General features: G+C 41.4%; 4 protein-coding genes and 1 pseudogene across 13 annotated transcripts; 3 read left to right on the top strand and 2 right to left on the bottom strand.

The window, feature by feature from the left end:
• Positions 1 to 45,065: 45,065 nt before the first annotated feature.
• C3H2orf76 (chromosome 3 C2orf76 homolog) lies at positions 45,066 to 80,238 on the bottom strand. Its single transcript, XM_035726844.1, has 6 exons — positions 80,096 to 80,238; positions 63,300 to 63,350; positions 59,848 to 59,861; positions 59,637 to 59,675; positions 54,423 to 54,504; positions 45,066 to 45,505 (listed from the first exon to the last, which is right to left on the bottom strand). The coding sequence occupies exons 1-6, from the start codon at positions 80,226 to 80,228 to the stop codon at positions 45,429 to 45,431; spliced, it is 396 nt and encodes a 131-aa protein (XP_035582737.1). The 5' UTR covers positions 80,229 to 80,238; the 3' UTR covers positions 45,066 to 45,428.
• On the bottom strand, positions 65,397 to 142,148 carry LOC113919842 (40S ribosomal protein S24-like). 10 transcript variants are annotated; one of them, XM_035726699.1, is made up of 7 exons: positions 142,112 to 142,148; positions 123,535 to 123,595; positions 119,396 to 119,494; positions 114,047 to 114,125; positions 80,096 to 80,240; positions 78,076 to 78,163; positions 65,397 to 65,831 (listed from the first exon to the last, which is right to left on the bottom strand). In XM_035726699.1, the coding sequence occupies exons 6-7, from the start codon at positions 78,112 to 78,114 to the stop codon at positions 65,397 to 65,399; spliced, it is 474 nt and encodes a 157-aa protein (XP_035582592.1). In that variant the 5' UTR covers positions 78,115 to 78,163; positions 80,096 to 80,240; positions 114,047 to 114,125; positions 119,396 to 119,494; positions 123,535 to 123,595; positions 142,112 to 142,148. The 10 variants fall into 10 exon arrangements, with proteins under 10 accessions (XP_035582592.1, XP_035582593.1, XP_035582595.1 ...); XM_035726700.1 differs by having other exon boundaries at positions 119,430 to 119,494; XM_035726702.1 differs by lacking the exon at positions 123,535 to 123,595 and having other exon boundaries at positions 119,430 to 119,494; positions 142,112 to 142,127.
• Positions 82,133 to 82,476, top strand: LOC113919843 (60S ribosomal protein L37a-like). Its single transcript, XM_027589645.2, has one exon. The coding sequence runs from the start codon at positions 82,133 to 82,135 to the stop codon at positions 82,409 to 82,411; it is 279 nt and encodes a 92-aa protein (XP_027445446.1). The 3' UTR covers positions 82,412 to 82,476.
• On the top strand, positions 82,868 to 83,403 carry LOC113919841 (annotated as a pseudogene).
• On the top strand, positions 105,258 to 110,883 carry DBI (diazepam binding inhibitor, acyl-CoA binding protein). Its single transcript, XM_035726707.1, has 4 exons — positions 105,258 to 105,429; positions 106,490 to 106,607; positions 108,867 to 108,929; positions 110,589 to 110,883. Exons 1-4 carry the CDS (start codon positions 105,421 to 105,423, stop codon positions 110,660 to 110,662), a joined length of 264 nt encoding a protein of 87 aa, XP_035582600.1. The 5' UTR covers positions 105,258 to 105,420; the 3' UTR covers positions 110,663 to 110,883.
• Positions 142,149 to 143,045: the final 897 nt, after the last annotated feature.

Raw genomic sequence — 143,045 nt, 5'->3', positions numbered from 1 at the left:
TGCCATGGTCGGAAGGCTGCAGCTTTGAATGTAGGCTAAGAGCAGTGGTGCTTGTCCAACTAGAATGTGCACAGGAGTCACGTAGGGATCTTGTTCAAACGAACAGGCTCTGGACCACTGATCTGGGATGAGGCTGAGCCTGTGCATTTCTAATAAACTCCCAGGTGACATGGATGGTGTTGATCCTCAGACACTCTAAGTAACAAGGGCTTAGATGGCTTCCTTTGTCCCTGCTGTGCTGCATCGCTGCCGTGTTAATCCTTCCCAGGACGTTGGTTCCCTGGCAGCCCTGGAGAGGTAGGCCCGTGCACACTGCAGATGCAGCTGCAGCCCCTGTTCTCTGAAAGGCAGAACACCGACCTATTATGCAGTCCAGCTTTTCTACTAAAGCAGAACTGTCTTACTGTATAGGGGGAAAAAGAAAAAAGAAACCCATGTGCATAAAGCAGTCTAGTGGCTAAAAACCATTTCTTGGGAACAATAACCAAAAGATGGCCTTGAGCCCACGAGAAGAGCCTTCCAAAGAAAGAACGACGGTCAGAAAACAACTTCACTACAAATCATTTTCAACAGCAAAAAAACATCTCACGCTTGGAGTTTTGTTTTTCTACTCTGTGTCCTCCCACACATGATGCTGAGAGTTAAGCTTTAAAAGAAGTGATGAAAGAATGTCCATTATTAAGGTGGTTCACACAAGAACTACAGAGCAACCAAAATAACTCCTAGAAGTTTAAGAGAAGATTTGTCACTCAGCTCTTTGACAAGCTGAATCTTTTCCAAAAGCAGTGACGTGGGCCCTTGGCTTCTACTGGGTCACTGCCCTGCTCTCTTTACAAAGAGGAAGCTGGCAGAAACTCTCAGTCCCACCAAACCAGCACCAACTGTTTCTAATAGATCATTTGAAAACGCTTTTTACTCACCTAAAATGAAATTTAGAAATAGAACCTACCTATGCATACACTTTTTAAATCAATAGAATAAGGTCTTAATTGAAACATGAAGTAGAAATAGAATAATTACACTAATATATACTATACTAATAATGAGTAGTGATTATTACGAGTAATAATCTTACGGTAATTGGTTTTAAGAGAAATACAATGAACGCAACATTATCGACCTCCTTTATGACTGACATTTTAAAGTAAGGGTTAAAGAAGTGTATGAGTGTGTATGCGTGTACACGTGTGCACTGAGTGTTTGAAACACGGTTGAATGCTATGGAGAAGTCAAAGAGGGTGAAGACCAATAAATGTCCACCACTGGATTTGGAAATACGGAAACTTTACAGTGAGAATGTCAATGGAATGTGTTGGAGGCCTGGGGATGAATGAGAACTGAGGAAATGGAGAGCAGTGGACAACTCATCCGAGATTTGGCTATGAAGTGGGGGAGAGAGAGGATTGGAAACTGGGGAGAAATAGGGGGGTAGAAGAAGGGGAGCTGGGGATTTTTTCCCCATGGTTTTAACCTGAACATGTTTTAGGTATTCCTGGAAAAGAACAAGATGAATAGGAGTAGTTGAAGGGGAGAGAGAGAGAGAGAGAGAAAGAGAATGGGAATCAAAGTCCCAGAGGATATGTAAAGAGATGAAGTCCAGAACACAGGAAGGAGTGGCTTGTCTTTTAATATTAGTAAGGGGGTGCCTGGGTGGCTCAGTCAGTTGAGTGTCCGACTCTTGATTTTGGCTTAGGCTGTGATCTCAGGGTTGTGGGATGGAACCCCACATCCGGCTCTGTGCTGGGCATGGAGGCTGCTTGGGATTCTCTCTCTCCCTCTCCCTCTACCCTCCCTCCCTCGCTAAAAAATAAATTAATTAATTAAATTAGGAGAAAAGGATAGGTGCCAATGGGTGGAGGATTTCCTTTGGTGATGTAAGTTGTAGAAGTTCTTTTCTGATGATGTCTGTATCCTTTGTAGAAAAGTCAGTGGCATTTGCTAAGCATAACCGTGAGGGAAGAAGATTTGACACTGACGGTTGAAGAGGGAGGAAAAGATTAAAAATAATTGTTGGAGAAAGTGAAAAGGGAGCTGTCCAGGGAAACTTGATACAGTTAGCCAAGACGAAACAAAACAAACAACTTGTTTATAACATTTTTTGTCTAAGATGAAAAGTACTAATTTTGTTTAGTGTGCAAAGTGGAGTTTTTGCTCAGGTAAATTCTATTTTCCCCCACCAATTTCTGTAATAATTCCAGGTACTTTAACTTATTCAGTTTGACCTCTAATAGTTACTCAGAATGCTTCGGATTCATTTTTGTTTTCTCTGTTGAGAAATGGACAGTCACAAATGGAACTTTTGATACACTTAGCAACCAAAAGCCTCCATGCCAATCCTCCCATAAAGTAAACAATCAACCCCTTGTTTACTGAGTGTTGATTTCATCTACCAGATGAGAAACCTAGCTTATTTCTACAGTTTCTATCATATGCAGAGCCTACTCATAAAAATCTAATTTATCCAACAGTTAAAACTGTTTCCTAACTAGAGAATTCATTAAGGCTTTCACTTCCTGAGGAGTCTTCCTCCTACAAAGCAACTGGTTCTTGGACAAAAGACATACTTTTTAATGTACTGCTAAACTCTCGGAGGTAAGAGAAATCACCAGGGCAGAAAAGAAATGGGAGTATGCATGCACATACAAATAAACCAGACAGTGCTGTCCTTGGCTCCTGGCAGAGGCAAATTTAAGTCCTTCCTGCCTCAATTCAGACCAACCAAGTGGGAGCTCAGTATCTAAGATCAACAAGCCACAGGTGAGAATCAGCAGAAACACAACTCCCAAAGACTTCAAAGAACAGAATTATCAAATAGAAAATAATGATATAATAAAGGATTAAAAAATAGAGTCACAAAAATAAGTAAGAAATAAGGCACAATGAAAGGACCAGGTATGATGAAAAATAGAAAATTCAGAAATGAAAGATTGTTGGAAACAAACCTAATCTGATGGATTTAACAGCTGATTGGAGAAAATTAGTGAATTCTAAAATGGAGCTGAAGAAATTGCCCAGAATGCAAAAAAAAAAAAAAAGAGAGAGAGAGAAAGAGAGACAAATGGACAGAAAATATAAAAGAGAGGTTAAAAGAGATAGAGCTTAAAATGAAAAAGTCTAACATACAAATAAGTGAAGCTCCAGAAAGAAAAAATGGTAGGGAGGCAAATTTTAAAGAGATAAAGGCTGAGGATTTTCCAAAAAGTAATAGAAGACTAGACTCTAGAAAAGCAGAAAGTACAACGTATACCTCTGAGCAGGAAAGCAAATGTGAAAAATGAAACCACACCTAGACACACTAGGAAGTTCAAAAAGCAGCTGGAGAAAAATGACAGATTATTTACAATTGTGAAATCATAACAAACTTAATAAATCAATGGAAATCAGAAAATAGTGATCTAATATCTCGAAAGTGCAGAGAGGAAATAATTGTCAACTTCTATTAGAATTGTAAATCTAGCAAAACTGATCTTAGAAAGAAGGCAAGGGGCACCTGGGTGGCTCAGTCGTTAGGCGTCTGCCTTCAGCTCAGGTCATGATCCCAGTGTCCTGGGATCGGGCCCCGCATCGGACTCCCTGCTCAGCGGGAAGCCTGCTTCTCCCTCTCCCATTCCTCTGCTTGTGTTCCCTCTCTCGCTGTGTCTCTCTGTCAAATAAATAAATAAAATCTTAAAAAAAAAATAAGGACATTTCAGATATGCAAAAATTGGAGAGTTTATCAATAGTTTTTATCTAAAGAACTTCTAAAAAGTATACTTCAGATAGAAGGAAAATGCTCTCATGGGGGAGCCAAAAAACAAGGAATGGTAAACAAAGAAATAGTGACCATGAAGATAAACCTAAACAAGCCATGTCTATGTAAAATAACATTCATGTCTATTTAATGTGAGTTGTTTTTTTTTTTAAGGGGACACTGAAGGACTGGACAACAATGACATGTAAGGTGACTGAGTAAATGGTTGAGTTAAAATGTTCTGAGACTCTTGTATTTGTTCGGGGGTGGGAGAAATTATGGGCTAATTTAGATTTTGTTAAGTAAGCCTGGAAAAATGCCAAGGGTAAGCACTAAAAACCTAAAAATATAACATCCAAATCCTGAGGAGAGGAAAAAACAAAATAGGAAAACAAGCAAAAATTTCAATTCTTAAAAAGCAAGAAAAGAGAAAAATAGCATAGAAAAAGCAGGAGACATCAAAAACAAAAAGTAGATGTTAGAAACAAATCCACATATATCAATAATCACAACATATACAAATGGATTAAATTCTTGAGTTAAAAGACAGAGATTACCAGATTGGATTTTTCAATATAGTTATATACTATTTATAAGTAGCATACTTAAAAACTAAAGATAAAGTAATAGTAAAAAAATGTGTTAGGCAAAAACAAACCAAATGAAAGTTGAGGTGGCTAGATTATTATACAAAGTATACTTTATGACAAAGGACAATATTAGGGCTAGAGTCACTATATAATGATAAAGATTTAAATATTTTAGAATTGTATGCATTTAATAATGCAGCTTCAAACTACATGAGGCAAAAAACAGAAAAGAAATGTAGACAAATTCATCGTTATACTGGGAAATTGCAACAAACAAAAAATTGTGTGTCTGTGTTTATAACATAACAAGCTTGGTATCATAAAGAATAAGGAAATTATGTTCTTCTCAAGAAAACAAATTGAAAATATAGACCTGGGCAAATTTCAAAAAATTTCAAAGAACAAATGTCATACAGATAGACTTTCTAAACTTGGTGCAAAAAAGTTAAAAATCAAGAATACAAGGCTGCATTTTAAATGCCCATATATCTTGAAATTTAAAATACAGATTTCCAAATAAGTCATAAATCAAAAAGGAAATTAAAGTGAATTTTTTTCAAAAATTTAAAATGGAATTATTAATTCCATTAATTACCAAATTAATATTTCATCAAAAATTTGAGGATGCAGCAAAAATATTACTTAGAAGGAAATCAGTAGTCTCAATTATGCACTAAGAATTAATATACTAAGAATCAACTCAGAGAAAGTAAAAAGAAAGGCACACTAAATGTAAGAGCAGAAATTGATGAAATAGAAAGGTCAGTAAAAAGGACTGACAAAGTCAAAAGCTGGTTTTATGGTAAGACGAATCAAATAGATCACTCTTTGATAAGGCCAGTCATGGGGAAAAAAAGAAAAGACTCTGAGGAAATCCTAGGTATAAAAAGAAGACAAAACTACAGATGAAACAAATTTAAAAGATAGTAAGAGAATACTACACATTAATTTATGTGATTAAATTGGACAACTTAGAATGGACGAAAATATAACTTACCAAAACTGATTCACAAAAAGAAAGTCTGAATATTCCTCAGTCATTAAAGAAATTCTATCAGTAGTTTAAAATTTTCCCACCCCAAAAAGAAATTCCCACAAAAAACCCAAGGCCCAGATGGTTTAGCAGCAAAATTTTACTAAACTTTTAAAGAACAAATCATTCCATCTTACATAAACTCTTCCAAAAATTATAAAAAGATAAACCATTCTCCAACTTATTCTAGGAGGCAATGAGTGATAATAAAAATAGACAAGAACTATATGAGAAAGGAAAATTATAAGCCAATCTCACTCATGAACATAAATGCAGAAATCCCAAATAAAGATATCAGCAAATTTAATCTTGTGATATATAAAAAGATTGAATACCATGACTAAGTTTGACATATTCCAGGAATACAAGTGTAATTTAATATAAGAAACTCTATAAATATGCACTACATTAAAAAATTTTTTTGAAGATTTATTTATTTATTTTAGAGAGAGAGCAAGTACGAGCAGGAGGAGGAAAGGGAGAGAGACTCTCAAGCCACCTCTGCACTGAGCGCAGATCCTGACCCAGGGCTCAATCTCACGACTCTGAGATCATGACCTGAGCTGAAACCAAGAGTTGGATGCTTAACCCACTGTGCCTCCCAGGCAGCCCCCAAATTTTTATCATCTCAGTTACAGAAAAAGACATGATAAAATTCAATACCTCTTCATGATTTAATTTTTTAAAAATCTCATAGCAAAATAGGAATAGAAGGGAACTTCCTTATCCTGATAATCTATTAAAAATTTACAGAAGGGGCACCTGGGTGGCCCAGTCATTAAGCGTCTACCTTCGGCTCAGGTCATGATCCCAGGGTCCTGCTCAGCGGGAGGACTGCTTCTCCTTCTTCCACTCCCCCTGCTTGTGTTCCCTCTCTCGCTATGTCTCTGTCAAATAAATAAATAAAATCTTTAAAAAATTTTTTAAAATATTTACAGAAAAAAAATTTACAGCACATATTATTCTTAATGGTGAAATGTTAGAAGCAGTTCACATAGAATCAAGAACAAAAATGCCCATGATCACCAGTCCTATTTAAGATTGTACCAGAGGTACTAGCCAATGCAAAAGAAGAAAATAACACATGAAATAAATGGTACAGGGGCGCCTGCGTGGCTCAGTTGAAGCGTCTGCCTTCTGCTCAGGTAATGATCCCAGGGTCCTAGGATAGAGCCCCGCATCGGGCTCCCTGCTCAGCAGAGAGCTTGCTTCTCCCTCTCCCTCTGCTGCTCCCCCTGCTTGTGCTCTCTTTCTGTCAAATAAATAAAATCTTAAAAAAAAAAGAAATTATATATATATATATAGAGAGAGAGAGAGAGAGAAGACACAAAACCGATTATTTACAAATAACAATTTCTTGGGACACCTGGCTGGCTCAGTCAGTTAAGCATCTGGCTTTAGCTCAGGTCATGATCCCAAAGTCCTGGGATCGAGCCCCACATTGGGCTTCTTGCTCAGCGGGGAGCCGGTTTTGCCCTCTGCCTGCCGTTCCCCCTGCTTGTGCTCATGCTCTTTCTCTCTCTTGCTCTCTCTGACAAATAAATAAATAAAATCTTTTTTGAAAAAACAAGTAATAATTTCCTATACTGGAACCCCAAAAGAATGTAGAAATTTTTGTAAGTAATAAGAGAGTCCAGCTACTCTTAAACATGTTCAAAGAACTAAAGGAGACCATCTCTAAATAACTACAGGAAAGCATGAGAATGATGCCTTATCAAATAGAGTATCAACAAAGAGACAGGACCTGACCATGCTGGACCTTGATCTTGGACTTTCCAGTGTCCCGAACTATGAGGAAATTAGGTTGTTATTTATGCTATCCAGTCTATGGTATTTGTTATGGAAGCCTGAGCCAACTGGGACAACCATGGAGACCAGAGGCAGAAAGATGACATATTTAAACTGCTGAAAGATAAAGAGAGTCAACCAAGAACTCTAAATCCAGCAAAACTATACTTGCAAAATGAGGGACAGGGAGGTCCACTTCTAACATGACAGCATGAGGAGCTCCAGTGACCACTCCCCAGTGAAACTGGTGAAAATTAATTTTGAAAACAAGCATTTAAAGCCTCTAAAATGGTTTTAATGGCAAATAGCAAATGACAAAACATATATTTAAGAAAATTTACCCCCCCCCCAAAATTGGTAGGAAAGGCAAGAGTGGTGGTATTTGAACTAAGACCATGCCTTTCCTCCCTCTTCCAGCTTGGTAAGGTAAAGACTCCAGAATGCTGCAGCCAAGAACCCAGGGCTCCCTCTCCCCAGGCCACCAGTTGAAGGGCTCTCTTCCTAGAAGAAGCAGAACTTCAGTGTTTCTCATTGTACTCCCAGCCTCCTACTGCTGAAGCTAATTCCAAGCAAGTATTGTTGAGAGGAGTGGGCTCCCTTCTTCTGTTTAGCCCTACTTGTAGAACAGAGGCTCTACCTTGGGCGTGGCATGCTAAGAATACTGGGGCCCCAATTACCCTTGTTTCAGCTCATCAGGTAGTGGTTCCCTGCCAGGAGAGACAAACCAAAGGGACTTCAGACTGCTGCCATTACTCTACCACTCACCTGCTAGAGCAGGGGTATGACTCAGAAGCTTGCCATTGTTCCCACCTGCAGCTCTAGAGCCTTGGCTCAGAGATTAGCCTAAGTGGAGAAGCAGGCTGTAAAATAGATAGCTCCTAATCTCTTCCCAAGAACTGACTTCATTTTCAACAGAGCACAGGAAGTTCAAACCTAAGGGCACTGTCTAGAACACCAGAGGTTTTGGAGAAAGGCAATGGGGAGATTCATGGATTTTTTTTTTTTTTAAAGATTTTATTTATTTATTTGAGAGAGAGAGAATGAGAGCCAGAGAGCACGAGAGGGAAGAGGGTCAGAGGGAGAAGCAGACTCCCTGCCAAGCAGGGAACCCGATGTGGGACTCGATCCCGGAACTCCAGGATCATGACCTGAGCCGAAGGCAGTCGCTTAACCAACTGAGCCACCCAGGCGCCCTCATGGATTTTAAGAAAACACAGCCTAGAATGTCAGCAGGCTAGTTTACAAGAGAACCATGGAGTAAGATGGCTGGAAAGAACCCTCCTAGGATCAGAACAAATATCAAACACAGACCTAAGAAACTACTCCTTCAAAGGAGCCACACTTTGGGGCACCTGGGTGGCTCTGTCGTTAAGCGTCTACCTTTGGCTCGGGTCATGATCCCAGGGTCCTGGGATCCAGCCCCGCATTGGGCTCCCTGCTCAACAGGGAGCCTGCTTCTCCCTCTACCTCTGCTGCTCCCCCTGCTTCTGTTCACAGCGAGAGAGGGAACACAAGCAGGGGGAGTGGGAGAGGGAGAAGCAGGCTTCCCGCGGAGCAGGGAGCCCCATGCAGGGCTCGATCCCAGGACCCTGGAATCATGACCTGAGCTGAAGGCAGACCCTTAATGACTGAGCCACCCAGGTACACCCATAAATAAAATCTTTAAAAAAACAAACAAACAAACAAAGGAGCCACACTTTGATTGGATTAGTCTGTAGAACAATTTATGCCCCAGGGCATTACTGGAATCAGCTAGCAATTAGTGGAGTTTAACAACTAGGTGTGGTCAGAGAAAGAACTCTACCAATACCACTGTCATCCCAAGGGAACTATGGGTATTTCCAAGCTGGATCTCCCTGAGGAGCAACATCAGAAGCCTAACACTGCATAGGAGGGAGGAAACAGATGTCATTAAAATAATCCAGTCACTAAAAAACAAACAAGCAAATAAAAATAACAAACCCTGGTGGGGAGGGAGGGCAGTACCCAGAGTTGCTACAATATATTATCTAAAATGTCTACTTTCTAACAAAAATATATGAGGCATGCAAGAAACGGGAAAATATAACCCATATACTGTGAAAAAAAAATATGGCAACAAAAACTGCCTGTGGAAATAACAAGATATCAGATTTCATAGAAAAAGCCTTCCAAATACCCATTATAAATATGTTCAAATATGAAAGAGAAATGAAGATATTCATAGGTAAACAAAAACTAATATGATTACTTTATATATAATTACATATATTAATTATATATAATATAATTAGAGATAATTCATCACTAGCAGACCTGCTCTTACAAGATATACGAAAGGGAGTTCTCCAGGCTGAATTAATAGGACAGTAGACAGTAACTCAAATCCCCATGAAGAAATAAAGAACTTGGTAAAGGTAACTACAGAGATAAATATAAAAATATATAAATGTACTTTTTATTTATAACTCTTTCTCCCATCTTGTCACCGGCTAGACCCCAAGACCTGACTTCTACTGCTCACCTGCTTGTATCCACTGACCTCTGTCCCACATTTTTCCTCAAGCTCTTCTTCCCAGCTGGTCTCTTAACTCATGCAAAAGACCCTAAATGCATAACATCCCAGTGACAGAAACCAAAACTACCCCTCAAGCAATAATGACTGCTCAGAGGAAGAGCTCTAGTGGCCCAGACCACCCAGACCAGTTTGAGCTTAACCCCCAACTCATGCCAGTGCAGTTGGACCAGGGAGTGGCCAACAGTCATCTTTACCCATTATAATACTAAAATCTCCACCCAACAAGGAACACAAGCCTCATTACATAATATACAATGTATGCATAGGCCTATAAGGTGCATGCGTGACTTATGCCTGCCTATACATATGAGGACAAGCTCCCCGATCTAAATATGCATCCTAATCCTAAATAAAAGGAACCCATTCACCCTTGCTCAGGGACTCATAGCTTTGGTAATTATTCCCCATCATCTCATTTGCTGCTAATAAAGTTTCCTTTGTACAACAACTCACCTGGTGTAGTTTCTATCTGTGACTCACCATGGAGTGAACTCACGTTAGTTCAGTTCAGTCTAAAAGACAACACAAAGCAATAATTACATATCTGTCTGGATGGGCACAGTGTATAATGATGTAATTTGTACAATAACAGCACAAAGGAGGGAGGATGAAATAGAGTAAATAGGAGCAAAGTTACTGAAATTAAGTTACTACTGAAATTAAGTTGGTATTAACCCAAACTAAATTGTTGTAAGTTAATATATCAATTATAAGTCCCAACACAACAATAAGAAAATGAGTTAAAATATATAGTAAAAGAAATGACAAGGGAATTGAAATGACACACTAGAAAATGTCTATTTAACACAAAAGAAATAATGGAGAAGTTGAGGAATAAAAAAGAAGACATGGGGCACCTAGGTGGCTCAGTTGGTTAAGCGTCTGACTCTTGATTTAGGGTCAGGTCATGATCTCAGGGTTGTGAGATCAAGCCCCATGTCTGGCTCTGTACTGGGCATGGAGCCTGCTTAAGATTCTCTCTCCCTCTGTACCTCCCCACTTCCTCTCTTCAAAAGGAAAGAAAAGAAAAAGACAAAGGAAACAAATAGCAAAATGGCAGTCATAAATCCTACCTTATCAGTAATTACATTAAATGTAAAAAGATTAGGCAGAGATTGGCAGAATGGATTTTCTTTTCTTTTTTTACATACCCAACTATGTGTTCGCTGCAGAGACACACTGTAGATTCAGTCACAAATAGGTTGAAAGTAAAAGGATGGGAAAAGATATACTGTGCAAACAGTAACAAAAGAGAACTACATGATGAAATACTATATGATAAAAGACTAACAGACTTTAAGACAATATTTGTTACTGGAGATAACATTTTATAACAATAAAAGTGTCAACCTATCAAGAACAGTTATAAACATACATGCACCTAACAACAAAAATACACGAAGCAAAAACTATTGGAATTGAAGAGAGAAATAGACGACTCAACAATAATATTTAGCCCATTTTCAATGACAGGTTGAAAAGCTTGACAAAAGATCAATAAATCAAAGATTTGAACAACATTATAAAACAACTAAACACACATCTATAGAACACGCCATCCAACAACTGCAGAATATACATTCTCAAGTACACATGGAACATTCTCTAGGACAGACCATACAGTAGGCTATAAAACCAGTCCCAATACATTTTACAAGACTGAAATCATACCAAGTACATTTTCCAACCACAGTGGAATAAAGTTGGAAAACAATAGCAGAAATACATTTGGGGAATTCACAAATATGTGGAAATTAAACAACACACCAGTTGGTCAAAGAAGAAATAACAAGGGAAATCAGAAAATATTTTGAGATGAATGAAAACAAAAACATGATATACCAAAGCTTGTATGATACAGCTAACGCAGTGCTTAGAGAAAAATTATAGCTGTAAATACTTATATTTAAAAAGAAGAAACTTCTCAAATCAATAATCTGAAAAAACTAAAAAAGCAAAAGCAAATGAAACCCATAAAAAGCAGAAGGAAATAATGAAGACTAGAGTGGAAATAATGAAAACAGAGAAGAGAAAAACAATACAGAGAATTCATAAAACAAAAAGTTGGTTCTTTGAAAATATCAACAAAATTGACAAACCTTGACTGATGAAGAAAAACAGAAAGAAACCTTTAAATGAATAAAATCAGAAATGAAAGTGGGCACTTTTGGGGTGCCTGGGTGGCTCAGATGATTAAGCATCTGCCTTCAGCTCAGGTCATGATCCCAGGGGCCTGGGATTGAGCCCCACATGCTTCTCCCTCTCCCTTTACCATTCCCCCTCGGCTTGTGCCCTCTGGCTCTCTCTATCTCTCTGTAAAATAAATAAATAAAATCTTAGAAAAGAAAAGAAAAGAAAGTGGGCACATTACTCCTGACCTTCCAGAAATAAAATGGATTATAAGAGAATACTATGAGCAATTGTCTGCCAACAAATTAGATATATTTCTAGGGCAAATTCCTAGAAAATCAAAAACTACTGACACCAAGTCAAGACAAAAATCTGAACAGACCCATAACAAGCAAAAAAGATTGAATTAGTGATGAAAAAACTTCCTACAAAGAAAAACTCTAGACAAGGAGGCTTCATTGGTAAATTCTGCATAATTAAGAAAAAAAAATCAATGATAGTCCTTCATAAACACTTTCAAGACAGAAAATATGAGACATTTCCTATTATGGGTTGAATTGGGTCTCCTCCACACATATCCCGCCTCCCCTGCCCCAATTCACATGTTGAAGTTCTAATCCCCAGTACTTCAGAATGTGACCTTATGTAGAGATGGGGTCTTTACAGAGGAAGTAAGTTAAAATGAGGTCATTAAGGTGGGCCCGAATCTAATATGACTTATGTCCTTATAAAAAGGGGAAATTTGGACAGATGTACATATAGAAGGAAAATGATGTGAAGGCTCACAGGGAGAAGATGGTCATCTGCAAGCCAAGAAGACAGGTTTGGAACAGATCCTTCCCTGGCAGCCTCAGAAGGAACCAACCTGCTGCCACCTTGATTTTAGACTTCTAGACCTATGAGAACTATGAGACAATATGTCAATAACTGTGAGGCAGTAAATTTTTATTGTTTAGGCCAGCGAGGTTGTAGTACTTTGTTACAGCAGCCCTAGCAAACAGATACACTTCCCAACTCCTTCTATGCAGCCATTATCACCCTCATAATGAAACCAGACAAAGCCATCACAAGAAAACTACAGATCAATATCCCTTATAGATACAGACACACAAAAAAGTGTTTAATAAAATACTAGAAAATTGAGCCCAGTGACATATTAAAAAATGTTACACATCATGGCCAAGTGGAAAATCAATGTAAAAGGCCATATTAATAGAATAAAGGACAAAAATCACCTAACTCATTAGATGTGGGAAAAAAAAAAAAGCATGTGAAAAAACCCAACACATTTTCATGATAAAAATACATGATAAATTAAGTATGGAAGGAAACTTCTTCAACCTGATAAAGGGTTTATATGAAATACCTCTAGCTAACAACATAATTAATGGTGAAAGCTGGGTGCCTTTTTCCTAAGATCAAGAGGAAGACATGGATGATCATTCTCACCAAACTGTATTGGAGTCCTATCCTGGGCAATTGGGTAAGAAAAGAAATAAAAGGCAGCTAGATTGGAAAGGAAGAAGTAAATTATCTCTGTTTACAGAAGACATGATCTTATATATAGAAAATCTTAAGGGGGGTGCCTGGGTGGCTCAGTCGTTAAGCATCTGTCTTCATCTCAGGTCATGATCCCAGGGTCCTGGGATTGAGCCCCGCATCAGGATCTCTGCTCTGCCAGAAGTCTGCTTCTCCTTCTCCCACTCTTTCCTCTCTCGCTGTGTCTCTCTGTCAAATAAATAAATAAAATGTTTAAAAAAAATCTTAAGGAATCACTAAAAGATTAGAGCCAATAAGTAAATTCAGCAAGGTTTTAGGATACAAGATCAAATATGTAACAATGAGTTGTACTTCTATATCCAAGCAATGAACAACACAAAAATGAAATTAAGAAAACAATTCCATGGGGTTCCTTCCTGGGTGGCTCAGTCGGTTAAGTGTCTGCCTTAGGCTGAGGTCATGATCCTAGGGTCCTGGGATCGAGCCTCAAATCAGGCTCCTTGCTCAGCAGGGAGTGTGTTTCTCCCTCTCCCTCTGCCTCTCCCCTCCCACCACTGTGCTCTCTCTCACTCTCTCTCAAATAAATAAATAAAATCTTTAAAAACAAAAACAATTTCCTTAATAATACCATCAAAAATACTAAAATACTTAAAAATAAATTTAACTCAGGGCACCTGGATGGTACAGTTGGTTAGGCATCCAACTCTTGGTTTTGGCTCAGGTCGTGACCTCAGGGTCATGAGATCAAGCCCCACGTTGGGCTTTATGCTTAGCACAAAGTCTGCTCGAGATTCTCTCTCCCTCTCCCTCTGCCCCTCCCACTCATGCTCTCTCTCTCTCTGAAATAATAAATAAATCTTTAAAAAAAAGAATAAATTTAATTCAAGAAACAAGAAAAATCTCAAATAAACAATCTAACATTACACTTAAAGGAACTAGAAAAAGAAGAACAAAGAAAGCCCAAGGTGAGAAGAAGGAAAGAAATAATAAATCAGAGAAGACATGGATTGGAAGAACAAACATGGTTAAAATGTCTATACTATCCAAAGCAATCTACACATTTAAAGCAATCCGTATCAAAATACCATCAGCATTTTTCACAGAGAACAAACAACCCTAAAATTTGTATGGAACTACAAAAGACCCTGAATAGCCAAAGCAATCCTGAAAAAGAAAAGAAAAGCTGGAGGCATCACAATTCTGGACTTCAAGCTATATTACAAAGCTGTAGTCATCAAGACAGTGTGGTACTGGTGCAAAAACAGACAGATCAATGGAACAGAATAGAAAACCCAAAAATAGACCCACAACTATAAGGTCAACTAATCCTGACAAAGCCGGAAAGACTATCCAATGGAAAAAAGACAGTCTCTTCAACAATGGTGCTGGGAAAACTGGACAACAACATGCAGTAGAATGAAACTGGACCACTTTCTTGCCCATACACAAAAATGAATTCAACATGGATGAAAGACCTAAATGTGAGACAGGAACCCATGAAAATCCTGGAGGAGAATACAGGCAGCAACCTCTTTGACCTTGGCTATAGCAACTACTTACAAGACATGTTGCCAGAGGCAAGGGAAACAAAAGCAAAAATGAACTATTGGGACTTCATCAAGATAAAAAGCTTCTGGGCACATGCACCCCAATGTTTATAGCAGCAATGTCCACAATAGCCAAACTATAGAAAGAGCCTAGATGTCCATCAACAGATGAATGGATAAAGAAGATGTGGAATATTATGCAGCCATCAAAAAAATGAAATCTTGCCATTTGCAACAACGTGGATGGAACTAGAGGGTATACTAAGCAAAATAAGTCAATCAGAGAAAGACAAATACCATATGATTTCACTCATATGTGGAATTTAGGAAGCAAAACAGATGAATATATGCAAAGAGGGGGAAAAGTTGGGCGGGGAGCAAACCATAAGAGACTCTTAACGGTAGAGAACAAAGATCAGAACAGAAATAAATGACATAGAGACTAAAAAAGGAAAGAGAAAAAAGAAAAAAATTAACAAAACTGGCATTTGGTTCCTTGAAAAGATAAATGAAATTGATAAATCCTTAGCAGACTCATCCAGAAAGAAAAAGGACTCAAATAAATAAATCAGAAATGAAAGGAAAAGTAGCAATTGACACCACAGAAATACAAAGGAGTATAAGAAAATACTACAAAAAAATTATCTGCAAACAATTTGGACAACCTAGAAGCAATGGATAAATTCCTAGAAATGTGCAATCTTTCAAAACTGAATCAGGAAGAAATAGAAAATCTGAACAGACCAATTACTAGTAATGAAATAAAAAAAGTACCAAAAAATAAAGTCCAGAAGGATTCACAAGTGAATTCTACCAAACATTTAAAGAAGAGTTAATACCTATTCTCCTCAAATTACTCCAATAAAGAGGAAGGAAAGCTCTGAAATACATTCTACAAGACCAGCATTACCCTGATACCAAAACCAAAACACCACAAAAAAAGAAAACTACAGGTCAATATCCCTGATGAACATAGCGTCACAAAAAATCCTCAACAAAATATTAGCAAACTGCATTCAACAATACATTAAAAGGATCATTCACCACAATTAAGTGGGATTTATTCCGAGATTGCAAAGATGGTTCAATATTTGCAATCAATCAATGTGATATATCACATCCACAAAATGAAGGATAAAAAAAATCATATGATCATCTCAATAGATGCAGAAAAAGCACTTGACAAAATTCAACTCCATTCATGATAAAAACTCTCAACAAAGCAGGTTTAGAGGGAACATACCTCAACATAATAAAGGCCATCTATGAAACACTTACAGCTAACATCATATTCAAAAAATATGATGGTAAAAATGGTAAAAAAAAAAAAAAATGAGCTTTTCCTCTAAGGTCAGGAACAAGACAAGGATGTTCACTCTTCCCATTTTTATTCAATTAGTACTGGAAGTCCTAGCTATGGCAATCAAGAAAAAAGGATTTCAAGGCATCCAAATTGGTAAGGAAGAAATGAAACTGTCACTGTTTGGAGATGGCATGATACTTTAAATAGAAAATCCTGAAGACTCCACCAAAAAACTACTAGAAGTAAAAAATGAATTCAGGAAAGTTGCAGGATACAAAATACCCTGAAATTGGGGCACCTGGGTGGCTCAGATGGTTAAGCGTCCGCCTTTGGCTCAGGTCATGATCCCAGGGTCATGGGATCAAGTCCCACATTGGACTCCCTGCTCAGCAAAGAGCCTGCTTCTCCCTCTCCTTCTGCTGCTCTCCCTGCTTCTGCTCTCTTGCTCTCTCTGTAAAATAAATAAATAAAATCTTTAAAAAACAAAATACCCTGAAATCAATAGTATTTTTACATACTAATAATGAAGTAGCAGAAAGGGAAATTAAGAAAACAAACCCATTTACAATTGCAACAAAAATAATAAAATACCTAGGAATAAACTTAACCAAGCAGGTGAAAGAGCTGCAACTCTAAAAATTATAAAACATTGATGAAAAAAATTGAAGACAACACAAATGGAAAGATATTCTATGCTCGTGAATTAAAAGAATTAATACTGTTAAAGTGACCATTCTACCCAAAGCAATCTACAGATTTTATGCAATCCCAATCAAAATATCAACAGAATTTTTAACACAACTAGAACAAGTAATACTAAAATTTGTATGGAACCACAAAAGACCCTGAATAATCAAAGCAATCTTGAGAAAGAAAAACAAAGATGGAGTTATCACAATTCCAGATTTCAAGATATATTACAAAGCTGCAGGGGCTCCTGGGTTGCTGTCATTAAACGTCTGCCTTCAGCTCGGGTCATGATCCCAGGGTCCTGGGATTGAGCCCCATGTCGGGCTCCCTGCTCTGCGGGAAGCCTGCTTCTCCCTCTCCCACTCCCCCAACTTGTGTTCCCTCTCTCACTGTGTCTCTCTCTGTCAAATGATTAAACAAAAATCTTTAAAACAAAACAAAACAAAAAACAAAGCTGCAGTAATCAAAACAGGATAATCCTGGCACAAAAACAAACAAACAAACAAAACAACAAGAAAAACAACAAAACCCCCAAAAAAACCAGACACATAAATCAATGGAACAGAATAGAAGCCTAGAAATAAACCCACACTTATGTGATCAATTAATGTATGAGAAAGAAGGCAAGAATTTACAGTGAGGAAAAGATACCCTCTTCAATAAATGGTGCTAGGAGTTACATGTAAAAGAATGAAACTGGACCACTTTCTAACACCATACACAAAAATAAACCCAAAATGGATTAAAGACCTAAATGTGAGACCCAAAACATAAAAATCCTAGAAGAGAACAGAGGCAGTAATTTCTCTGACATGGGCAATAGCAACATTTTTCTGGATATGTCTGCACATGGGAAACAAAAGTAAAAATAAACTATTGGGACTATACCAAAATAAAAAGCTTTTGCAAAGTGAAGGAAATCAACAAAACAAAAAGGCAACCTACTAATAGGAAAGATATTTGCAAATTATATATCTGATAGGGGGCTAGTATACAAAATATATAAAGAACTGATATAACTCAACACCAAAAAAAAAAAAAAAAAAATCCAATTAAAGACAAGGGCAGAAGACCTGAACAGATATTTTCCCAAGAAGACATACAGATAGCCAACAGAGGCATTAAAAGATGCTCAACATCACTAATTGTCAGGGAAATGCAAATCAAAACCACAAAGAGATATCATCTTACACCTATCAGAATGGCTAAAATTAAAAAGATAAGAAATAACAAATATTAGAGAGGATGTGGAGAAAAAGGAACCATCATACACTTTAGGGGGGATGTAAATCAGTGCAGCCACTGTGGAAAACAGTATGGAGGTTCCTTAAAAAATTAAAAATAGAAATATCACTTGATCTATTAAATATACTACTGGGTTATTACCCAAAGAAAATGAAAACACTAACTTGAAAAGATAACTGCACCCCTATGCTTACTGCAGCATTATTTACAATAGCCAAGATATGGAAACAACTTAAGTGTCCATCAACAGAAAACTGGTTAAGGAAGATGTGGTACACACACACACACACACACACACACACACACACACACACACACACACACACAGGGGAATATTACATAGTCATAAAAAATGATGAGATCTTATCATTTGCAACAATAGGGATGGACCTAAAGGGTATTATGCTAAGTGAAATACGTCAAGCCAAGAAAGACAAATACCATATGATTTCATTGATATGTAGAATCTAAAAAAGCAAGTAAATAAACAAACAAAAAGCAGAATCAGACCTATAAATACAGCAAACAAGCTAATGCTAAAAGGTGGTGTGGGGATGGGCAAAATGGATGAAGGAGAGTGGGAGATTCAGGCTACCAGTTATGGAATGAAGAAGTCATGGGAATAAAAGGTACAGCATAGGGAATATAGTCAATGATATAATAGCATTGTATGGTGACAGATGGTAGCTACACTTGTGGTGAGCACAGGATCATGTGTAGAGAGGCTGAATCACTATGTTGCATGCCTGAAACTAATGTAACATTGTGCGTCAATTCTACTCAAATAAAAAAAATTAAAAATAAGTAAAACAAAAAGAATGAATTTAACAAGAAGATGTAAATACACTGAAAACTATATAACATCAATTGAAGAAATCAAAGAAGACTTAAACAACCAGAAAGACACTCCATCTTCACAGATTGGAAGATTTAATATTGTTAAAATGACAACATTCCCCTAATTGATCTACGGGTTCATTGTAATCTCTATCAAAATTCCATCTGGGCTTTTTTTGCAGAAATTGATAAGCAGATCCTAATATTCATATAGAAATGCAAAGGACAGAGAATAGCCAAAACAATTTTGAAAAAGAACAAAGTTGGAAGACTCACACTTCTCAATTTCAAAACTTACACAAAGCTATAAATAAACAAGACTGGCATAAGGTTAGCCTTATATATCAGTGAAATAGATTTTAGAGTCTAGAAATAAACCCAAACAACTATGGTCAGTTGATTGTCAACAAGGGTGCTGACTGAATGGTGAAAGAATGGTCTTTGCAACAAATGGTGCTGACACAACTGGTAGTCTCACACAAAAGGAAAACCTGGACCTCTACCTCATACCATATACAAAAATTAACTCAGATGGATATGCAACTTAAATGTAAGAGCTAAAACTATAAAACTTGTACAATAAAACATAGATGTGAATCGTCGTGACTATAGATTAGGCAGTGGTTTCTTAGACATGACATGTAAAGCACAGGAAACAAAAGATGAAATAGATGACATGGACTTCAACAAAACTAAAATCTTTTGTGCTTTAAAGGATACCACCAAGAAGTGAAAAGACAACCCACAGAATGGGAGAAAAATACTTAAAATCCTTTATCTAATGAGGAACTTGTATCCAGAATATATAAAGAGCTCTTACAATCCAACAGTAAAAAGACACCTGATTAAATGCTAAAGGCCACCAGATTATATTCTTCATAGGTAAGTTTTATGGTATGTGAATTATATCCCAATTAAAAGAAAGAAAGTGATTCAGAAGTAAATGTGAAGAAACTCAGAATATCTTAATCAATTTAATTCACATATATTCTCCTGATGTGTATCCAGAAGAGTGATTTATGATGAAAAGACATTTCAGAGAAATAAGAAATGTTAAGTCATAAGAAAGCATTGTTATTTTTTAATTGACAATAATTTTTCTTTTATTGTTGTACCAAAGTTATGTTACATCTTACATAGATGGCTTCTTAGAAATATGACTTTACAGATATGGCATTGCAGGTTACTAGGGAAAAGGAGGTAATAATCAATAAATGGTTCTTGGATAATCAATTACATATGTGGGGGAAAAAATCAAATCCCACCTCACACCATTTATTAAAAACAATTCCAGATAAAGACTCAAGTTTCAAAGGTAAAACGTTAGCACTTACAGGAGAAAGTAGAGAACATCTTTATGACAAAGGGGCAGAGAAAGAGTCTTTACCAAGACACAAAAGGCACTAAGCATAATAGAAAAAAATATACTCAACTATATTAAAACTTTTAAAGTCACTGAATGGTACATGTTAAAATGGTAAACTTGATGTTATATGAATTTCACCTCAGTAAAAACATTAAAAACTCTTTGTTTATCGAAAGACACCTTAAATAATATGAAATAGTACCTATACTGGAATTAAAATTAAAACTTAATGTAAATTAATTAATTAATGAAAGTCTCCTTAAAAAAAAGAGAGAGAAAAATAATTTGCAAGAACTAAAATCAATTAAAAAAAAAGACAGCCCTAAAGAAAACTGGAGAAAAGACATGAACAGGCAATTCATGGAATAGGATATATGGGGGGGGGAGTAAACATACGAAGAGAAAATGAAAATGAAGGAAAATGCAAATGAAGACCACAAAGAGCAAACTATTTCCACCAAGCAGATGTGGAAAACTAAGAAATCTGACAAGTATTGGCACACCTGTGGATCCATGAGGGCTTTCATATTCTACCAGTGACAGCATAAACTGATGCAACAACTTTATTTATTTTTAAAGATTTTATTTATTTATTTGAGAGAGAGAGACAGATGGTGACAGAGATAGCAAGAGAAAGCACACAAGCGGGGGAGAGGCAGAGGGAGAGGGAGAAGCAGGCTCCCTGCAGCTCATAACCTGAGCTGAAGGCAGACGCTTAACCAACTGAGCCACCTAGAGGCCCCAAGATGCAACAACATTAGAAAACAATTTAGCGCTATCTTGTAATGTCAAATATTTGCCCTATGAATGTGTCATTTCCCACCCCACCCCCCCCCACCCCCGGGATACTTAGAAACATTCCTGTAGGTGTACAACAGTAAATGTCTATACAAGTATTCCTGGGCACTCTGGGAAGGCAACATGCTTGGTGTTGTAGGTATGTAATCTCTCCAGATTCCCCACAAAGATAGAGCAGCCAGGATTGCAAAACTAAAATCCCACAGGCAGTACCTACGACAGACTATCCCACAGATCCTGCGAATCCTAAAACTGAACGGGTGGGGACACACCTACAAGATCTTCGTGGCACAGCAGCTGAATCAGAGGAAGTTACAGAGCGGGCGACAGACCTAAGAACTTCAAAATAACCAACAGGCAACCACGGGAAAGCCAGTGGGCCAACTAGAGAAAGGCACCTGACCCAGGCAGCGATCCACAGACTCTGACAGCAGGTGAGTCCAAGGGGCAAAGTCTGAAGGGACCGGGGAAGACTGGGCCCAAGAAACACTCAGAACTGACCAGGCCAGGCTCCCAATCAGGACAAACTCCAGCTGAGGAGTAACTGCCAAGAACAAAATCCAAAGGGAGCAGGTCAGGAACACAGAGAAAAGAAAAAATAAATGAAATAAAAGGACCCAGATAAAAGCAAGAAGGCAAACAGAGTCAGGAGATCTCAGGACGGGAGGTGCCATAGTTCTTCACTACTTAACAAAAATGACAGAAGAATGTGCTCTAAAGTTGTGAAATTAGAACAACTCCTATACCTCCTTTCTTAAAGTTCAGGAATTCTAATATTATGTAAATGTAAGTCACAGTAAAAAAATTAAAGCCAAATCCCATACTGTTATTTAAGGAAAAAGTAAGGAGCAGAATAACATCCCTGTGGATAATGGAAGCATGCCGGAGAAATGCACAGATGCAAACTGTAGCCTAATACTTCAAAGATCTATTTATTTATTTGAGAGAGAGAGCACAAGAGGGGGTTGGGTCAGAGAGAAAAGCAGACTCCCCACTAAGCCGAGAGCCCACGTGGGGCTCCATCCCGGGACCCAGAGATCATGACCTGAGCCAAAGGCAGATGCTTAACCAACTGAGCCACCCAGGGGCCCCTGCAGCCTCATACTTCAAAATGGCAAGAGGAAAGAGAGGAGATGGAATGTGAGCCTACAGGTTAAGGGAGATTTAAAAGACACTCTTAAAAAAACATAGGCAAAGCTAAACTGTAGTGTTTAGGACTGGTGACAAAACAGCAAGACCAGAGGTGATCAGCATAAAAACCAGGCTGGGGGAGGGAGAGCACTGTGTTCGGAAAAGGGAGCATGTCGGGTTGATGGGGTCAGAGTCAGTCTCCTTGCCTTGCGGGTCTTTAAATGCATTCCCTTGTTAACTAATTAGCTTTCATTTTGTTTTATGCTCTATATACATGTATATATGTGAGCATATAATGCTATGTTAACAACTAAACTTCTTTTAAAAAAGAATGTTCACAGAAGTATTATTCATAATTGCTCCAAAATGGAAACAGCCCAAACCCCACTGAAAGAAGAACGCATGAATAAATTGTACTATTCAGGCGATGGCCAATTACCCAGCAATGAAAATAAACCACCCATTGCTCCAATTAAACAAAATATAGACTGAAAATAGCCAATAGCATTAAAAAAAAATCAAGAAAAAGCTGTAGGATACCATCTTTATAAACTTCGGAAACCAAGCAAAAGCTATATATTACATTGTTGAGAGTCTACATACATATGTGATGTTAAAAACTATTTTAGGGAGGCAAGGGTGGTAAATACAAAATTTAGGATGGAATATACATATGGGATTTTTAAAACTATGTGCTAAAGGGAAGGGAATGAGAAACCCAAAATTCAGGATGGTTTTTCACTTCGAGGGAAGCAACAAGGATGAGATAAGGAAGGTGCCCATGAACTTTCTTCTTAGGTGGTATGGTGGGTTGATTGGCAGTGTACTTCCCATTACCCTGTCATAATTTACAAATATGTTCTTCATGAAGAGCTTATCAGATCTGCAGACAAAGAGGGGAAGAAATGAAAATGGAATTCTCCCTTTTACCGGCCATCCGCTCCTTTACTCAGTGGCTCAACAGATAGTTGCTGTGTGCCCATTGTATGTCAGGCACTGGGTGAGGCTCTAGAGCAGAGCAGTGAACAGAACAGACCCCACTGCTACCCTCTGGGAGCACACAAGCTCCGAGGACTGGAGATGGTGCTGAGTGTGAAGCGACTTTTCAACATCTGCAGAAGGTAAGAGCCAGGAGCATCCGCAGTCAGCAGGATCAGTGTCACAATAGGTGGGAGATCCCCTCTCAGTATCCCTTGAGGGAGGTGATTTTAAAATTAAGGCAATTAAATAGTCAACAGGAAACAGCACAAAGGGCAGACCAGCACTCCCAAGACCGAGGTCCCCCAACACTGCTGATTCGGTTCCATGAAGAAATTTTAATTTTCTTAAAAACAGAATATATATACATACATGCATACACACACATACAGGCGCACACCCAGGTTATTCCGAGTTTATGTCCTCCCCCGGTTGCCTTTCAGTTACCTATTCACAGTGACGGTGGACGGTGGCCCGGCTTTGTTACACTTTAGGAAAGTACTGTTTAGTTTTAAGTGTCCTTACTTGGCAGAATAGAGAGCTGGTCAATCCAAATCAATTCCTAAGATTTAAACTATTTATTATTTAAATCTCAGAGTCTCAGAATCGTTGTCTGGAGTCGTATTTGAACCCCACACTTTCTTTTTTCAAAAGAGAACACAGGGAAAGTGGGCTCACCCCTTAATCACAAGTAACGGGCAGTGTCATGTGCTGGAAGAGAACTGGCCTGGGTTCAGGAGCCGCCTGGGCTGACCTCCCAGCACAGAGTGGACAAGGTCAGCAGCTTCTACTGGGCTTAGTTCCTGCATCCAGCAGTGGGGATGAAAGCCACCTCCCAGGCTGTTGCAACAATTAAAGGGGATACCACATGGATTGTAGAAGAGAATGCATGTAAGGAGAGCGCTCATTGGCTCCATTCCTGGCACCCAAGAGCACCAGTGTGTGGACTTCCGCGTGAGTGGATATACACGCACCGTGTACGCATGCGCATACTATTACACATACAGCCGGTCCCGCAAGATGGCTCTGTTACAGGAGCAGCCTGCAGGAAGTTGTATCAGAAGTTCCAGGGATCCTTTGGGTGGAGTGTGCTGTGTCTGCGGTCAGGTGCTTAATTGGCTAGGCACTTCCTGATTCTGTCGGCCAGGGTAGCCAGCAACTTGCCCTCATTTTAGTTCCCCTTTCACCATTTCTGCCATCCCAGAGAGTGCAGGAGCCTTATTGTCTTTACAGCAACCTTTCCTTCAAGTCGACTCACATTTTTCCTTGACTATATTAATTTTTAACGCGCTCCTGTGGAGAAGCAGCGTAGCACAGAGGTTAAGAACACAAGAGTCTAGAGCCAAGCTGGCAGGGTTACTACGCTGCCCTCCCCACTTCTGAACCTGATTTAACTCCCTCGTGCCTCAGTTTCCCCATCTATGAGGGCAATTATAGTTCTTATCGCAGAGGTTTATGATTAGGTTATGAGAATCATTGCTTTCTCTTTCTAAGCATTTAAAACAAGACTTTCACAGCGTAGGTGCTATATAAGTTGGCTAAAGGAGACCTCTAACATCTGTGGGAAACCAGGATCACTTGCTTCTTAAATAAAACATTAAAGATAAAAACAAAATGGTGCTGTTAAATTCTAGCGAGATAGTTGCCTGCTAAAATACTTTAGCACAGTAGGCCTGGTCTCTCTTAAAAAATGTAAAACAGAGAGGAAGGCAAGAGGTGAAGGAAATCTTCAAGACTTGCCAAGGGCAACCCGAGGCCACCTCCTCCACCCAACCAGAACACCTGGAGAAGTGAAACAAGACTAACTTTCTCGCTGTGCTACCCCCCTGAAATCATCCCCTTGTGCGCTAGGAGGAGGCTTGAGTGTATATACACCCTGGAAAGTTCTGGAAGGGCCAGAGGTAAAAAGTTGGGAAAGGGAGAGGTGTCCCGAGTAACAAATATAAATGAAAATGAAAGCAGGCACCCCGTGTCGATCCGTTGATCACAAACATCCCCAAGTTGAGGCAAAATATCTTACACTACCAGGCTGGCTCCGATGCAGAGAATCTGTGTTCACTTTGAGTTGAAGTGTTGCTATGCCTGTCGCTGCGGGTGGGACTGTCACTCCCCTATCCTCCTGGCTGTCCTTCACCTGGGGGTGACTCCGCACTTCCCAGTGGGTGATTCCAGGTGACAGCTCCCAGCTAGCTTGCCTCCTATTCTCTTCCGTGGGCAGGTCTGGTTCAATTGCCATGTATACTTTCTTTTAACCACCAGTGTCACCTGAGAGGGTGGCTGGAGGGGAGGGCAGCAGGTGTGGGGTCCTAGGGCAGCAGGTGTGGGGTCCTAGCACCTCGGGCCTCCTGTTCTGTGTGGTGCACGTCCCCAGCGCCTGTCAAGCTCAGTCTCTGTGGGCCCTGATGGACGGGGTGAGCACCCCGGTGCAGCCACCACCCCCCCATAAAAGGATTAAGGGGGATGTTTAGAAAGCAGAGCTCCATCCCTGGAGGGAAGGTGCCACAGAGCCATCAATACAGAGTTCTGCATAATCAGTTCAACACCAGAACAATGGAAATGGGGAGGGAAGATTAAAAAATAATCCAAATTTCATAGCCCTGAGGGGTGTGATGGAATGGGAAATAGGGTGAAAGCGTTAAGCCCAGAATCACAAAACACTCTCATTTGAGTCTTTTAAAACCTCAAGGCTAAGGTAGGAAACAACATTCCTGCCCTTGGGAGAATTGTCTTAAGTCCCTCTGAAAGACTGCCCACTTCTGAGGTTCCCTCTTTGTGGAGACACTGCGGAGCCTGGCCACTTAAGCTGAGTGTCAGGATAATTCACTGGGCCATTCACAGTGGAGCGAGAAGTTACGGCCCCTCTCCCAACCCTGGAAATTTGTCCACAGGGCCCTTGACAGGAGGCCCAGGGTCCCTGAAAGTCTCCCTCCAGGCTTCAGGTGGGGTGCCAGTGGCGGCACCAAGGGGCTTTTGGGGGGTCGGGCGTGCACAGGGGTTTCATGCCCAGCATCCTCCCAGCCCTCCCGTGCTCTGCTCTATGTAATGTGCTTGCCCAGCCCCCCTGCCTGGGTGTGAGCCCCGGGTTTGCGTTGGTTCTTTCTCCTCTCTCTGCCCTTACATGCCTCCCTCCTCTTCCTCTTGCTCCCCTGTCTCTTCTCCATGACCTGTTTTTTTAAGATTTTATTTATTTGAGAGAGAAAGAGAGCACAAGCCATGGGTGGGGGAGAGTAGGGGGAGAAGCAGAGAGAGAGGGAGGAGCAGACCCCCTGCTGAGCAGGGAGCGCACACAGGGCTTGATCCCAGGACCCCGGGATCAAGACCTGAGCCGAAGGCAGATGCTTAAACGAATGAGCCACTCAGGCACCCCCATGCCTCATTTCTATTTTAGTGTTTAAAGACTGAGATTGGCGGGTTTTCCCATTTCAGGGTTTCAGATTGCCAAATCCAAAAATCAGAAATTGGGCTTTGACAATGGGACTGAATCTTGGAAACGGAGGCTTCCCAGAAAGTCCAGAATACAAGCTCCATGCGACTGCACGATGAAATACCCACAGACATTCAAGAGCACAGCTGAGACATTCAAAGTTGGCTGCCTGGTAGAATCCGGCTTTGTTCACCCTGCTCACCGTGATATGAAAACAGTTTCAGACATTGTGCTGACTCCTCTTCTGTGCCACACGCTTTTCTCCCTCCAAACATTGGCGTTCCTAGAAGCTTCCCATGATTAACCAGCACCCAACATCAGCCTCCCCATGCCCTCTCAATCTTCATGACCAGGAGAGTGCATCTCGCTAATATCTTATTGGCCTTTCCAGAACTTTCCAGAGTATGTACAGCCCAATCCTAGTGCTGTACTAGCGATGATTTCAGGTGGTAGCTAAGAATTGTGCATATCCAGCCAACGGCAAGAGCTACCTACCCATCACTGAGCCATGCTGTGGACAGGCACCTGCTAAGCACGTGACAGACATCCTGATGTTGAATCCTGATGACAGCCCTTGCAGTAGGCACTGCTGGCCTAATTTTACAGATGAGTAAAATTGAGCTCAAAGTAAACTGTCCAGAGTCCTACAGACCCCGGAATCTGTGATCTTAACCACTGTCATGCTGTGCCCATAGAATTCCCAAAGAGATTTCAATGAGTCACTGGGTTTGTGTGATACTGATTTAGGTATATTGTCAAATTACCTCCACACTGCAAATGCTATTCTAGGTTTCCTCATGCTGTTACTACACAGAAATACTGCGATATATAAGCTTGTGTTCATTTTGTATACTGTGCATCTTTTTTTTTCTTTTTTGGCAATCTAACAGCTAAGATATTTCTCATGTTTAAAACTTAAATACATGTACACATATAAGAAATAAATATACAGGGACGCTTGGGTGGCCCAGTTAAGTGTTGGACTCTTGATTTCGGCTCAGATCATGATCTCAGGGTCGTAAGATTAAACCCCAAGTCGAGTCAGCTCTGTGCTCAGCAAGCAGATGGCTCGAGGATTCGCTGTCCCTCTTCCTCTGCCCTCCCCCCGTCACTCATGCGTGTGTGCACACATGCGTACTTTCTCTCTCTCTCAATAAATAGATCTTTAAAAAAAAATAGACACACACACACACACACACACACACACACACACACACACACACACACACCATAGGTATTCGCCAATAGAATCTTATGGCTGACAATTCGTGAAGGACTGAACCCAAAATTTCATGTGAATGAATTTAGATTTGAGTATCTGTAGGTAGCATAATGTGAAAACCTCTAAAATTTCGAGCCTATGCTCTGTGATATTGGCTGTAGAGATCTGAGGCAAATTAGTGTGTCTGAGCTTCGGTCTTCTCATCTCTAAGGAGGGGACGCAATATTTATGTCCCAGGGTTGTGCACAAGATCAGATAAAGGTATTCATACACAAAAAGCCCACCACAGTCCTCACAACACATCAGTATCTTGTCATTTCCTTCTCAGGTTCCTTAAATAAGGGACACACATTTGTTTGCATATTCTTACTAAATTCTTAAAAATCAATAATTTAGTCAAATCCAATTCATAGACACCGATATATAATAAAATTATCCACTGTGCATAAAATTATGTGGAAAGAATGACACAGTAACTATCAACTGACGTTTTATTTAACATGATTGAGTGCCACCGTCTTAGTACAAAGTGACCTTAACTGCTTCGAAATTCCTTCCTTATTTTTCCTGCAACAAATCATATGGTGAAGGAAGACCTTCATCACGGTCATGTAATTTGGAAGGGCTTCTCTGGGGATATGTGCAGGCATCTTTGGGGACTTTGGAAGAAAGTCTCAGTAATTGGTTTTAATGAGGCTTCCCTCCCCCCCGCCCCAGGACCTGTCCTGTCTCCCTTTTTATGTGTCAGGTCCTCAATGGTGGGGACCACATTTTACCTGTCTTTCGTATCCCCCAACCTAGCCAACTCAAATCAACAAATACATTTTAAACAGATAGTACACATCCAACACTGTGTCAGGACATGGAGAGAATATAAAAGAAGGAGAAATTGTGGTCCTAGCTGTGAGACACAGATAATCTCATCAGGCAATTTGGGCATAGGCTGAGTTATCTGGCTGTTATTGCTGGTACGTGAATTCCTTAATGTAATTCCAGAAAGCCCAGTAGCTTTTAGATGAATATAGACGCAATAGGGAAAGTGAACCCATTCATTCATATGTAAATAAATAGACCTGCACATTTATTAAGTCCTGATATGGGCCAAGCAGTGGAGCTACAACTGTGAATAAGACTTGATCCCCAAACCTGAAGAGAGCCCCATCTTGTGGGGAAGATCAACATATAAGAAAGGAAGGCAACAGTGTATTCTAACGGCTATAAAAGACTGGCCAGGACATGGTGAGGACCCAAAGGAGAGCATAATCGAGTCTACTAGCTGTGAGGTGGTGGGAGAGGTGGGTCAGAAAAGATCTTCGAGACTGGTGGTCCTTGACTGTCTCCCAAGATGAATGATAGTCTGGTGGAGAGAGAGTGGAACATTCCAGAGAACAGTGTGAGAAACCTGAGGTAGGTAGAAGCCTGGTGTGTCCAGAAAGAACACATGGTAGGGACAGAAGACAGCTATGGGAGAGAGGAGGGCACTGCCAAATCACCAGCAAAAGGTTGGAGATGTGGCTTGAGATTAAGCCAAGAAGTCCCCAGCGCCATGCTAGAGTCTGCACTTTATCCTGAAGGAAATGGGGACGATCTGGTGGTTTTAAACAAGGGAGGGCCACAGTCAGACTTGCATTTTTAAAGGAGCACTCTGGCAGCAAGCGTGACAGACGGACCCGATGGATGAGAGTCTGTAGGTAAGGACACCAGACAGGAGAGTGTCTCGATGGTCAAGATGAGAAATGATGAGGGCCCAAACCAGGGCAGGAGCAATGGAAAGAGAAGGAAGGGCGTTCTTGTGCAGTGTTCATTCTCGGAATTCTGAGCTGACTCATCCTGAGGAGTCATCAGAAAGTACTGAGAAGCAAAGAAAGTATCACTCATGGTAGCTACAGTTAGGAATTTTTTTCTAGCACATCCAGTGAGTATAAGGAGCCTCCCTTTTACCCCTAGAGTCCCTCCTGCCTTCCTTACCAAGATAGTGTATAGTCGGTTGTGAGCAGGCTCTAAATGCCCCCTCCATCATTTACTAGCAGAGTAACTGAGTGAGAAAATTTACATAAAGTGGTGAGGACCCGCAGAGACTACACACTCACTAAATACTAGCTGTTACTGCACTACTGCATGAGGTCTCCCTTCCCATGGTTTGGCTTGTCCTGCAGAGGTTGTTGAACTTGTTTGTAGGAAAGATTCTCAGACATGGCCTTTTTAAATATGGCTCCTGTCATTCACAAGAGGTCTACACGAAGGGAGCAACCACCAACCGGAAGCCAAGCAACTAGCACACCCAGTTCTTAACACAGCAATACTACAGGCTCCCTCTGTGCACATGGCAGCCCCCCAACACCCACCCCTCACTGCCACCCCTGCCATGAGGGCCCTGTGCCCATGAATGCACACACTTCAGAAGGTACTTTAAGGATGGCTAGTCAAATGTTTTTTGATAGAGGTCAGATACATATTTGAAAACAGGGAAATCTCATTTTTTGTTCAGAAGAACAAAGAAGAGTATGACCTTGAAGATCTGTAAAGGGGGCATGATGTGGGTTCAAAGACATTAAGGATCTTTTTTGATTACCGAGTATTTAACTAAATACGAGATATGAAGTTCTGTTGGTTATGGAGGAAACAGATTTCCTCAAAAGCCTATCTAGGAGACAATAAATCTCTCTTCACTCCTGAAAAACGAGGTTAGAATTGGCCAAATTTTGTGCTTTTTAAAAAAATAAAATGGCATTGTTCTCTCTTCAATTCCAATTTCTTTTTTTTTTTTTAAAGATTTTATTTATTTATTTGAGAGAGAGAGAATGAGAGATAGAGAGCACGAGAGGGAAGAGGGTCAGAGGGAGAGGCAGACTCCCCGCTGAGCAGGGAGCCCGACATGGGACTCGATCCCGGGACTCCAGGATCATGACCTGAGCTGAAGGCAGTCGCTTAACCAACTGAGCCACCCAGGCGCCCCGTCCAATTTCTTGTAGTAGAGCTATTCTTCAGTGAGTTAAGTTGGGAGAGTAATTTAGACTGTGTACATATTTCCCTCAAACATCCAAAAATGAGGCCCCAAAGCTCATCTATGGTGACAGAAATCAGAACAGCGGCTGCTGGTGGCAGAAAGGCAGGGAGGAGACTGGGAAGGGGAGAAGGAAATGTCTGAGGTCATGGCCATGCTCTGTAAAGACACAGATTGGGCTGTAGGTTACACATTTGTCACAACTCTTGAACTATACACTTAAGATCTTCACATATTAACGCATATAAATTATACTTCAATTTTTTTCAAGGCAGGAAGGACGGAGGAGGATTTCCAGTTAAACATGATAGAATGACCGTATGCACTATAGCATCTCTGGAAACCCTACGAAAATGGAGAAAAGGGATAATATAGGTATAATAAGCCCTTGAAGACAGAGAGACCAGAAGATAAAAGGACAACAGAGTTCATTCCATTTTGGAGATGGAAAGTGGACAGAGAAGTAGGAATTGCCAAGGTAGAGTTGATTGGAGGAAGCTCCAACTGGAGTGGTCACGGAAAGTGACATCCCTAAGAAGCTGGCTCACTCACCCTTCCAAATCCTGGGAGCCCCAGGCCACTCTGGAGGTTTATTCTCTGGGCTCTGGGGCCTGGAACGCCATGGAGAAACAGGTTCCACCCGGATGTAGGGTACTACTTTGGAGCATTTTAGCACCTCAAGCTTAAATATAAGTGGACAGACATTTAGGGAAAGCCTCTACCAGGTAAGAAAGAACCCAAAGCAAACCACTGGGAAAAGGAACCCAGAGGAAACAGAGACAATACGGGCAGCAGACTAAAACATTTAGATAAAATGTCAATTAATAATATCTTTAGAGAGAAAAGAGAAGATATTATACCCGTAAAAGAAGGAAAGGACACTATAGAAAAGAAATAGAGAATTAGAAAAAAAATTGAAAATATGATAGCAAAAATATTTTAAAATAGAAAAAAATAGAAAGATAAAACTTAGTACACTTGCCAGGAAGGGAAACCAAAAAACAAAAGTTAAAGGCCCAGAGGAACAATTCCAGGAGTCCAATATTTGGCTAATAGAAATGCCAGAGAGAACAAAGGAAACAGAGAAGAAAGAAATCATCAGAGAACCTACACAAGAAAACTTCCCCAAACTGAAAGACATGAGTTTCTAAATTAAAAGTGTCCACACCGAATTTAAAACACACCCTTCACCAAAGAGAGAGGAGTTAGGTCAGGAAACTGTGGTAAAAGTCTTTTAGTATGATTGATGTTTTTTTAACTTGGTAAAAAGTTGCACATATTTTTTAATTCTCAAAAAAGAAGAGAGGGTTCTTTTGATAATTTGGAAGTAGAATTTTATTCTGTTCTCCATTTTTATCAAATTATCCTTTTGGTTGGCAACAGAAACCAAGAGGCTACACTGTCCTTCCTTAAATATTAAGTTGGGCCAACTCTAGTACGTTGTGTATGAATTTGTGATTACAAATATTTGTGAAAGAAATTTCCTATTTTTTTTTAGTTTTTATTTAAATTTCAGTTAGTTAACATACAGTGTACTATTAGTTACACGTATACATCCTCTTTCTTTTCTTAAGTCAGATTCCAGGTCCCCATCTGGCTTGAAATTCAATCTCACCCACTCACATTATTGAGCTTCCTTATCCTCTACCTTCTAGGCTATGCAAAAGTCCTGGGGCAAAGTATTCCGGGGAGACTCTTTCAGTCTTCGGTTCACACTGGCTTTCCCAGAGGTGCCTGCTGTCTCTATCCATGTGATCCTGGGAAGCTGAGCAACCTGTCGGCTCCTGTGAGGAGTGGAGGTCCAGAGTCTTGGGTAGAGTGGGAGGGCTTGCCCCTTCGGGGGTAGCTATTTCCTCCCCAGAACACAGACCCCTGCCAGGGGTAGAACCTACGTTGTGGAATCATTCCAGCCATCCAGTCCGCTCCTCCTTTCCCTCCACCTCAAGCCTCGTAGCAAAATCTGCCTGACCAGGATAAGGCTCCAGGAAAGACTGAAAGAATCTGTCTTCAAGCTGCTTCTGCTTTCAGTCTTCAAGCACCCCTGGGTTAAAACACCGAAGAGCCTTGACTACCTTGGAATGAGAGGAGAAAAGAATACAGAGAATTGCATACAAATTCCCATCTCAATAAATTACTCTGTCCCCTTGGTCTAGAGATCTGAGGAAGGCCAGTCAGCAGAACCTCTGCACACAGGTCTCAACATGTTTCCATCACATATAGGAGACCTAAGACCATACATAGAATGCTCTCGAGGTCAGGGAAGCCCCATTCTGCCCAGGCCTGTAACAGTTTGGAAAAGGGAGAGCTTGGGAGGAGTTGAGGAGCTCCCATCTGATGCAGACCTTCCTAGGATGGTCCTCTCTCCTTTCTAGCTCCTGTGTTTCATCCCAAGTGTGACCAAGTCTCTCCCCGGCATCTTAAAGAGCTAAGTGGCACTGACAGGACTGGGGACCGAAATTCAACCCCAACAGAGTCACCAGCTATACAGAGATCCTGCCATCTCAGGCCCTGCTCCTGGGCTAATCCAGCCCTCTGCCCTAGAGTTTGTTTCCATCAGACAGACTTGAGCTGAATCATGAAGAAAGCCCACAGAGGCAGTTCTGCGCTCTGGGAGGTTGGTTTGGGGTTTTTATTTATTTATTTATTTATTCTGTTTATGAACTTAAAGCTGTATTTCTTAACTTATTAAATAACCTAGAAATAAACACAAGGCTTTTTGTAAACTATCGAAGAGTTAATGGGATGTTGCATGTGAGCACTTCCAGCCTTCAGAAGGGAAGAGACAGCACCTCATGCTACCATGTCCCTGAGGTGGGAGTCACTCTGCTTCCAAAGCTCTGGGCTCTGCCATCACTCACCTTTTCACGTGCAGAAATCATATCGCTTCCAGGCCCTCCACTGAGCAGAGTGTCTTGTCTAATATCACTGGTTTGGAAAGGGATTTGTTTACGCATCTAAGCTCAGCTAAACAAAGGAAGTTGCACATAATGCGGTATCCTTGGAAGCTTTAAGAAAGGACCTATTAACACTTGCTTGTCACTTTTCAATCTTTAGCTTTAAAAAATAATGCTCGACAAATAAGCAGAGGCATTTTGCAAAGCATAAATGCATCATGGTATTCTTTTTAGGAATAAGTAAGATTATTGAGGTCCGATTAAAGGTAGGTATTGGCTTTGAAATAATTCGGCACTGTCTTTTGAAATAAATCTGAATTTTAGGCAGTAGCAGCCATATGATCACTTTTAAACAAAAGTACAAAACTCCATACCATTTACAGGCTGAAGGCTTTGACTTTCAGCTAAAGGAGTCCGGCTAAAGGCTGATTTGACAGGTGGACAAACATACCCACTAAGCACAGTCACTGACAAATGCCCAGCCCTCTCGCCCTTGAGACTCTGAGGTCTAGGCAGGCTCTGCTGACACCTGGTGGCAGACAGCAGGCAGACGGGGCTGAGTCCAAAGCAGATTTCCCTCTACCTGACCTGCTGCCCGGATTTCGAGTCTGTGTAATGAATGCTCGCTAAAACAGCAGAAAGGTGTTATATTGGAGGAAGAGCTACAAGATCTAAAGAGTAATGGCCAGGCATGAGCACCACTGAAGATGTCTGGGCAGATATGAGGATATCTACACCGCAAATCCTGCCTTTGCAAGATCGCTCTTCCCAAAGTTTGTATTTGTTTGAACAACCTCTGAATCCATCTCTATATCCAATCATTCTACCACCCTTATCCCACTCCTGTTAAGCAAGTTATGCCAGAAAATAGGGATGGCCTTACTCTTACGAAAACAATTCCAATAATTTGGAATTATTCTGCTTTTGTTAATGAACTTGGCCCTAATTGGGAAAAATTCCAACCACGGAAAGAGGACATGTACAGGAAACATTTGACAGGTAACGCTTTGAGGGCACCCAAGGCGAGGGAATGGGGAGGGAAGATTTCTTGGAAAATGAGAAGTGAGTCCTTCCCTGGGTCACAGGAGCAGTGCTGGGCGGTGTTGTGGGAGCTGACAGGTGCAGGTGGACAGGAAAGAGCTGACAAGCACTGGGAAACACGTGACTTGTAGGAAAAGGCCCAGCTTTGCTCACCAGTGTTTGATGTGCCTTCCCTGTGTCTCATTCTGTACCTAAACCTTCCCTCTGTGCAACAGGAGTCATCTGCTTTGTGCAAAAGCAACATGGCAGTTCTCCCCAAAACTGAGTACGTGTGTGCCAGGCACCGAGCCTGATCATCTGACCAAAACCTCGGAGCACTTCCGTGAAGTTGATGCCGTTATCCGCCATTTAACGGGGAAAGAAACGGAGACGCGGAGAGACCGGGAGGCTGGCCCAAGGTCACACCTGCAAACTAGCAACAGTGTGTGCATTCTTCCAACCCAGGACTGTCTGACTTTAAAACCCATCCCCTTTCCTCCTCCTCATGCTTGCCGAAACCAAACACCGAGGGAAAGAGAATTCCAATACATGCAAAAGTGCACCATTTGCCTTTTTCAATTTGTGTAATTTTAAATGTCACCACAAGTTCGCTTCTAGGTCACTTTTTAAAACAAGCAACTTTGCTTTAAGGCAGGTGAGGGGAAAAAAATCCTGCTGCAATTTGTAGTTGTAGAATCCACTGTTCAGTTTTCTGCTCGGCTTTCCGGGGACAGTTCAAACAGAAACAAATGACAACCTAGGACACTTATCTTGCCTATTGTGAATAACCACCACGGCGCTTTTCCACCTGGTAAAAAGCCCTCACATGAGGCACAGGATCGCCTCCAGGCATACACAGCAATCGCACCACACAAAAGAGCTGTCGGCTCCACGAATTCGCAGGTGCAGCAGCAACCAGCTTTAGACCAATAAAAACAAACTGTGGATGAGATCTTTAATCTCATTTCCTCAACTCCATTTGAAACACGTATGCACTCAGGACTGCTAACCAATTACTCCAGGGCCCAGTCTATGACCGTGCATAAATCTGGATGACCATTCTTCAAGTGCAGAAGCTTCTAGAGTTCATCCAATCTACAACAGGTCTACTTTGCCATGAAATGAGCTTCGAGAATCTGTAAGGTTCTGCCTTAAGATTCAAATACAGTCTCAAAGTCTTTCATTCACTCAAGAAGGATTTATGCTGGCCTATTAAGTGCCAGAGACTGTTCTATATGCTGGAGGCATCCTAATAGCGGGAGACTAGAAAAAGAATTTTTTTAGAGTTAGAGGGGCAGGGAGTGCTGCAGAAGGCAGGCATTTGCTATTTTAAATAGCGTGACTAGGGAAGTCTTCCTAATGGCATTTATGCAGACACCTGACAGAAATAGGGAAACTCACAAAAATAACTAGGAGAAAAGGCACTGCAGGCAGAGGGAAGAGCAAGTGCAAAGGCCCTGGGGTGTGAGTGTGTTTGGCATACACCAGGAAGGGAAATAAGGCCAAGGTGGCTATACGGAGAGAGGAGAGATGCTGGATGAAGTCACAGAGGTCATAAAGGCTGATCACATAGGACCTTGCAAGCCTCAGCAAGAGACTGGCTTCTTTCCTGAGTAGAGCATGACAATTTATGTTCTAGAACAATCACTCTGACTCCTGGGTGGAAAACAGCGGCAGGGCAGGAGTAGGAGCAGGGAGCCCCATTAGGCTATTGCAGTAATCCCAATGGGGGACAGTGGTGCCTCGAACCAGGTGGTAGCAGTGAAGAAAGTGAGTCGAGGCTGAATGCTGGATATATTTCAAAGGCGGAACAGACAGGGCTGGCTCATGGACTGGATATGGGGTCTAAGACGTGAAAGAGAAAGGACTCCGAAGTTTCTGGCCTACACAAATGGATGAGAGTTCTTTCCTTTGGTGGGGAAGACTGAGTGACCAGGTTAGGGAAAACAGATCTGAAGCGTGTTTTCTGATATGTTAAAGTCTGAGATATCTGTTAGTTGATTAGCCACCTTAATGGAGATGGAGAGTGGCCAGTTCAATGTATGAGTGCTAGGTTCAGCAGGGAGATCTGGGCTGTGGGATAAAATGAGGAGTCCGCAGCATGTCATTGTTATTTAAAGCTCCGAGATGCAGGAGTTCATCAGGGGAGTTCCATGCAAATAGAGAAGCCCAAGGACTGAGCCCTGGGGATTCCAATGTTGGAGGAGATGACAAAGGACCCACAGAGGAAATGAGGATGAGTGGCCAGTGGAACATGAGGAAGCCACATAAATAAAGTGTTTGCCCACAGGGTCATGAGATCGAGCCCCGTGTCGGGCTCTGCGCTCAGCACTGAGTCTGCTTGGGATTCTCTCTCCTCTTCCCTCTGCCTCTCCCACTCATGTTCATGTACTCACTCTCTCTCTATCTCTCTCAAATAAAGTAATCTTAAAAAAAAAAGAAAGAAAGAAAAGAAAAAGTGTTTGCAAGAAGGAAGGTGTCCATTGGTTCATGTCAAATGTTTCTGACAGGTTAATTTGAAGATGGAGAATCATATTCCTTTGGCAACAGGGGAACCACTGGTGACCCAGACCAGAGCTGTTACAGTCAACTGATGGGAACAGAAGCCCAACTGGAGAGAGTTGAAGAGAAAAGGAGAAGAAAGCGGGAAAAGGAGGGTGTGGATAACTCTGGTAAGGGTTTGCTGTAAAGGGAAGAGGGGGCAACTGGTGCGGCGGTCAAGATGGAAGACACCACAGCACGTTCAGAGGCCTCTGGGAATGACCCAGAAGAGATGGGAGGACAGCCCTGCAGTGATGCTCTGGGCGCGATGTCCAGACAGAGGACGGACTTGGAAAGGAGCACCACTGGCTCACCACTGTCACAAGCAGGGGGACACGGGAGTGCAGCCGGAGCAGGCCATCTGCCAATGGCCTGTTTTCTCAGTGAAATAGGAAGCAAGGGCAGCAGCCCAGAATGAGGAAGAGAGGAGGTGTCAGGGTCAACGGCCAAAGAGAACCTGGGGGACTAAGGGACCCGGAAGTGCAGAGTTGCAGGGCAAGGTCAGGAACTTCCTCGAGCCTGGCAGTCATGAACCAGAGCTTTGTCAGCCCACATCCTTTTACCCGGCCATGTTCAGTTCCTCCCGGCACAGAGTGGGATGAAACCCCAGGGCCTGGGGGCGCTGAGGGGATGAGAAGGAGGACCAGAGAATCTCAGGTTGGGGGGGGGGCGTGAAAAGGTGGTAGGGGCTGTAAACTCCAGGTCTGGTGAGGCTGAAGAACTGCTGGACAGGGCACCAGACCGAGAGAGAGGGAAGGGCAGGAGGTATGGTATGAAGATCATGTTGCAGGCTGGGGTGTGGTTGCTGGTGGTGACTAGGGCTAAGGTGTGACTGTGGGAGCAGGCTGAGACTGAGTCCATGATCACAACACTGCAGTCGAGCTGGTCAGTGGCCTGAGAGCCCCATGGTACTGGAGGGCTTGTCTATACTGAACTACAGCAGGAGCAGGACTGGAGAGGTGACAGTGAGCCAAGAGCTAACGCGGTGAAGGAATGAGGGGGAGTGGCCTGGGGGCCTGCAGGTGTCTGCAAAGGGGGTAGGGAGGTAGCAGTGCGTAATCTGATGGCGTAAGGAGCAAAGCTGGGGCATACAGAGAGGAGGCAGGGCAATGATTAAGAAATTAAATGAGCTTTTTGTTTTTTGCTAAAGAGAATTTAACACCGAAAGGATAGCAGACAGCTCTTGATCTTTCTGGCTCTCATTTCCCACCAGGTGAGAAATGGAGCTGGGAAAAGCCCTCATGATCCTCATCTTTCCCATTTGCCTTAGTCCTGTTGAAGAAATGGGAACTTCAGAGTACCCCGGTCATGGCTCTGACCCCCAGAACAGCGTCACTGGCAGGGACATCTTTCCCTGTGTATTGGACTTAACAGGAATGAGGCTAAAACCAAAAGCTTGAGTCTCTAAGGCAGCATTCCCAAAACAGCCTGCTTTCATTTATTTCAGGAGTCGTATGACATTACCTGGGACCTGAAATGGATGTGGTCCATCGTAAATCTCACTACCCAATGAATGACATTACTTACTGAATACTTCTGTAAGTGCCAAAAGCACCCAGCAGAGCGGGGTCACTGCTCTCTGAAAAACCACACGGCAGAGACAGCTGCATGACACACATCCTGTATGTTTCCTTTAAATGATATAATCCTCTCACTGACTAATGATCGAAAAGCGAGTCTCCAAAGGCCATTATCTAAAGTCAACGTTAGTATTATAACCCAAAATGCACCTTTGGGGGTGGGGGGTAGGGTGGGGAATAGTCTCCGGTCTGATTCATTGAATAAATAGATCTCCTTTGATGGAAAGAAATGGCAAAAGCTGCGCTCTCCTCTACCACCAGCCTCCCTCCTGTACGTAAGTGCTGGTCGTGCCGAGTGAAAGGTGGAGAGTGGCAACAAGTTCTATGCTGTGGGTCCAACGTGAGAGATGGGAGCTGCCCAGACCTGCAGAACCCAAATCCCACTGTCTTCATAGTGGAGTTCAAAATACTGACCTCACATCAATTAAGGAACTATTCTGACTTCAATTACCTTTGCTAATCTGACGAGTCAGAAAAGCTTTGAGTAAAAGGGGGGGCAACTGCCAGCAACCGATAATCAAAGCCCTGCCCCCAACACACACGCACATAATGAAGAAAAGATGACAAGACTCGGGTCCTCAGACACCGTCATACTTGGACTTCTTCTCTTCCCACTAAGGAGGTGGTTCCACCACCTTAGATGCACCCTTCTTGCCTTCACATGCAGCGACAGTTTTCCAAAGGGGTCCAGGCAAGGCCACCTCTCGGGGTGTCCCAGGTAGGCAGGGACATCATCCCCTCTCCTGCTTGCATCTGGAACAGGCAGAAAGACATGGCAAATAAAACACCTTTGGTATGGAAAAAGCTCCTTGAACTCATAACTAGGCTTGGCTAGTTAGTGGGACTAGGGCCTATTAAGCTCTTGTGGCACAAGAGGAGGAAGTAAGTTCTCTTCAACTGAAAAGGGCAAAAAATCACATAGAAGGAGTGCCAACCACCAACAGTGGGACACGGTCTCTTGGCCTGTGGTTGACCCCCTTCCTACCATGTTTCTCCAAGGGCCCGACACCCCTTGTTTTCAAAGAATGGCAGAATGTGGGATTTGAAGTCAGAAAAAAGCTGCCCTCGGACTTAACCAAATTTCAGGTCTTGGGCAAGTGCCTTAATGTCCAACAACATCAAGGTTCTTGGCTCCAAAATAAAGTTAATTCTGCTGCACTGCTCATAATAAGCATCATAAGACACTTACTGAGCATGTAACTTAGTGCTAGGCTCTGTCTACTAAGTTCCCATAGGCAATCTCACTTCATTCCCCAAACTCTGGGAGGTGGGGATTGTCTTTTCCATTTTACAGATGGGGCTGCCCCCGGTTCTTTCCAACGAGACAACTTAAATGAGATAATAGATAAAACACATGCAGTGTCCGGCACACAGTGAGGATTCAAAAGGAAAATGAGACACCTCAACTGTATTTAAGAGAATAACGTTTTAAACATCAAAGGATAACGCTTTAGAACGCACGTTTTTAAATAATGACATATGTGCAGAAAAAGGTATGGAATATCAGTCTATGCAAAGGAGTGACCTTTGAGGAAGGGGATTTTCACATTACCTTAGAGTTGGTTGTTTTTAGAAAGCCGAGGTTACCTGTGTAACTTAAAACACACCAGAAAGATCAGAAACACTGAAAAACGTATATAGAAGAAATAACCTAGATAGAATATGCCAAAATGGTAATGGCCATTGCCTAATGGGTTTTTTTTCTTGCTTAACTTCTATACAGGTATTAGTTTTTACTAATTCTTAACACAAATACATTCTCCTTATAAACATTACAGAGGCTTTTCCCCTGTCACCTCCCAGTACTAGTCCCCTCCCCAGAGGTAATCAATGTGATCAATTTGGTGTATATGCTTTTGTGCATATGTATAGATGTGTATATTCATATACATGTACACATATATATATAGTTTTTTTTTAAATAGGCTCCATGCCCAGCATGGAGCCCAATGTGGCGCTTGAACTCATGACCTTGAGCTCAAAACCTGAACTGAGCGTGAGAGTCAGACGCTTAACCCACTGAGCCACCCAGGCACCCCTATAGATATTTTGTGCTTTTAAACAAATGACATCACAGTTTGAGTTCTGCAATTCCATCCATCAGGATGTCCCAAAGATGGTCACATGTCCACAAATAAGATATACGTCCCTCATTGTTTCAGATTAAGTAGTTGAGAACATAGATACACCGTAGTTTGTCTATTCTGCTACTGACTTCAATTAGGATGTTTACAGTGTTTTTCTATTGCAAATAACACTGTGGTGGATTCCCTTATAAAATGCCTCCTTCTGCAGGTGTGAGGGTTTCTTTGGGTCAGAGTCTAAGAAGTGGAACCTCTGGATCAATGGAATCTGCACATTTTTTATTTTAATAGCTAGCAAACGAAATTGCTTGCCTAAGTGACTGTATACGAATTTATATTCCCACTGGTACAGTGGGCACACATCACTGCCAATACTTATTACCAAGCCCTTTTTACTCTTTGCCAACTTGACAAATGAAAATGTATCCTATTGTTTTGAATTTCCTTGAATAACAGGACGTGCATCTTTTCACGTTTATAAGCCATATAGATTTCCTTTTTTATGAACTACTTCTTTATAAAATGTGTTTTTCTGCTGCATGTTTGTCCTTTTCTCATAGACCTATTATAAAAGTCATTCACAAAATCTGGAAACTTATCCTTTGTCTCCTTTATAAGTGCAAGTAGTTTCTCCCCATCTTTGTCCTTCAACCTTTGATTTTTTTGGGGGGGAGCTAGTTTTTCATACAGACACATCAAATTTAGCAAATTAGAGTATTTGCATTTTGTGTTTTAGGGAGAACTTCTTTATCCCATGGTCATAAATATAATCCACTTTTTTTCTAATAAGCTCATCATCTCATTTTTCATGTCAAGTTATTTAATCCATTTGAAATTTTAGTGAATGGCAGGAAAAAGGACCCTTAATCATTTTTTTAATGCCTAGTCAGGTGTTAAATATCTTTTTCTTAAAAATACCTTTATTATATAATAGGTTTCCAAATACATTCGTCAGCTTAGTTTGCTATTCTATTCCTTTGATTTTTTTTTTTTTTTTTTGGTCTATTTCTGTATCACTCCACAGCTGTTTTAATTCCTGCACTTTTAAGATATATTTTTACATCTGGTAGGCAATCCCCCTTCCTTCTTGCTTTTCCAAGTGATCGTGCCTCCTTTTGTACATTTACTTTTCCAAATGAATCTTTCAATCAGTTTGTCAAATTCCAGTATAAACCCTTTGGGATTTGTTGGAGGTCACACTAAATTACAGATTTGGTATAAATCTATGTCTTTATTATACCAAAGCTTCCATCTATAAACACGTGAGGTCTCTTTGTTTAGGTCTCTTATATCCTCTAGTAATATTTCTGTAGCTTTTGTGCACATGTCACTGTAGGTTTGTTATCAAGCACTCTGGAAGTCTCTCATTGGTTCTCATAACGTGTCAGTTGATCCTCTTGCAATCCTATTGTCTGCAAATGGTTTACCTCCTCCTTTCCAGTATCGATGCTTATGACTTTTTTATTTTTTTATCGTATTGGCTATAATAAGGCCTGCGGGACAATCCGGAATAGTCCCGGCAACAGCAGTCATCTTGGTCCTGTATCTTCTCTAATACACTTGCTTAAAACACTTCTCCATTAAGCAGTTTTTGTGGGTAACTTTGGTCAAGTGAAGGAAATCCTCTTCTAGTCTTAGTTTTTATTCATGCCTGGGGTTGCAGATCATCAAATGCTTTTTTGGCATCTATTGAGATAAGCGTAATTTCTTTCTCCTTTAATCTGTAGGTTTTGTGAATTACTTTGATCGGTTTTCTATAGTTTTGAACCAATCTTCCATTCCTGGTGATAGCCCTTTTTAGTCATAATATAGGTCTGTTTGATTTTCACACCTGTGTTTATAACTATATGTAACTAACAAGGAAAGTACACACCAGAACAAAGGGTCATATATGCATATTTTTGCATTTTTGTTAAAAAAGAAAATATACAGGTAAAGATAGATTTAATTTTTCTTAGAAAAGAAAAACGTGTGTAAACTGAATGTGTGCAAAATGAGCAAATAGTGTGTGCTTTCACCTGTTCTACTCACTAAATTTGGGTTAATGTCATCACCATCAGCCACTCACGGGAGCCAGAATCCACCGAAGCCCCCACTCCTCCTTCTGCTACACCCTCTACACACAGCATTCACCAAGTCCCAGGAGCCCACCGGTGACTCTACCCCATGCCTCTAATGGGAGGCCACAGGGCAGAGTGGGCAAGGTCAGGACGTCAAGACACACCCAGCTCCAATCCCACTGCACATGATTGCCCTGCTTTGATGAACTACTTTACCTCTCTGGGCCCCAATTTTTTGATCTATAAATAGATAGGATACTATCAAGACTGAAAAGCTGTGGTCAAAATTAAATAATATATGTAAAGTACCTAGCATGATGCTTGCTGTGTAATGCATGAGCAAATGTTAACACTATCTCACGAAGGTCTCCTCCCCTCTCCTTCTCCTGTGCCGTGCCCTAGGTCAGGCTCTCCAGTCTTCATCTGGTCCATGACAACTATCTTTCTGCCATCAGGACATGGCTGCCAAAGCTCCCTTTCTAAAATACAAATCTAGCCATGTGATGTTATCTGTTTAAATCTTTCCACTGGCTTCCCACTACCTACTAGATAAACGTCCAACTCCTTAGCATGAGGGATAAGGCCCACCTCAACCTCCCTCCTGACCTTCTCTTCCTCCACTCTGGTCTAAGGGCTTTCCACACCAGTACATTGAAATCTGTACTTTCTACAGAAAATCAAAAGCTCTCTCACCGTGCTTTGCATTTGCATATGCTGGTCCCTTTTCCTAAAAGCCTCTCCCTTATCTTCTACTAAGCAAGAATTCCTATTCAACCTTTTAAGAACAAGCTCAACTGATACTTCTTTTAAAATAAAAATTAATCCCACATAGAATTAACTACCCCATCATCAATGCTCCCATAGCAGTTCTCACTGCCATTATATTAAGATTACTTGCTTAAATATCTTTCCCCACTCACCAAGGCAAAAACTGCGTCTTTTATTTCTTTGTTAACTCCCCAGAAGCCTGGGTCATTGGTCCTTTTTTAATGAATGAAATGATGAATAAAATATATTTTCTGTTTTTTTTTTTAATATTTTATTTATTTGAGAGAGAGAATGAGATAGAGAGAGCATGCGAGGGGGGAGGGTCAGAGGGAGAAGCAGACTCCCTGTTCCCCAGGGAGCCCGATGCGGGACTCGATCCTGGGACTCCAGGATATGACCTAAATAAGGCTCTACCACACCTTTCAACAAAGCAAAAAAGCATATTCTGATTATGTTAACCAGACTTCAAAGCTGATTTTTTTTTTAAGTTAGCCTCTACCACAATGAAACCAATTTGCCTTACTAGCTATTTTAAGGGTTTTTAGAAAAATTCTAGAGCCAACTAACCTCGTAGGAGTCCTGATTAGGTATACATGCTGGCTGAGAGGCCCCTTTGAAATCACTAGTCTTCAGGTACTGATAGCCATTATCAGGAATCGAGACTATTATATTATTTTGAAAGAATGTATCTTTCATGACTTAGACTTGTTCTCAATGAAGTTTTCTTCCAGAAGTGCAAATATCCTGCTACCTTCTCTCTCCAAAGAAATGAGTTTGGTTCTATTATAGTCTGTTCCTGAAGTAAGGGAACACAGCTCAGGAAAAAAAAAAAAAATTCAGCCATGTTATTTGTGTAGGCTGAAATATGAAAAGAAGAAACTCTCTTACATCAGAAAACCTCCCTAAAATATACACAATTCAATTCATGCATGGCAGCATATCATCGTAAGCAAAAAGGTGGTACTGGTGGTCATCAGAGACTCATAATCTTTGCTAACTACAGACAGTAACAGTGCATAGTGGCTCTAATAGAAACTGAAAAAAAATACAAAATGAACAGAATGACCTTAGTCTTAACAAACTTTTTAAAGAACCCAACATGCAAGCCACCCAAATAACCCCTAATTTCAGAAAAATAAGTTATGACTAAAGAACCAATATTCCATGATGATTTTTTTTTAAGATTTTATTTGAGAGAGAGAGAGCATGAACAGGGGGTGGGGGTCGGGCAAAGGGAGAGGGAGAAGCAGACTCCCCGCTGAGCAAGGAGCCAGACTTGGGGCTGGATCCCAGGACCCCAGGATCATGACCTGAGTCGAAGGCAGACGCTTAACCGACCGAGCCACCCAAGCACCCCTCCATGACAATTTTTGAATAAGTATTTCTTTCACTTAAAAAAATGTTTTTCTCATAAATATATATATTATTTTACAACAAGAAAGAAAGAAAAAGGGCAGACCTGCAGTTACAGAAAACACCACAGACTTCAACTCAAATAGCAGAGCCTGAGATTAATTTTTAAGTTTATTTGTCAATTTCCAAAACTCACTAGTGGAATAAAGAGCTTACTTAATACAGGTATGCAAAAAGGGAGCCCCCAAGAGGTTTTCACCAGGATGAAATGGGATTAGCTTTGTAGTTCTTATAATCTTCTTCACAGAAAAATGCAATTTCAGTTTCATGAGCTGGAAAAAAAAAAAAGACAATGGAAAAAAATTTTAATGTAAAACTAGATTTTAAGCAAGCACTGAAATCCATATTACTCTGATTCAGTGTTTCAGATGCCTAAAGTGAGAAAGATGAGCTACTTGTTTGGTTTCACATTTCACCAAATCAGTAAGAAGTATCAGCTGTCACTATAAGAATTTAGAATTCAAATACTTTAAAAGTAAAAAGAAAAAATAACCAAAAAAAAATTAAAAACAAGAATGAGTACAAGACTGGTTTCCAGGAAACCATAAAATTATTCATGTTAGAGTCCTCGTAACAATCCTAGAAAATAAACGTTTATTTTTTTCCAAATGTGCTGCTCAGTTACTGAAGGAGGAGGGAAAAACGCTTTTTTTTTTCTCTCTGAAATTAGCCCGTAGGTATAATAATTTAATACTTAGAGGATCAGTAGAATACTTTACAGATCACTTTACATTCTCCCTCATGACCCATCAAAATATGTGTCTGAAGAAGTTAATTTTTGGCCTGCTTATGACTAATTCATGAGGCTTCAACAATATGCAAAGTGAAAGACACAAATTGGCTTCTCCCGCAATACCTTCAAACACCTCTAATTATTCACAGGGGATATGGCACAGCTAAAGGACCCACAAAGGAGCAGAGCAGTCACAATTCTTTCAACCTAGCAGGTCAAGGACTCCGTCTTCTAAAACAATAAGTCAGCAACATTATTAATTCAGACTGGAGACAAATCTGATGGAGAGCCTTCCAATTATTAAACATGCAATTCTTTAAGGTGTGCGCCAACAAATTCCACATTTGTTTTTTTTTTTAAATTAAACCAGAAGTTAATACAGTCTGCTTAGCTTTTACAGAAGAGCAAAAGGGCCTGCAGACTCTCAACAAGAAAACAGACGAGATTATTTGTAATGAATACCGATCACTCAATTAACATATCCTCTAAAAACAGACAAGTAAAAACTCTTCAAGCCAAATAAACAGGATAATAGGGAAAGATGCCAAGGATTACCACTGGTCTCTTAGTTTACCAAACTCATCTCATCACTAGAATTTATCACAAAAGAATGAAATTAAGGAGCTTAGCATGACATTTCAGTTAAAAAAAATGTTTTTGCTGGTTTTAAGAATATCAAATTTATTGTTTCTCAATCATGAGTTACCCATGCTCATTACAGAAAATACAGAAATGCTGAAAGAAGAAAATAAAGTCACCCATAGTTTCAGATCCTCATTCCAGTCCCAGTGCATCTTCAAGATTAAATGAAGATTAATCTTGATGAAAATCAGATTGCAAACTCTCGGCACAATGAGCCTGGCGGTGAGGGGGAGACAGGGCTGCGACAAACTGAGAATCAGTGAGAAGAGGCTGGAAACAAATGAACCCTGGGCAAACAAGAAGTTTGTACAGCTGAATTTGACATGAAAATAGCATTTAAAAGAATGGCTAAGGGGCGCCTGGGTGGCTCAGTCGTTAAGCGTCTGCCTTCGGCTCAGGTCATGATCCCGGGGTCCTGGGATCAAGGCCCACATCGGGCTCCCGGCTCCGTGGGAAGCCTGCTTCTCCCTCTCCCACTCCCCCTGCTTGTGTTCCCTCTCTCGCTGTGTCTCTCTGTGTCAAATAAATAAATAAAATCTTTTAAAAAATAAAAATAAATAAATAAATAAAAGAATGGCTAAGAGGCTCCACACGTGGAATCAGTAAAATGTTGAAGAGGGATTGGGGGGGGGGCTTCAGAAAACTCAATATTCAGAGAGAAGATAATTTTGAGATCTATTCCTTTATATAAAAAGCTCCCGGGGTTTCCTTTTTTGAGGGGAAGCAAGCCCAAAGGTACACCTATATCATTTGCAAGTAATTCTAATCATCCTCCAAATGGAGAATGAGCTAAAAGCACCCTGTTCTTAAAATCACAACGCAAGGTTTTATCTACAATGTGCTATTTACATACAGAACTTTACATAGCGCTTTGCCCACGCAGCACTTTGCTCAATACACACTAACTGTAATTACAATTTTCACTTACTGCATTGACATTTATCTGTACCCCTTTTGAGAAACAAATACATCGTAGAGTTCCTCAGTATGGTAATAACAGGTTCAGGATAAGCTGAAGTAAAGAAAGAACTGACAAAGCATTTTTGTTTTGCCACATAGGTTTTCTTGGGTCTAATTAACTTACAGATCAATTCATTACTTATCTGAAGTATTTATATACCATCTCTCACAATACACACTCAACATGAGGTCCCCTAAGATAAAGATTTTCAGATGAATACTTTTTTCAAAACAACAACAAAACAAGACTGACAAATAGGTTCAACTCCTAATGTTTCATGAAGGCTGATGAAATTTACACCCTTCAAAAACTGGAAAACAACACACAAGTTCAAAGTGGGTTACTCTAAACATTCAAAAGTCAGACGTAAAATGTATTTTTTTAAATTTTTTCAAAGATTTTATTTATTTTTGACAGAGAGAGAGGGTGTACAAGCAGGAGAAGCCCAGGCAGAGGGAGAGGGAGAAGCAGGCTCCCCACTGAGCAGGGAGCCTGAAGTGGAGCTTGATCCCAGGACCCTGGGATCATGACCTGAGCCGAAGACAGACATTTTACCGTCTGAGGCATCCAGGCGCCCCATAAAATGTATTTTAAACTTGAATAATGTGGTCCTCAAACAAACCAAATAGAATGCTTTTTTAAAATTTATAAAATGCTGTTGAAAATGTTTGAGAATGATGTCCTGTATTTACACCATGAATTTACTTATCAATTAGAGTGAAAACAAATTACAGAAGATTTTCAAGACCTCTGCATCATCACCCTTTCGACCATTATCCCTTAAATTCTTGCTTCCCCAATTCTACTTAAAATGGCTCCAAAGAACCCCAAGGAAGTCTACTGTGTGCCAGTCCCCTAGGGCACCTGATTTTAAATTAAATGTGCTGCAGGCGCAGTGCACTCAGGTGCAGAGTGCCTTGGCGTGTGAATCTGAAATGAATGTAAAATCTAAAATCCAATAAATACATTGCCTGTTCATCCCTTTGTCTTACTATCAAATGAAATCAAGTAAGAACCATCCAAATACTGTGCACCATTTTAATATGACTTTCAAGTTTAATGCAATGAACACAAGCCAGGACATTCAAACTTTGGGGAAAATGAAATTAATAATTTTTTTAAGATTTTATTTTTTATTTGAGAGAGAGAGAGAGACAGCATGAGTCAGGGGCAGAGGGAGAGGGAGAAGCAGACTCCCTGCTGAGCAGGGAACCCAAATACAACGGCGGGGGTTGGGGGGGGCTTGATCCCAGGAATCCTGAGCTGAGCCTAAGGCAGATGCTTAACCGACTGAGGCACGCAGGCACCCCTGAAATTAATAATTTTATAACATGTCCAAACAGGTCAGCTCCATATATATACACACCTTTAACAGGAAAATGACTTTAAATAAAAGAATGTAAGAAAAACCAATTTTAAATGTAAAAGCTCAAGAAAAATTCAAGCCAATATACTTAAGCTCCTAACTAATTTATTCCAAAAACTCACCTATCAATGAGGATTTATTGCACAGTTTTGAACTCCCTAGCCTGTACCAGTCGGCCCCAAAGTAGCATAAGGCACAGCAACTGCTGTCTGAGAAGAGAGACAGAGACATGCACATGGACTCTGTGGTACAGATAATTAATGATCAGGCAAGCTGTAATGTGATAATAAGTACAGGTTATTGGCCAAAAAAAAAAAAAAATACAGGAATGAGGTCTGGTTTCTGCAGCAATTTGAGACCAAAACGACAAAGTTTTACCTTCTCTCCTAATCCAGGAGTATATCCTATCCTCCCAAGGTTCATAAAATCTGAAACTACAAATCATTCAAAACTATGCTCACAGCTGAGTTATATATTTATATTTATTTTTTTTACAGCTGAGTTATATTTCTAAGTTTGCACCAAAGTGATCCAGCCAAGAGTTCCCAAACACAGTGCTTTATTTCACATTTGCTTCAAGCATCTGTTTTTTAGATCAGTGGGCAGAGAGGATTTCAAGGTTCAGTTTGAAGAGAACAAATAGTAAAATAAATCTGACCTTTTAGAGACTGGACACAGGCCTGTGGATTCCCACAGTGATGAAGGGAGGGTAAAAAGGGAAGAACAATCCAGACCCCTTGTTCTGGAATCCCAAATTCCCTGGGCCCACCACCTACCTTCTTGAATACCAGACTACCACTGTTTTGATGTTTAAGGTAAAGAACAGCCCCTGTAAGATGCCATTAAGGGAGGAAAGCATGTATGCCCTAAGATATTATTACTCAAAAGAGGATGGGAAAGGCACCTGGAATGTTCAGGAAACACAAATCAAACACGATCCTGATAAAGAAGTGAGAGTCAAAGAATCCTGCAATATTAGCTGTATATCTGAGATAATCAAAAGGTGCTGGGCACAAAGTCAGGGTTCTGGTTGTGGGCAGACAACATAAGTTGACACATAAAATGAAAACCGACCACGGGGGAGCTTTGGAATGATTACAGGATCCGGTTTAATGCAAACTCTTCCCTCAGAAAAGCACTTAGGGTTTGGCCCGCTGTATCTCATTTTAAAATATTTCCAGTAGGGGCGCCTGGGTGGCTCAGATGGTTAAGCATCTGCCTTAGGCTCAGGTGATGATCCCAGGGTCCTGGGATTGAGCCCCACATTGGGCTCCTGGCTCAGCAAGGAGCCTGCTTCTCCCTCTCCCTCTGCCTCTCTCCCTGCTCATGCTTTCTCTCTCTCTCTCTCTCTGTATCTCTGTGTCTCAAATGAATAAATAAAATCTTAAAAAAAAAATATTTCCAGTAAAACACAACAGGCTTGAAAAGAGATACCCTGCCACCATTTCTTTCCTAAGGAAAGAGGATTCAAAAGATAATAGTAGTAGAATGTAGCCAAAGGAAAGAGATAAAACACCACCCCAAAAATACTGACATGCAAATTTACCACTTAGGGGAATGAGTCCATAAAACTACAATCATTAATGACAAGGTAAAAAATCTTTACATTTACAAATAACAATTCTAAGTAAAGCTTTCTTCTTCCTTCCAAAAAAAAAAAAAAAAAAAAAAAAACGCACATCTTTTTACTGAGGTCTTTTAGCTCTGAGTCCACAAGCAAAAATGTGCCCTGACGTCAGGCGCAGAATATAAAATTGGGATCCGCAATGCAGTTAAAAGGCCGGGGCAGGAACTGGAGAATTTCTCCCTGAGAAAAGATATCTTCAAACAAGTTTGTTCCCCTAATTTCCCCCTGCTCACAGTCCTTCTCTTCCTTTCATGAATTCTGCAGAAAAGTCATAATGATAAATTTGTTACATTGGCCTTATTCCCATGGCAACTGTGATGGCAGAGTGACAGCTCTGAGCAAGATCAAGTGGGGAAAAGGGAGGGAGGACTCAGAATTCTTCTCTTCAACCACTTAAAACCTAACCAGACACGGCACTGAGGGAGAGGAAATTCCTAGAAAAATCACACACTTCAGGTATCATTTTTACAACTCTCCTCCCACTCAGAATTTCTGTGGCCTCCAGAGGACCACCGCTTCCTTCCCATGTGGATGTGAAGCTTCTCCAGAGCACAGCATGGTGGCTCCAGGTGACACGGACAGGAAACCATTCCAGCCAGGCCAGGAGTCACCCCAGACCAGGACTGTGGGCTTGCCAGGGCTGGCAGGCAGCGTGAGGTTCCAGGACCACCCTGGAACTAGTGGGGAACTTGTGACAAGAATCTGATGCTCATCAAAGACCCATGGCCTTACAACAAGAATGACAGAGAGATGGATCTGATTCTTACCTTTACAGGTGGTTCATTACATGAGTCTGAAAATGACAGTTAAGCAACAACTCAGTATTTTAATAAATTCAAAACATTTGCTAATTGCCTTCTCTAAAATGGCTTCCAATACGTGTTTCTGAGGGTCTCTACCTGCATCGTTCCAGATGTTTTCATAGGCTTTTCTCATTCAACTCTTAGGACAACGCTCTGAAACAGGTCAATGGTTTCCTGTTTTATCTTACAGGAATCAAAACAGAAGTTCAAAAACACTAAATGGCTTATGAATGGCCACAAAATAAGTAAAATTGCATTGTTCCAGATGTTTTCATAGGCTTTTCTCAGTCAACTCTCAGGACAACGCTCTGAAACAGGTTCAGTGGTTTCTGTTTTGTTTTACATGAATTAAAACAGAAGTTCAAAAACACTAAATGGCTTATGAACGGTCACAAAATAGGTAAAATGCAGAGCCCTCATTCAAACCAATTTTCTCCAACTTTAGAAGTCTATCCTTTAAAACTGGTTCCTTAATTTACATGGGAACTGTAGAAAAATTTTAAATTACAAGAACAATTAGATAATTACCGAGAGGGAAAAAAAAAAAATCAAATGCTTGCAGTGCCAACCGGCCAGAGAACCATTTCTACAATTTTGTTACATGATTTTTTCTTCATATACACATACAGACATGTAAATATATACATTTATAAACAATAATGGCATCACACAATATATTCTACTTCCATGCAAAAAAGAAAGCTCTACATCAGTGATTCACAAATGGGGAAGGTGAGAGAACCCCACCACCCCATTGAAGGCACATCTCAACCTCGGGGGAGTCACAGAGCTTAAGGAAGCATACTCCTGTTGGCCTGGTAACAGACGCAACAGGAAGTTAAGAGTGACAAAGTCTTACTGGCCAAATTGACCTACAGGAAGTTAGAGGTAATATACATTCCCAATAGTAGTACCAGAGAGTATCCACTTCACAACACTCTTGGATACTACCACTTTCTTCACGTCTGTTAGTTTTGAAATTACTGCTTATCCAAGGTCACCCAGCCAGTAAGTGGCAGAATCGGGTTGTAAACCCATGCCCTCTGGCTCCGGTCTCTAATTCTTAACCACTAGACTAGTATGCTACATAAAATAGCATCTATCTTCATGTGCATTTCTCTCCGGACTCGTAAGGCTAAACCATTTTTCATATGTTAGCTATTTCTTCTATCAGTAAGATTTCTTGTATTTTTCCAAGCTAATTATAAGAGCTTTTTATAAATTCAGGCTAATACCTTTTGTCATATATGAAGTATCTTTTTCATAGTTTAGTGCTTCTCCTTTAACTCTGTTTACATTTTTTAGTTTTTACGTGGACAAATCTATCATTTCTCCCCGCTCTATGGCTCTGCCTTCAAGGTCATGCTTGAAGAGCTTTTCTCCCCAAGATTATGAAACTCCTAAGCTACATTTTATTTAAAAACAATTTTTTTAGGGGCGCCTGGGTGGCTCAGTCGGTTAAGCGTCTGCCTTCAGCCCAGGTCATGATCTCAGGGTCCTGGGACTGAGCCCCATGTTGGGCTCCCTGCTCAGCGGCAAGTCTGCTTCTCCCTTTCCCTCTGCCCTGCTCGTGCTCTCTCTCTCTCTCTCAAATAAATAAACAAATAAAATCTTTAAAAAAATTTTTTTAAAAATAATAAAAAACTGTTTTACATTATGACATATAATCAATCTACAATTTATTTTGGAATAAAGGTTGAGATAGGATTTAAATTTTTATTTTCCCAAATACTTTGGCAATGGGCCCAACATCATTTTCCGGCTAATTCATTCTTACCCCACTTATTTGAGAGGTCAAAACTTTATCATATTGGGAGATCTTACTTTTTTTTAGTTTGTTTCTTATCTTTTCTATAGAGGGTTCAATCCCTACATCAATACCAAACCAGTCTGTTATAATAATTATAGCTTTATGTTTTAACAACAAGCGGGGCCAGCTTCTAGGTGCCCCATGCCTCAGTAACACAGGTGCCACTTGCTATAATAATATAACAGCATTTGAGGAAATAAATGCCAAAATAAAAACTGTTTTCAAACAATAGCAACCTTACATATTTATAATATGAAATGACACTAAATGTAGCCAATAGTGTAGACAAACAAGGAAAGTAAGTCGAAGATTTTGTAACATGTAATTTAGAATCCTATTTAAATTAGAAGACCAGTCAGGAACTCACTTTAGCCACACATGTCACTCAATACTGAATTCCTGACATATGTCCTTAAAATAACTCAATGGAACACCTGTCAAAAAAAAAAAAAAAAGTAAGGCTTCCTAACACGGACCTCACTTAGCGTGCCCCTTAAGCAGTGTGTCTGGATAATTATAAAGTGTGATTTGGACTGTTTCCTTAGAGTCACAGACCACAAAGGTATGTCAGAGGCACAGCACCTTCAACAGCTCCAACCTCTCTGAAAATCTTCACTCCCATTGCCAGATAATCTTAAGGTGTACATACACAGAATTAGAGTGACATCTAATGGTCACAAAACACGTCACATGGCATTTCTTTAAAATAGCACTACATCCACATTCTAGGCTGAAAAGCTAATTTAGGCCCCCTTTCAAGCACACATGCTAGGCTCCTATTTGAAATTCCACGACTCGGCGGGCCCTGAGTGATCTGGAGGACTATTAGAAACCACACTACACGTTATACAAACAACATCTCACTTCATTATTCCACATTAGTTCTACCAGGTCCATTTCTCTCAAACCATCAGTTCAAATGACGCTGATAAGAGTAAGTAGGTTATTAAGTGAGTAATAACCTGTCAATCACTTAAAACAACCCTCAGCAGAATTCTGAGCATACCTGCAGAAAAGAACTATTTGCATTCTGCACATTTGGAGAGCAGATATCGCCTGCCCTCAGTCAAACACTCTGAACATACATCATTCTCATCCTTCTCCTTTGAATAATTATCAGGGAGTGTAAAGAGCACCCAGGGTAGCATTTACTTTGCGGTGAGTTATCCAAACATAATCAGCCGGGCGTTGGCAGAAAGGCTGGGGAAGTGAGCGCCCGTCCAGCACCACGGGGCGCTCTTTCTCACCGATTCCACCGGCACGCAGCGTGCTGTCTTCTTCCAGCATGAGTGTGTCGTCGTCTTCCAGACTCAACACAAGCTCGTTCGTCTAGGAAGAAAGAAAACCTGCATCTCATCGGTACCCATATGTGCTTCATATTTGGTGAAGGCTTCTCGAAGACACAGAATTGTTACTCTGGGTCACAGCAATAACCAAAGTCACCTGCTGTTCCCGTCATCATCAGGGCAGAAGCAAATGGATGTGAACACCTACCGTGTGAGCACACTCTGTAAGTGCTGGGGAGACAACGCCCTAAGCATGGAGCTCTGGGGCCAGGTCTGGATGAAAATTTGGGTTCCACTGATGCCCCGCTCTGTGTTCTCCACAAACTACATAGCCTCTCCCGGACTCAGTTTCCTCCTCTATGAAAAAACGGGGAGGGGACCTGGGTGGCTCAGTTGGTTTAGCATCCAACTCTTGATTTTGGCTCAGGTCATGATCTCAGGGTCGTGAGATGGAGCCCCATGTCAGGCTCTGCGCTGGGTGTGGAGCCTGCTTAAGATTCTCTCTCTCCCTCCCCACACCCTGCTCCCTCAATCTCTCACTCTAAAAAAAAAAAAAAAAAAGGGTGGGGGGGGGATGAATCTTCTCTTTCGCCCTGTGGTGAGGATGAAATGAGATGAAGTACAGAAAACCGTATGGGAGTGTCAGTCACAGAGCAAGGCCTCTCCATGTTAGCTGCCACTGTTCTGTGGCTGTTGTCCTCACCACCGTCATTGTCATCTCATCCTCACAATATTCCAAGAGTCAGAGAGGTTAAGAAACAGACCCAGAGGGGGGTGCGTGAGTGGCTCAGTCGGTTAAGCGCCTGCCTTCAGCTCAGGTCATGATCCCGGGGTCCTGGGACTGAGCCCCATTTGGGCTCCCTGCTCAGCGGGGAGTCTGCTTCTCCCTCTGCCTCTTCCCCCCACCCCCACCCCCACTCATGCTCCATCTCAAATAAATAAGGAAAATCTTTAAAAAGAGAGAGAGAGAAAGAAAAAGAAACAGACCCCAGAGTACACGGAACTGAGGCCCCTGAGCTCTGACCAGCCTGACTTCGGAGAAAAGCAAGTTTACCTGTATGGCCGAAAGTCCACGTATCTAAAAACCTTGCTCTACCTAGTAAACACTTGATCCCACGTCATATTAGCTTGACCCCATGTCATACCGACTGTAACCTTTCTATATGAGGTTTGGGGTGGGAGTGGATGAGTTGGCCCTCCAATGAAACTTACAAATCCAGTTAAACATTATAATATAGGAGAAGATTTTGAGTTGATATCTGCCCTTAAAAAGCACATAGAAGTGACCACTAGTTGGACACACAGTACCACCTGTCAACCAGAATGCAGCTGCTTAGCAACATAATCTATTTCTAGAATGTGGCTAAGAGAGAACAGAAAGGCCACTCCAGCAGCTAAAATAGAAGGCCCAGAAGCCATGCTCCACAGTCCACAACTTCACCCACTAGAGAGCACAGGGCTTCACCTCCAGAGTACACAGATTAAAGGGGAGGGAATGTTATTTTTAAAAAATCATTTTAGGGGCACCTGGGTGGCCCAGTCAGTTGAGCATCTGCCTTTGGCTCAAGTCATGATCCCTGGGTCCTGGGATTGAGCCCTGAGTGGGGCTCCCTGCTCGGCAGGGAGCCTGCTTCTCCCTCTTCCGCTGCCTACCGCTCCCCCTGCTTGTGCTCTCTTGCGCTCTGTCAAATTAATCAATAAAATCTTTTTTAAAAAAAATCATTTTAGAATAGGTAGCACATAGGGGCACCTGGGTGGCTCGGTCATTAAGCGTCTGCCTTTGGCTCAGGTCATGATCCCAAGGTCCTTGGATCGAGCCCCACATCAGGCTCCCTGCTCAGCAGGAAGCCTGCTTCTCCCTCTCCCACTCCCCCTACTTGTGTTCCCTCTCTAGCTGTCTCTCTATCAAATAAATAAAAAAATCTTTAATCTTTTTTTTTTTTTTAAAGATTTTATTTATTTATTTGCGAGAGAGAGAATGAGAGAGAGAGAGAGAGCACATGAGAGGGGGGAGAGTCAGAGGGAGAAGCAGACTCCCCGCTGAGCAGGGAGCCCGACGTGGGACTCGATCCCGGGACTCCAGGATCATGACCTGAGCCGAAGGCAGTCGCTTAACCAACTGAGCCACCCAGGTGCCCATAAATAAAAAAATCTTTAAAAAAAAAAAAAAGAATAGGTAGCATATACTCATGATACAAAATTCTCCAAGCACATAGGGAAGGAGAGAAAAGTAAGTCTCCTCCCAACCCCTATCTACCAGGTAGTCTAGTTTCCTTCCAGAGAACTTACACTAATTCTGGCGTATCCTTCCAGAGGCTGTCTCTGTACACGTTCATGCAGGCAGAAATGTGCAGGTAAACTTTTCCAAACACATAACAGCATACTGTATGCTATATTCTAACACATGACTTTTTCCTCTTAAAATATAGCTTAAAATCATTCAAAATCAGTAATACGAGCTGCCTCAATTTATCAAGGCCGTGGGCTATTCCACTGAAGGGATACACACACACACACACACACACACACACACACACACACACACACACACACACAGGTAAACTTTTCCAAACACATAACAGCATACTGTATGCTATATTCTAACACATGACTTTTTCCTCTTAAATATAGCTTAAAATCATTCAAAATCAGTAAATACGAGCTGCCTCAATTTATCAAGGGCCGTGGGCTATTCCACTGAAGGGATCACACACACACACACACACACACACACACACACACACACACACCACACACAGGTAACTTTTCCAAACACATAACAGCATACTGTATGCTATATTCTAACACATGACTTTTTCCTCTTAAAATATAGCTTAAAATCATTCAAAATCAGTAATACGAGCTGCCTCAATTTATCAAGGCCGTGGGCTATTCCACTGAAGGGATACACACACACACACACACACACACACACACACACACACACACACACACACACACACACACACACACACACACACACACACACACACACACACACACACACACACACTGTCCCCAGGGATGGACATTCAGGTTGTTTCCATCTCTTGCTACCATAAACAACTCTGCAACAAATATCCTCATAACATGTATCATTTTGCCTTTGTATGAGTTTTATGTGTAAGATAAGTTCCTAGAAGTAGAATCGTTAGGTCAGAGAGCACGTGCAATTTTATTTTGGCAGATATTGCTAAATGACGCTCCAGAGTCTGTACCACTTTACAGGAACGCTACCAATCACTGAGAGTACCTAGTCCCCAGAGCATCACTGACATGGTATATTATCAAAACCATCTGATCCTTGCCAACCTAACAGATGGAGAGTAAGTGTAGTCTGAATTTGCATTTATTTTGAGTCAAGTTTATTTTGTTTTTTAATGGACTCGAAGGATAATTTTTTATTTTTTTAAAGATTTTTTTTTTTTTTATTTGACAGAGAGAGAGACAGCAAGAGAGGGAACACAAGCAGGGGGAGTGGGAGAGGGAGAAGCAGGCTTCCCGCTGAGCAGGGAGCCCGATGCGGGGCTCGATCCCAGGACCCTAGGATCATGACCTGAGCCGAAGGCAGACGCTTAATGACTGAGCCACCCAGGTGCCCCCGAAGGATAATTTTTTAAATGGAATTGTAAAATAGCATCATATACTAAGAAAATCAGGCCTTTTCTGTAATATAAGTTAGAAAATTTTCCCCGTTTTCACTTGTTTCTCGATTTTTTAGTTTTTTTTCCTAGAAAAAGGTGCTAAATGTTTAAAGTAAAATTATCAATTTTTTATGGTTTCTGGGTTTTCTACCACACTTAGAAAGACCTTCACTCTAAGATTAATTTTAAAATTCCCCATTCTTTTCAAATGTTTTTGTCAATTTCATTTTTTTAAAGCTTTTAATTATGAAGAATTTCAAACATACAGAACAGCACAATGAACCCTCCACGCACCCATCACCCAGCTTGAACAAATGATCTACTCATGTTCAGTTGGTTTCACCTCTGTCCTCACCTGTGAGCTTTATTTTCACCTTTAAGTCATTAATCCAGTGGGTATTTATTTTGGCATAAAAAAAAGATATGGATTCAATTCACTGTTTTCTGGATGTCTCCCAATTGTCCCAGTAACACTTACTGAATCCTCATGTTTTCTCCATAGCTTTAAAATGTCATATTTACTATATACTAAATTCTGATATATATTTGGGTCAATTTTTGGACTTTTAATTCTGTGCCATTGACCTAAGAGTTCATATGGCAGCACCACACTGTTTTAATTACTAGAGTTTAATAATATGGGTAATACATGTCAGGGCCTAGTCACTCCCTTTTTCTTCCTTTTCCCAACTATTCTTATTTATTTTTTGCATATTAGTTTTATAATCAGCTTCTTTCATTCATATATATATATGGGGTGGCATTAAATTTGTAAACTAAGAAAAAATGGACATCTTCATACTGTTGCATCTTCCCATCCAAATATCCTAAGCATTTCCATTTAAGTCTTATGTTGGATCCCTTTTGGCATGTCTATTGTTTTGTGAAATTCAGTAGAATTCATATAAATAAAATGCACAGATCTTAAGGGGAGTTCAGTTCAAATGAGTGTGGACAACTGAATGACCCTCACTAGCATTTTGAAGACTCCCCACTGAGCAGGAAGCCTAATGTAGGGCTCAATCCCAGGACTCTGAGATCGATCGTGACCTGAGCCAAAGGCAGATGCTTAACCAAATGAGCCACCCTGGTGCCCCAAGCATTTATTTTTTAATTCACCTGATTTCATTGTCTTCTCTAGTCCTAGATACCCACCATAAACTCAATCAGCTTTCAAATAACTGTATACCAGAGATTACAAAGAAAATGGCATGAGGGTATGCCTGTCGCCTGTGAATTAGTAACTTCAAAAAACATTTTTTTGCAAATTTAATTTTTACATTAATATTTGCTCGATATAGAACATGCAACGCTTTTTAAAAAACACTTTTTTAAAGGATCTACTACTAACAAGGGCTTAGTGGGGTTTTTTTTTTTCCTTAATGGCTGTAGAAAGGGTACTTACAAAATAAAAAATGCTATTATAATGGGAAATATCTTAGAAGTACATGTGTTCATTCATTTATTCACTGAGACAGCCAACAGTGATTACTCGCTATGTGCCAGATACTACTGTACATATGAAACGTACCTTTGCCTTATGTGCTTGATGAACCATCTTTAGTTTTATCTGAAAGAAAAAAGAAGTCTTCATAAAAGATTATTTTAAAACTTCATTTGAATAATATGAAACAGGAGGGTGCAGCTATGAAATTGAGAAACTTCAGTCCTTGCCTTATGATCCGTTCACTTAAAAATCTAGTATACAGTAAAAAAAAAAAATTACTTTTATATATCATCACCTTAAAGGTCACTGCTGTTTAAAGATATTTGAAAGCCTTCGTCTTTGACACACACAACTGGGTGCCATAACCTGCAATGAACTTGGCACATTTTCCCTTAGAATAGAAGACAGGTGGATATTACTCGATCCTGTTTTTTGGAGTTGCAAAAGGCTATAATTAGCAAATAATGTAAAAAATGTCAGACATTAACATAAGCAGTTCAAAAAAACCTAGTAATCTCTCAGAATACATATAGTGACAGGAGTCAAATGATTATCCTGACAACTTGTTACCACTCTCTGAGCTCAGGCTCACTGGTTATGTGAGCAGGGCTGCTAATGCCCAAAGAATGTCAGTATTTGCCTCCTGGTTTTCAAACACTGCACAGGCTCACACCATCTAACCGCTTTATTCAATCCTCCTTTGCTCCTTAATCTGTTTATCTTGATGTCAGGCTATGCTGTGCTTTTCCAGTAAGTCATTTCTCCACATTCGGTGAAGTCCGACTCTGCATCAGTGAGCTCTTAATTATAGCAGGGGCTCAGCATTTAATGGGATTCAAGTCAGAAAGTTTCCAATTCTTCAGTTTTGTTTAACCATCCAACTAATGTATTATGATTACACGTATTATTATATCTGGACAAACTCTTAACCTTAAACTAAAATTCATTTCTATCAATCATGCCATTTGATTCAATAAAGAATTCCAATAGTAAAATGAAATGAAAGGATCTACTTAAAAAACAGGCCCTGATTTAACTCTGTTCTAATAATACGAAAGAATAGGGTAGCTACCCAGTTAAGAACCAGCACTGAATTACCCATTATTTTAAATAGTCAACTTTCAATTATCTATTGCAATTTTTAACACAAGGTCAGCCTAATCCTAGGACTGCAACTATGTACCGTTAAGAACTAAAAATAAATCTAATCTAGGTGAAAAAATGCATATTAGGAATGTAAATACACCACAATTGCTAAAAATAAGCTCAGAATGTATGCAAGAAAATAAACAAATTGGCTTTTGGATTATCTATTATTCTGAGTTACCTATTATCTTTTTCTCATTATAGATAGATATTGGTTTATTATTATAGACAAGTTAGAAAAGCCAGTATTTTAACTAAAAGGATCCTACTTAAAGTCTGTTACAACCAACAAGCAAAACTGTGGTTTGACCTTACAAAATATTAGTCATGTTCTACATATTTTGCTAATGAGCCTTTATTAGAAATATCCTTGCTCTAATGGGTCCTGCAAACCCACAATAAGAAAGCCACATTTTTTTTTAGCAGAATAAGAAATTATTTAAACAGAAATTTTCAGATTTTTCCCTCCAACAGAAACTAGTAAGACTTGGTAAGAGGGTCAGGGAAACAACCAGCTAGCAAAAGATATTGTACTAATAACGTCCTTTTCCTTGCTGAATAATCTCTTTCACTTGTTTTTACTTCTTTAAAAAAAAAAAATCTTCATTACTAACAGAAACAACATCTGTGGGTATTGTACCTGAAGTGCAAATTCCTTGAGGAAAGTAACCTCATAAAAATAAAAAGAATAGGGGCACCTAGGTGGTTCAGTCGGTTAAGCGGTTAAGCGTCTGCCTTCGGCTCAGGTCACAATCTCCAGGTCCTAGGCCCCACCGACAGGTTCCTTGCTCAGCGGGGAGCCCGCTTCTCCCTCTGCCTGCCACTCCCCCCTGCTTGTGCTCTTTCTGTCTCTTTCAAATGAATAAATAAAATCTTAAAAAAAATAAAAAGAAAAATATATTTGTGGTGCATTTGACGTGTTCACACAAGTGTGGTTTAATCACACACGGCCTTATGAAATAAACAGTATCAGCAACTCCACACTGCATAGCCACCCATAGTTACTGTACACATGACACTGTACATGTCATGTACACAGGCACAGTGTCTAGGTGATCAGGATTTAAAAATAAGACCACATCCAATGTGCTTTAGAACACAGTCTGGTCGGGATAAATCCGTCATAGATGTAGATGTCAATTAGATAGGAGGAGGGGCCCTAAGAACTCTCAGACTCTCCGTGGTCTGGCCAGCGAGCCAGCCCTTTGCCCAAGGGCATGGGGACAACAACCAACAAAGCTGAAATCTGACTCTAGACCCTTTCCACTCCCCAACACCCAATGTGTTCTATTCCCACAGAGCAGGGAGCAATATTGGAGGACAAGGGCAGGTGAGAAAGTAACGTTTGGCCTTCCTTTTTGAACACAAAGCAGCAGATTGTTACAGAGCCAAACCCAGACTGGGTCACTGAAAAGTCTATCAAAACCCCAGTGGTTCTCTAATTTCTCATCTCACAGTTAAATGTGTTCATTTCTTCTGCCAATTCACCTGAATAGTATACAAATCCTAAGACAAAACAGTGTTAATAAGGTGGGACAATATAAGAGGTACATTACCTACCACCGTGATGATTAACAGTCAGATATTCTAATGCATTCAGTATCTAAAACTTATCTTTCAAAATGACTTATATGGAACACAAGTTGGAATATGTATGCATATGCATGCACGTGCGTGCACGCGCACACACACACACACCATGCAAAAAGGAAATGGCATCTGTAGGTTGATTCAAGTTTAAGGTTATATTGCAAGTCATTATACTCTGAAAGCCACGAAAGCCAGAATTGAGAAGTTTTGTATTTACTTAACTGTGCTTTTTATTCCTTTCTCTTATTCAATATTTAGTATGTAAATTCTTTAAGCCCAATAAATCAAAGTACTTTCCACTCAGTGCCTTCAACTTCTGTTTGACTACCCCTTATGACCTCACAATTAGTCTCTGGATATTAAAATGCATACACACGGTGAAGATTGTGATTTCAAAGTATTTTAGGTCATAAGTTGCTCTACCAAATGGGAACAGAATTAAAAGCCACTCCAAAAAATGATCTAAGGTAATAAAAAATTTATACTTCAAAAAACGTCTGTACCAATTAACAGAAATTAGATGCGTCATAATTTTCAAGTGAGGTCTCAAAGTTTGCTGAGTGTCACTATGCTGAAGGTTAATAACCATACCATCTTTATACCAAATAATGAAACCCAACTTCCTGCCTCATTACTGCATTGTTTAATCAACCCCTGCAACATGCAAAATTACTATATACTATGCTTAAGTTATTGGCATTTAAAATGTTTAATCTCTTCTTTTAATTCCTAGTCTGAAATCATTTTTCTTTCCCGGTTACCAAAGAAATTCATTTTAGACATCGTTTGCCAAACATGTTATTTGTTCCTCATAAATAGGCCACTTCCATACACTATTACAATTTACTTCACTGATACACCAGGATTCCTATATTCCTAAATAAATTTCCATATTGGTTTTTACTTACAGATAGTAAACTCATTTTTGAAAACCAAATTCAAATTGCTATCAACATAAAACTAACGTAAAATTATATTAATATACGTTTTTAAATAAGTAAAATTAGTTACCATATTTATAATTTCTGAATGGTGGTGGCAGGTTGGTCCTTAAAGGAATATCTATAAGAGAAAGATTATTTTTATTATATTCACGTAGACACTTGTAGTATATGCAGTCTTTTGTTACGTTCTCCAGATCTCTAGACTAAGCTACTTTGAAAAATTTGATAGAACACAAAATGAAGCTAACATGCCATCAAAAATCAGCGGTCATCTAAAACAATGGAACCACTGAGGAAATGTTGAGCTGTTACTAGCTGAACTAAGAATTCAGTAACATTATTAAATGAATTGTCATTTTATTAAATACAACAGCATCTATGTACATTCAAAATATATAACATTCCTGTGTGAGATATTATTTTCTATTAGGTGACATTCAGTCAGCATATGAACCTGAGAACTCATTCAGGCCTGTAATGGAAACCAATGATCTAGATGAGTGTTATTACTCTTACCAAAATTCAGATAACCTACAATGTAACTCTAACTCAGCAAAGAAAACAAAACAAAAACAAATTAAATATTCTTTTTAAAACAGAATTTCAAATGTTAGATCTGTTTAATTTATTAGCACTTAGAGTTCCTGAACAAGACAATGAAACACTGTGAAGGTGTGAGGTAAGGAACAGAGGGCCCTGTGAAAGTGCTCACAGTTAGAGGTGCCTACATTCGAAGAAATCAAATCACTGTCTTCCATTCAGTCTGGACTTCTGAGAGAAGAGACAGTGAAGGCAAATGACAGCACTTTCTCTTTCTTCCTTTGGATGTCAGCTCAAGGGCCACTCCACCAAGAGGCCTCCCCTACAGGCTCTGCTGAGGGTGGGTCTCCCCTCAAACGGTTTCCTTCATAACATTCCTTACAACAGTAGTTCTGTTATGTTGGTCTCCCTTCCTTACTAATTCATAAATTCCTTGAGATTAAGACAGTAGGCCACAGCTCCTGAAACTGAAGACCGTGTCTGCCACATCATAGGTTATTAGATAACTGGTTCCATGAGGGCAGGGACTGTAGCCGATTTTCATTGTGTTACCAGTACCCAAAAGAGTGCTGGGCACATGTCAGGTGGTCAAAAATATTCGCGAATGAATAAATATAACTTAAGCCTTTCATTTGGCAGTTAAGAACTCCGAGGTCCTGGTTGGCCCAGGGTGTCAGAGTTAGGGCTAGAATCCAATCTTCCCATTCTGCAGCAAGGAGAAGGGGTTCTCTTCTGCAATGGCAGAAAGACACCAGCCATTCAACCCATTTGGTGAGATAAGAATTTTGGTGCACAAACATATATAAAAAGGCCTGAGGAGGAAGAGACAAAAACTAAACACCTTCCTTACGAAAGAGGCAAAAGAGGTGGCTTCTCATTTTGTGCTACAACAAATAAGGCTGCGGGTAGTCATATGCGGACGTGCACTTGCATTTCACCCAAAAGTGGAATGGTAGGGGTTGGTTTACCCTTTTAAGAAACTGCCAACTCATCTTCTAAAGTGGTTCCTCTTTACATTCCTACCAGTGGCCTATCAGAGTTCCAGTTCTTCCACATCCTAGCCAAAACTGGGGTTTTAATTAATAAACCTTTTTAATTCTAGCCATTTCAGTGGGAGTGCTGTGTTCTCACCATGACTTTATTTTTTTAAATACTTTTTTTAAAGATTTTATTTATTTATTAGAGAGAGAGACATTGAGAGAGGGAACATAAGTAGGGGGAGTGGGAGAGGGAGAAGCAGGCTTCCTGCCTAGCAGAGAGCCCGATGCAGGGCTCAACGCCAGGACCCTGGGACCATGACCTGAGGTATGTACGTCAGAGGGCAATTTGATATGTATGAAAATTACATGTGCATATACCCTCTGACCTAGAAATTCCACTCCAAGAATTGATCACAGACATACATTCTCACATGTGTATGTAATATAACATACATACAAGGGTGCTCTAGTAATATCTTCAAGGTATGTTAAAGGTAAAGGAAAGCATAAAGCAGACCATTATTTTTATTTATTTATTTTTTTTAACATTCTTAGTTTATTGATCCTCTGATGAAAAATCTGCACAACCACCACAGATAAAGCCACTGCAGCATCTTTACTCCTTCTGTTGTCCAATCTCCAGCTCACTTTTTGCCAGCACCAACGTTGGCTTTTGCAGTCCCCCTGACTTTGTTCATTCTGTTCTTACGTTCCTTTCGCTGTTTTCTTGATGTCTTTTTCTTCTCATACAGGCCATGTCTTGCAAGTCTGTGTTTGGGTTCATTTTTCTTTGCATAATCCAAAGAATCATAAATCATGCCAAAGCCGGTTGTCTTGCCACCACCAAAATGGGTTCTGAATCCAAACACAAATATGACATCTGGTGTGGTCTCATACATTTTGGCTAGTTTTTCCCGAATTTCTGTCTTAGGTACCGTTGCCTTTCCAGGGTGAAGAACATCAATGACCATCTGTTTCCGCTGAAGTAGTCGGTTAGTCATGAACTTCCTGGTCCGGATAGTTACTGTGTCGTTCATGATGGCGGCGAGGCCCAGACCATTATTTTTAAAGTAAGCGACCTTTTGAGGCAAATGGGGGGAAAGTAAGCATATGTTTGTATTTGCTTATATGTTCATGGGGTAGGGGAGAGCACGGTGTACTGGTCAGAGAACAGAAGCGGAAAGGCGAGTTTTTTACTGATTTCCTTTTACGTTCTGACCTTAAAACTACATGCATGTATTATCCATAAATAAAACTTTCTTAAAAACCCACACATCTGAATTACGAAATGTGTTTTTCTAGGCAGATGCTTAACGACTGAGCCACCCAGGTGCCTCTCACCATGACTTTAACTTGCACTTCACTAGACTAACGATGGTGAGTATGACGTATCTTCTTTGCTCAAGTGTTTGTTCAGATCTTTTAGCACTTTTTAATGGGGTTAGGTCCTGCCTATGTAGTTGGAAGGGATTTTTTTTGTTGTTGTTTTCTAGGCACAAGTCTTTGGTTGGATGTTCTACAAATATTTTCTCCAAGTCCATGGCTTGTCTTTTCATTTTCTTAACAGTGTATTTTGAAAAGCAAACTTTTTCATTTTGATGAAGCCTGACTAATCTTTTACAGTTTGTGCTCACTGTGCTGTATTTAAGACATTTTTCCAAAATCAAAGTCTTTAGCATTTTCTTCTGTGTTTTCTTTTATATAGTTTCTGCTTTTATATTTACATTTACATCTTGACCAATTTTGAGTTATTTTTGCATAGGGTACGAGGTAAGAGCTGAGGTTCATTTATTTGCATATGGCTATCCAATTGTTCCAGCACCTTTTTTTGGAAAGATCACCTCTTCCCCCAAAAACACCTTGGTCAAAAATCAACTGAATATACATGTAAGTGTAGGTCTGTTTCTGCACTGGTTTTCATTGATATGTCATCTATATATCAATACCACACACAATGTCTTGGTTGATGTAGCTTTATAGTACTAAGTCATGTAATCAGTGTAATTCCTACAACTTTTTTTCTTCTTTTTTGTGAGTTATTTTAACTACAGGTTGATGTAGATAGAACATTAGGGTTCAAAGCCGATGGCCAAGAAAGAATTCTTGAGACGTCTTTGGTGCAAAAAGGTGATTTTATGAAAGCGCAGGGACAGGACCCGTGGGCAGGAAGAGCTACACCGGGGGGTCATGAGGAGTGGCCCATTATGTACTTTCAAGTTGGGAGGGGGGTTACAGTTTAAGTCTCTAAGGAATTTGGAAGCGAGGTTTCCAGGACCTTGAGGGGGTTAACTATTGTTGGGAAAAGGTCATTTATTACCCTCTAATAAAACCTAAGTCATGAGACCCTTGAGATGTATATCGGTGGGCCATATGTTTGGGGGGGATGATTGCCAACACGCAACTTGGGGGGTTTAGAGATAATAATACATATCTGGGGGGGTTTAGAGATAAAGGAAATTTCTGAAGGAATTTTTATATGTTAAAGTAGACTTACAGGATCCTGGGGTGGGGGGGGGTGTGCTAGGATTGTCTTTTGCCCTTAGCAAAGTATTAACATTGAGGCAGTTGAGTCCCTAGAGGAATGTCACTCTGCCTGTTTCAAGGACTTGTCAATGGGCTGTAGGCAATAAGGATATTTTATAATTTTTCTTCTGCTTTTGTTTCCCACATCATAGGTCTTTTTAACTTTCCTTATAAATTTTAGAATAGAGTAACTTATTTCTAAACTGTAGAGTATATAATTATGTATATATTTATGAAGAGAGGAAGTGTGCTGAGATTTTGATTGGAAGCTATACATCATTTTGAGGAGACATGACCTCTTCACCATATTTTTTCTGACCCACAGACACAAGGTATCTCCATTTATTTTGGTCTTTTAAAAGTTTTCTCAGTGATGTTTTAAGAGTCTTCAGTGCAAAAGTCTTACACTCTAGCAAATGTATTCCATTTCATACTTTGTGATGCTATTATAAAAGGTTTTTTGTAATTTTCCAGCCGTATTAACACAATTGATTTTTGTATATTAGTCTTATATCCTACAACTTCCTTAAGCCTCGATTATAGTTTTTATAGATTCTGCAGGATTTTATAATCATAATAAAATCATAATAGATTATGTAGGTAATCACGTCACCAGTGAATAATGGCAATTTTACTTTTTCCTTTCTAATAGGGATACCTTTTATTTCTTTTTCTTGCCTCAATAAATTGGCTAGAACTTCCAGCTCAGTGTTGAACAGAAGTGATTATGAGCAGACACCCCTGCCTGGTTCCTAATCTTAGGAGGAAAGCACCCAGTCTTCCACCATTAAGTATGATGTTGGAGGTCCATTTTTCATAGATACCCTTAACCAGGTAGAATAAATTCCCTTCTATTCTTACTTTGCTAAGAGTTTCTAACAGGAATGGATGCTGGATTTTGTCTTTATCTACTGAGAGATTCATCTGGTTTTCCTTCCTTCATCTATCCATATAATGAACTACATTGATTGCTTTTTGTTGTTTTTACTTTTTTTTTCAAGATTTTATTTATTTGACAGAGAGAGAGCACAAGGAGGAGGAGCAGCAGAGGGAGAAGGAGGCTCCCTGCTGAGCAGAGAGCCAGACATGGGGCTCAATCCTAGGATCCTGGGATCATGGCCTGAGCCAAAGGCAGATGCTTAACCGACTAAGCCACCCAGGCGCCCCCCACTGATTTTTTGATAGTAAACCATCCTCGCATTCCTAAGGTAAACTCCATATGGTCCTAATATATTCTTCTTTAAATACTGTATCTCTTTGTGTGAAAGATGTTGGTTTTGGTAGCTGTTTTTTTCTTCTAATTACATTCTCTGATTTTGCTATCAGGGTAAGGCTGGCCTCAGAAAATAATACTTTCTGATAAATATTTCCTCCTCTTGAGTTTTATGGAAGACTTTCTGTAGAATTGGGATTATTTCTTCCTTAAATATATGGTAGAATTCACCAATGACTGGAACTGGGACTGGAGTTTCCTGTGTGGAAATGTGTTTTAACTACTGCTCATTTTAAAATACAGAATTATTCAGGTTGTCTGTCTGTTAGTGGGCTTCGGTAGTTTGGGTGTTTCAAGGAACTTGTCCACTGTCCTGGGATAACATATTTATGGCATAAAGTTGTTTAATGTATTCCCTTGTTATTCTTTTAGTATTTGTAGCGATTCTGTAGTAATGTAACAACTCTCACCATTGATACCGATAATTTGTATCTTCTCTCTTTTGTTTTTTCCAATCAGTCCAGCTACAGCTTTATTAATTTCATGGATTTCAAAGAATCAGGTACGGCTGATTTTTGACTTTCTCTGTGGTTTTCCATTATCTACTATAATCTTTATGATTTCTTTTATTCTGCTTACTTTGGATTTAATTTACTTTTCTTTTTCTACTTTCTCAACAGAGAAGCTGAAATCAGTAATTTGAGACCTCTTCTTTTTTTTAATTTAGACATTTCTAGTCCTATAAATATTCCTATTAAGTACTGTTTTACCTGCTTCCCACAAACTTTGAAAAGCTGTGTATTCATTTTTATTCAGTTCATAATACTCTTTTGATCTCTGCGTTTACACACAGGTTATTCAGAAGTACACCATTTGGTTTCCAAATATTTCAGAATTTTCCAGAGATTCTTCTGTCATTGATTTCTAACTCCACTGTAGTCAGAAAACATACATTATAGGAATTTAGTCCTTTTCCATTTGTCATGGCTTGTTTTATGGATTGAAATATAGTCTCTTGGTAAATGTTCTATGTGCACTTGAGAGGAATGTGTATTATGTTGTTTGGTGGAGTGTTCTATAAAGGTCACTTTGGTCAAGAGTGTTGTTCAAGTTTTTTGTATACTTACTGACTTTCTATCTACTTGTTCCATCAATTATTGAGGGAGCAATGTTGCAGTCTCCCAGGGATTGAAGAGTCATCTATTTTTCTTTGCAGTTCTGTTAGTTTTGACCACATATTTTTGAAGTTCTGTTGTGTCAGGTGCATAAGCATTTAGAATCATTATGTCATCTTAACTGATGCCTTACCATTATAAAATGATAGTCTTTATCCCTAGTAATATACTTTACTCTGAAATCTACTCTATCTGATATGACTATAGCCGCTCCAGCTTTCTTTTGATTGGTATTAGCATGGTATAATTTTTTCATCCTTTTACCTTTAACTGATTTTTATCTTCCTATTTAAAGTGCATTTCTTATAGGCAACATATAATTTAGGACTTCCTGTTATATGTCTGTCATTTAATTAGGGTGTTCAGACCATTTACATTTAATGTGATTATTAATATGATTGGATTTAAACCTACCACTTTGCTATTTGGGTTTTGTTTTGTTCTGTCCATGTGTTATTTCCTCTTCTACCTTCTCTTGGATTGGCCTATTTGACAATTTTTTATGATTCCATTTTAACACATTCGTTGGCATATTATCCATAACTGTTGGGGGAGCTGTGTGTGCCTACACATGCAGTTGCTTTAAAGTCTGTAGTAAATATCTTTATCTTATCATTCTACCTCCAAGTGATACTCTAACACTTTATAGTGAAAGAATCTCATGCTTCCATTTCTCCCCTCCCAGCCTTTGTGCTAGTGCATGTATTTTCCATAAACCCCACAACACACTGTTACTGTTTTTCCTTATGAAATATATTTGAAGAAAAACTATAAAATTTAAAAAAAAGGCGTTCATATTTACCCATGTTTACCATTTCCTGTGCTCTTCATTTCTTTGTGTGCCTCCAAATTTCTATCTGGTATCATTTCCCTTCTGTTGGATGAAGGTCCTTTAGCATTTCCTATAGTTCAGGTCTCCTGGTGATGGACTCTCTCAGCTTTTGTATGTCTAAAGTCTTATTATGCCTCCGTTTCTGAAAGACGGGAATAGAATCCTAGACTGATTTTCTTTCAATATTTTAAAGATGTCGCTCCACTATCTTCTGACATGGATTGATTCTGATGAGAAGTCTGATGTCCTTCATACTTGTTCCTCCTTATGTATGTGTGTGTTTTTTTATCCCCCAGCTGCTTTTAAGATTTTCTCTTTATCACCAGCTATAAGCAATTTGATTAAATATGCCTTTGTGTAGCTTTCTTCATGTTTCTTTTGCTTGGGGATTTGCTGAACTGCTTCAATATGTGGGTTTATCGTTCTCATCACATTTGTAAAATTTTCAACCATCATTTCTTCAAATGTGTCTTCTGTCCCCCTGTTCCAGCTCCCATCCTCATGGCCTCCAATTACACGTATATTTGGCTAGTGGAAGTTGTCCCACCCCTCTCTACTGCTCTATTTATTTTTCTTTCAGTCTTTTGTCTATGCTTTTAGATGGCTTTTGTTGCTTTGTTTTCAAGCTTACCGATCTTTTCCTCTGCCCCATCTGAACTACACGTTAATCCTACCCAGGGCATATCCATCTCAAATTCATATTTTTCATCTCTAGTTCCATTTGGGTTTTTTTTTTTCCTATCCTCCATCTCTAACATGGTTCAATTGTCCCTCTACCTTCTTGAGTATTTGCTATATAGTTTATAATAACTTCTGATTGTCCTTGTCTACTAATTCTGTTATCTGCAACATTTCTGGGCTGGCTTCAATTGATTGATTTCTCTCTTAATTATGGTTCATATTTTCTTGCTTCTTTGCATGCCTGGTAAGTTCTGATTTGATGCAGGTCATTGTGAATCTTACCTCTTTTGAGTGCTGGATATTTGTGTATTTCTATAAACATTCTGAGCTTTGGCTAAATTACTTGGAAACTGTTAGATCCTTTTGAGTCTTGCTTTTGAGCTTTGTTAGGTGACAGCAGGGTAGAATTCACTCTAGGGTTCATTCTGCCTTACAATTCAGCAATACCCTTCTAAATACTCTGCCTGATAACCTATAAATCACAAGGTCCTCCACTCTGGCTGGTATGGGGAAAAAAAAAAAAAAAAAAAAACTAGTCCCAGGCCTATATGAGCTCTGAGCATTTTGCCTTCTGCTTACATCAGGTTGTTCTTTACCTGGCCTCTGGTAGTTTCCTCACACACTTGTGCTGACTGTATTCAATTGAAGATACACATTCTGCAAGTCTTCAAAGACACTCTGCAAATGTTCGGAGTGTTCTCTCTGTACAGCCCTCTCCGTGCCAGTTCTCTGTTCTATGAACTCTCCAAGCTCCACTCCAGACTGCCAGCTTTGACTACTGAACTCATGGAACTAACCAAGTTCTACCTGCATTTCCCTTACCCTGCTCTGTGGCCTAAAGACTCTCTCCATCTTGTTTCTCCTATTCCAGGGACCACTGTCTTGTGCTCCCTCATGTCCAATATCTGAAAACCACTGTTTCATAAATCTTGCATAGTTTTTTCAGTTGTTTCAGATGGAAGAGAAAGTTCAGTCCCTGTTGTTCACCTGGGCTGAAAGGAAAATCTGTGGCATATCTATTACATTCTGGAAAGTATTTCCCACTTTGCACAGAGTTTTCCTTTAATTTTATCTTTCCCCACCTTTGAACTTAACTTTGAGACCTAATGAACCTTTACAGAAGATTGTGGGATTACAAGATGAATTCTGCAAAAAAATCAATTTAATATTTCATTACTGCAAAGTTCACAAAAAGGTAACCACTAACTTTACTCGTTCATTTAGGTCACCATAAAAGGTATCCATAGAAAAATTAATTAGTAAAATAAGGTAATTTAATAAATATACTGCTGGCAGTTAGGATGCCACAAAAGAAGTCTGAAATGCTGGGCGCCTGGGTGGCTCAGATGGTTAAGCGTTTGCCTTCATCAAGTCATGATCCCAGGGTCCTGGGATTGAGTCCTGCATCGGGCTCCCTGCTCAGTGGGGAGCCTGTTTCTCCCTCTGCCTCTGCCTCTCTCTTTCTCTCTCTGTCTCTCATGAATAAATAAATAAAAATCTTTAAAAGAAAAAGTCTGAAATGTTAAATCACATTTCAATGTAAAGATCAATAAAGTTTTGAACATTATTAAAATATTGATGGGCAATAAAATAATTCTTTACCTCTTGGTAAAGCCTCTAAAAATAGAAGAGATACAATTTGTAACTTATTTTTAGGTGCTAGCTCTACATTTAAAGACTTTTAGGAAAGCACTAACACCTACAGGAAAAAAAGAAATTGACTAATTTAATGACTAATCTGTATGAGCAAGAATACCAAATCCCCACCACTAATCAGAACAATGTGCCAACATTATAACCTAATAAGGGGTCTTGTCTGATATTATAGTAAGATTCCAAGGTTAAGATCTATCAAGATGCTTTTCACTTTAATTATGAAATAATCTAAACATAAAAAGTGTGGAGAATAGGGGCACCTGGGTGGCTCAGTCAGTTAAGCTTCTGACTTTTGGTTTCAGCTCAGGTTGTGGTTTCAGGGTCATGGGATCAAGCCCCGTGTTGGGCTCCACACTGAGCACAAACAGAGCCTGCTTAAGATTCTCTCTCCCTCCCCTTTGGCCCCCAGCCCCCCTGCTTGCTCGCTCTCTCATTCTCTCTAAAAACTAAATTTAAAAAAAAAGTGTGGTGAATAGAACAAAATTCATTTAACCCACCAACCACATTTACTATATTGTCATGACTGCTTCAGACACTTTACTGTTTTTTATTAAATATAACATGTCTTTCCCTAGTCCCCTTATACCCCCTTCCTAGAGATAACCACTGACTGCCCCTCACGTAACATATCCCCTTTATTGTTATACTCTCATTCCATAGGTCACAGCCACAGAGAATAGAGTGTTAGTTTGTATTTTAAGTTTACAGAGTTAAATATTTAAACTAAAGAATCTACAGCATATTTTATAGTTACAAACAAGAGAACACTGCCTCAACACAACACTGAAGGAGGAGTCCCTTTGTGATAAGTCGATAATGTGCTGTGACTTTGCTACTGCAAAATTACCCTGTTCCTTTCTAAAAGAGAGGGGCACCGGAGGACTGCTTCTTTACGGCAGAATGCGAAATAATAAATGTAGAAGGACTCACAGAGGAAGAAAAATCCTGAGTTTTGTAAACATCAATGATTCAAGTAAGGATCATCAAGAGATACTAAAACTCCTGGAAACCTGATATGTGAATGGTCTCAATGTTTATCACTCCATACACTACTTATTAATCAGAAAGATACTCTTACAACAGAGAAATCTGGTAGAGAATGCCTTAACCAAATGACTGAAATTTTATGACAGATAACAGGGCAAAGCAACATCAAGCACTTCCTGATGTGATGCAACAGGAAGGAATCACCTCCATCAGTTTCAGCAAACTATTTATGTAAAGGCGTGCTAGTCAACATTTTAGGTTTTGTGCGACATACAGTCCAGGTCACAACTGTGGCTGTGGTCCAAGAAACTTCATTTATAGAAACAGGTAGCAGGTCAGTCTTAGCTTGTCATAGCTCGTTGACCTGCAACCTACAGAATAGTCTAGCCAAAAATGTTTAACCTGAATCTAATCACAAGAAAACAAGCAAATAAATCCAGACTTTAGGACAGTCTATAAGAACATGGACTTGGATTTAAAAAAAAAAAAAAAATCAATATAATGACAGACAAAAGGTGGGGGGCTGTTCCAGATTAAAGGAAATTAGGAAGACAGGATGTGCCATGAAAAGATACAGTGGAGGGGCGCCTCGGTGGCTCAGTCGTTAAGCATCTGCCTTCAGCTCAGGTCATGATCCCAGAGTCCTGGGATCGAGCCCCACATCGGGCTCCCTGCTCAGAGGGAAGCCTGCTTCTCCCTCTCCCACTCCCCCTGCCTGGGTTCCTGCTCTTGCTATCTCTGTCAAATAAATAAAATCTTTAAAAATGAAAAAAAAGGAAAAAAAAAAGAAGAAAAGATACAGTAGAACCTTAAATACATGTTTCTAAGTGAAAGAAACCAGTCTGCAAAGGCTACATATTTTGCAAATCCAAGCACATGATATCCTCGAAAAAGCAAAACTAGAGACAGTAAAGAGATCAGCGGTTGCCTGGGGCTTGCAGGGGAGGATGAAGAGGTGAAGCATGGAGGATTTTTATGGCAGTGAAACTATTCTGTATGGCAGTGTAATGTGACACAACATTACTCATTTGTTGAAACCCGCAGAACTTTACAGCACAGAGAGTGAACTTCAATGTATGCAAAGTGAAAAAAAAAAAAAAAAAAAACCACACCACCATTCAGGAGGACGAGAATGGACGATGACAAGAGAAATCTAGACGTATTGCAAATGTATGAAACAACCTTCCTGAGGGCAGTGGAGGAAAAGCTGCTGACATCAGTAACTGTGGCAATGAAGACATTTTTTAAATCTAAGGCAAAAGGAACTGCACCAAAGTGTTGACTTCTAGTTAATATCAAGTTGCTTCCCAGAGGGTACAGATTAATGACTATGTATACTGGAATTAAAAAATTAAGTAAATGGATGGCAGATGATGGGAGCCAGACTCCTCACTTAGGGTAGGAATATAAATACATGTTGGAATGGACTGGAAAACATCAGGAAGGACTCATGTTTAACCTATAGATACAGATGGTGACATGAAAATACTCATAGATAGGTGTATGTGTACAGGGTGATCTATTTCTTTGCTCTTCCAGCTGAGAGAGCTTTAAAAAACAATACCCTAGGAGTAGTGAGCCCAGCTAGCACCCAGATCTGGCTCTCAGGAACCGGGACTCCTCTGAGAAATGGCTGATTCTGGGACTGGGGCAGGATATAAACAAGATGAGCCTGAAGCATCTTATAGCACCAGGAAGTGAGAAAGTACTCAACACAAGCACACAGAGAGAAGGAGCACAGAAGACAACTCAAGGTCCCCAGTGGGCAGAGCCAGAAGAGTTTGCACAACAAAACAAAATGTCCCCTGCAGAATTCCAGAAATGATGTAGATATTACCCCATAAAGGAGGGGGAACGGAACTCCCCACTCTTGAACTGTATGTGAGCTGTGCACAGCGACTGCCTTCCAAAGGGTACGAGATGAAAAGAGAGACTAACTTTACAGTGGAGAAGCTAACACTACCACAGCTGGGTGATCTAACAGCAATGATCATAATCACGTAGAAAGTACATGTCCCCGATATGACAGGATAAAAGTGACACTTCACCTTCGTGGCCTCCCTCTCAAAAACCCATAACCCCAGTTTAATCACGAGAAATGTAGCAGGCAAATTCCACTAGAGGGCTGTCCTACAATAGGCTTGACCAGTGCTCCTCAAAATTGTGAAAGCCGTCAAGCAGGGAAGATGATCTGAGGATCCCATATGGCCCAGAGGAACCTAGGGAGACATGACAACTAAATGTAGTGTGCAATTCTAGAAGAGATCCTGGAACAGAATAAAGATACTAGGTAAAAACTACAGAAACCAAAAGAAACCATAGACTAGTTAATGATGACTCAATATTGGCTCATTCCTTGCAATAAATGTAGCAGACTAAGGTAAGACATTAGTAATGGGAAAAATGTGGACAGGAGCATCAGATACAAAGAAACAAACTCTCCTAGTATTCACCCAACGGACCAGCTACTTTACAGAAGAGAGGCAACTTAGTGTGGTGTGTAAGAGTATACATGCTACTGGAGGGGCGGGGGTGGGAGGATGGGGTAACCGGGTGATGGGCATTAAGGAGGGCGCTGTGATGTGATGAGCACTGGGTGTTATACGCAACTGATGAATTATTGAACACTACATCTGAAACTCAGGATGCACTGTATGTTGCCTAATTGAATCTAAATTAAAAAAAAAAAAAGAGTACATATGCTAAGCAGAGTCAATCAGAGAAAGACAAATACCACATGATTTCATGCATATGTGGAACTTAAGAAACAAAACAAATGAACCTAGGGGAAAGGAAGGAAAAATAAAATCAGATAAAAACAGAGAGGGAGACAAACCATAAGAGACTCTTTTTTTTTTTTTTTTTAAAGATTTTATTTATTTATTTGACAGAGAGAGAGATAGCGAGAGAGGGAACACAAGCAGGGGGAGTGGGAGAGGGAGAAGCAGGCTTCCCGCCGAGCAGGGAGCCCGATGCGGGGCTCGATGCGGGGCTCGATCTCAGGACCCTGGGATCATGACCTGAGCCGAAGGCAGACGCTTAACGACTGAGCCACCCAGGCGCCCCTACCATAAGAGACTCTTAACTATAGGAAACAAACTAAGAGTTGCTGGAGGGGAGGTGGGTGATGGGCATTAAGGAGGGCACTTGATGAAATGAGCACTGGGTGTTATATGCAACTGATGAATCACTAAACTCTACCCCTGAAACTAGTAATACACTATATGTTAATTAACTGAATTTAAATTAAAAAAAATTTTTAAATGTTGGGGCACCTGGGTGGCTCAGTCGTTAAACGTCTACCTTCAGCTTGGGTCATGATCCCAAGGTCCTGGGATCAAGCCCTGCATCAGGCTCCCTGCTCCACGGGAAGCCTGCTTCTCCCTCTCCCACTCCCACTGCTTGTGTTCCCTCTCTCGCTGTGTCTCTCTCTATCAAATGAATAAATAAAATCTTTAAATAAATAAATAAATAAAATAGTACACATATAGTTAAACTGCCTGGGTTGAATTGCAGCTTTGCCTTTTGTTAGCCATGTAACCTCAGGCAAGATTCTTACCCTCTCAGTTCCTTAGTTTCTTCACCTATAAAATGGGATAAAACAGTTCCTACTTTAGAAGGATGAAATAAGGGGCACCTGGGTGGCTCAGTTGGTTAAGCTTCTGCCTTCAGCTCGTGTCATGATCCCAGAGCCCTGGGATGGAGTCCCACATCGGGTTCCACGCTCAGCAGGGAGTCTGCTTCTCCCTCTCCCTCTAACACTTCCCCTGCTTTGCTCATTAACTTGAAAAATTCCCCCAAAATAAACTCTTTGGTCTTTGTTATGTACAAAATTACAAAAGGTAGATATGTGGCCCACCACCCTTTCAGAGAAGTTCCACAGTGCCTCCAATCAGATAGGCTTGGGCACAGAGCCCACAACTCAAAAGAACCCGCACCCCAAAAGTTCACCTTTTAGTCAGTGGGACACATTTGCCACACATACAATTAAAACAAGTAGCAGTGGGCGCCTGGGTGGCTCAGTTGGTTGGGCGACTGCCTTCGGCTCGGGTCATGATCCTGGAGTCCCGGGATCGGGTCCCGCATCGGGCTCCCTGCTCGGCGGGGAGTCTGCTTCTCCCTCTGACCCTCTCCCCTCTCATGCTGTCTCTCTATCTCATTCTCTCTCTCAAATAAATAAATAAAAAATCTTTTTAAAAAATTAAATAAATAAATAAAATAAAATAAAATAAAACAAGTAGCAGTTATGTTATTACCAACACAGGTGAAAGATGTGGACAGGCAGGGCTGAGCATCTAGCTGTGATCCGTACTACTACTCTGATGGGGAAGGCACCAAAGGCATCTGGGAAGAGAAGAGCACAGTGACCCGGGGCGGGGGGCGGGGGGTGGAATCAGTGGGGGTGGGGGAGGGGAACAGTACATGTTCCCCTACCACTGCAGCAGCCTGAAGATTATACCTCATTCTCAAGGGCTTTGAGAAGAACTTATCCTGCACTGTACCAAGAACATCGTAGCACTTACTACGACAATACTAAGAAACACTATAAAATTCATAATATGCATAAAGATTTCAAAATAAGAAATACAGGGATTTGTTTTTATTTCAAAATCCAAATATGCTTCTGGTGTTATCTTTTCAAAAGCAAGACACTCTGTAATTGGCAATATCTTAGTACCAACTCTCAATTTCCCCCTAACAATTAAGAACACAGCAATAACAACATATGCTCCATATGTCAGCCTACAGTTACTTTAAGGAGTAATGATGTTCTCCTTATGAAATCTTTTAACAGTCACTACAAGGGAGACTGAGCGGTCTGTCTTCTGTATAGGTCGCCTACCTTGCCTACTCCCTACACAGGTAATACTGAGCAGTAAAACTACCCAAAGTTGGAATTCTTTGTCCTATTTTTGCAACTTTTCTGTGTCTAAAAGTATGTCAAAGTAAAAAAAAAAAAAAAAAAATTAAGATGGATATAAAGCACTATATTTGTCAAAACTCATGGAACTATAATCTGTACACCATATGTAAATTACATTTCAATTAAAATAACCAAAGCTCATTCTAGATGTTTTATCAAATGTTGATGATTGGAACACTTCAATAATTAAAAACAGGGATTAGAGGGCGCCTGGGTGGCTCAGTTGGTTAAGCGGCTGCCTTCGGCTCAGGTCATGATCCCAGGGTCCTGGGACCGAGCCCCGCATCGGGCTCCCCCTGCTCCGCGGGGAGCCTGCTTCTCCCACTCCCCTGCTTGTGTTCCCTCTCTCTCTGTCAGATAAATAAATAATCTTTGGGGGAAAAAAACAAAAAAACAGGGTTTAGAAACCCATCGAGGTCCTATGGGTCCTATGGGACACTTGGGTGGTTCAGTCAGTTAAGCCGTCTGCCTTTGGCTCAGGTAATGATCCCAGGGTCCTGGGATCGAGTCCCACGTTGGGAGCCTCCCTTTCCCTCTGTCTGCTGCTCCCCCTGCTTGTGCGCTCGCTCTCTCTTGCTCTCTGACAAATAAATAAATAAAATCTTTGGGGAAAAAGCAAGCCTTTGCTCACTTCATACCTATTGAATTTTAAGCTCGAAATGATAAAATAGCACAGTTGGTCTGGCTGTCATTTCTGTGATCTCAGCGACCAACAGCTCTCATGATTTTCTGGCCGTACAGAGGCCTGTCACCTTCCTAGCTTGCTCCCCGTGAGGCCCTCTGTGTGCTCAGCCAGGTAACACAATTGGCTACATTGCATTCCCTTGTTAATCAACCTCCAAATACATAAACCCATTATAAGAAAACCTAGATCTTAATCTTTTTTTAATAAAAAAAAAAAAAAAAAAGTGGGTGCCTGGGTGGCTCAGATGGTTAAACATCTGCCTTAGGCTCAGGTCATGATCCCAGGGTCCTGGGATCGAGTCCCATGTTGGGTTCCCTGTTCTGTGGGGAGCCTGCTTCTCCCTCTGCCCCTTCCCCCCACCATGCTCTCTCTCACTCTCTCAAATAAATAAAATCTTTTAAAAATTTTTTAAAATAACAAATAATAAAAAATTTAAAAAGGAGGGAAAAAAGGTAGAAGCCAAACATGAGGGTAATAATTCCTAAGGTGGGTATACACAGTGCTAAATGAGCCTCAGGAAGGTACTTCAGGCTGATGCCAAGGAACAGAACAGGAGCTGACCTACTAGATTAATATTTCAAAGTATTTTTAAAAGATTACCATCCATGTAATAGTCAACTATTTTTTCAAAATACTAATAAAGCAAAATGACTAAGACATCTCATACCTTGCTTTAGAAATACTATAAATTCCTTTGTAGTTTGGTCCAAATTAACTCCATGATATACTATAGGCTTGAAATTGCGATGCTCAAATGAACGAATGAGGCGAACTGTAATGGTCACTTCTTTGGAAGCCATGTGGAGAAATTCCTGTGGTAAGAGACATGAGAACAGTCTAAATAAAATAAATTCACAATAATCTACAAGCCTGCATTTCCACCATGACCTCCAGGGCACCCAGCCATCTCTCCCACATCATACGGTTACTGACAGTCCCCAAACCCAGGTCAGAGCCCGGGCACCCACAAGGGTCCCAAGGTTACTCCCACCTATCCACTGTGACCCTAGACAGCTTTGTCATAGTCACTAATGTCCTGATTGGCACAAAATGATAAATCTCTCTCCCTCCTCCTCTGCCCTTCCCTTCCCCTCTTAAAAACAAAAAACAAAAAACAATGCAGCCAGGTTTCAAGCATCAGTTAATTCCCAAGTCCATGCTCTAATATGCTAACGGAAACCAAATCATTTCCTCCCAAAAAATCTGCAAAGTTGCCAATGTTCTAAAGATACAATTATGGTATATTTCTATCTTGTAGTAACTACTTCATGGTACTTTCAACTTTACATAATAATTTTCAGCCATAATATACAATTTTACTAGGAAAAAATACCCGTAATACGACACATTAGAAAGGATGTCCAACCTCACTAGTAATCAGAGAAATTCAAGATGAGACCTATCACTCACCAAACAAACTTAAAAAAAATCTGATAATACCTAGTGTTCGCAAGGAACTGTGTAAAGCAATGAGAATTTAATCAGGGAAGGCGGGCGTCCCCAACAGGTATCTTTTGACCCAGCAATTTCATTCAAAGGTACCCTAGGGAATCTGTGAAATACGTGCATATGAAGAACACTGTTAATTAACTGCAAAGACTGGAAACAACATGTCTGTCAACAGAAGAGATAAGGAAATTATGGCATACAGTGGAAGAGTACAAGCAGCAAAAATGAATGGACCTATGCATCAACATAAATGAATCTCAAAAATATTATGGCAAATGAAAAAAAAAAAAAGCAAGTTGCAGGAGAGTCACAGTACCCCACCACTTATACTAAAGTTCAAAAACATAGCTTTGATTATGTTTAAAAGGAGATAATTGTTATTTCTGAGGCAAAGGAAGGATTATGCAATTAGAGAGAAGTACATGGGCCAATTATGTTGGTAGAATTTTCGTTTCTTAAGTAGAATGTTAGGTACATGGATAATGTATTACTCTTTATGCCTTTTAGTGTGTCTGTACTATTTCATAACATACCCAAACAAGCCACACTAATTTGGCCTAGAAAGTCTCTGTATCATAGAATGCTTAAACAAATATTTTACTAAGGTTGAGAGAATATATAGCACATTATGTGTGAAAAGCAAAGGTTCAAGCTGTTTTAATACAAAAATTTATCATTATAATTTATATTGTTTATATTTAAATGAATGGTTCTTAATGAACTTAATTATTTTTTTCCTCTCTAAAATATGGCAAGGGCCCACCTTATAATCTTGCTTAGTACTTAATGACCTCAAATTAACAACTGGAATGGATACTTCCAATATTAGTGATGACATTATTTCTTCTTAAATCTGAATTACCATGCTCCCCCAAAATTCTGATCTTAGAATCTATCAAGTAATAGCACCTCAGCAGACATCTACAAAATTACAATGTAAGATATACTGAAGTACTTGATAAAGTATACTTCCTGAAAAAGGGATACTGTAAAAGATTTCTGTAAAAGATTTTAGAACAGTATTACAGGTTTGCTGAAATCATGACCACTTCCTCCTGTCACGGAGCTCCCACAACAAAGAAGCCCTCCAAAACACACGCACACACATCCAGGCACACATGCCAGGAAGCCCTATCATGTAGTCCAAGTCCCCAAAGAGTTTAGACATGGCCAGATCTAACTAAAAATCAACTCCACCTCTTTGCTGTAACACACAGTTGGATCTCACATAATAGAAGCTTACTGAATAGACGAGATGGCTAAACGCACCAAGAAGGTCGGAATCGTGGGTAAATACGGGACCCGTTGTGGTGCCTCCCTCAGGAAAATGGTGAAGAAGATTGAAATAAGCCAGCACGCCAAGTACACTTGCTCCTTCTGTGGCAAAACAAAGACGAAAAGACGAGCTGTGGGGATCTGGCATTGTGACTCCTGCATGAAAACCGTCGCTGGTGGCGCTTGGACCTACAACACCACTTCTGCTGTCACAGTAAAGTCGGCTATCAGAAGACTGAAGGAGTTGAAAGACCAGTAGAAGCTTCACCATTTGAAACATTACTAGCCTATAATAAATGGGTTAATTTATGTAACAAAAAAAAAGAATCTTAATGAATAGTAGCCGCTTTTAGCAAGTCAACTTGGGATAAAATAGGTTTGGGCATAAGGACAGCTCATGGAGGCAGGAGAAGATCCTAGATTCCCAAGTGCAATAAATAAATCATATAAATGATCTAAGGAGGCTGGGCAGACTGTCACATGCATGGCCTGTGAAACTTTTATAATTAGAGGTTTGTTCCTTCCACTTAATAAAAAGCTGCCCAAATGTCATACTTAAATAGTTGAAATTTTACATTTGTGTTCATATCTAATTTTGGTCAGCAATGCATTGTCGTCTTCATCAGAAATTTGTTGTAATTTGTACTCAGTCACTAAAGAATAATAACTACTGCCCCAACCTCCTCGTCTAGCTTGAAATACGGGCGCCACCAAGATGCCAGCTTACCACTCTTCTCTCACGGACCCAGACACCAAACTCATTGGAAACATGGCACTATTGCCTATCAGAAGTCAGTACAAGGGACCTGCTCCTAGAGAGACAAAAGATACAGATATTGTGGATGAAGCCATCTATTACTTTAAGGCCAATGTCTTCTTCAAAAACTATGAGATTAAGAATGAAGCTGATAGAACCTTGATACATATAACTCTCTACATTTCTGAGTGTCTAAAGAAACTCCAAAAGTGCAATTCCAAAAGCCAAGGTGAAAAAGAAATGTATACGCTGGGAATCACTAATTATCCCATTCCTGGAGAGCCTGGTTTTCCACTTAATGCAATTTATGCCAAACCTGCAAACAAACAGGAAGATGAGGTAATGAGGGCCTACTTAACAGCAACTGAGACAAGAGAATGGACTGAGACTTTGTGAAAGTTTCTGGCCCTCAGAATGATAAACCTAGCAAGTGGTGAACTTGCTTTGTGAAGAGACAGTTCATAAACAAGAGTCTTTCAGGACCTGGACAGTGAAAGGAGCCTGGGCAGACACTTTCCACAGCCGTGGGCAGCATTTTACAGCAAGATGTACACAATTATTTGCCTTTATTTGATAAAATTTTATAGAGAAGAGAGAAGAGAGCGTGTCTTCGCTTGAAGAGCTCTTTATCAAGAATTTGGGTGGCGGAGGGAAGAATGGGTGATTTGAAATTTTCTGCAGCATTAAGCTGGTGCTTAATAAAAATAAGTAAGAATAAAGAAATTTCTAACATTCCATGTCAAAAAAAAAAAAAAATAGCTGCCAGGAGGCAACCATTACCTGATTTGTCCTAAGGACGGCAGGAATTGCAGCTTGTATGGGCGCCTGGGTGGCTCAGTCTGTTAAAGGTCTGCTTTTGGCTCAGGTCATGATCCCAGCGTCCTGGGATCCAGCCCCACGTGGGGGGTGTGGGGAAGGCGGCTTCTCCCTTTGCCCTTCTCCCCACCCGCTACGTAGCCCCCACTTCCACTCACTCTCTTGCACTCTGTCTCTCTCTCTCTCAAATAAAATCTTAAAAAAAAAAAAAAAAAAGAACTACAGCTTGTTAGTTTAGGGAGGCAGGCATACTGAAGAGACAGTTTAGAAAGCTAGTATTACAGATTATAAAATATGATATTTTCCCAGAGGTTCAACTACTTAAAAAAAAAAATCTGGTCAAATTTAAAAGGCATCCCACTGAAGCAACAGAGAAGCCAAAACCAATAAAAACTTTGGAATAAATTAATAAAAAATATTCAAGGACAAAAGATTTGAATAAATGAAATGACCAGGTTGTTAACTATGAAGGCTCAAAGTTGTAAAGAAATCAATTTTCTCCTAAATTCATCTAGAAACTGAATAAAATCTCAATCAAAATATAAAAGGGTACCTTGGGAGACCTGTCACAAATATTTCTAAAACCTATCTGGAAGAATAAATTTGTGAGCTTAGTCAGCAAAGTCATAAAAAAAAAGGCAGCACCAATTATTAAAACATATTATTAAGCAATAGTCAGACATACAATAGTATACATGAATAAGCTGGTATGATTCATATATTCACCAAAGTCAGTAATAAAAATTTTAAAGGACAATTAAGCTGTAACAATTCAAGCTGTGATAATGAAGCAGGAAAAACTGGCAAATCAGTGGAACACAACAGAAAATTCAGAAATAGACTCAAGATTAGGGAACTGAGTATAAAAGTGGTGTTTGAGGGCGCCTGGGTGGCTCAGTCAGTTAAGTGTCTGCCTTTGGCTCAGGTCATGATCCTGGAGTCCCCGGATCAAGTCCCGCATCGGGCTCCCTGCTCTGCAGGGAGCCTGCTCCTCCCTCTCCTCCCCACTTGTGCTCTCTCTCACTATCTCTGTCTCTCTCTCAAATAAATAAATAAAATCTAAAAAAAAAAGTGGTGTTTGATATTAGTGGGGAAAAGATTTAATAAATGGCATTGGGAAAAACTGGTCAGACATTCAGAGAAAAGTAATGCTAGATCCTTACCCCATCCCTTATACAAAAATAATCATACATGGAACAAATATTTACACTTAACTGTAAAATCATAGAAAGGCACCAGAAAAATGGGCACATATTTTTATAATCTTACAGTAAGAAAGGCCTTCCTAAGTGAATAAAAATCAGCAACCATCCAGAAAAAGGCTGATAGGTGTAACAACAGAAATATGTAAGAAAAGACCAATACCTTAGTAGAAACATGGGTAAAGGTAATTGGCTATCTTTAGGAGCGCCTGGGTGGCTCAGTCAGTTAAGCAGCTGCCTTTGGCTCAGTTCAGGATCTCAGGGACCTGGGATCGAGCCCCATGTCGGGCTCCCTGCTCAGTGGGGAGTCAGCTTCTCCCTCTCCCTCTGCCTCCCGCTCTGCCTATTTGTGCTCTGTCAAATAAATAAATAAAATCTTTAAAAAAAAGAGGAGGTCAGCATCCAAGTTCAGACTAGAAAATTCTGCTTAGTAAACGACTTGGTTTCTTTTTTGTTTTATTTTATTTTATTTTATTTGTCAGAGAGACAGAGAGAGAGCGCGAGCACAAGCAGGGGGAGCGGCAGGCAGAGAGAGAAGCTGACTCCCCACCGAGCAGGGAGCCCTTGAATCCAGGACCCTGGGATCATGACCTGAGCTGAAGGCAGACGCTTAACTGACTGAGCCACCAGGCATCCCCAACTTGGTTTCTTCAATAAATAACACAAGAAATAAAGAAGGGGATGAAGATTATAAATTAAAAGAGACTTAAAGAGATCAACCAATGCAACATTTTAAATGGATTCTGATTTGCATAAATGTTTTTAATGTGAGAAATTTTAAACATATAAAAAATAGAATATGACCATATTAAGAATTAATATTAATTCTCTTTATTTGATATTATTATATTTTTGAGTCCTTATAAGAGTAAGGTATATATAGGTGAAATGGTATGAATGATTTGCTTTCAAACACCCTGGAAGAGGAAAAACCAGTATGTCAGTTGAGAGCATAGATTAAAAGAAAAAAAGGCAGAACATTGTCAACTGCTCAAGCTGGGTATATACGGGACCTCGTCATACTATTCTATTTTTTATATGTTTAAAATTTCTCACAATAGAAACATTTTAAGAAAAATACACAAAGATGTACATTCAAGGAACTTGTTTTTCACTGAAGTGCTTCTAGGAGTTAACAAAAAATTAGACTCCATCTAGATGCCCATCAACGAAGAACTGCTTAGGGAAACTCTGTCACACAGTTACCATAAGATAAAATCCCCTGCAGCCCCTACAGGGCAATATGGATCCATGGGTACTATTTTGGAAGATGGCTATGACAGACCAGTGAACTAACAAACAAGCTAGAAAACCATAGGTATGTAGTATCTCCATAAGCACACCGAGACATCCAGAGTGCCATTTACCAAAATGTTGCCAGTGGCTACCTCTGAATGGTAGAAATATAAGAGACTTCTCTGTTTTATATATTTTTAATATTGCTTGATGTTTTAATAACGATTATGTGTTTTTAAGTTAAGCTGTTTCACTGTATACTTAACATTTGTGCTTCTCTGGTGTGTTTTGCATGGACAAAAAGTTATTTTTAAAACAAAGCCATTTCCTTTTAAGAGGTAACAGGACAAAAGTAAACAATACAGAATTGATGTATCAATACTGTCAAGGATAGAGAGGGTGAGAAATTTAGTTATGCAACTGACATGCAGTTAAGGGATACCAATAAATCTCAAATGCATGCAACAGTCAGAGGTCCCAGAAGTAGGTCACACACCCAAGACAAGTCTAATCTTGTCTGAGATGGCACAAAGGCCCTCGGTACCCAGCCCCTCCCTCCACTCTGATGCTACCTGTCACCACCACGATCCACCTTCCATATGGCACTCTAGCAGCCAAGACAGCCCACAGTCCCCCACACATACCACAGTTCCAAGCATCGGCCATACCTTCGGCCCCCAGCTTTCCCCACACTACCTCTGTCCTGCACCTCTTTGCCTCACCACGCAGGCAGCCTTCAAAACTCAGTCGGGACCACCTGCTCCAGGACACCCTTGCCATCAGCAACTCCTCTGCCCTGGGCTCAGCTACCAGACCCTCTGGCTGCCCACAGCACCTGGTCGTGCCACAGGAAAGACAGCTGTTGAAGGAGTCTGGCTTATCAGCCCCTTGAGGGAAAGAACGCTATACGGCTTATTTTGGATACAGCAACGTGTGGCCTGAGGCACACCAGAACCCCAACCAACAATGTCAGCAGAACCAAGTGCAGCTAAGGGGCTGAGGAAAACCTGAATCCTTTCCTGCACTGCAGTCATAGTACCTCGGGTCTATGAGCTTTTCCACTTCCCATAAAAATATTTGAGACCGGGCGCCTGGGTGGCTCAGATGGTTAAGCATCTGCCTTCGGCTCAGGTCATGATCCCAGAGTCCTGGAATCGGGTCCCGCATCGGGCTCCCTGCTCCTTGGGAGCCTGCTTCTCCCTCTGCCTCTCTCTCTCTGTCTCTCATGAATAAATAAATAAAATCTTAAAAAAAAAAAAAAAGACTTAAAAAAAAAAATTGAGACCTTAGGGAGCCTGGGTGGCTCAGAAGGTTAAGCGTCTGCCTTTGGCTCAGGTCATGATCTGAGAGTCCTGGGATCGAGTCCCATACCGGGTTCCCTGCTCAGTGGGAAGTCTGTTTCTTCCTCTGCCCCTTCCCCCCGCCCCACCCCCACCCCCCTAACTTGTGCGTGCATGTACACTCTCTCCCTCTGTCGCAAAAATAAAATCTTAAAAAAAAAATATTTGAGACCTTAAAGAAAAGCCCTATTGCTCTAGAATATGAAAACTTTTAAAAATCAGAAGTAACATTTAATCAAATACCTGCACCATATAACATTTCAACAGCAACTCAACTCTATTCATAATCATATGTTAGGTTTAATATAGGATATGTGTACATTTTATATGATGTAGAGTGAGGATTTGAAAAGGAACAGTACTGAGGGGTGAGGGGTGTAAAAAAAGAGAGAGAGAGAGAGAGAGAGAGAGAGAGAGAGAGACAGTGCCTAGGGGTTAGGAAGGTCTTTAAACCTCCCTGCCTAAAAAAACCTGTTCTGGCTGATACTTACCCAGCTGGTTTGGGATAATGAAGAAGCCACAATATCCAAAGCAAACTCAACTCTTGAAAACAAAGAAAAAACAAAAGAAACACAAAATCTGTGTAGGCATCTCCTCACAGGGAGCTCCCACGTCCCTGACAGGTAAGCAGTGTCTCATTAGAGCCAAGAATGGATGCAGCCCAGCAGCCTCCCCTCCTGGACTAGAATTCCCTGGTCCTTACAGGACAGGTCGGAGCTGTTTTTTTATGGCCCAGGCTCCAGCAGCATGAACGGCAAAGGTGGAAATTCAGCATGGAAGGATCAGGGAAAGCCAAGCCAAGCTGCATGCTAGCTTCCCTAAAGACCCAGCTGTTCTCATTCCAAGCTGGCCCCTGTCCTCACTGCAAAATTCTGAGTGAAGGGACTGTCAACCAGCTGGCATGGGCTCCTGAGGTGAAAAAAATCAAGCACAGTATGTAAAAGGCTCAGAGTCTACCATGACGACAAGGACAAAATATGCATACTCACAGAACACTCAGTTGTTGACGTGAGGGGGGTCTCTGTCAGCCCAAATGAGATAAATGAAACAACTAACTGCAGCCAATGCTAGTTATTCACAGTGGATAAGGTCTATCAAGTGGTCGCGAACACTGAATTCGTGAATACTGAACCGCTGCTCCTAGGGAAATATAGGGCTAGGTTCTCATGAGTCACTGGTGCATCTGGTCACAACATTTTCATCAACTGACCAATATGTAACCTCGTTTTATGTGTGTTTATGTTTAAAGATGCCTTATTTTATATTGTTGATTTCTTATTAACATTCAACACACAGCCAACAGCACTATAACTCAGGTCTGGAAAAAAGTTTATCTAAGGCATGTATTTTTCTCCTTCAGGCACATCACAGCCTTCCTGGGCACTTCAGCACTCCAGGTGGGGGCCATTTTAAATAGTGAGATCGCCAACAAAAAGCACAAAAATGTGAAAAGCATGGCACTAAACAGAGCGCAAAGCAGACACTTGTTTACAATATGAGAGCTGAAACAAGAAAGTCCCCTGGTTTGACCTCAGCTGAGAATGTGAACATTGGTAACTCAAATTTTTCAGTGTTCTGCACATTTCAACCAAAAAAGTACTCGGAGTCTTGCTTCCAGGGTTACAAATAAATTTTAGTGAGTAGGCAAATTCACAAAGAATATGCAAATAAGGAAGACTGACTTTATTACCCAAAAAAAGGACATGTGCCTTTGAAGCATTTGAAGAAAGTATGCTCTTGACCTTTTTGTAAGAGAATGGAATCCAAAATGAGTTAAGTATTAGAAGCTGTAACAGTATGAAAGCACTCAACATTCCAGCAGTTAAAATGGAGGAGGATTCTATAACCACCAGACAGAAGAGGGTACTGGGTGACCTTCCTTCCTGCAACCCGCAGGTTTCTGAGAAGTGGTGGATAGGACTTGAATTTTAACAGACCCCTAGGGTGAATCATTTTGGAAAAACTAAAACTCTTTGTAAAGTTATATCTACTTCCTAAATGTAAATATTATAAAGCCAAAATTGCCATATAACAAGTTTGCTTCAAAGTTCATCTTACCCATATGGGGCCCTGGCTGGCTCAGGCAGTAGACCCTGCGATTCTTGATCTCTGGGTTGTAAGTTCAAGTTCCATGTTGGGCATAGATATTACTTAAAAGTAAAATTAAAAAAAAAAAAAAAAGCTTGTGTTGCCCACATAAAAAAGGTACAACTTTCAAAAAAGTACTGTTCTAAGCAAATACAAAGAATATATTTGTATATTGCACTAAATGCCTAGTTTTCCTCTAGAGTTAGGAACTAATATTAAAGGGCAAAAAGTTAATTCACCTTCTTTTTGAAACAAATCAATAAAAAGGATAAGAGGGAGAGTTTATTGTTCCTTTATGTGAGGAAACTAAAGTGGCACAGATGATCAGGTATAAAAGTAGGATAAAGAAGGAATTCTGCTAAGATGACAATCACTGAAATGCAAATGATTCTAAAATCGCACCTCCGGCACCTGGGTGGCTCAGTCGTTGGGCGTCTGCCTTCAGCTCAGGTCATGATCCCAGGGTCCTGGGATCAAGTCCCACATCGGGCTCCCTGCTCAGCGGGAAGCCTGCTTCTCCCTCTCCCACTCCCCCTGCTTGTGTTCCTGCTCTTACTGTCTCTCTCTGTCAAATAAATAAATAAAATCTTTAAAGAAAATAAAAAATAAAATCGCACCTTACTGGGCGCCTGGGTGGCTCAGTTGGTTAAGCAACTGCCTTTGGCTTGGGTCATGATCCCAGAGTCCTGGGATCTAGTCCCACATCGGGCTTCCAGCTCAGTGGGGAGCCTGCTTCTCCCTCTGACCCTCTCCCCTCTCATGCTGTTTCTCTCTCACTCGCTCTCTAATAAATAAAATCTTCAAAAAACAAAAAATAAAATAAATAAAATTGCACCTGATTATGGAGTAAATAATCATATGTATTGCTAAATATCATCTAAATAGGTCATTTCACAAAAAAAAAAAAGTTGTTTAAGACCTGGGGAGGAGAGGCGCGCCTGGGTGGCTCAGTCGTTAAGCGTCTGCCTTCGGCTCAGGTCATGATCCCGGGGTCCTGGAGTCGAGCCCCGCATCGGGCTCCCTGCTCAGTGGAGAGCCTGCTTCTCCCTCTCCCACTCACCCTGCTTGTGTTCCCTCTCTCACTGTGTCTCTGTCAAATAAATAAATAAAATTAAAAAAAAAAAAAAGACCTGGGGAGGAGAGGGGAAAAAACCATTATTTTTATTACTCTTAAAAATACTGAGCACCTGCTGAGTAGGTGAATGATAAATGTTCTCCTTTTATTTTTTTTAAAGATTTTATTTATTTATTTGAGAGAGAGAGAATGAGAGAGAGAGGGTCAGAGGGAGAAGCACACTTCCTGCCGAGCAGGGAGCCCGATGTGGGACTCGATCCAGGGATTCCAGGATCATGACCTGAGTCAAAGGCAGTTGCTTAACCAACTGAGCCACCCAGGCGCCCAAATGTTCACCTTTTAAAGAGAACTCAACCTTGGCCAATTAATAACTTTGTATTTCTAAAGTTCATAAGAATCATTTATGAAGTTCGTAAATTAAATCACATCACATTGAAGATTATGACTAAAAGTGAAATGTTAATTTAATCTCTTCTGGAATATTAGCTAAATCTGATGGCTACCAAAAGCTTCTCAGTGTTATAAGTACTTCATTGCATAATGCCGTTAGCAGCTGCCCTTTCCTGCGGAAGGGTCATAAGGATTTCTAGTGAACAAACTGTTGAATGCTGTTCACTCTGAGTATACTACCCCCTGAAAAATCAACACCTATAATTCCACAGACCTGCCTTTGTGACCCTCAAATTGGGGAAAATACACAAAATCACAATTTGTGTTCTCTGCTCAAAGCAAGGCAAGATACTCAGAGAACTGACTATCCTGGACAGTTGAGTTTTCCAAAGGGGTTAGACACCTAACTCTTTGGAAAAAATACTTCACACACTTTCCTTCTGAAACACGATATATGGAATACAAGTTCTATTTTTCTTGATTCACAGTCATCAGTGAGAACGTTAATCTCTGTACTGTGTGTTGGGAGGCGAGTCTCCACAGATCTCTCACACATTTGCATCTCTTATGAGGAACTGGCTGTTCCAGTTCTGAACGCTCTATGCCCAGGTGTGTGTCTAGCAAACAGCCTAGAAATATCCTCTCTCTCCAGAGGAGAAGGCAGGTTTGCTTGCTGTCCAGTATAATAAAAGTAGTGTCTCCCTCCGGGCTGAGGTTGGGCAGGTTTGTTCGCAGCACTTTATAAATGATTAGGATTACCTGAACTCAGGGCTCTCCAGCCTGACTCAAAACCACTGAGTGGGCAGCATCCTTCTGGGCCCTTCCCACTGCCCCTGGGGGATCTGTGAGGCAAGAAACACTGACACAAACATGCAACTCATGCTTCTACCCATGCTATATAGAGTCCTCTGTCTCTGACCCCAGAGTGCCGTGTCTTTTGCCAGTGTCTGGCAAACTGTGACAGGCTTGACTGTCGGCTTTCAAGTAGGACAAAATCTCAGTTTCTTCACAGTTCTTGGCAGCTGTCGCTGACAAGAATGGATGCTGCCACAGACACAGTTTTTTGGATCAGGCAAAGGTCTCATGGGCTTAGGGGATATAAGAAGATCCCCTGGGATCTGGCAGCAAATGCTCTTGTCCAAGCAGTGGGTGTGGAGGAGAAAAGGTTAATTAGCTTCTAGAGGATGAGCAGCAAAGGGTAGGACTGCAAGGAGCAAGGAGCTGACCAGTGGTGCTTTGGCTGTCAATCGGTGGGTCAGTCAGTCACTCTCCCTAGCAATGCTGCACATCACCCACCCCTCTGATCAGAGGCAATGTGGCTGCAGCAACAGTGAAGGAGTCCCCAAAGCCGAAACAAATGATGTCAGCAATGAGGATCTAGAGCTTTGGGTGACTGAAAAGTTCATTAAGTTGAGCCAGGCCACTTGGAACTAAAAGCATGCCTTGCTGAGTGGCACAGAGCTGCTCTCCTGCTGTGCACCCCCAATTCCTCCCCACACTCTCTACCCTGACATCTGCTTTAAGGAGGAGGAGGATGATGGGTAGGCTGGGCTCTCCCTGTCCCTAAGAGAGACTGAAAGCTTTACGCATACAAGTACGCCGGGGAACTTCAGGGAGGGGAGGGACTCAAACTTTCATGGCTCTGTGGATACAAGCACCCAGGTACCATCCTACCTGGTCCTGTGCTGGGAGGAAGTACTCAGATTCAGTCAATGGGGTTTGGACAGGATTCACGGTGGGAAAGAGACTAACACGACCCAGTGGATGGGGGCCCTTCGGGCCAATTCAAAGTACTGTTGTTTTTACATGTGAATGTATGAATGGTATGTTACATTTACTTACACTTCCCTGTATGCAGTGCCAGAGGGGATTCTTCCCCTATCGGGAAGAGCTACCCCACCACAAGCTCTCCGGCCTCCCTCCTTCTGAAGAACCCAAAATGGACATGGTCACTCTGCTCAGTGGCAGAACTTCAAGGCCATTCCCCTAGCCCTGGCTAATGTTCCCACAGATGGAGCTTATATTTTTACTGACATTTGAGCTGTCACCAAAGGCCTAATGGTTTATTCTGCCTCTTGGAAAACTACCCACTGTGAACTGTGACAATTCTCAGCTGTTGACTGAACCACCGGGGCAACTCATCTAGATGCCCACACTCATCTAGATGCCCTGTTCCCAGATGAGACCCCCGGCCTCCAGCTCCTGCTGGAGCCCATACCGTCCAGACAGCCACCACCGCCAGCTGGGTCCATCTTCATGCACGGGCACAACAACAAGAACTCCACCTCTGAGGAGGGCCACCGCCAGGCTTGTGAATACAGCCAGAAGCTGACGCATTGGTCCTGTAGTGAGGGAGGCCCCATGGCACACACTGCTGCCCAACCCTCACCCCTGCTCCCAGCAGATGGATGACATTCAGCCTTTGACCTCCTCTCAGGACTCCACAATCCCGATGGCAGTTTTTTCCAGGTTTCAGTATTCATGTTCCAAATCACCTGACTCTGGTCACGCCACCGTGACCCGTGAAATGAGCCCATGCCATGTGTTTGGTTTTCCATCCTATTTGCAGTCTGACCATGGTTCATCTTTTATCATCAACACTAAGGAACAATGGGCTAAAAGTCAAGGTATTCCATAGACTTTCCACTCCTCTCCACCATCCCCAGCCATCTGGCTTCGTGACGCATTGAAAAAGCCTCCTGAAAAATCAACTCAAAAAGATTTCTCAGCCGACCTGCCCAACCTCTGGGAGCACATAACATGGGGCAGCGGTCTGTGCACTGAATGTGGCCACCCCCAGAAAAGGACTGGCCTCTCGCAGCCATTTCCCAGGTAATGATCCAAACACGCAAGACTGAGGCAGGGGAGGGGTGTTTATGCAGACCCATGTGAAATCCTGGGATTCCACCCTGGCCATTCCTTTGTATAATGCTTCTTTCTTTCCTCTACAGAAACCCCCCTGCCAGCCCAACTGCTACACCCTCCATGTGACAAGGAGCCAAAAGGGGCTTAGGGGATTTGAATTCTGGATTCTCTTGTTGAACTGACCAAGTCCTAGATCACAAGCATAATGACCAAATACACTGCAGGCCAAAGTGGGGGACATAATGGGCCTGTGTGAGTTTTATAAAAATTCCCTTCGCGGGGGTGGGGTGGTGCCTGGCTGGCTCAGTCCGGTGGAATGTGTGACTCTTGATCTTGGGGTCGTGAGGTCGAGCCCCATGTTGGGTGTAGAGATTACTTAAAAATAAAATCTTTTAAAAAAAAATCTCTTCAGCAAATAGGAGCTAATTAGAAGAAAGGTAAAGTTATAGCTACTGGAATGAGACACACAGATTTTTGTAGAGGTGGAGGGAAGGAAATAACCTCAGCATCCAAGGCATCTACACAGAGAACAACTTACACCCCAGGAGATGTGGGTGGGAAGGATCGCTCATTAGAGATCTTCTGTCTTGAAAACTACCTGCCCCTACAAAAGTCCTCGTGAAGCAAAACACCCTGCTGAATTTCCCCCAAACTATTCTAAGGACCTCCAATTTACTGACACTTGAGAATGCCAAGTCCTAAAAGATGGCTCTGACCACAACAGGATCACCATTAGCAGAACTGTCTATCAGAAACGCATATCCCAGCTCCTCTGCCTCCCATGCAAAACACCTGCCAACATTTTCAGGTGTCTTCTTCACTGCCGCACGCCACCCCCTCCCCACAGCCACGCCATGGGACAAATCCACTCAGCTAGTGGCAAAGACAAACAAGACAGACCAGACTGACTGCCCTCAGACAGTCCCTCCAAAAGTAAGTTCCAAATGCAATGATGTGTACTCAAGTGAAAACCCTAATGCCTACCAGCTGGCCAAAGGTTATACTGGAGGCCTTGACGCCTTGTGCCCTCTGGGCCATGTGGGTCCCAGTCATAAACTGTAAAGCAATTTCTTTCCAAGGACACCATGTGCACCCCCAGGCCTGTGATTTTTTTTTTTTTTTGGTGGAAGTATTAACTTGCCTCCCTCCCCAAAACAGTGTTATTTGCATCTTAGTCTAGCAGATGTTTTTAAAAACATCACAAGTAAGCTCTTGGATACCAACAAGCAGACCAACAGTGGCAATCACTCCAAAACTAATCTTAATTACTCAGGGGGAGCTTCTAGGAAGATTAACTGGCTCATTACTTCAAGTGTACCCTCTGGGTAGTTTTCCCTACAATGAGACGTCCAATTAGAAAAGGTGGGATGAAATCTGTCTCCAGTTTCAGCTACAGTGATCAGTACCACCACCTTGCAGCGCAGGGCGTTCGGGTCAGGATCACTCACCACCCAGGCTTGTTATGGGTGACAGAATCCTTCTAGACTACAGACCTATTTGCCTTATGAATACAGATATAAATATCCTTAAAATATTAGCAAACAGAATTCAGCAATATATACAAAGAATTATAAGTCATCACCAAGTGGGGTTTCTTCCAAGGAAGCAAAGCTAGTTCAATATTCGAAAGGTGATCAATGTAATCTCCCATATGAAGAGGCCAAAGAAGAAAAATCACATAATCACATCAATGCAAAAAAAAAGCGTATGACAAATTTCTACATCCAGTCATGATAAGAACTCCCAGAAAAATAGGAATAGAGGGGGACTATCTCAACTTGATAAAGCACATTTACAAAAAAAATCCACAGCTCCCATTATATTTAATGGTGAAAGACTAAATGCCTTCCCCTTAAGATGAGAAACAAGACAAAGGTATCTACTCTCATCACTTCTTTTCCTCTCTTATCACTCTTATTCCACACAATCCTGGAAGTTCTAGCCAGTGCAATAAGACAAAGGAAAAGGAAAATATGAAAGGAATTTATTCCCAAAAAAGGAAATAAAAGACACATAAATCATAAATAAAACTGTACCTATTTGCAGATGACATGATTAGCTGTAGAGAAGAGCCAAAGGATCTACAAGAAAAAAAGCTTTTAGAATAAGTGAGTTCAGCAAAGTCATAGATGCAAGATAAACATATAAAAACCAACTTTATTTCTTTTTTTTAAGATTTTTATTTATTTATTGAGAGAGAGAGAGAGAGAGAGAATGGTAGAGAGAGAGCATGAGAGGGAAGAAGTCAGAGGGAGAAGCAGACTCCCCGCTGAGCAGGGAGCCCGATGCGGGACTCGATCCCGGGACTCCAGGATCATGACCTGAGCCGAAGGCAGTCACTTAACCAACTGAGCCACCCAGGCACCCACCAGTTTTATTTCTATATACTAGCAATGAATACATGCACACAATTAAAAATACGGTATCATTTGCAATCACTCAAAAACAAGCATAAATCTAAGAAAACACATACAGGACTTATATGATAAAAAGTACAAACTGATGATCAAATACATTAAAGAAGATCAAAATAAAAGTTAAAACATATGGAGTTCAGGGGCGCCTGGGTGGCTCAGTCGTTAAGCATCTGCCTTCGGCTCAGGTCATGATCCCAGGATCCTGGGATCGAGCCCCACATCGGGCTCCCTGCTCTGTGGTGAAGCCTGCATCTCCCTCTCCCACTCCCCCACTTGTGTTCCCTCTCTCGCTGTCTCTCTCTGTCAAATAAATAAATAAAATCTTTAAAAAAAAAATATGGAGTTCATATATTAGAAGACCTAAGAGTAAATAAATCAATTCTCCCCACACTGATATACAAATTTAATGCAATTCCTATCAAAATCACAAAGACTTTTTTGTAGACAATGACACTGCAAAATTTATATGGAAAAATAAAGGAACTAGAATAGCTAGAACAATTTTGAAAAAGAGGAATAAAGTTGGAGGAATCTGTTTACCCAATTTCAAGACTTATTACATAGCTATAGTAATCAGGTCTGTGTGGTATTAATGGAGGAATAGATGCATAAATCAATAGAACAGAGAGAAAACCCAATAAAAGACCACATAAATATGCCCAACAGATTACTGATAAAGGTAAAAAGCAGTTCAATAGAGGAAAGATATTTTTTCAACATGGTGCTGAAGCAATCAGACATCAGGAGGAAAAAAAAAAAAAAAGAACCTCAAGTGGGGGGGGTGAGTTAAGGGGTGCACTTGCTGTGATGAGCACTGGGTATTGTAGGTAAGGGATGAATCACTAAATTCTACATCTGAAACTAATATCACACTGTGTGTTTATTGGAACTTAAATAAAAACTTGAAAAAAAAAAGGAACCTCAACCCAAATCTTATACCATATACAAAAATTATGTTATTCATATTATTTGCATTTACTAAATGCAAAACTATAAAACTTTTTAAAAAATAGGAGAAAATCTTCAGGATATAGAACTAGGAAAAGAGTTATTAGATGCCAGATCCAATCCATAAAAGGAAAAATGGGTAAGCTGGATTTCAGTCAAAATTAAAAACTTATGCTCTATGAAAGACTCTGTGAAAGGATGAAAAGACAAGTTAAAAACAGTGAGAAAATATTCACCAACAAAGGACTGGTACCCAGAATACATAAAGAACTCTCAAAACTCAACATTGAAAAAATACAATTAAAACATGTACAAAGACACAAAGAGACATTTCACAGAAGAGATATACAGATGGCAAATAAGCACATGAAAAGATGTTCAATATCATTAGCCATTAGGAAATGCAAATTAAAATCACAGTGAGGGGCGCCTGGCTGGCTCAGTTGTTAAGCATTTGCCTTCGGCTCAGGTCATGATCCCAGGGTCCTGGGATCGAGCCCCGCATCGGGCCCCCTGCTTGGTGGGAGGCCTTCTCCCTCTTCCACTCCCCCTGCTTGTGTTCCCTCTCTCACTGTGTCTCTCTCTATCAAATAAATAAATAAAATCTTTAAAAAATAAATAAAATTTAAAAAAAATAAAATCACAATGAGATACTGCTACAAATCTATCAAAATACCTAAAATAAAAAAGAGTGATACCACCAAAGGCTGGCAAGGATGTGGAAAAACTGGATCCCTCATTCATTGCTCGTAAGAATGTAAAATGGTACAGCCACAATGGCAGTTTCTTACAAAATTGCCACAGAATGGCAATATGGCCCAGAACTGCACTCCTGGACATTTATCTCAGAAAAATAAAAATGTGTTCACACAAAAATCTGTACATAAGAGACTAGTGGCAGCTTTACTGGTAATGGCCAAAGAAATGGAAACAATATAGATATCCTTCAGCAGATGAATCCTTAAACTAGTTCATCCATATAATAGACTATTACTTGGCAATAAAAAGGAACTTATAGAATGCACTCAAATAAGCACTATCAGGTTAAAAACAAATATATCTCAAATACGAGCCTCACGGTAACAACAAACCAAAAACCTACAACAGTTACAACAAAATAAAGAGAAAGGAAACCAAATATAACACTAAAGAAAACCATCGAAACACAAGGCAAGAGATCAAGAGAAGAAGAAAGGCAAGAGAACTTCAAAAACCAAAAAACAACAAAAATAGCAATAAGTACATACCTATCAATAATTACTTTAAATGTAAATGGATTAAACACACGGATCAAAACAGGGTGACTGGATTAAAACAAACAAACAAACAAAAAAACAAAAACAAAAAAACAAAACTAGACCCATCTATATGTGACCTACAAGGGACTCACTTCAGTTCTAAAGACACACAGAATGAGGGGCGCCTGGGTGGCTCAGTCGTTAAGCGTCTGCCTTCGGCTCAGGTCATGATCCCAGGGTCCTGGGATCGAGCCAAGCATCAAGCTCCCTGCTTGGCAGGAAGCCTGCTTCTCCCTCTCCCACTCCCCTTGCTTGTGTTCCCTCTCTCGCGTTCTCTCTGTTGAATAAATAAAATAAAATCTTTAAAAAAAAATAAAATAAAATAAAAAAATAAAGACACACAGAATGAAAGTGAAGGAATAGAAAAAGATATCCCATGCAAATGGAAATGAAAAGAAAGCTGGAGTAGCAATACACATATCAGACAAAAGAATTTAAAACAAAGACTGTAACAAAAGACAAAGAGGAATATTACACATAATGATGAAGGAAGGGGTCAATCCAACAGGAGGATATAACATTCATAAGTATTTACGCACCCAACATAGGAGCCCCTAAATATATAAAGCAAATATTAACAGACACAAAGGGAGAAATCGACAATAATCCCAAACAGTAGGAGACTTTAATACCCCACTTACATTAATGAATATATCATCCAGAGGAAAAAAACCAATAAGGAAACACTGGCCTTAAACACCACATTAGGCCAGATGCACTAAACAGATATATATAGAACATTTCATCCAAAGGCAGAATATACATTCTCTTCAAGTGCATAGGACACATTCTCTAGGATAGATCACATGTTGGCCCAAAAAACAAGTCTCCATAAATTCAAGAAGACTGAAATCATATCAAGAATCTTTTCTGACCACAAGAGTATGAAACTAGAAATCAATCACAAAAAGAAAACTGGAAAAAACACAAATACATGGAGACTAAATAACCAATGGGTCAAACAAAGAAATAAAAAAGAAATTAAAAAATACCTGAAACACATGAAAATGGAAACATAACCTTCCAAAATCTATGAGATGCAGCCAAGGTAGTTCTAAAAGGGAACTTCACAGCAATCCAGGCCTATCTCAAGAAACAAGAAAAATCCCAAATAAACGGTCCAACTTTAAACCTAAAGGAACTAGAAAAAGAACAAAGCCCAAATTTAGTAGGCCATAATAAAGATCAGAGCAGAAATAAATAGCAAAAAAAAAAAAAAAAAAAAAAATAGAAAAGATCAACAAAACTTAAAAGCTGGCTCTTTGAAAAGATAAACAAAATCAAACTTTTAGCTAGACAACCTCATCAAAAAAAAAAAAAAAAAAACAGAGAGGATCCAAATAAACTCAGAAATGAAAGAGAACTTACAACTGACACCACAGAAATACAAAGGATCAAAGAGAGTACTTTGAACAATTATATGCCAACAAATTGGAAAACCTAGAAGAAATGGATAAATTCCTAGAAATACACAACCTTCCAAGACTGAACTACGAAGCAATATAAAATATGAATAGACTGATTACAAGTAATGAAACCGAACCAGTAATTTTAAAACTCCCAAAAAACAGAAGTCCAGGGACAGATGGCTTCAGAGATGAATTCTACCAAACATTTAAAGAAGAGTTAGTACCCATCCTTCTCAAATTACTCTAAAAAACTGAAAAGGACAGAATATTTCCAAAATAATTTTACAAAGCCAGCATCACCCTGATACCAAAACCAGACAGATACCACCAAAAAAGAAAATTACAGGCCAACAGCCCTGATGAATACACATGCAAAAATCCCAAACAAAATATTAACATACCCAATTCAACAATACATTAAAAGACCATACACCACAATCAAGTGGGATTTATTCCAGGCATGCAAGTATAGTTTAACATCCACAAATCAATAGATGTGATACACCAAATTAACAAATTGAAGGATAATAAAATCATGGTCATCTTGATGGATGTAGAAAAAGCATTTAACAAAATTCAACATCTGTTTATAGCAAAAACTCTCAATGAAGAGGGCAGACATAATAAAGACCATATATAACAAACCACAGCTAACATCAGACTCAATAATGAAAAGCTTTTCCCCCATTAAACAATTTATCACAACACATTTACTGTAATCAAAGTGATGCTGTTTATAGACATTACCACATAAATATTTGTAATGAGAACTGCTATAAAAACAAGCATTTACTTGACTTTTTTTCCAATTGCTTGCACATTATAATGGCCAAATTTATGTAACCAGCAATAAAGTTGCAAAAGCTCTAACTTTTTAAATCACACAGATTTCCTTATCATAGGATAACACAAGGGCTCCTTGATAATGGAAATGTTCTGTATCTTATATATTTCAATGTTAATGTACTGATTATGGTATGTATTATAGTTTTGCAAGATGTTACCACTGGGAGAAATGTGTAAAGGGTGTAAGGGATCTGCGTGTTACTTAACAACTCCATGTGAACCTACAACTGCCTCAAAATAAAAATTAGGGTTTTTTGTTTTAGTGCATCATCTCAAAAATAAAGTTTTTTATTTTTATTTTTATTTTTTTAGATTTTATTTATTTATTTGAGAGAGAGAGAATGAGAGACAGAGAGCACGAGAGGGAAGAGGGTCAGAGGCAGAAGCAGACTCCCTGCTGAGCAGGGAGCCTGATGCGGGACTCGATCCCAGGACTCCAGGATCATGACCTGAGCCGAAGGCAGTCGCTTAACCAACTGAGCCACCCAGGCGCCCAAAAATAAAGTTTTTTAAAATGGCATTGTCTCCAAAGGTATTATCAGCCAAGACACCTATCATCAGATTTTAATATTTCTAATTTTCTTGTTGACAGGCAATAAAAAAGCTCACTAGAAAATTCACCTAACAACCTAGTTCTAAGGCATTTACCAAGGGTCTGTCATGTGCAACTAGGAGCTAGGGAAACAGGCAAAATGAAAGCAGATTTAGAAGAGTTTATACTTCTAATGAGGTTGAATAAGAACTACGGTACTGAACTCAAGCTATCTTCCTAAGGTGCTTCATTACTCCTGTCCATAATCGTTAAGTATTTCCAAACAGGATCCAGGAGTAGTCTCAGCAGTGTTTATCTTATGTTTAAGTAAGTCTTCAGAAAGTCTCTCGGGGCGCCTGGGTGGCCCAGTCGGGTAAACGTCTATCTTCGGCTCAGGTCATGATCTCAGGGTCCTGGGATGGAGCCCAGCATTGGGCTCCTTGCTCAGCAGGGAGCCTGCTTCTCCCTGTCCCTCTGCCTGCCGCTCCTCCTGCTTGTGCTCTCTGTCAAATACATAATATCTTTAAAAAAAAATTTTTTTTTAAAAAGTCTCTCCTTCCTTACTCCCAGCCAGTGTAGGACACTTCCCCCACAAACCCCTACTCCCAAGCCCTGGTATCCAAGTCTCACCTCAGCCCAAACCACCACCCCACCATGTTGGCTGGAAACAGGACTCAGGAAAGGAGCAAATCATACACATACAGGTCACACACACACTTCTCTCACATCCAGCTTGCTGCAATTCCTCTGAATATAAACATCCAAAGGAACAAGAGAATGGCAGGCGGGAGGGGTTGGTTAAGACTTGCAGGTGCCCAGCCTCTAGAAGAGGAGTTATGCCATCAGAAAAATTAAAGAGACAGAGGAATCGACCTCACTGATATGAGGAGTTCTTAATCTCAGGAAACAAACTGAGGGTTGCTGAAGTGGTAGGGGGGGTGGGAGGGATGGGGTGGTTGGGTGATAGACATTGGGGAGGGTATGTGCTATGGTGAGTGCCGTGAATTGTGTAAGACTGTTGAATCACAGACCTGTACCTCTGAAACAAATAATACATTATATGTTAAAAAAAAAAAAAGATCGTAGGGAAGGAAAAATGAAGGGGGGGAAATCGGAGGGGGAGACAAACCATGAGAGACTATGGACTCTGAGAAACAAACTGAGGGTTCTGAGGGGGGTGGATTAGCCTGGTGATGGGTATTAAAGAGGGCACGTATTGAATGGAGCACTGGGTGTTATATGCAAATAATGAACCATGGAACACTACATCAAAATATAAATAAATAGGGGAAAAAAGAAAACTACTCTTCACACCCACTGAGCAAGAACTGCTTTCACCTGTTAATATATCTTGCCCGTCTGGCTTTACACTGAGACCCAGCAAGTGTAGCCTGTGACTAGTCAAAATTGGCACCCCAAGGATGTGAGGGCAGGTTGCAGCAATGACAAGAGCCTCTCTACTAAATGGGCAGGGTCAATTAGACTGACTGGGTGGCTCATCAGGTTCCCCATCTTCCCTTAATATTTGTTTTGTGTTCTGCTTCCAGCTAGGAGTGACACAAAGAGATTACCTGGTCCTTGCATCAGAATTCATCTACTTTACCATTGCCTTTAGTTGCACATTCAGTTCCATAAACTTAGTTTCCAAGCTCATGGCTAATCAAAATGAATATATTTCAAAGAGAGCAAAGGGCTCTGTTCATCACCTGCCATTTGCTCAGTGCCTAAGAAGTTCCTGGCACTTGAGATAGAGCACTGACCAATACAAGGTGATCCCTATTTTCCCGGGCTTATGTAGGGGAGAGAAATCAGAAGAATAAGTAAAAGTGATTGTAAATAAAATTACTACCAAGTGTGCTAGTTGTTAGCAAGGATATAAACACAGCTGAGGAACCTGCATTTTCTGGGGATACAAAGAACTATTTCCTTTTAAATGCCATAGAAATATAGAATTAAAAATTCATACAATTTATTGATCCCCAAATTTACTCTAAAATTTACTTCAAAAAATTAAATCTCAGATGCTGGCTTGTTAGCTCTTTATTTTAAAAGCCAAATGCCATTCCAATTGCCTAGAATAGAAACAGTAAATGGAGACCTTAAGGCAACATTTCCATAGGTGGAAATCACACAAAATGGGTCCCTGAGGAATGGGGGAAGGAAGCAGGACGCAGGCCAAAGAGCATGCCTTCAGCTATTTCAAAACTTGGCCTAGGGTGGGCCCTGTAGCAAGGAAAACCCTTTAGCACCCTGCTCCCTGAGTCCCACAATCCTTACTAGTTATATACTTCACTTGCATTAGGCAACTTTTGTGGACTCACTTGGGCACAGAACTACCATGTGGAAAGTTGGGGTTTTTTGTTTAGGAGAGTGGAGTATATTCCAAATAAGAAAGCAACAAATCAACCTCACTTAGACTGGTGACTGCCAAGTTAAAACACTAGCCTTGCTTTCCACAGTATCCAGACAAAACTCAACCACATCAACCAACCTTTGAGGAATATAAAGTTACATTGTCAGAGTTACCTAATTGTGCTATTGTGCTAAACACAATAACCTAATGTTAAAACCTAATGACTAAGATACATTTGACTATAAATCTGACCCACATAGACAATAATCTGAATTTCCATCAAGGAATCTGTAAGCACTAAATGATGACAAAAATGAATCCAGGCTTCATGTGTGCCGGGGGGGGGGGGGGGGGGGGGGGGCGGGGAGGAACAGCTCTGAACTGTCCCTTTGGTGGGGGGAGCCTCTATTTCCCAAGATTCAAATGTAATCTCCCCAAATTTAACTACAATCTTTTTGTTAATTTGTTTGGCTTTCCTTCTCTACCAAAATTATTCATAGACTTAAGCCTCTAGATTTGTTCCCTGCTACTGCCATCTCCACTTCTTCCCAAACATTATTTTATAAAGGCTGGCCTACCACTAGTTATAAGTTACATCTGAAAGCTTTCACCTGGCCTTTCTTTCTAAATACCTGTGGCTGTAAATGGGTTGGGGGGGGGGGGTGTGTGAGGATTTCTAGTCTAGTTCTCTTCACACAAATTAGGAATTGGAGAGGAATGATCTTTGTAAATGATCTCCAGGGAATTTTCCATCAATTCCCTCCCTTCATCCAGCTTTGTAAACACCAGAAAATTCTCATCATCTTCAAATTCTGAAAGCCACCTGTGCTGCTCCTTTCTGTTCCCATGGAGAGGATCAGCCTCTACAACAACTTCGCAAAGCTGTGCCTCCCCTCAGTCTCAACATCCTCTGCTTAAAAGCCTCTGGCTTCCCATCTCAAAATAAAAGTCCAAATTCCTATAGTTCTTATAAAGGCCAAGGTCTGCATCATCTAGCCAGTCTGACACCTCTTTAACTCCCCAGTCTCATCTCTTTCTACTCTTTCCCTCCACTCTTTGCTCACACCTTTACACTCATTTTCTGCCTGGAATGCTCCTTCCCCTCCTTAAAAGGCTTTCTGAAATGTTACCTTCCCCTACCCTACCTTCCATGTAAAACTGTAAACTTCCAACTCCCTAACCCCCTAACCAACTGCTCTAGACCCCCGTGAGGGGCGGAGCCCACTCGTCCTCCCCAGGCCTGAGAGGTTACTTGTACGGAGGCGCATCTTCCGGGCTCTTCACTGCAGACACAAGACTGAATGAAGAAGTCCCTGCTCTTTGGTCACCGACCCCTCTGCTCTGCCCCGCGGTCCACTCCCCACAGCAGCCGAGCCCTGAACCTGACTCGGACCTGCGGGCCCTCTCCCGCAAGCACGCCCCTACCTCCGCGGGCCCCACCTGTTCCCGGCGTCCCCTTCGGCTCCCCACTGCGCGTGTGCGAGCAAACCCACGTGGTTTCGGGCGGGGTTTGGCGGCGCTGCGGAGGCTGGACACGCCCCCCAGCGTAGAGCTGGCTTCTGATTGGCTGCCTGGCCTGCCTGGCAGGGTTGGAGTCTCCTGCGGCTGCGCCTCTAAAGGCGCTGCCAGTCGAGTAGTGTGTTACCTGCTCTTCGCCGCGTCCGCGGGTTTTCCGGATCTTCGCAACCCCGCCAGCATGTCTCAGGTATAAAGCGTGCCTAGCCTGGCTGCGAAGGTGCGGCGAGGCTGCAGGCTGGGGGGAGAGGGGGTATCTCCCAGGAAGAACTCCACAGGGTCTTTCCCTTCCCCGCCCCGCTGTGCCTCCTGCACCCGTGCCCAGCCCTGACTCTGTAGGGAGCCTCGTGAGCGGAACTTGCAGGGTTTGGACACTGCTACCCATCCGCAACTGCTAGAAAGTTGCCCATGGGGTGGACTTCGCGATGAAGCAGGAACAGGGGTCGGAGGCGAGGGTCCTAGGTAGAAAGATGGCAGGTAGAGGGTTCCGTGGATTGAAGGAGCAAAGAGACCGAGTTCCCCATCCGGAAGGTCAGGGCAGGAGTAGGGACGCCATGCAGAGTGGGGAAGCGAGAAAGCCGTGGCTGACAACTTAGAGGTCACGGGACATAGGGGCTGAGTGTTCAACGTGCGGGAAGGGGAGGGCTTGGGGAGAGTTGGCCCAGAACTCTTTCCTCCTTCGAATGTAGTCGCCTTTCGGAGACTGAACTGTGTGGGGTGACCTCTGACTCATCTCACCTCTCTCCAATCAGAACACTGAAATAGAGGTCAGCGCTGGACGCCCAGTCCCAGGGGGCGGGGGTCCAACGGGCTCCAGTCGCTGACACCTCCGTACTCAAACCCCGTCCCCTAACCCCGTCCCCTTCTCAACTGTTTGAAACACGCTGTGCTAGCCCTATCGGCAAGTCAGGGCTTTACTGAGACCCCGGCCTGACCCAGGGGTGGTCAGGCAGTTGACCACGCTTTTTCACTGAAGTATATGCCTACTGCAGGCACTTCTAGCCTGCTTCCTTCACCACTGTGTTTCCAGCACCTGGTACCTGGTAAGAGCATCCAGTACATAGTTATGCATCGAACGAGTGAACCCCTGTGCTTCCCCTCCTTGTTTTGCTGAATCTTTCTGGCTGCCCTGTTGGGGAGCTGAGAACACACACTGCTTTTCCTAACAGGCATTGCAGGAGTGCTGCCTTTCCACCCTGTCTCTCCCCATTACTGAGCTCTATTTAGACCTTTTCTCTCCTCATGTTTAGGCTGAGTTTGACAAAGCTGTTGAGGATGTTAAGCACCTCAAGACCAAGCCAACAGATGATGAGTTGTTTTTCATCTACAGCCACTACAAACAAGCAACTGTGGGTGACATAAACACAGGTATGGGGTGCCTGGGTGGCTCAGTTGGTTGAGCATCTGCCTTGAGCTCAAGTCATGATCCCAGGGTCCTGGGATCGAGCCCCGTGTCAGGCTTCCTGCTCATTGGTGAGCCTGCTTCTCCCTCTCCCACTGACATTACCCTTGCTTGTGTTCTCTGGCTCTCTCTAGCTGTCAAATAAATAAATAAAATCTTTAATTAAAAAAAAAAAAACAGGTTGCTGAACTTGGGAAGGTCCCCTACTCATCAAGGCAGACTCAGGGCCTTGATGGGTGCTGGAACTCTTAATCTATGGGAACTGCACACTCAAAACCACTGAAAGTCCTACTTTTCAGGTGGAACATGGTAATGGCTCATGGCGTGCCCCCCCCATGCCAAGATCATGCTCCTGAATGGGGCTCATGGACCCTGTACTGTTCTTGGTGGCTCGGGTAGCAGAATTCAAATCCTAGTTTTTGGAAGGACTTTACTGGTTATCACCAGCATTTTCCATCTGCTTGGGAGGAAGCAGAGACCCCAGGCTGGAAGAGACTTAGTCCAAGCTCTCAGCTCAGTAGTAGCTTTGTTGAATCCTACTACTTCCACCATAGACAGGCAGAATCAAAGTCAGAGCACTTGGCAGCCGGGCCAAGTCTGATAGCAAGAGCAGAGAAGCTGGCTTCCTGAGGCCAGTCAGAAGCATTTTTGCTGACAGTGGTTTCTGCTGACCGTTTCTTCCCCATTGAAAAAAATCTTAGTACAGATTTTGAGGTGGTAGTTTAGACTACCATATTCTGAATAGTCTTTCCTGCTTTGGACAGTTTTTATTCTGCCCCTAAGTCCCTGCAACTCAGGTGTGTACTGAGGCAACAGCACAATGCAGTCTCTGCAGGAACTCAGAGGCAGTGGCCACAGCAGCATAGAAGGAGGTCACCCCCTCCTCTGTTCAGGAGGGAAAGCATGGCCAATTCCATCGTGCTTGGGGTGGGCAGTGGAGCAAGTGGTGGCTGCCAGCCATATGGAAGCAGGAAATGGTGCCCAGAGCAGTGCCAAATCGAAGTTCCCAGAAAGGGCTTAGCTGAGAGAGGTCTTGGGGCAAAGGTGAGTTCTGCACTGGGTTTATAAACTTTATATCCTCCCAGGAAGGGAAAGGAGAGATGAAGTGGGGGTGGCCAGAGGGGCTGAGATGCTCTTCTGCCAAACAGGATTTTCCTAGACCCTGGCCTCTGCCCTGCTTTTACATGAGTATGTAGACCGGCTTGGGAATCTGTCGCTTCCTCATTGGGGAGGCTTCAGCTCATTCTAGGGCTGCATTGTCCCAATAGCTTGTCACTACTAGCCCCATTCAGTTTTAAATTGAAAATAGTTAAAATCCAGAGCTCAGTCCTCAGTGGCAGAAGCCACATATCAAGTGCCACAAGTGGCCAGGGGCCCTGAGTTAGTGCAAATGTACATGTCCATCATCACAAAAATGGCTTTTGGAGTGTGCTTACTCTTCCTGGATGACGACTCTGCAGGCACCCTCTCCAGCATCCCTGGAAATGCTTCTCTGAAAGCATCTGAGGAGACTTGCTGTTTCTCAGGCACAGTGGTCCGGGCCATGGGCCCTGGGATTGCTCCTTTTGCCTTTGTTCTCAGCGTGGCGGTAAAATAGGTCAGCAGGGAAGTAGCCAGTGTGTTTCCCAAGTGCAGCTGATGACAGGTCTGGAAGCACAAAATCATGGTGTAACTTTAAGAATGCTTTAACTTTGGAGACAAAACGCCCACAGATTAACAAGAGTTAGACTAACAACTTGGTAGAAAAGTGGGGCAAGGGTATGAACAGACTATTCACAGAAAGAGGAGCCCAGAAAACTGATAGCAATAATGTGAAAGAGAGAAATTGGCTGACTGAGAGCAGGAGTGGGAGGGAAACTTTATAGTATTCTCCGTGACAGCATTTCAGTTTTAGGCCATATGAATGGATGTAGTACTTGTTTAAAAAAAAATTTTTAAGTATGGTTTTTAAAAGGAGAAATTTTGGAGTTAAAATTTAACTTCTAAGACAAAGTCTGCCTAGTAATGAGAACAGTTTTCTTCCTATTTTCTCTAAATCTTAAGTTTGGATTTCTGTACATCTGGGTTTCTGAAGGCAGAACCCACTGTGCTGGACCCATTTAACTCCCTAACAGAGCTTGGAAGGAACCAATGAAATGAAAGATGGGTTTCAGGACAAGAGAGTCGATGACGTTCTCCATTAGAACTTGAAGCAGGTCTAATGTCTTTTTCTTTCCTTGTTTCAGAACGGCCTGGGCTGTTGGATCTCAAAGGCAAGGCCAAGTGGGATGCCTGGAATCATCTGAAAGGTAATTGTTCGTAATCAGTTTCCCTAGTCTGTGAAGCCCAGTAATGAAATACTCTTCATTATGGAGTGTGTAAAGGGTGAGGAGAGTAAACAGAATGGATAGGGCACATGCCAGAAACCAGCCTGGCCTGGCCAAAATGGAAAAAAACTGGGCCACCTACTTTTTCTCCTAATACCATGTATGCCTTCTCCAAGAGCTCCGTCTCTGAGCGGTGGTATTGTTGGGAGAGGAGGGGCTGGGGACCAGGTTACTGGAAAACAGACTATGTGTGGGAGTGTGTGTGAAATAGTTGGCCTGGGTTTTATGTGTATTCACAAGAAGGAATGGTTTCAGGGTGCCTGGGTGGCTCAGTCATTAAGCGTCTGCCTTCGGCTCAGGTCGTGATCCCAGGGTCCTGGGAGGGAGTCCTGCATTGGGCTCCCTGCTCCGCTTCTCTTTCTCCCTCTGCCGCTCCCCCTGCTTGTGTTCCCTGTCTCACTGTGTCTCTCTCTGTCAAATAAAGAAATAAAATCTTTAAAAAAAAGTAGGGGTGGTTTCCTGCCTGCACCTTCCTCTTCCTCGCAAGGCCAGACAGTGATCCCCTAGCCCAAGCAGCCCTCCCCAGCTCCCTTCCAGCCAGAAAGGCACATAAAGGAAAGGAGTGAGTACTGCATGGCACACCGTAGGCCCCATGAACAGAGCTACTACACGCTAAGCAGCAGTAGCCAAGAAGTACCCCAGCTCTGACTTCATCACGTGCCGCCTGCGGCAGCAAGACCCACCAGTTGGCACTGAAGCTGCCTACCAGCTTTTGTGTTCTCGCTCGCTAGCTTCTGAATAAGCCCTCTGTCTTTCTGCGAATGAAAAGCCCTCAGATTCAAAAAGGGCCAGGATACAATCAATACACTCCTAGGATTTGCAAGTAACTGGAACAGGAATGCGCGTCTGACTGCCCATCGTCACTGGCCGTTCGCATACCGGTGTCCAGGCGCTCTGCAGTGTTTCAGAAAGCGCTCCGATTCCCAGCATCTCTCCCTCACCGCAGAGTCCAGGAAACCGGGGCTCACTGTCTCTGAGGGATATGGTCTGTGCCCTTTGGACTGTGGCGGGAGGGCAGAGATGTGCCTCATTCACCTCCACGAGCTAGCTGCCTTTGCTCACAGTTCTCGAAACTTTTCCCACAGCTCCTCTCTGGGGAGAAGAGGGTGCCTGGCTTTGCTTTCTCACTGCCAGCTTAGCAGCTCTAGCAGAGAAGAGCCAACAGATAGGTCAGAGCCAACCATGAGAGTCAGAGTCAACAGGGCCAGGAAAGTCACTGCAACTCCCCATAGTAGGCTTTCCGACCTGTCTGGAGCGTCCAGCCTTGCCCCCGAGGCTCAGGTTGACCACTCACTCACAACAGTGGGGGACTCATGCGGCCCGCAGGCCAATGACGGGCCTCAGGACAGCTGCACACACATTAGGGGTTCAGTGCTTTCGGAAGCATCTGCTGCGGGCCCAGCTCCTTAAGTATTTCAAGTTGAATCCTGGACGTCCGTGAGGTGCAGGTAAGAGAAACCCCACTTCACAGGGGAGAAACTGAGCCTCCGAGCATGAAACTGGGGCTGTCGAGGGCTTTTAAGTCTGCTGCTTTTCTACCGTGCTGCCTCTCTGATAAATAATCCTGTTGATTCCTTCCAGGGACTTCCAAGGAAGATGCCATGAAAGCTTACGTCAACAAAGTAGAAGAACTAAAGAAAAAATATGGAATATAACAGACTGGATTTGGCTGCCAACATTGCATTTCATCTAAACTGATCTAATGCCTTTCTTCTCTAATACTGTGGATGACATGAAATAATGCAAATAGCCTGTTAACCTAGGTCCTGAAGACCGTACAGGACATGGCTCCAACAGAGTAGGGCCGCCATGGTTACTGACCTGCGCTGAGTAGTTTTTATCCATAGATCTATTAAAAGCACATTTGTTACTTTAAGTCTTCAGTAATCTGGGTTCTTGAAATAGTTTACTCGATTCCAGTCGCTCCTCCTCACTTCCTTTTTCTAAAGATTTCGCCTGGAAGTGTTTGAGCTCACCCTCCTCTACTCTGGTGGGGAGCGAGGCAGGTGACACACCTCTGGTGGGGAGGGAAAGGGTTACAGAAATAGCCTTTCCTACCTCCTCCTTCCTCCCCCTTCCAGCCACACTGACCGGGTGGGCTGGCTGAGACCTCAGGCCGCAGGGACTGCCAACCCTCTGCTGGGGACATTGCTGGCCTCAAGCTCCAAGTAAAGCAGGGTTGACAAGTATTTGAGGTTTGTCTGAAGTCCCTCCCGTCCATGGTTCCAGAGCAAAGGAGCAAGACTAGAAGCTCCAGTCAGGAATGAACTGTGCATCTGCCACGGGGCATTCCCAGAGTTCCAGGCCCATGGGGCGGCTGGACAGGCAACACCGAGTGGGAAAGTGGGTGCTCAGCAGGGAGAAGGGAGATCAGGACCCAGGAGGCTAGGGCTTAAGGTTACAGAGAAGAAAGGCTGGAGCTTGACCCTGGGGGTTGTAGGTTGTCAAAAAGAAAGAAAGAAAAAAAGACAGCCAGCAGGCCCTCCTTGCCAGATGTTCTACCCGACTCCTTGCACAGTCTTGGGAGGAAGGTTGTGGTTTTCCCATTGTGCAGATGAGTATGCTGAGGCTGAAAGGGGTCAAGGGAGAAGCTCCTTGAAGCCAGACAGCTGTGCCTTCCCTCCGAAGCCTGTGCCTTGGTCTTGGACCTAGTTCAGCCAGCAATACAGGGAGGCATCAGAGTTGGAGTGACTTGCCCAAGGCCACTCGGCAAATAATCTAAGAGCCAGCATTCACACACTCATCTCCCTGGCTCAGATGCCTGCACCACACAAGGTAGCCTCACAGGTGTGCCCTGTGCTGGAACGGGAGAAACCAGAACAGCCCGAAGGGCCTGGCGTACAGCATGCCTTCAGTGGGAAGTGGCACCTGATACAAGTCTTGATAATGAAACTGAAAAGCACAGATTTGTCAACAAAGGGGCTAGGCAGCTGCTGGGAAGTAGATGTGGTCAGAGGCATTCAGATTGTGGACCTGATGGCATCCGTGGGTTCTGAGAATGGTGATTGTCCCGTGCCAGCCCAGCCTGCGCATGGAAAATGAACCCCAGAAGCTTGTATAGAAGCAGGTGTAGATGGGGGGTGGGGGAGCGCTCCCAATGGGGCCAAGGTTCAAAACCTAGACGTGCGCCCTGAGTGAAGTGACTTCTTGAGCAGCCATGTCATTTATACGGGAGTTAGCCTTCCCTGGGCGCCAATGTGACTGAAGGCCTATGGGGCAGGAGGCCCTCCATTCTCTCTGTTCTGCTCTCCCCCCACCCAGCTCCACGGCACCCAGCCTGCCAAGGCCACGGAACTCCCAGGCATCTCTGAGCCCGAGGTGGGGGAAGAGCCACTCAACTATACCCATACCTACATTCTCTCCTTTGATCAGTTTTTGCCTGCTTCAGGGGTAAAACCAAAGGAAAAACCACCTTCAGTGAGTCCAGGGTATGGTTCTTGTCCAGACGGACCTGGCTCTGGGGTCAGGCCTACCTCACTTAACCTGGAGGGTGGCGGTCAGTGTGAAATGTAATGGTGTGAGAAACTCCTGCCCTAGCGAGGGTGCCCGGTGTGTGACCCTTCATCAGGAATTTTTCTCCCGCCGGTTCTCTACCAACTCTTGTCCCTGGCAACATCCCTTGCAATGGCTGTCAGAATCAAGGACCTAGCCCAGAAGCAGATGGTCACTCCCTGTGGCGGCAGTGGCAGGAGTGCAGGCAGTGGCAGGAGTGCAGGCAGAAGAACCTGCCTGCCCGGTACTCGAGCTCGTGAAAGGAAGCCAGAGCAAGGCGGTTGTGTGCTTGGGCACCGTATTGCTGCCCAGCTGCCGGCCAGCATCAGAGAATGGGCCTCGGCCTAGGGAGGCCCTGACAAAGAGGGCAGCCTGGCCATCTGCAGTCACGTGGGCTAGGACTGTGTTAGGACTACGCCATGGTTCTTCCCCGGACGCAGATGGGAGAGAACCACCATGGGAGCGGAAAGGCCCACTTGCCCACAACGGGTGTGGCCTCCAGTTACTGGCTGTCGTTTGCTGAGAACCTGCAGGGCAAGCCTCCCGCTCAGGTTCATTACTCCGGTTGGTGAATTTAATCCCGCGGTGCTTTGAAGTCAGTACTACACCTCCATGCTCTGTGATGGGAATGACCGGACCCATTATTCAGATGAAGGGATTAAGACTCAGGTGATGTGAATGGATCCAAACCCAGGGCTCTCTGCCCAGGAAGGGCCTGCTTGTCCCCTTCTGTCACATTCTCTCTCGTGACCACCGGCTGCCACTCAGCTTTGCAGTGCCCCTGTCTGTCCGATTACAAGGGTGACCCTTGCCCCACTGGGCTAGCAGAAGGTGCTGTGAAATCCCCCGCCTACTGTGCAGGTCTTCCTGAGGAGCAGCTCAGGGAAGCAGATCACATCTCCCAGGCTGGAGCGGGGACCCCCAATGAACCATACTTTTTTCTTTTTTTTCTTTTTTTTCTTTTTTTTAAGCCATACTTTTTTAAGCATCTCAGGTGATTCTGAGACAATGCTAGGTTTGGAAGCACCCCCCCCGGCCCACCCCCCCCCCCCGCCGACACACACACGCACTATAAAGTAGTGGAACTGGTTTCTCCAAAAAGTAACAAGCTGTGGTGTTCTTTTTTTTTTTTTTTTAAGATTTTATTTATTTGCCAGAGAGAGAGAGAGAGCACAAGCAGGGGGAGCGGCAGGCAGAGGGAGACGCAGGTTCCCTGCCAAGCAAGGAGCCTAAGGCGGGACTCAATTCCAGGACCGTGGAATCATGACCTGAGCCGAAGGCAGACGCCTAACCACCTGAGCCCCCCAGGCACCCCACAAGCTGTGGTGTTCTGGGAACACGGCACCAGTGGCTTCAGGGACCATGCCTGTTCCGATGGCTCCTGCGGAAATGCACGTACAGCCCCAGGCTGGTTCACAGGCTGTCGTTTGGGAACAAATGAGATCAGCAGTGGGGCGCAGGGCAGGGCACCAGTCTTCACCTTCCCCCTTGTGAGGCATCCACAGCGGCACTTCTTACCTCCAATCTGCCTTTGGTGACAGACTTACCTGTGAATCAAACTGCGGTCTCTCGGGTGCTGGATCATGGCTCTTCTTGGAGCCACATTTTCTTCATCTAGAAAATGGGCTGACAAAATGGGTAAAGAGCCTCACACAATGCCTGGCAAACACAACTTCCTAGCAGCCCAGGGGGCCTTCCCTAGTGTGCATCCTCACCCTCGAGACTTCCTTCCCCACCATCCAGACAGGTCCTGGCCTGGAGTTACAAAGTGCTGCTCCCCACCTTGGCCATGCTCCAAAAGGTGGGAAGTCAACCATGCAAATAAGTGTGGGTCGTCCCAGAACGTTCTCCCCACATAAGAGTAATTCCAAGAGCCAAAAGCCTGGGAACCAGTGCTGTAGATCAGGGGCCAGTAGGGGACCTGGCTCAGCCGCTGCCTGAGTTACATAGACACGGGGCAAGTTAGGTCACCTCTGTTAGCCTCAGTTTCTTCATCAATAAAATGGGGTTGAGCAGAAGGTCATTGCCCAGTATAGATAGGAAGGAAAGCCAGAAGAGGGGAAATTGAAGGGCCCAGAAATGGCTGGCTTGATGGGAGCCAGGCTAGGAAGTTGTTGAGAGGGTGATTTAAGTAACCAGATGATTACAGGTGTTTAAAATTAAATTACAGTTGTCTGGAGTTGAGATGGGCCAGGAAAAATAATCAGTAGAGGCTGGCTTTAGCAGAGCTGTCCCCTAGGGGCCTGAGTCAAGGCAAGTCAATGCTTCTGTCCCTGGCAGCTCCCAAGTAAGATTTCAGAATGTTTCCTCTCTTAATTATTTGTGTGATTTTATATGATCTCTCTTTTGAAAGAACATGGAACAGCTAAGAACAGACCACAAAATAAGCAAAGCTCTTTCAGGAACCTAGGATTTAAAGATAATTCAGACACCATCTTTGCCCTGAAAGATCTGTAAACCACAAACTGGAGGGCAACAGAAGTGCCCTGGGATGCCCTCTCTGCATTCATCCAGAGAATCACCCCCCCCCTGCTTTGCAACACCCCTGCCTTGGCTACAACTCAATGCTTGGAAGACCAGGAATTGGTCAACCAATAGCTTTTTCTTATGTTTTATGATTTTTCTAAGTAATGAGTGAACTTAATTCTAGACTGTATTTTCTTTTTTTAGGAGCTGTAAAGCCCCATAAAGTCTTTCCAGGGAAATTGGTGCAATACCAACCACAGACCGTGGCACTTGGGGGGATGGGTAATCTCTCCGCCCTTGATGCTGGCTGCTGGCCCTGGGATATCTCAGCCACTTGGACCCGCCAGCTACAGTGGAACACACAGCCAGGTACTGGGAGAGCCCTAGGCCTTTGAGGGTCTCCCTCCCCCATGTCCCATCATCCTACTTCAATAAAGACATTCTTGACCTTGGGGGGATAAAAAAGAATCTCGAGATAAGATCATCCTGGACGTGGGATGGGCCCTAAACCAATGACTGGTGTCCTTTTAAGAGGGAACAGAGAGAAATTTGAGACACAGAGATGCACAGAGATAAAGGCCATGTGAACATGGGGGCAGAGACTGGATTGATGCAGCCATAAGCCAAGGAATGCCAAGGTTTCCCAGCAACACCAGAAGCTAAGAGAGAGGCATGGAATGGAATCTCCCTCAAGGTTCCCAGAAGGTACCTTGCCAGTACCTTAAACCTGAACTTCTGGCATCCAGAATTGTGGGAGAATAAGTTTCTATTGTTTTAAGTTACCCAGTTTATGGGATTTGTTGCAGGAACCCCAGGAAACTCATGTGCCTGCTGACTCCTCTGTGGCTACCCATGGGCTGGTCCCTTCCACCAGCAGCCCTTCTTTAGGAGTAAGACCCTGAAGGTCTTTGTCAAGTATAAACGTGACTCATGACCTGGAGGACTCTCTTGGGAACACTTGATTGGGTTCATCTGTGTTGGAGATCTGGGACCTTAAAAGCATGGGAGTTAGCAGTTTTGATGGCAGTCATGAACAAGCTGGAGCTCGGGTTGCTACCAAGGGGACCACATTGAGAAATCACACACCAACCCCAGGGCATCACCATCAAGCAGGAGAAGTCAAAAGAAAGGGGGACTGCAAAGTGGGAGGAGTTTTGGAGAGGCGATTACCCCACCCTTAGCACAGTTTTGCCCAAGTGTGGCCCTAAAGGATGCTGCCAGTTCATCAGGTGATACACTGGACTGGAAAGAGCATGGGCTTTGCAGATAGATTTGAATTTAAATCAAGACATGACCACTTTTGTTCTTCATGACCTTGAGCAAGTTTCTTATCTTCCCTTAGCCTGAGATTTTTTTGTGTATAAAATAGGATAATCTCTATGAGGGAGGACTGAATAAATGCCTAATACACAGAAGAAAAATTAATACATGGTAACTATTATTAGTCAACAAAAGGGTTTAAATTAAAAAATGAATTAATCTTTCTTAGGATTTTAAGGTTTGAGAGGTTCTGGATGAAGTAGCCCAGACTCTTTCTCAATCTTAAATTGTATATCTTTTGTGCTCATGTGAACTTGGACCCTCATCCCTTCTTTTTAAGGAAATGTCTCCACTCCACTATTCCTGAGGAATTAGCCCATCAGGTCAAGTGGGCATAAAGAAAAATCCCTCCAAAACTCCCCCACTGGTGAGAGAAATGATTTGGTTTACACCACTGTGGCAAAGTGGGTGATGGCTCCCAACCCTTTACATGCTTCAAGTAATTATATATCTGTGCAACTTTGTGCGTCACTCTGAAGACCCTCCCACTAGAATGGGCAGAATTTTCATTTCCACTCCTTTGACACTGGGTATGGTCATATAACTTGCTTTGGCCAGTGAAATTTGATCAGACATGATGCAAGGAAGAGCTGTGGATGTGCTTACTTGGCTTGGTTTGCCCTCATATACTTTTCCACCTGCCATGAGAAGAATATTCCTGAGGAGAATATTCCTGAGGAGCAGCTGTCCCAGGTAGATGTGAGAGACAGGTAGAACACACCTGAACCTAACCCACAGCCTAAAGTTAAGTCCAGTTGGTCTCAGAGAAGCCTGGCAGAGCCACCATCAACTGAAGACCTGTGAGCTACTACACACTGATGATAGATGTTGTTGTAAGGTCCTCAGTCTTGGGGGTTGTTGGTTATGCAGCATTTTTGTAGCACATGTTCACAGAGGACATTTGATGTTTTTGTCCATCCAGCATCCCCTCCCTCTCCCATTTGAGCAACTGTCAAGAGGTGGTTCTGGTAGGCTGCCAACCACAGAACCTCATTCCATAAGTGGACATATCTGAGTCCATTCAAGACAGTGGGAATGGGGCACCTGGGTGGCTCAGTTGGTTGAGCTTCCAACTCTTGATTTCAGCTCAGGTCATGATCTCAGGGCCATGAGATCGAGCCCCGAGTTGGGCTCCATGCTCAGTGTGGAGTCTGTTTCAGATTCTCTCCCTCCCTCTGCCCCTCCCCCCCATGCTCGCTCTCTCTCAAATAAATAAATAAATCTTTAAAAAAACAAAGATGGGGGAAGGAGGAGGAAAGGACAAAATGATATCCCCTCCCATCTGAGGATCTCCAGTAGGCAGAGAAATGATATCCCAAGGATGTCCATGTTCTGATCCCCAGAACCTGTGCATATGTTAGGTTACACAGCAAAGGGCAATTAAGGTTGCAGATGGAAGTAAGGTTGTTAATTACCTGACCTTAAAGTAGAGAAATGATCCTGCATTATCTAGCTGGGCCCACTATAATAACAAGGGTCCTTAAATGTGGAAGAAGCAAGGAGAACAGTCAATGTCAGAGTGATGTGATACTGATGGCTTTGAAGAAGTCCTAAGCCAGGGCCTCCAGAAACTGAAAAGACAAGGAAAGAAAGACTCCCCTACAGCCTCCAGAAGGAATGCAGCCCTCCCGGCACCCTGACTTTAGCCTAGTGAGATCTGGGTCAGACTTCTGACCTCCAGAACTGGAAGGCAATAAATCTGTGTTGTTTTAAGCTACTAAATCTATAATAATTTGTTACAGCAACAGGAGGCTAGGCAAGATTATAGGAAACAAATACAGGATCTGTCCCTAAAGAACCACATACACCTCTGCTTGTGTCTCATTGGCCAGAATTTAACCACATGCTTAGCTACAAGACAGACTGTGCACCTTGTCAACCCAAATAGAACTCGGATGTCATTAACAGGGGAAAGGGCAAGTATACAGCTGGCAACCTAGGTTACAGAACTCCATTCCTTGGGCCACAGTGATGATCCAGCATGGTCAGGACGCAGCGAATTAGCTCTTACCATAGATTTTATTTGGACACTGGAAGAAAAAAGTTATCTGTTGCTGTATAACAAGTCACCCCCTAACTTAGTGGCTTAAGACAACAATAATTTCATTACCATTCTCACGGTTCTGGACTCGACTGGGCTTTCGCTGGATGCTGTTTTTCAGAGTAGCTCATGTGGTTGCCGCTAGATGATCATGGGGATGGAGTCCCCTCAGAGCCTCATCACTCATGCTGGTGCCTGGTGGCTGACCCTGGCTGTCAGCCAGGACCCCTACACAGGGCTCGCCATGTTGGGGAGGCTTCCTAATAGCACGAGTTCCCAGAGCGGGTGTCCCAAGAGACCCAGGCAGAACCTGTATCACCTCACCTCCAAAGCCACATAGTGGCACCTCCGCCATCATCATAAGCACACCCAAATTCAAGGACAGAGAACACAGGCCCCATTGCTTAATAAGAGAAGTGTCAAAGTCCCATCGTTGGAAAGGCCTGTGGGATGGAAGACACTGTTGCAGCCATTTGAGGGGGGGACTGGGGTATAACCTGTCAGAGATTCACGACGTTATCACATGAGGCCTCCTTCAAGCTGTCCTTTCTAGATAACTGAACCATTACATCCCCTTTTTGCTTGAGCTAGTCTGATGCAGGTTTCTGTCACTTCCTGGTGATGTTTTAATGCACATCTCACAGGGCTACTCTCGGGATAAGATGACGGATAATGCTTGCAAAATTACCATCACAGTGCGAACTCTAAGGACCTCCTAAGTGAAATTTCCCTTCTCCCTGTTCCTTCCCTTCCACTGACCTTTCACTTCCCCTGTGGATGGTGGGAACTGACAGCCAATGCCATCAATGATGCAAGATAGCAAGAACAGCAGCCTTTACCACGATGGACAGTTCACACCCCTTGCTTGCAGTTATACTCTTGGGAATTTTGTAATGCAATTTTGCTCCAGCCCAGTGCAGGCAAAGTTCCACCCTTTAGCGGTAGTCTTTTTTCCCCTCTACCCACTGACTTAACATTTCCATCAGTTTGATCTTAAACGGGGTCCTGCACTATCTTCATATTAAAGCAAAAGATTTGACAAATTGATTTTAAGAGTTTTTAAACAAACCTTTTAAGGTACAGTCTCTTTAAATGCATCATACCGTGAATCCGCAGTAGACGTCTCCTTCATATCTCAGCTCCAGACTGCCACATTGAAAATTCTTTTCTAATTTGAAAAACAATGTGCATGTATTACAGCTAACTTGGAAAATACCAGAAACTATAAAAAGGAGAACAAATAATCTCTCGTAGTCCTTTAGCATGTCGTGAGGATCACATTGTATAGAAAGTTCTATAACCTCATTTCTCCCTGCTAAAAGTATATAGTGAAAAATGTCTGGGTAATATTTGTATCACATTGTTGAACTGCCATTGAATTAGTATCCTGGCAGGCAATATCCAATTTTTGCTATTATTATGATAACTTATAAAATATCTTTATATTTAGACCTTTGAAAACATTTTGAGGGTGCCTGGGTGGCTCAGTTGGTTAAGCGACTGCCTTCGGCTCAGGTCATGATCCTAGAGTCCCGGAATCGAGTCCCGCATCGGGCTCCCTGCTCGGCAGGGAGTCTGCTTCTCCCTCTGACCCTCTTCCCTCTCGTGCTATCTCTCATTCTCTCTCTCTCAAATAAATAAATAAAATCTTTAAAAAAAAAGAAAAAGAAAACATTTTGACTTTTCACTTAGAGATAAATCCTTGGATATAACTTATGGATTCAAAATATAGAATTTCTATACATATGTAAAATATTTCCATAAAAAAGCTTTTACTGGTCATGTACCATGTGCCCTGCCATCATCACATCCTTGCCAGCATTGAAGTAGTATCACGTTAAAAATTGTTTTGTTTTTATACTTTGGAGGGTAAAACATGGTGTCTTGCAGATTGAGGCTCTTTCTCAGGTCCAGCACTGCTCCCCAAAGTTTAATTCAATGGCCAGGGAGCAGAAGGCCAGATGTTTCCCATGAACCAAGGTTGTGTGTGTTAATGGGTTAACCAGGGAGGCCCTGAGTTGCCCAGGAAGCGGAGTGGTACTGAGGCATCCCCACCCTGCCTCACAGGCCAGGTGCCACGCTGGGGGACTAAATGCAAAGCCTTTTGGTGTCATTGCAGTGACAAAGCCACCTTCCTGAATCGTGCACATGATCAAGACCCAAATGCTCACAGAGGAGCCTGAGCTCCTGCGTGGAAAGAGGGAAATGTGTTGGAGGCTCCAAGGGAGGAAGCCACTTTCCAGCACTGATAGCCATGGGACAGAACAGCGTGACACACAGATGGAGGGCGGGTCTGCAGGAGCTGGTGACAGGGAGCAAGAAAAGCTAGCCTCAGGGCACCTGGGTGGCTCAGTCGTTAAGCATCTGCCTTCGGCTCAGGTCATGATCCTGGGGTCCTGGGATCGAGCCCCACATCGGGCTCCCTGCTCTGCAGGAAGCCTGCTTCTCCCTCTCCCACTCCCGCTGCTTGTATCCCCTCTCTCGCTGTCTCTCTCTGTCAAATAAATAAATAAAATCTTAAAAAAAAGAAAGAAAAGAAAAGCTAGCCTCCTTTCAGCCTCACCCAACTTTAAAGGACTTTGAGAGCTTTCATCTTATTTATTTCTCTCCATTTTATTAGGAAACTTTTCCAACATACGGAAAAGTTGAGGGCAACCCTTGTGGGTCCCCTCCCTCTTCAGGAGTTTTGTACTATCGCTCAATAAACTTTGCTTTGCTGCCCACAAGAAAGAAGAGAGAGAAAGAAAAAGAAAGAAAGAAAGAAAGAAAGAAAGAAAGAAAGAAAGAAAGAAAGAAAGAAAGAAAGAAAGAAAGAAAGAAAGAAAGAAGGAAGGAAGGAAGGAAGGAAGGAAGGAAGGAAGGAAGGAAAGAAAGAAAGAAAGAAGGAAAGAAAGAAAGAAAGAAGGAAAGAAGGAAAGAAAGAAGGAAAGAAGGAAAGAAAGAAGGAAAGAAAGAAAGAAAGAAAGAAAGAAAGAAAGAAAGAAAGAAAGAAAGAAAGAAAGAAAGACAAAGAAAGAAAGAAAGACAGAAAGAAAGAAAGACAAAGAAAGACAAAGACAGAAAGAAAGACAGAAAGACAGAAAGAAAGACAGAAAGAAAGAAAGAAAGACAGAAAGAAAGAAAAAGAATAAAGAAAAGTTGAAAGACTTTTACAGTGAATACCCATGTAGCTGCTACCTAGATTTTTACCACAGCATTTTACACCAGTCACTTTCTCTTTTTTTTAAAATATTTTATTTATTTATTTGAGAGAGAGAATGAGATAGAGTACATGAGAGGGGGGAGGGTCAGAGGGAGAAGCAGACTCCTTGCTCAGCAGGGAGCCCGATGCGGAACTCTGATCCCGGGACTCCAGGATCATGACCTGAGCCGAAGGCAGTTGCTTAACCAACTGAGCCGCCCAAGCACCCACCAGTCGCTTTCTCATACAGCAACCCATCCACCCCTTAATCCTGCAATCTGAACTCTTTTTGATGCATTTCAAAGTAAGCTGCAGATATTAATATGCTTCCCCCTAAATACTTAAATGGGTATATTATTAACTTGAGTTCAACATTTGTTTACAGTTTTATTTCTTTGGGGTCAAATTCAACTACAATAAAATGCAAGCATCTTAAACATACCACGATAAAATGCAAGTATCTTAAACATACCACTAGATATGTTTTAACAAATGCACATACTTGTACAACCCAGATCCCTGTCAAAATATAGAACACTGCTATAATCCAGAAAGTTCCTTCATGCCCCTTCCCGGTCAGTATCTCTCACCATGCTCCTGGAGGCAAATGCTGCTCTCATTTTTTTTTTTTTTTTTTTACCCTAGATTAGTTTTGCCTTTCTACAATTTCATATAGGTGGATTCATACATTTGTATTCTTTGTGGGAGGTTTCTTCCACCTTATCTAAGAACACTTTGTAATGTAGGAAAAAAATAGCAAACTATAGGCCTACTGGGAGCCCAGTGTTCATATGGGACAAACATGGAAAAAGGTTTTCCATTAAATATAATTTAAAATGACAGTGGAGTGACACCTGGGTGGTGCAGTTGGTTAAGCGTCTGACTCTTGGTTTTGGCTCAGGTCGTGATCTCAAGGTCGTGAGATCAAACCCTGCGTTGGGCTCTGCACTCAGCATAGAATCTGCTTGAGATTCTCTCTCCCTCTCCCTCTGCCCCTCCCCCTACTCTCTCTCTCTCAAATAAATAAATATTTAAGAAAAAAGACAGTGGAAAACACCATTAAGGGAAGCCAAAGGTAACCCAGAGTGAGAAAAAAATGTTTGCAATACGTCTATCCTACAAAATACTCGTATCCAGAATATACAAAGAACTCCCACAAATCAATAATAAAAAGGGAGATAATCCAACGGGAGAAAAGAGCAAAGGACTTGAACTTCTCAAAAGAGGCTATGCAAACGACCAATAAACAAAAAGGTGTTCAACCTTGCTAGTCATCAGAGAAATTTAAGACCACAATATGATACAAGTACACAGCTACCAGAATAGCAAAAATGAAAAAGAAAAAGAAATGTCAAGTATTGGCAAAATGTAGAGCAATCAGAACTCTCATATGCTGTTGATGTTCCATCAGCACAAATATTTCAGCTCAAATATCTTAGATAACTGTCTGATAGTAAAGCTAAACATAAGTATACCATAGGGCCCAGCAATTCAATCCCTGGGTATACACCCACTGAAACGCATCACGAAGACCTGCACAAAAATGTTCATAACAGCACTATTCATAACAGCCCCAAACTGAAAATAACCCACATGTCCATCAACAGGAGAACAGAAGAAGTAATATGGAATATTCATGCAATGGAATAATATACGATAATAAATGGACAAACTACAACTCATGCAATAATACAGATGAATCTCACAAATATTACAGTGAGTGGGGAAAAAAACACAAAATATAACATGGATGCAAAAATCTTTAATAAAATATTAGCAAATCAAATCCAGCAATATGTAAAAAAGATAAAGTGAGATTTATTACAAGAATACAAAGTTGGCCTAACATTCAGAAACAAATCACTGCAATTCACCATATTAAAAGACTGAAAAAACAAAATGTGATCACCTCAGTAGATGCAGAAAAAGCATTTAACAAATGTTGTTCCCCATCCATGATACAAACTCTAAACAAACTAACGCTATAAGGAAACTTCTCCTTATGGTGGTAAGATGTCTACTCTTACCACTTCTATTCAGCAGCATCCTGGAGCTTCTAGCAAGGACATGTGGCAAGGAAAAAGGCATCTAGATTGGAAAGAAAAGAAACAATATCATAGGATACAATATTAAAAAATCAGTTCTATTTCTATGGACTAGCAATGAACAACTGAAAATCAAAATTTTAAAAACTTTACAGTAGCATCCAAAAACATGAATTAGGAATGAATTTAAAAATATCTGCAAGACGTGTACAATGAAAACATCAAAGCATCGTGAGTGAAATTAAAGAAAACTCAAGTAAAGAGGTATACAATATTAATGAATCAGGCGGAGAGATTCCAAGATGGCAGGAGTAGGAAACCTTAGTTTCATCCAGTCCCAGGAATTCGGCTAGATAGCTATCAAATCATTCTGAACACCTGCAAACTCAACCAGAGACCTAAGAAAAGAATAGCTGCAACTCTACAAATAGAAAAGCGACCACTTTCTGCAAGGTAGAAGGTGTGGGGAAGGGAATCCAAGGTGATATATGGGAAGATAAACTGCGGGGGCAGGGAGCCTCCATCAGCCAGCACCGGCAAGTGATAGAGCAGTGGAGAAAAAAATCGGAACTTTAAGAAGTTGGCTCTGGTGAGGGATGTCCCCGCCTGAAAGATGTTCAGGTGGTGAAGCAGATTGGAATCCTAGGTGGGACAGTGTGGTCTCAGGACCCTCGGAGTCACAGAAAGACTGGGGGTGCCTGAGTGAGGCAGAGTACCCAGGTATTGGGAGTGGGGAAGCCGGCTGTAACCAGTGAGCCTAGGAGTGGCCTCTCAGCTCAGTGTTGTCATAAACCCTGAACCTTGACATGGTCAGGTGACTGCTCCCCAAGCAGGGGCCCAGCAAGCTACAGAACCGGCGAGACCCTCCTTCCTCCCCCGGGAGGAGTGGTGGGGGAGCCCACTGCAGGAGTCCGCAGGGTTTGGAGACTCAAAACAGGGTCGCATGCCTGAGATAGAAAAGCTAGGTCACGGGCCTGGTGAGCACAGAATACACAGACAGCTGAAGGAGACAGGAGTGATTGATTGCTTTTCCCTGAGGGCGTGCTGAGGAATGGGGCCCTGAACTCTTGGCTCTGGGGCCAGAGATTGGGAGGCTGCCATTTTCATTCTCATCCTCTAAAACTGCACGTAATTATTTCAGGGAACAAAAGCTACAGAGAGCAAACTGGAGCAGATTACTTAGTCTGCCCCAGCAAGGGCAGTGCAATTCCGCCTCAGGCAAACACCCGTGGGAATCAATGCAACAGGCCCCACCCCCAGAAGATCAGCAAGAACATCCAGCCAAGACCAAGTTTACCGATCAACAAGAACTGCAAAACTCCAGCACTAGGGGAATATAGGATATAGAATTCATGGGGTTTTCCCCACGATTCTTTAGTCTTTCAATTTTTTTTTCTCTTTCCTTTTTCACCCAATTGTTATTTATCAACTCTTTTTTAAAGTATTTTTTAATTTTTATTTTTACAATTACATTCTATCTTTTCCTTGTATTTGATTTTATACATATAAATATATAAATTTATATATAAATATATAAATTATACATTATAAAATATTATATAAATATATAAATTATATAAATATATAATAATATAAATTTATATATATATAAATTTATATATATATATAAATTTATATATATATATATATATATATAAGTTTTTCTTCTTTACAATTCTGGGATACAGTTTCTTCTAACAGACCAAAATACACCCAGAATTTAGTGTATGGCTCTGTTCTTTTCACCTGTCTGATCATATTCTCTCGGTTTTTTTTCTTTCTTCTTCTTTTTCTCTTTTTTGTGTTTTGTTTTGTTAAAGTCGTTTTTAATTTTCATCTTTACAGTTACATTCTATCATTTCAACTTATTTACTTTTATTTTTGTATATGTATGTTTTTCTTTCTTTATAATTTTGAGATGTTGTTTCTTCTAACAAACCAACAAAAATACACTCAGGATATAGTGTATTCCTCTGTTCTGTACACCTATCTGTTTATATTCCTCCTTTTCTTTATCTTTTTTTTATCTTTTAATTTTCATTTTTACAGTTACATTCTATCCCTTCATTGTATTTAATTTTATTTTTGTACACATATAAGTTTTTCTTCCTTTACAATTTTGGGATCTAATTTTCTAACAGACCAAAATAGACACAGGATCCAGTGTATTACTCTATTCTGTTCATCTGTCTGATTATATTCTCTCTTTTTTTAAGATTTTATTTATTTATTTGAGAGAGTGAAAGACAGAGATCACAAACAGGTGAAAAGTTTAGAGGGTTAAGCAGACTCCCCGCTGAGCAGGGTGCCCAATGTGGGGCTCGATCCCAGGTCCCTGGGATCATGATCTGAGCCAAAGGCAGATGCTTAATGACTGAGCCACCCAGGCACCCCTATATTCTCTTTTTTTAAATTATTTTTTCGGTTTTGGGTCTCTTCTAATTTGTTTAGTGTACATTTCTCTGGGGTGTTGTTGCCATTTTATTATTTTGTTCTCTCATTCATCTCTTCCTGTCTGGATAGAATGACAAGACAGACAAACTCACCTCAAAAAGAAAACAAGAGGCAGTACTGACTGGCAAGGACCTAATCAGTATGGACATAAGTAAGATGTCAGAACTAGAGTTCAGAATAATGATTATAAAGATACTAGCTGGCCTTGAAAAAAGCATAGAAGATACTAGAGAATCACTTTCTGGAGAAATAAAATAACTAAAATCTAATCAAGTTGAAATCAAAAAGGCTATTAATGAGATGTAATCAAAAATGGAGGCTCTAAAAAAAAAGGAGGCTCTAACTGCTAGGATAAATGAAACAGAAGAGAGAATTAGTGATATAGAAGACAATATGATGGACAATAAAGAAGCCGAGAAAAAGAGAGATAAACAACTACTGGATCATGAGGGGAGAATTCGAGAGATGAGTGATACCATAAAGCGAAACAATATTAGAATAATTGGGATCCCAGAAGAAGAGGAAAGAGAGAGGGTGGCAGAAGGTATACTGGAGCAAATTATTGCAGAGAACGTCCCTAATCCGGGGAAGGAAGAAGGCATCCAAGTCCAGAAGGCACAGAAAACCCCCCTCAAAATCAATAAAAATAGGTCAACACCCCAACATATAAGACTGAAACTTGCAAATCTCAGAGACAAAGAGAAAATCCTGAAAGCAGTTCAGGACAAGAGGTCCATAACCTACAAAGGCAGAAACATTAGACTGGCAAAAGATCTATCTACAGAGACCTGGGCAGGCCAGAAAGGACTGGCATGATATATTCAGGGTCCTAAATGAGAAAAATATGCAGCCAAGAATACTTTTTCCAGCAAGGATGTCATTCAAAATAGAAGATAAAAAGCTTCCAGGACAAACAGAAACTAAAAGAATTTATGATCACTAAACCAGCCCCGTAAGGATCCTTTAAGTGAAGAGAGAGCCCAAAAGTAACATAGACCAGAAAGGAAAAAGACAATCTACAGAAACAGTGACTTTACAGGTAATACAATGGCACTAAATTCATATCTTTCAATACTTACTCTGAATGTAAATTGGCTAAATGCCCCAATCAAAAGACACAGGGTATCAGATTAGATTAAAAAGTAAGACCCATTGACATGCTGTCTGCAAGAGACTCATTTTAGATCCAAAGATACCTCTGGATTGAAAGTCGGGGGTGGGGAAAAATTTATTATGCTAATGGACATCAAATGAAAGCTGGGGTGACAATCCTTATATCAGACAAATGAGATTTTAAACCAACGAGTATAATAAGAGATGAGGAAGGACACTATATCATAATTAAGGGGTCTATCCAACAAGAAGATCTAACATTGTAAATATTTATGCCCCTAACAGGGAAGCAGCCAATTATATAAACCAATTAATAACAAAATTAAAGAAACACATTGATAATAGTACAATAATAGTAGGGAAATTTAACACCCCACTCACTGCAATGGACAGATCATCTAAGCAGAAGATCAACAAGGAAACAAGGGCTTTGAATGACACACTGGACAAGATGGACTTCACAGATATATTCAGAGCATTCCATCCTAAAGCAACAGAATACATATTTTTCTCGACTGCACATGGAACATTCTCCAGAACAGATCACATACTGGGTCACAAATCAGGTCTCAACCGGTACCAAAAGATTGGGATCATTCCCTACATATTTTCAGACCACAGTGCTTTCAAACTGGAGCTCAATCACAAGAGGAAAGTCGGAAAGAACTCAAATACATGGAGGCTAAAGAGCATCCTATAAAGAATGATTGGGTAAACCATGAAATTAAAGAAGAATTTAAAAAATTCATTGAAACAATTGAAAATGAAAACACAACTGTTCAAAGCCTTTGGGATGCAGCAAAGTCGGTCCTAACAGGGAAGTATATAGTAATACAAGCCTTTCTCAAGAAACAATAAATGTCTCAAATACCTGACCTAACCTTACACCAAAAAGAGCTGGAGAAAGAACAGCAAATAAAGCCTAAACCCAGCAGGAGAAGAGAAATAATAAAGATTAGAGTGGGGATCAATGAAATAGAAACCAAAAGAACAGTAGAACAGATCAACGAAACTAGGAATTGGTTCTTTGAAAGAATTAATAAGATTGATAAGCCCCTGGCCAGACTTCTCAAAAAGAAAAGAGAAAGGACCCAAATAAATAAAAGCATGACTGAAAGAGAAGAGATCACAAGCAACACTGAAGAAATACAATTATAAGAACACATTATGAGCAACTATAGGCCAACAAATTAGGCAATCTGGAAGAAAGGAATGCATTCCTAGAGATGTATAAACTACCAAAACTGAAACAGGAAGAAATAGAAAACCTAAACAGACCCATAACCAGCAAGGAAATTGAAGCACTAATCAAAAATCTCCCAACAAACAAGAGCCCAGGGCTGAATGGCTTCCCAGGGGAATTCTACCAAACATTTAAAGAAGAATTAATACCTATTCTTCTGAGGCTGTTTCAAAAAATAGAAATGGAAGTAAAACTTCCAAACTCATTCTATGAGGCCAGCATTACCTTGATCCCAAAACCAGACAAAGACCCCACCAAAAAGGGGAATTACAGACTGATATCCCTGATGAACATGGATGCAAAAATTCTCACCAAAATACTAGCCAATAGGATCCAACAGTACATTAAAATGACTGTTAACCATGACCAAGAGGGATTTATTCCTGGGCTGCAAGCATGGTTCAACATCTGCAAATCAATCAATGTGATACACTAAATAAATAAAAGAAAGGACAAGAACCATATGATCCTCTCAATAGATGCAGAAAAAGCATTCGACAAAGTACAGCATCCTTTCTTAACTAAAACTCTTCACAGTGTAGGGATAGAGGGAATATACCTCAATATCATAAAAGCCATATATGAAAAGGCCACAGCAACTATCATTCTCAGTGGGGAAAACCTGACAGCTTTCTCCCCTAAGGTCAGGAACACGGCAGGGATGTCCACTATCACCACTGCTATTCAACATAGCATTAGAAGTCCTAGCTACAGCAATCAGACAACAACAAAAAAAAATAAAAGGCATCCAAATCGGCAAAGAAGAAGTCAAACTCTCACTGTTTGCAGATGATATGATACTTTATGTGGAAAACCCAAAAGACTCCACCCCAAAACTGCTAGAACTCATACAGGAATTCAGTAAAGTGGCAGGATATAAAATCAATGCACACAAATCAGTTGTGTTTTTATACACTAACAATGAGACAGAAGAAAGAGTAATTAAGGAGTCAATTCCATTTACAACTGCACCCCAAACCTTAAGATATCTAGGTATAAACCTAACCAAAGAGACAAGGGATCTGTACTCAGAAAACTATAGAACACTCAAGAAAGAAATTGAGGAAGGGGTGCCTGCCTGGGTGGCTCAGTTGGTTAAGCGGCTGCCTTCAGTTCAGGTCATGATCCCAGGGTCCTGGGATTGAGCCCCTCATCGGGCTCCCTGCTCGGCAGGAAGCCTGCTTCTCCCTCTCCCACTCCCCCTGCTGTGTTCCTGCTCCCACGATCTCTCTCTCTGTCAAATAAATAAATAAAAATCTTTAAAAAATAAAAAATTTTAAAAATTTTTTTAAAAATTTAAAAAAAGAAATTGAGGAAGACACAATGAAATGGAAAAATGTTCCTTGCTCATGGATTGGAAGAACAAATATCATTAAAATGTCTATGCTACCTAGAGCAATCTACACAGTCAATGCAATCCTATCAAAATACCATCAGCTTCTTTCACAGAGCTGGAACAAATAATCCTAAAATTTGTATGGAACCAGAAAAGACCCTGAATAGCCAAAGGAATGTTGAAAAAGAAAACCAAAACAGGTGGCCTCACAATTCCGGACTTCCAGCTCTATTACAAAGCTGTAATTATCAAGACAGTATGGTACTGGTACAAAAACAGACACATAGGGCACCTGGGTGGCTCAGTCGGTTGAGCGACTGCCTTAGGCTCAGGTCATGATCCTGGAGTCCCGGGATCGAGTCCCGCATCGGGCTCCCTGCTTGGCAGGGAGTCTGCTTCTCCCTCTGACCTTCCCCCCTCTCATGTGTTCTCTCTCTCTCTCTCATTCTCTCTCAAAAAAATAAATAAAATCTTAAAAAAAAAAAAAAAAACAGACACATAGATCAATGGAACAGAATAGAGAACCCAGAAATGGGCCCTCAAACTCTACGGTAAACTAATCTTCAACAAAGCAGGAAAGAATATCCAATGGAAAAAAGATAATCTCCAACAAATGGTGTTGGGAAAATTGGACAGCCACATGCAGAAGAATGATACCAGACCATTTTCTTACACCATACACAAAAATAGACTCAAAATGGATGAAAGACCTAAATATGAATCAGGAATCCATCAAAATCCTTTGTTCTTCTTGCCCAAGATTGCTTTGGCTAATTGGGGTCCTTTGTGGTTCCATAAAAATTTTAGGATCATTTATTCTATTTCTCTGAAAAATGTCATTAGAATTTTGATGGGAAGGCTCCTAGCTGGCTCATACAACTCTTGATCTCAGAGTTGTAAGTTCAAGCCCCACGCTGGGTGTAGAGATTACTTAAAAATAAAATCTTAAAAAAATAATTTTGATAGGGATTGCACTGAATCTGTAGATTTCTTGGGTAATACATTTTAACAGTTATAATTCTTCCAATTCACGAGCACAGAATATCTTGTTTATCTGTGTCATATTCAATTTCTTTCATCAATGCATTTTAGTCAGTGTACAGGCTTTTTCACCTCCTTGATTAAAGTTATTCCTAGCTATTTTATTCTTTTTGATGCAATTGTAAATCAGATTGTATTCTTAGTTCTTTTTCTGATAGTTTATTATTAGTATATAGAAATGCAACTGATTTTTGTATATTGATTTTGTATCCTGCAACTTTAAAGAATTTGTTTATTAGTTCTAATAGTATTTTGGTGGGGTCTTTCAGGTTTTCTACATATAATATCACATCGACTGCAAATTATGACAGTTCTAGTTGTTCCTTTCCAATATTGATGCCTTTTATTTCTTTTTCTTGCCTCATTGCTCAGGCAAGGACTTCCAATACTATTCCAACATTATAATAAAGGTGGTGAGAATGGGTATCCTTGTCTTGTTCTTAATCTTATAAGAAAAGCCTTTAGCTTTCCCCTGTTAATTATGATGTTAGCTGTGGGCTTTATTATGTTGAGGTATATTCCCTCTGTACCCACTTTGTTGAGACTTATCATAAATGGATGTTCCTTTGTCAAAGATCAAAAGATAAAAAATGGACCACTTTCATATGGGTTTATTTCCGGGCTCTATTCTATTCCAATGTTCTCCTTGCCTATTCTTTCCCTAATACCACACTCTCTGGATTACTGTAGTTTTATTAGTCAATTGATCTTTGACAATGGTTCCAAAATAATTCAGTGGGGAAAAGGATAGGGTTTTATTTTTTTTTAAGACTTATTTATTTATTTGACAGAGAGAGACAAAGCGAGAGAAGGAACACAAGCAGGGGGAGTGGGAGAGGGAGAAGCAGGCTTCTCGCTGAGCAGGGAGCCTGATGCGGGGCTCGATCCCAGACCCCTCAGATCATGACCTGAGCTGAAGGCAGATGCTTAACGACTGAGCCACCTAGGTGCCCCACAGATAGAGTTTTAACAAATGAAGCTGAAACAGCTCTATGTTCTTAGGGGAAAAAATTAATAAATCCATCCCTTGTTTCATACCATGTACAAAAAGTTAACTCAAAATGGATCATAGACCCAAATATAAAAATAGAACTACAAAACTACTAGAAGAAAACATGAGACAATATTTGAAAACTGGGGTAAGCAGAGATTAGATAGGACACAAAAAGCACAAACTATAAAAGAGAAAAATTGATAAATTGCACTCATCAGTATTAAAACCTTTACCCTTTAAAAAAACATAGTTAAGAAAATAAAAGGGGAAGCCTAAACTTGGGTAATACATTTTAACATGGAAACTTGGAAACTTGGAAAAAGATATTGAAAATACATTTACCTGACAAAGAAACTGTATCTCTAATATATAAAAAGTTTTTACTAAAGGGCGCCTGGGTGGCTCAGTTGGTTGGGCAACTGCCTTCGGCTCAGGTCATGATCCTGGAGTCCCGGTATCGAGTCCCACATCGGGCTCCCTGCTCAGCAGTGAGTCTGCTTCTCCCTCGGACCCTCCCCCTTCTCATGCTCTCTCTCTCTATCTCATTCTCTCTCTCAAATAAATAAATAAAAAGTCTTAAAAAAAAAGTTTTTACTAAAAAGTTCTTACACTAAAAAGACAACCCAATTTCTAAAAATTGGCAAAAGACTTGAATAGTCACTTACAAAAGAAAATATGCAAAAGGTCAATAAGCACAAGAAAAGATACTTAACATCATTGGTCATCAGAGTTAGTTAAAGCCACAATTAGATAACATTACATATCTGCTAAAATGGCTCAGATTATAAAAGATTAACGGTACTAAGTGCTGAAGATATGGAGCAACTGGAATTCTCATCCATTGCTAACGGGAATGTAAAATGGTGTGACCACGTAATTTAGGAGTTTCTTATAAAGTTAAACAAAACCTTATCAGATGACTGCGCAATTCTTCTCTTTGGTATTGATTAAAAAATGAATGAAAACATATGTCCACACAACACCCAAATGTTCAGAGCAGTTCTATTCTCAGTGACCAAGAAAGAACTCCACTGTCCATAATGGGAGCATGGAAAAGCAAATTGTGGTGTATTAATACACTGAAACTACTATTCAACAATAATATGGAAATACTGGTCCACAGATGAATATCCAGTACATTATGCTGAGTGAAAGAAGTCTGACACAAGAGTACATACTTTATATTTCACTTATATGAAACTCTAGAAAAGACAAATCTAATCTATAGGGTCAGAAACCAGATCAGTGATTGCCTTTGGCCAAGACAGAAGCTGGGAACCATTGATTGAGAAGGAACACACAGAAATTCTTTTGGATGATTATAAATGTCCTCTATCTTGATTATGGTGGTCTAACATGGTTATGTAAATTTGTCAAAATTCATCAAAATATGCACTTAAAATGGGTGCATTTCATAGTATTAAAATATATCTCAATAAAGTTAATATTTTTAAAGTAACAAAAACATGCATTAGAGGCAAATATAAAGTTGTACTTTAATTACATCTTACACATTTTTTTTAAGATTTTATTTATTTTTTGACAGAGAGAGAGACAAAGAGAGAGGGAACACAAGCAGGGGGAGTGGGAGAGGGAGAAGCAGGCTTCCCACCGGGCAGGGAGCCCAATTCGGGGCTCGATCCCAGGACCCTGGGATCACAACCTGACCCGAAGGCAGATGCTTAACGACTGAGCCACCCAGGTGCCCTACATCTTTACTTTAAGCCTATTGAAATTTGGACACACTTCACGTCTTCCTGTAGTAGGAAAGGCTATCACATACATGATAACTATCCTAAAATAAATTATCATAGGAGAGATATGTCTTGGGACAACACCTGATAAATTGATTTAATTTGTTTCAGAAATGAAGATAATAGGCAGAGGTCCTTGTGGGCCAGCAAGTTATCACCCTGGAGAAGGCAGAATTTGAGGCAGACATTACATGGAGTAGAATCTGTGCGAGAAGCAGAAGATGGCATTGGAGGGGGGAGCAAAGCCAAGCCTGAAGCTATGCAGGTGACTGTGGCCATGATATACCTGCGGTAGGAGAAGGCTAGGCTGTGAGGAGACCTGACTGCCCAGCGTCCCAAGCAAAGGCTGGCCAGATCTACCCACTGTCGCATAGGAAGGCAGGGTAGGGGTGGAGACAGTCCAGAGAGAGCCAACTACAGTTCTCAGAAGGACATGCAGAGAGATGGTGTCATTGATTTCTGGGGTGGAATGGGCCCCGATCCAGAGAAAAGAAGGCCTGGGGGCCTGATGAGCAAAATGTGTAGCTCCCGGGTAGCCCTAGAACAGAAGGCCTAAAAGCATGAGATTTATTTCAATGCCAGCAAGTTTGGATTCCAATCCTGGCTCTGCCACTTGCTAGTTAACCTCTCCATGATTCCATTTACTCATCCGGAAAGGGGGTTGTTACTAGAATTCAAGGAAATCGGATGTGTTTAGATGTATGTAGTGCTTGGTGTCCAGCATCTGCTTAATAAATCAGGCAGTTTTTCTTGTGTGGAGGGAACTAGGACTTGGTGTACAAATTCCAGAAGGTGAGGACAAGGAGTCCTTACTTCTTACGGACACATAGCCAACCCCTTCTCTGGGTTCTTATGATATCCTACGTGTATGTCTCCTGGTGGACTCATGACAGGCATGACATGTAAAGGATCTGTTTGCGTCAGTCACCCCCATCGCCTACTAGACTGTGGGATCGGAGCTGAACCTGACACACAGTACACATTCTATGTATACAGTAGTCCCTCCTTATCCATGGGGGCTACATCCCAAGATGCCCAGTGGATGCCTGAAGACCACAGATACTACCAAACCCCATGTATACTATGTTTTTTCCTACACATACATTCATACCCATGATAAAGTGTAATTTATCAGTTAGGCACAATAAAGAGATTAACAGCAATAACTAATAATAAAATAGAATACTTAGAACAATATACTGTAGGAGGCGGAGCAAGATGGCGGAGGAGTAGGAGACCTAGATTTCGTCTGGTCTCAGGAATTCAGCTGAATAGGGATCAAACCATTCTGAACACCTACAAACTCAACAGGAGCTCGAACAGGAGAGTAGCAACAACTCTCTGAACAGAGAAGCGACCACTTACTGGAAGGTAGGGCGTGCGGAGAAGTGAATCCGAGGCGATATTCGGGAGGATAGACGGCGGGGGAGGGGCCTCCGCCGGCCGCTTCTGGCAAGTGCTAGAGCCGTGGAGCACAAAATCGGACCTTTTAGAAGTTGGCTCGGCGGAGGGACGTCGCTCCAGTGGCTAAGCGGGGGGTGGAATCCTCCCGGGACAGTGTGGTCTCAGGACCCTTGGGGTCACAGAGAGACTGGGGGTGCCTGAGTGCGCCAGAGCTCCCAGGTATCGGAGCAGGGAAGCCGGCTGCAGATACGGAGCAGAGTCGCGGGCTCTCAGCTCGGGGTTGCCATAAACTGTGATCTGCGGCCCAGTCGGGGCACGGCTTCCCCAGCAGGGACCCAACAAGCAGCAGATCCGGGGAGACTCCCCTTCCTTCCCGGGGAGGAGCGGTGCGGGAACGCACTGCAGGGATCTGCTGGGTTTGGAGACTCCGCGCGGGGTCGGGTGCCAGAGATAGCAGCGCTCGATCACGGGCCGGGTGAGCACAGAGTGCGGCCGGAGACCGGGGACACGGAAGTGACTGCTTTTCTCTGGGGGCACACTGAGGAGCGGGGCCCCAAGTTCTCGGCTCCTCCGAGTGGAGATTGGGAGGCCACCATTTCTGCCCTGGTCCTCCAAAGCTGTACCGAGAGCGTGCAGGGAACAAAAGCTCCTGAGAGCAAACCGGAGCAGCTTCCTTAGCCCGGACCGACAAGGGCGGGGCAATTCCGCCTCCGGCAAAGACATTTGGAAACCACAGCAACAGGCCCCTCCCCCAGAAGATCAACACAAACAGCCAGCAAGCCAAGATCAAGTTGATCGATCAAGGAGAATAGGAGAACTCCAGCGCTAGGGGAATACTGCACATCGATTCATGGCTTTTTTTTTTTTTTTTTTTTACCATGATTCATTATTTCATCAAAATTAATTTTTGTTGACTGTTTTTTTTTAATTTTTCTTTTTCCCTTTTTCAACCAACATCTTATAAATCCCTTTTTAAAAAAAAAAACAAAACATTTATTTTTCATTTTTAGAGTCATATTTTATCCCTTCATAGTAGTTACCCTTATTTTTGGCATATATATATAAGTTGTTCTCTCTTTAAAATTTTGAGGTACAGTTTCTTCTAACAGATCAAAATATACCCTAAATCACTAGTGTATGGCTTTGTTCTACTCTCCTGCCTGATCACATTCTCTCCCTTTTTCCTTTTTTTTTTTTTTCTTAAATCTTCTTTTTTCGAACAACTTATCTTACCAAGTCCTTTTATAAAATCTTTTATAATTTTCATCTTTACAGTCATCTTCCATCCCTTCATTGTATCAACCCTTATTTTGTACATATATGTCTTTCTTCCTTTAAAATTTTAGGAGGCACTTTTTTCTACCAGACCAAAATACGCCCAAAATCTAGTGTGTGGCACTGATCTATGCACGAGCCTGATCATATTTGATCATACTCTGCCTTTTTTGTATTGTTTTGTGTTTGTTTTTATCTTTTTTTTTCTTTTTCTCTTTCTTTTTTCTTTCTTTCCCTTTCTTTTCCCCTGGTTTCAGGTCTTTTCTGATTTGTATACAGTATATTTGCTGGGGACATTGTAAACCTGTTAGCATTTTGTTCTCTCATTCATCTATTCTCCTCTGGACAAAATGACAAGACGAAAGAAATCACCTCAGCAAAAAGAACAAGAGGTAGTACCATCAGCCAGGGACCTACTCAATACAGACATTAGTACAATGTCGGACCTAGAGTTCAGAATCATGACTTTAAAGATACTAGCTGGGCTTGAAAAAAGCGTGGAAGTTATTAGAGAAACCCTTTCTGGAGAAATAAAAGAACTAAAATCTAACCAAATCGAAATCAAAAAGGCTATTGATGAGGTGCAATCAAAAATGGGGGCACTAACTGCTAGGATAAATGAGGCAGAAGAGAGAATCAGCGATATAGAAGACCAAATGATGGAAAATAAAGAGGCTGAGAAAAAGAGAGAGAAACAACTACAGGATCACGAGGGCAGAATTCGAGAGATAAGTGATATGATAAGACGAAACAACATTAGAATAATTGGGATCCCAGAAGAAGAAGACAGAGAGAGAGGGGCAGAAGGTATATTGGAGCAAATTATAGCAGAGAACTTCCCTAATGTGAGGAAGGAAACAGGCATTAAAATCCAGGAGGCACAGAGAACCCCTCTCAAAATCAATAATAATAGGTCAACACCCCGACATCTAATAGTAAAACTTACGAGTCTCAGAGACAAAGAGAAAATCCTGAAAGCAGCTCGGGAGAAGAGATATGTAACCTACAATGGTAGAAACATTAGATTGGCAACAGACCTATCCACAGAGACCTGGCAGGCCAGAAAGGACTGGCAAGATATCTTCAGAGCACTAAACGAGAAAAATATGCAGCCAAGAATACTATATCCAGCTAGGCTATCATTGAAAATAGAAGGAGAGATAAAAAGCTTCCAGAACAAACAAAAACTAAAGGAATTTGCAAACACGAAACCAGCCCTCCAAGAAATATTGAGAGGGGTCCTCTAAGCAAAGAGAGAACCTAAAAGCAGCAAAGAGCAGAAACGAACACAGACAACAGACAGTTAACAGTCACCTTACAGGCAATACAATGGCACTAAATTCATACCTTTCAATAGTTACCCTGAATGTAAATGGGCTAAATGCCCCAATCAAAAGACACAGGCTATCAGATTGGATTAAAAAACAAGACCCATCAATATGCTGTCTGCAAGAGACTCATTTTAGACCCAAAGACACCCCCAGATTGAAAGTGAGGGGGTGGAAAACCATTTACCATGCTAATGGACACCAAAAGAAAGCTGGGGTGGCAATCCTTATATCAGACAAATTAGATTTTAAAACAAAAACTGTAATAAGAGATGAGGAAGGACACTATATCCTACTTAAAGGGTCTATCCAACAAGAAGATCTAACAATTGTAAATATCTATGCCCCGAACATGGGAGCAGCCAATTATATAAGGCAATTAATAACAAAAGCAAAGAAACACATTGACAACAATACAATAATAGTGGGGGACTTTAACACCCCTCTGACTGAAATGGACAGATCATCTAAGCAAAAGATCAACAAGGATATAAAGACTTTAAATGACACACTGGACCAAATGGACTTCACAGACATATTCAGAACATTCCATCCCAAAGCAAAGGAATACACATTCTTCTCTAGTGCCCATGGAACATTCTCCAGAATTGATCACATCCTAGGTCACAAATCAGGTCTCAATCGGTACCAAAAGATTGGGATCATTCCCTGCATATTTTCAGACCACAGTGCTTTGAAACTAGAACTCAACCACAAGAGGAAAGTCGGAAAGAACTCAAATACATGGAGGCTAAAGAGCATCCTACTAAAGAATGAATGGGTCAACCAAGAAATTAAAGAAGAATTAAAAAAATTCATGGAAACCAATGAAAATGAAAACACAACTGTTCAAAATCTTTGGGATACAGCAAAGGCAGTCCTGAGAGGAAAGTATATAGCAATACAAGCCTTTCTCAAGAAACAAGAAAGGTCTCAAATACACAACCTAACCCTACACCTAAAGGAGCTGGAGAAAGAACAGCAAATAAAGCCTAAACCCAGCAGGAGAAGAGAAATCATAAAGATCAGAGCAGAAATCAATGAACTAGAAACCAAAAGAACAGTAGAACAGATCAACGAAACTAGGAGCTGGTTCTTTGAAAGAATTAACAAGATTGATAAACCCCTGGCCAGACTGATCAAAAAGAAAAGAGAAATGACCCAAATCAACAAAATCATGAATGAAAGAGGAGAGATCACAACCAACACCAAAGAAATACAAACAATTATAAGAACATATTATGAGCAACTCTATGCCAGCAAATTAGATAACCTGGAAGAAATGGGTGCATTCCTAGAGATGTATCAACTACCAAAATTGAACCAGGAAGAAATAGAAAACCTGAACAGACCTATAACCACTAAGGAAATTGAAACAGTCATCAAAAATCTCCCAAGAAACAAAAGCCCAGGGCCAGATGGCTTCCCAGGGGAATTCTATCAGACATTTCAAGAAGAATTAATACCTATTCTCCTGAAACTGTTCCAAAAAATAGAAATGGAAGGGAAACTTCCAAACTCATTTTATGAGGCCAGCATTACCTTGATCCCAAAACCAGACAAAGACCCCATCAAAAAAGAGAATTACAGACCAATATCCTTGATGAACATGGATGCAAAAATTCTCACCAAAATACTAGCCAATAGGATCCAACAGTACATTAAAAGGATTATTCACCACGACCAAGTGGGATTTATCCCTGGGCTGCAAGGCTGGTTCAACATCCGCAAATCAATCAACGTGATACAATACATTAACAAAAGAAAGAACAAGAATCATATGATCCTCTCAATAGATGCAGAAAAAGCATTTGACAAAGTACAGCATCCTTTCTTGATCAAAACTCTTCAGAGTATAGGGATAGAGGGTACATACCTCAATATCATAAAAGCCATCTATGAAAAACCTACAGCGAATATCATCCTCAATGGGGAAAGGCTGAGAGCTTTTCCCCTAAGGTCAGGAACGCGGCAGGGATGTCCACTCTCACCACTGCTATTCAACATAGTATTAGAAGTCCTAGCCACAGCAATTAGACAACAAAAAGAAATCAAAGGCATCCAAATCGGCAAAGAGGAAGTCAAACTCTCACTCTTTGCAGACGATATGATACTGTATGTGGAAAACCCAAAAGACTCCACCCCAAAACTGCTAGAACTCATACAGGAATTCAGTAAAGTAGCAGGATATAAAATCAATGCACAGAAATCAGTGGCATTCCTATACACCAACAACAAGACAGAAGAGAGACAAATCAAGGAGTCGATCCCATTTACAATTGCACCCAAAACCATTAAATACCTAGGAATAAATCTAACCAAAGAGGCAAAGGATCTGTACTCAGAAAACTATAAAATACTCATGAAAGAAATTGAAGAAGACACAAAGAAATGGAAAAACGTTCCATGCTCATGGATTGGGAGAATCAACATTGTGAAGATGTCAATGCTACCTAGAGCAATCTACACATTCAATGCAATCCCCATCAAAATACCATCCACTTTTTTCAAAGAAATGGAACAAATAATCCTAAAATTTGTATGGAACCAGAAGAGACCCAGAATAGCCAGAGGAATACTGAAAAAGAAAAGCAAAGCTGGCGGCATCACAATTCCGGACTTCCAGCTCTATTACAAAGCTGTCATCATCAAGACAGTATGGTACTGGCACAAAAACAGACACATCGATCAATGGAACAGAATCGAGAGCCCAGAAATGGACCCTCAACTCTATGGTCAACTTATCTTTGACAAAGCAGGAAAGAATGTCCAATGGAAAAGAGACAGTCTCTTCAACAAATGGTGTTGGGAAAATTGGACAGCCACATGCAGAAGAATGAAACTGGACCATTTCCTTACACCACACACAAAAATAGACTCCAAATGGTTGAAAGACCTAAACGTGAGACAGGAGTCCATCCAAATCCTAAAGGAGAACACAGGTAGCAACCTTTTCGACCTTAGCCGCAGCAACTTCTTCCTAGAAACATCGCCAAAGGCACGGGAAGCCAGGGCAAAAATGAACTATTGGGATTTCATCAAGATAAAAAGCTTTTGCACAGCAAAAGAAACAGTCCACAAAACCAAAAGACAACCGACAGAATGGGAGAAAATATTTGCAAATGACATATCAGATAAAGGGCTAGTATCCAAAATCTATAAAGAACTTATCAAACTCAACACCCAAAGAACAAATAATCCAATCAAGAAATGGGCAGAAGACATGAACAGACATTTCTCCAAAGAAGACATCCAAATGGCCAACAGGCACATGAAAAAGTGCTCAACATCGCTCGGCATCAGGGAAATCCAAATCAAAACCTCAATGAGATACCACCTCACACCCGTCAGAATGGCTAAAATTAACAAGTCAGGGAACGACAGATGTTGGCGGGGATGTGGAGAAAGGGGAACCCTCCTACACTGTTGGTGGGAATGCAAGCTGGTGCAACCCCTCTGGAAAACAGTATGGAGGTTCCTCAAACAGTTGAAATTAGAGCTACCGTTCGATCCAGCAATTGCACTACTGGGTATTTACCCCAAAGATACAAATGTAGGGACCCGAAGGGGTACGTGTACCCCAATGTTTATAGCAGCAATGTCCACCATAGCCAAACTGTGGAAAGAGCCAAGATGCCCATCGACAGATGAATGGATAAAGAAGATGTGGTATATATACACAATGGAATATTATGCAGCCATCAAAAGGAATGAGATCTTGCCATTTGCAACGACGTGGATGGAACTGGAGGGTGTTATGCTGAGTGAAATAAGTCAATCAGAGAAAGACATGTATCACATGACCTCACTGATATGAGGAATTCTTAATCTCAGGAAAGAAACTGAGTGTTACTGGAGTGGTTGGGGGTGGGAGGGATGGGGTGGCTGGGTGATAGACATTGGGGAGGGTATGTGCTATGGTGAGCGCTGTGAATTGTGCAAGACTGTTGAATCACAGTTCTGTACTTCTGAAACAAATAACGCAACATATTTTAAGAAAAAAGAAAAAGAAGAAGATAACAGGAGAGGAAGAAAAGGGGAGTATGTCAGAGGGGGAGACGAACCATGAGAGATGATGGACTCTGAAAAACAAACTGAGGGTTCTAGAGGGGAGGTGGGTAGGGGGATGGGTTAGCCTGGTGATGGGTATTGAGGAGGGCACGTTCTGCATGGAGCACTGGGTGTTATGAACAAACAATGAATCATGGAACACTGCACCAAAAACTAATGATGTAATATATGGTGATTAACATAACAATAAAAATTAAAAAAAAAATTAAAAATAAAAAATAAAAAAAAAAATAAAAAAATAAAAATAAAAAAAAAATAAAAAAAAAAAAGAACAATATACTGTAGGGGTGCCCGGGTGGCTCAGATGGTTAAGTGTCTGCCTTCGGCTCAGGTCATGATCCCAGGGTCTTGGGATCAAGCCCCGCATCGGGCTCCCTGCTCCGTGGGGTGTCTGCTTCTCCCCCTCCTTCCTGCTCGAGCTCTCTCTCACTATCTCTGTCTCTCTCAAATAAATAAATAAACTATTAAAAAAAAGAACAATATACTGTAATAAAAGTTATGTGAATGTGGTCTCTCTGTTAAGATATCTTATTGTCCAGTACTCACCCTTCTTCTTGTGATGTTTCGAGATGATAAAGCGCCCACATGATGAGATGAATTGAGGGGAATGACGCAGCCATAGTGACGTAGCATCAGGCTACTACTGACCTGATTATACGTCAGAAAGAGGATCATCTGCTTCCACTGGGTGGTTGACTGCAGGAAAACCTGGTCTAAGCGGAGACTACTGTATTCAAGAGTGAACCTTTGTGGGAAGCACTGGCGCGCCCTCTGGAGGCCAAGGGAAGAACTATGACGGTGCCAACCTGTAAAAGTCCCAAGAAGCTCACTCAAGCCCATCGCTCAGCTCACCCGGCGGCCTCTTCGTATGGTAGCACCGTGAGACTAGATTTCTGCTGAATCCTGAGGTTTTATGCAGAGCTCAGTCCTGAACCCCACCATCTGCCTCTTGCCACCTGCCTGGTGGGATCTAAGGGATGTCTGCTTCCCTAGCCTACCTCCTGCCCTCCCTAACCTCCCCCTGCTCGAGTAGAGGCAACTGGCTCCAAGCTATGGCAGCCTTGTTTGCCTTTGAAAGCTGTTTCCTCCTTCCCCCGAAATGGGAACTCCCTCCTCTATCCCACCCGCCCACTTGGATATATTTCTATCACAGGACACTCCATTTGTGTTTGTTTTTTAAAAGATTTTATTTATTCATTTGAGACACAGAGATACAGAGAGAGAAAGCATGAGAAGGGAGAGAGACAGGGAGAGGGAGAAGCAGGCTCCTCTCTGAGCCAGGAGCCCGATGCGGGGCTCGATCCCAGGACCCTGGGATCATGACCTAAGCCGAATCCTCGAAGACAGGAGCTGCATCTTCTCTGTCTCTGTATCCTCAGAACTTAGCCACGTAAATCCTCAATAAATACTTGTTGAATGAATAGATGGATAAATGTAAAAATTCCACCTTCTTGCCTTCCTCCACCTTTAAAGATATTCC

The sequence above is a fragment of the Zalophus californianus genome, chromosome 3, assembly GCF_009762305.2.
Source record: "Zalophus californianus isolate mZalCal1 chromosome 3, mZalCal1.pri.v2, whole genome shotgun sequence".
NCBI classification, from domain to species: domain Eukaryota; kingdom Metazoa; phylum Chordata; class Mammalia; order Carnivora; family Otariidae; genus Zalophus; species Zalophus californianus.
Note: the sequence above shows the minus strand (reverse complement) of the source record. Positions and strands in the feature narration are given on the sequence as shown.

What these genes read in the sequence shown, in the direction of transcription:
- LOC113919842 (XM_035726699.1), bottom strand. Translation starts at nt 78,114, where the DNA reads ATGCTCAGCCCTGCCTGTCCACATCTTTCACCTGTGTTG. An exon ending in CACATCTTTCACCTGTGTTG is followed by an intron (nt 65,832 to 78,075) that starts GTAATAACATAA and finishes TTGCCTCAAAAG; the next exon opens with GTCGCTTACTTTAAAAATAA.
- C3H2orf76 (XM_035726844.1), bottom strand. Translation starts at nt 80,228, where the DNA reads ATGGCTTCCAAAGAAGTGACCATTACAGTTCGCCTCATTCGTTCATTT. An exon ending in ATCAAGCACATAAGGCAAAG is followed by an intron (nt 54,505 to 59,636) that starts GTACGTTTCATA and finishes CTTTCTTCCTAG; the next exon opens with ACGAACGAGCTTGTGTTGAG. An exon ending in GCTGCGTGCCGGTGGAATCG is followed by an intron (nt 45,506 to 54,422) that starts GTGAGAAAGAGC and finishes TTTTTTTTCCAG; the next exon opens with CTCATGAAACTGAAATTGCA.
- LOC113919843 (XM_027589645.2), top strand. Translation starts at nt 82,133, where the DNA reads ATGGCTAAACGCACCAAGAAGGTCGGAATCGTGGGTAAATACGGGACC.
- DBI (XM_035726707.1), top strand. An exon ending in TGTGGGTGACATAAACACAG is followed by an intron (nt 106,608 to 108,866) that starts GTATGGGGTGCC and finishes TCCTTGTTTCAG; the next exon opens with AACGGCCTGGGCTGTTGGAT. An exon ending in TGCCTGGAATCATCTGAAAG is followed by an intron (nt 108,930 to 110,588) that starts GTAATTGTTCGT and finishes GATTCCTTCCAG; the next exon opens with GGACTTCCAAGGAAGATGCC.